The 119,975-nt window shown below is 35.9% G+C and overlaps 15 protein-coding genes across 17 annotated transcripts; 7 read left to right on the forward strand and 8 right to left on the reverse strand.

Moving 5' to 3' along the window:
• The first annotated feature begins 13,492 nt into the window (after positions 1-13,492).
• Positions 13,493-15,447, forward strand: LOC141898427 (uncharacterized). The gene is made up of 2 exons (XM_074784296.1): positions 13,493-13,600; positions 13,701-15,447. Exon 2 carries the CDS (start codon positions 13,716-13,718, stop codon positions 15,015-15,017), a length of 1,302 nt encoding a protein of 433 aa, XP_074640397.1. The 5' UTR covers positions 13,493-13,600; positions 13,701-13,715; the 3' UTR covers positions 15,018-15,447.
• Positions 15,448-15,453: 6 nt separating this feature from the next.
• On the forward strand, positions 15,454-18,332 carry LOC141898429 (nucleoredoxin-like). The gene is made up of 7 exons (XM_074784298.1): positions 15,454-15,985; positions 16,128-16,379; positions 16,463-16,667; positions 17,124-17,212; positions 17,323-17,416; positions 17,508-17,614; positions 17,716-18,332. The coding sequence occupies exons 1-7, from the start codon at positions 15,686-15,688 to the stop codon at positions 17,905-17,907; spliced, it is 1,239 nt and encodes a 412-aa protein (XP_074640399.1). The 5' UTR covers positions 15,454-15,685; the 3' UTR covers positions 17,908-18,332.
• On the reverse strand, positions 18,273-23,737 carry LOC141898417 (collagen alpha-4(VI) chain-like). The gene is made up of 17 exons (XM_074784280.1): positions 23,708-23,737; positions 23,528-23,613; positions 22,764-23,312; positions 22,626-22,673; positions 22,414-22,533; positions 21,737-22,294; positions 21,602-21,658; positions 21,404-21,511; positions 20,541-21,107; positions 20,401-20,457; positions 20,197-20,307; positions 19,527-20,084; positions 19,405-19,452; positions 19,214-19,321; positions 18,574-19,128; positions 18,460-18,507; positions 18,273-18,369 (listed from the first exon to the last, which is right to left on the reverse strand). Exons 2-17 carry the CDS (start codon positions 23,595-23,597, stop codon positions 18,287-18,289), a joined length of 3,645 nt encoding a protein of 1,214 aa, XP_074640381.1. The 5' UTR covers positions 23,598-23,613; positions 23,708-23,737; the 3' UTR covers positions 18,273-18,286.
• A 250-nt stretch (positions 23,738-23,987) lies between these two features.
• On the reverse strand, positions 23,988-25,269 carry LOC141899084 (F-box only protein 39-like). The gene is made up of 3 exons (XM_074785238.1): positions 24,534-25,269; positions 24,261-24,422; positions 23,988-24,151 (listed from the first exon to the last, which is right to left on the reverse strand). The coding sequence occupies exons 1-3, from the start codon at positions 25,267-25,269 to the stop codon at positions 23,988-23,990; spliced, it is 1,062 nt and encodes a 353-aa protein (XP_074641339.1).
• Positions 25,270-28,390: 3,121 nt separating this feature from the next.
• Positions 28,391-29,795, reverse strand: LOC141899085 (zinc metalloproteinase nas-15-like). Its single transcript, XM_074785239.1, has 8 exons — positions 29,736-29,795; positions 29,527-29,548; positions 29,420-29,449; positions 29,293-29,321; positions 29,142-29,217; positions 28,944-29,061; positions 28,681-28,862; positions 28,391-28,608 (listed from the first exon to the last, which is right to left on the reverse strand). The coding sequence occupies exons 1-8, from the start codon at positions 29,793-29,795 to the stop codon at positions 28,391-28,393; spliced, it is 735 nt and encodes a 244-aa protein (XP_074641340.1).
• A 252-nt stretch (positions 29,796-30,047) lies between these two features.
• Positions 30,048-31,002, reverse strand: LOC141899087 (cytoglobin-like). Its single transcript, XM_074785240.1, has 4 exons — positions 30,994-31,002; positions 30,784-30,875; positions 30,257-30,482; positions 30,048-30,173 (listed from the first exon to the last, which is right to left on the reverse strand). Exons 1-4 carry the CDS (start codon positions 31,000-31,002, stop codon positions 30,048-30,050), a joined length of 453 nt encoding a protein of 150 aa, XP_074641341.1.
• A 2,102-nt stretch (positions 31,003-33,104) lies between these two features.
• On the forward strand, positions 33,105-70,898 carry LOC141898412 (uncharacterized). The gene is made up of 54 exons (XM_074784271.1): positions 33,105-33,352; positions 34,776-34,961; positions 35,076-35,195; positions 35,266-35,412; positions 36,007-36,177; positions 36,943-37,026; positions 37,110-37,211; positions 37,287-37,412; positions 37,489-37,569; positions 37,816-37,848; positions 37,933-37,995; positions 38,525-38,629; positions 39,785-39,862; positions 40,081-40,134; positions 41,937-42,008; positions 42,098-42,253; positions 43,167-43,376; positions 43,626-43,793; positions 43,965-44,464; positions 44,572-44,592; positions 45,054-45,320; positions 48,377-48,557; positions 48,637-51,447; positions 52,512-52,609; positions 52,743-52,853; positions 52,945-53,124; positions 53,212-53,400; positions 53,484-53,634; positions 53,751-53,933; positions 54,347-55,033; positions 55,435-55,506; positions 57,195-57,266; positions 60,205-60,367; positions 60,459-60,793; positions 60,898-61,020; positions 61,451-61,636; positions 61,780-62,472; positions 62,645-62,740; positions 63,335-63,397; positions 63,615-63,710; positions 63,842-64,003; positions 64,193-64,378; positions 64,460-64,636; positions 64,742-64,864; positions 65,133-65,228; positions 65,303-65,449; positions 65,528-65,984; positions 66,097-66,300; positions 66,381-66,632; positions 66,720-66,850; positions 67,439-67,714; positions 67,804-67,926; positions 68,025-68,111; positions 68,653-70,898. The coding sequence occupies exons 1-54, from the start codon at positions 33,155-33,157 to the stop codon at positions 68,785-68,787; spliced, it is 11,988 nt and encodes a 3,995-aa protein (XP_074640372.1). The 5' UTR covers positions 33,105-33,154; the 3' UTR covers positions 68,788-70,898.
• A 97-nt stretch (positions 70,899-70,995) lies between these two features.
• Positions 70,996-73,960, reverse strand: LOC141899647 (THO complex subunit 3-like). Its single transcript, XM_074786072.1, has 6 exons — positions 73,698-73,960; positions 73,449-73,605; positions 73,131-73,335; positions 72,893-73,054; positions 72,711-72,811; positions 70,996-71,259 (listed from the first exon to the last, which is right to left on the reverse strand). The coding sequence occupies exons 1-6, from the start codon at positions 73,878-73,880 to the stop codon at positions 71,099-71,101; spliced, it is 969 nt and encodes a 322-aa protein (XP_074642173.1). The 5' UTR covers positions 73,881-73,960; the 3' UTR covers positions 70,996-71,098.
• Positions 73,961-74,102: 142 nt separating this feature from the next.
• Positions 74,103-76,692, forward strand: LOC141899969 (testis-expressed protein 36-like). Of its 2 annotated transcripts, XM_074786628.1 has the most exons (5): positions 74,103-74,254; positions 74,765-74,908; positions 75,072-75,125; positions 75,767-75,847; positions 75,945-76,692. In XM_074786628.1, exons 1-5 carry the CDS (start codon positions 74,204-74,206, stop codon positions 76,371-76,373), a joined length of 759 nt encoding a protein of 252 aa, XP_074642729.1. In that variant the 5' UTR covers positions 74,103-74,203; the 3' UTR covers positions 76,374-76,692. The 2 variants fall into 2 exon arrangements, with proteins under 2 accessions (XP_074642729.1, XP_074642730.1); XM_074786629.1 differs by lacking the exon at positions 75,072-75,125.
• Positions 76,693-77,216: 524 nt separating this feature from the next.
• LOC141899261 (E3 ubiquitin-protein transferase MAEA-like) lies at positions 77,217-81,131 on the reverse strand. Of its 2 annotated transcripts, XM_074785449.1 has the most exons (10): positions 80,972-81,131; positions 80,360-80,545; positions 80,079-80,282; positions 79,829-79,951; positions 79,518-79,622; positions 79,147-79,223; positions 78,961-79,069; positions 78,491-78,624; positions 78,087-78,282; positions 77,217-77,978 (listed from the first exon to the last, which is right to left on the reverse strand). In XM_074785449.1, exons 1-10 carry the CDS (start codon positions 81,041-81,043, stop codon positions 77,877-77,879), a joined length of 1,308 nt encoding a protein of 435 aa, XP_074641550.1. In that variant the 5' UTR covers positions 81,044-81,131; the 3' UTR covers positions 77,217-77,876. The 2 variants fall into 2 exon arrangements, with proteins under 2 accessions (XP_074641550.1, XP_074641551.1); XM_074785450.1 differs by lacking the exon at positions 79,518-79,622.
• A 246-nt stretch (positions 81,132-81,377) lies between these two features.
• Positions 81,378-89,965, forward strand: LOC141899224 (C-terminal-binding protein-like). Its single transcript, XM_074785401.1, has 11 exons — positions 81,378-81,517; positions 82,602-82,658; positions 85,337-85,443; positions 85,540-85,697; positions 85,796-85,940; positions 86,074-86,280; positions 86,360-86,458; positions 86,548-86,673; positions 86,765-86,896; positions 87,004-87,174; positions 87,255-89,965. Coding segments are annotated over exons 3-11 (1,227 nt in total). The 5' UTR covers positions 81,378-81,517; positions 82,602-82,658; positions 85,337-85,442; the 3' UTR covers positions 87,443-89,965.
• Positions 89,966-90,176: 211 nt separating this feature from the next.
• On the reverse strand, positions 90,177-91,447 carry LOC141900342 (BLOC-1-related complex subunit 7-like). Its single transcript, XM_074787189.1, has 5 exons — positions 91,296-91,447; positions 90,646-90,708; positions 90,525-90,568; positions 90,409-90,429; positions 90,177-90,324 (listed from the first exon to the last, which is right to left on the reverse strand). Exons 1-5 carry the CDS (start codon positions 91,422-91,424, stop codon positions 90,273-90,275), a joined length of 309 nt encoding a protein of 102 aa, XP_074643290.1. The 5' UTR covers positions 91,425-91,447; the 3' UTR covers positions 90,177-90,272.
• A 75-nt stretch (positions 91,448-91,522) lies between these two features.
• Positions 91,523-95,858, forward strand: LOC141900082 (uncharacterized). The gene is made up of 17 exons (XM_074786813.1): positions 91,523-92,622; positions 92,700-92,777; positions 92,889-92,983; positions 93,068-93,130; positions 93,223-93,304; positions 93,380-93,447; positions 93,525-93,600; positions 93,684-93,789; positions 93,864-93,957; positions 94,041-94,185; positions 94,274-94,345; positions 94,449-94,622; positions 94,693-94,761; positions 94,853-94,930; positions 95,006-95,056; positions 95,149-95,214; positions 95,295-95,858. The coding sequence occupies exons 1-17, from the start codon at positions 92,134-92,136 to the stop codon at positions 95,721-95,723; spliced, it is 2,235 nt and encodes a 744-aa protein (XP_074642914.1). The 5' UTR covers positions 91,523-92,133; the 3' UTR covers positions 95,724-95,858.
• Positions 95,859-96,374: 516 nt separating this feature from the next.
• LOC141900083 (phosphatidylinositol phosphatase PTPRQ-like) lies at positions 96,375-103,461 on the reverse strand. The gene is made up of 13 exons (XM_074786814.1): positions 103,210-103,461; positions 100,987-101,307; positions 100,261-100,554; positions 99,848-100,062; positions 99,558-99,627; positions 99,030-99,136; positions 98,673-98,868; positions 98,460-98,559; positions 97,796-98,039; positions 97,477-97,519; positions 97,069-97,180; positions 96,789-96,862; positions 96,375-96,609 (listed from the first exon to the last, which is right to left on the reverse strand). The coding sequence occupies exons 1-12, from the start codon at positions 103,268-103,270 to the stop codon at positions 96,814-96,816; spliced, it is 1,812 nt and encodes a 603-aa protein (XP_074642915.1). The 5' UTR covers positions 103,271-103,461; the 3' UTR covers positions 96,375-96,609; positions 96,789-96,813.
• A 1,977-nt stretch (positions 103,462-105,438) lies between these two features.
• Positions 105,439-116,290, forward strand: LOC141899088 (uncharacterized). Its single transcript, XM_074785241.1, has 27 exons — positions 105,439-106,115; positions 107,059-107,153; positions 107,255-107,377; positions 107,841-107,950; positions 108,074-108,135; positions 108,275-108,435; positions 108,592-108,831; positions 109,050-109,409; positions 109,535-109,681; positions 109,976-110,085; positions 110,234-110,419; positions 110,632-110,806; positions 111,170-111,247; positions 111,354-111,447; positions 111,646-111,748; positions 111,829-111,872; positions 111,956-112,085; positions 112,278-112,387; positions 112,599-112,701; positions 112,794-112,947; positions 113,086-113,222; positions 113,366-113,445; positions 113,528-113,657; positions 113,802-113,843; positions 114,073-114,117; positions 114,223-114,280; positions 114,408-116,290. Exons 1-27 carry the CDS (start codon positions 105,439-105,441, stop codon positions 114,827-114,829), a joined length of 4,176 nt encoding a protein of 1,391 aa, XP_074641342.1. The 3' UTR covers positions 114,830-116,290.
• Positions 116,291-119,975: the final 3,685 nt, after the last annotated feature.

Genomic DNA, 119,975 nt, shown 5'->3' on the forward strand with positions numbered 1-119,975 from the left:
TACTACAGCGACATTAACTCGTTCTCTGGAATGGCTTCTTTTCGTAATACAGCACATGTTCACGCTAAGCATCTTAAATGTTCAAAGTAGTTTGCTAACTGACTGGACGGTGGAACTTCTTTATTGCGTGGCATGAGATCGGCTTGTATACATTTGATTGGAAGAGACCTGCAGCGCATAAAATGTTTGTTGCGATTAAACGCAAGGGAAACCTTTTTAAACCATCTTTTGAAATAAAAAAGAGATTATTCATTGTTTAACGATGAAAAGTCAGAATGAATTCAAATGTTTGGGATTGTCCAGTCACAAAAAATAGTTTAGAATTTCGTTGTAGACATACTGCTAATACAACGGTGAACTACGAAGTGTGCGACAAGCCAACACCTATGTATATGTATGTAGATGGTTTCGCAATTCCATTCACAAATGCACAACTAATTTTGCCCTGCAGAGGTCCAGATGAGGTCATTTTTAACCACGCAAAATCGTCATTTACGTCGTAACGAAAGAAATGAGAAACGTTATTGTTAGCCATGGCACATAATACGTTACGGGTGTGATTCTTTTCTGAGAATAATATATCAGATTTAATTTTAACCGATCTCCCACCAACCGTTCCGACGCTGACTCGTTACTCGTCATCTGTCGTAATTTCCATATGCGGGGAATTATTTGGTGAGTCGTAGGATTTCAATTCACTACCCTCAACCTGTTTTGCATGCACCACTGTTTTTAATCAAAAACATCGAAGAGAATTAGATTCACGTTCTGTCAGCTTTCATGTTTTACGCAAAACGAGATAATGTCAGCGTCACAAAATGACAACCCTGGGGGTCGAAAAATCGACTGAGAGTTTCAGGTGGTTTTAAGATCACGCATATGACGATAACAATAATTACTGAGAACTAATTAATGTTCGAATAGAATGGAACCTCACTGCATCAACTTCGGCGTCAGCTCAAAAATGTATGCATCAATATAAAGAATGCGTAAAACATGTCTTGCTTATGTTGTAGAACAATTTTTAAATTTTTTGACGTCAACGGTGACCTGTCACATATGATGCAATCAAAGTGGACACGCTTTTCTCATAGAACCAAAATAGAGGAGACAGCGGGGGTATAGATACGGGTAACCCACGCAGTGTGGGAATTCTGTGGGAACAAAACGTGTGCATATATTGTGACAAATTGCTATTTCCGCGCCGTGCGTTGCTTATCTGAAAAATATCCTGACAAATGGCGTCCAAGAGGAAACAATAGTGTGGTCAATTAGGGTACAGTATGGTCATTGATCAAAGTTATTCCGGTCTGCAATGTGGGAAGTCCATCATTACGACTTAAGTCTTTATTTATGAAACCAAATCCATGGAGCGTTAAGTCATTCTCCATGTATCATTTCGTCCTCAAAGAAACGGGAAGGAAGTGCTAGTGATGAAATTTCGCATGGAACACTTCGTATTTTCCATGAATTATTTAGTTTAAAATCCAAAACCGAGTTCAATTTTCTTCGTAACGCAACTTTCCAGAATGATAGTAGGAAAATGAAGATAATCTGTAGGAATATGCTAACGTGAGCTAGAAATTTGTTCTGGACTTTTGCCCCATGAACTTCACCATTCCTTGTGTATTTATATCCATGTTTCATTCAAAATCTTATAGAAACGTTTAGATTTGCGCTATTTATCGCCACCAGAAGTACGTAATCATCGATTTGAATATTCGACAGGCAAATCTGTACCAAAACAGGTCGTTTTCGGTTCTTGTCTACGTATACTGCACTGATCTTTTCTTTATCTGTTTCTTGTTTTTCTTGCATTCATATGCCAACCTCACGAATTCATGGTGGTGCTTTGCAATACCAACAAAAATGCCAGTATCCAACTAGTAGTCGTTAATTGAGTTTTTACATTCACGCAATCCGATCATAGTAAAATCACGAGAGCTACGATCGTTACCGGCGTGTAGGTGGTTCAATGTTGCGAGCCAATTCCATGTGGCATCCGCAGTTTATCATTTTAGCCATAATAAACCTTATTAATCTAATAAACATGCTCCTAATCCGAACTTGGTGTGATAGAATTGGTTGTTGGTCAAACGGGAAATTGATGCCCCAGTCTTTCTGCACTCACAGATGCTATATATATTCATAAGATATGTAATCTTCGATACTCCAATATTGTTCATCAATTGATTGGTAAATTGATATACAAAACCTATATAACTCTAAGTTGGGGCGAAAATCACGCTTTTGATATTGATATATATGGTATTTTGATATTCACCGGTTTAAGATAAGACTGGTATGTGGCGTCATAAGGTTGTGGTCTAATTGTCTTATAATTTGAGTTCTCTTTTATTCACGTATACCAGGGGCAGGAAGCATATTTGATAAAAAAATTTCGTACTGTGTAAGAAGCGAATCTTCGCCTCGTAAGAATTAATAAAAGTGTGACCTGCTGTTTATATACCCGAAGCTAACACGTTCAAAAAGGATATTGGATCGGTAAGTGACATGTTGTGGGGGTATATGCAACTTAAATGCATATATGCTGGATTAAATTATTTCAAGAGAATTATAGCATAGTGATCTCAATATCTGCAAATTAATGTCGCCTTTCATTTCATTATCTTCTATATTAATATTATGCTCTTCATTACTTCTACCGTATAGATTTAAATATGACAGAGAGTGGGTAATTCTTCATTATACGTCCCTCCATACCAGGGAGGTGCTGAGCTGATTACGCCCAATGCGCAGAACTAATTTAATACGCGTAGCCTACATTGCATGTCTGTATGATCTAAAAGATGTCTTTATCCACCACGAGTTGTTATGGTTCTTCAAAGAAATGCTAAACCATCTCATACATCAAATAGTCTCATGAAATATATTTGTGTTCACGTTTCGATCAATTTCTGTTTTGAAAGTTTTACTTGACATCAGATTTTCAGTATTACTCCATAGCTGCCAGTGAACGTTAGATACGTATCTGAGAATCATTTGAAGTTGTGTGCAGGAAAATGAATTGACGGTCGTCGAAATTGCTGCACCTGGTGAACTGAATGCGGGTATCAATTACAGCTGGACAACTTGTACCGCTGCATTAATGAATATTATATCAGCGATATGTCTGTTTTACTGAACTCGGATTTTATATCATACACGATATATGTAGTTCTCATTTTTAGATCACGAATTCTTACCAAGTACCATTATGAAATTTGCAGATTCCTATATGAAACAGTTGCGCGATACCGATGCTTTCTGGGTGTGAAATCAATTAATGGTACAAACAGCAATCAAGTGTTTTAAGTGTACCCGGTAACATAACTTGTTCTGGTGCAGTGCCCTATATTTCTTAATAGCAGTAACATTTTACTCGCTTGAAATGGAATTACGAGTCAATATATCGATTATCAATTGATAACGAACTAGAAATTCCACCCAACGTAAACTACTAAATTCATTCAGAATTGGTCAATAATTTTACATAGCTTTATAGCATTTTCATTCACGTCAATCGTTTGAAACTTTAAAGAGCATTCACTCATCGTAATCATCAATAAAGAGTAGAATCGTCGACCGAACAATCTGATGTATCAAATTGTAAGAGACAAATGACACAAAAGAATTCAATGATATCCTAATATATAAGTTAAGTAATTAGCCTACTCGTCTTTTCTACAGTAAATCCTCGAGTAACATGAAGTCGGGTTTTCGTCTGATTTGGCGGCTGACAATACATCCATTTCCAAAGCAAAAAGCAATCCCATTACTTTAATGAGAATTAATCGCAAAGTCACACGATTTCCACTGACTAATATGTTTTAATGCGATTAAGCCATCTTTCTGTATTTGTAAGTTACAGTAATTTCCCGCGTAGTCCATTTTAACGGTCAATCCCTGACTCTTCAATAGCTTCATCGAAGAAAAATGAAAATGATAATCTAAATACCCGAATCACGGTAACATTTGGAATGCCCCCAGTGAACCTTTAGATGACGAACCAATTGTAGAAGATCGCATAAGCGATTCGAAAGTACTCTATGAGCTAGACGAAACTTAGTGGTTTATTATCTGTGTGGGTGATGAGTGCGATATGCCTACGTAAATCTGCCGATTAGTTTATTGACACCTCTTCATCATAAACACACGCCAGAAATTGGGGATTCGAAAATAAAATTTTAACTAACCACCATAAAGGAGATTTTTTTGTGTGGTAAGGTGTTAAACTGTATAACCGGCTTTTTATCGGGTAGCATTTTCCATTTTCAATGATTTTTTTTCAACAAAAGTACCTTCCGCATAAAGCAAGGTTTCGTTTTAAGTTCTTTCCTCGGGCTACGTTTGATTGACGACATATCTCTATAAGATGAAAGTCTAGGGCAGGAAACTTGTCAAGCTAGTTGCAGAGACGACGAGCATATGGGTGAAAAGTCGCGCTGTAACTGAGGTAATCGTCTTGTATACCTGAAGGCAACCTGCATAAGCAAACCAATGCATCCTCACGTTCAATTTGTATCATTATTAAACAAAAGTATACAAGATGTGGCGATCTTCGCTGCTAGAATAAGGATAATTGTTAGTTATCCGCGTTCACACCGAATTCTTTGAGTTACTACTTGTTTGCTTCAGGTTTTCTACAAATAGAGATTATTTGTATGATGTCTGGGAAATTTTTACATTCACTAAAGATGAGTATCACAGGGGAAAGAACCAGCATGGTTTCGAAAAAGATTCGGTTAGTTGCCCGGTTATTTGGTCAACGCGCGTAATGCTGTTATGACAAAACTTGATACAATAAGGTCGTGTAACAGAAGAGTGGCTGTTCCGCACCAAAGTGGCTTCATACGGGTATGAAATCTTATTACGAAACCTCTCAGACATTGCTTTTGCAACTGAATGAACTTTTTCACATTTGAAATTTTTCAGCTTTGGAAGTTTACCGATCGTATTTCTGATGACGTTTAAGGAATGAAAGTTTACTTATCAAAATCTGCAGCACGTACATAGATTTCCGAACAACGTCATAAATACATTTGTCACACATTTTCTAGAGGTGACGATAAGCAGGGCTCATTGAGTTTCGTCAGTTGGACGGACATTTTATTCTCTGCAGCTTTTATCCTCGTGAGCATCTCCTCACCGAACAAAGCCATCTTGCTACTAATGAAAGAGGGCAGAGCGGATACAGGAGCGAGGACATTTGTTCATATCTATCTCATTAATGTTCTCCCGAACGTGGCGTAAAATAATTCTACGGCTTTGATTCACAACGTCCACAGGGAAGTGTCGCACAGCTATATGAATGCTTAAATCATTGCCGTATGCGCGGCGTACGTGGGCTGCTTGGCCATATTTTAGTTTCAAATTACAAACGAAATTATAAGTTCGTGACTTTCGGGATTCTCAAGTCGGTATTTAATTTTCTCAAAGCTCATGACATCGCCACCTTATTTATAAAGGCATTTCAAAAGTTTTGTCTCATCTTTTTTGACATCGGCAACCGTGTATTTTTTGTGAACATGTTTAACTGATTACATGATTATTTGACATTACATGAAATTACATTTTCTGTTCAGCCTTTTGACTATACCGAACGTGTATATTTCCATTGACGTCGGTGCTCGTCGAAGTCGGAGCTATTTGCATCGATGGCATGAGTGTCTCATGAAAACGTCTGCCTTAATTACGGACAACACCAGTCACAGCCATTGACAAACCGCGCAATAAACTTTCCATCTTGGCGACAACCCGTCGAGTTTTTGTCAGTTTTTAAGACACTCGCACGAGTTGAAACCCATGAACTAGGACATAAAACGATGGCCGAGTTACCGTTACCAAACAACGAATGAAAGTATATCAGCGCAGATATTCGATTTTATGCCATCTTCCATGATTTATACAGGTGCCAATTTCTGACATAGAGAAAAGTAACCTATTCTAAATATTTCTCTATGGTTGCGAAAATGACAAACCTTATTCAGAAAGATGTTCATAGATACCCCTTTAGATTGATTTTGTGAGTCTGTGCGTAAGAAGAGGTTAAGCTCATTTTGGTGAATAACATATTACATACCATAAATCCTATGTGTAATAAACATGAAAATCATTATTCATCATTTGATATTTCAGGTCATATTACACTCGAAATATCAATCCGATTACACTTCAATTAACGTGTTAAAGAACTCGTTAGAATCATTTTAACGACTTAAATCGGGATATATTGGGCAAAGCCTCTCGATGGTCACTGCCGTCTTGATCACGATAGTGACGTCATCATCGGACGTCACTAGGGATTCCTTCTTGTCGCTCTTTCAGTTGGTACCGCTGGTGATTTTAATTTATCAGTTTCCTGGATAGATGAAGCCACATAATTCTTAAGAACGTGTGTCGTGGTGAATTGTACTCAAAAGAAGCTTATCGATAAAAATTATCTAATTACTTAAAATCTAATATTTATCTAACTACTTATTCATACGCCACACCATATCCGCTTGTGTCTTTTGACCGGAAAATACCTGCTGTTTTAGAGAAAGCGTTAGCACACGATTCTCTCTGTCGTTCTTACACACTATACCTCGAGTAATCGACAGTACAAGAAAAATGAGCTTGAATTATTGATAACACGCAACATAAACTTTTACCTCATATCGCCGGTTAGATTTGCCGAAGTGTCATCAATAAGATAGGAAGAGAGAATTAAGCGGGAAGAAATCTCAGTCTTTTAGTCAACAACCGAGTACCGAGAAGAAAGTTGACGAATCGACCGTACAATGAACACTCCTGCATGACACAATAGTTTACAGAGAAATAAGCGCCATCAAATTACCATTTATAGATTATAGGGTTTGAAAAAGCCATAATGGACCTGAAATGGATGAATCTTTTTCTCTCACGTGGATTTGTTTCTGCCATGAGATGCAGAAATAAAAGCCACTTTTCCGCATTATGAATCATGGACTATCATATTCGCTTCTTTCACGGTGAAAGATATAACTTTGACAAAACCAGCACCAAAATCATTGAAGCAAAAGAATTCGTCTAATCAGTTGGATTAAATAAATGCCGTCATCCCACATTTGTAACACATTACATGGCATAGGATAATATACTTATTCTGAGTGTATCCATAAAACTAAAGAACATGGTAAATATGGAATTCCTACGTCATACGACCCTTGAAGAATCTGTCGAAGCATGGAATTAACTCATTACAATTGCATCAGCACGTGTTATTTCTTACTCGAATTATTTATGTTGTAATATTCATATCTGCAATTTGTGTCGACTCCTTTTTATCACGAATTGTCTATCATGTTTTCGAGTTACGAAGCCGATGTCCTTACAAATTCAAGACAGGGCCATCAAATCACCAATGAAGAATATTTGAAATTGTGTGATGTGACAGACAGACGATCTAGTGGAAACCATTTAAAACATATTTCTATTTATACTTTCGTACAATATTTGAATTTTCGTTAAAAAGAATCGATGGTTATTCAATCAAGGTCATTGCGAAGCGCGTCAGCAAACCCAATCTTCGTCAACGTGCAGTTTAATTTGATATTTGTCGATTGTGGCATATTGGATCTGTTCACCGAGCGTATGAGATATTTCGTTAACTCTCTTTCGTAATTTGATAGACTTTAATAATTAAATGTCAGGTGAACCCGATGCAAAGAAATGGAGGAATTTTGCAGATGGCACATAAACGAAGTTGTCACCAATTCGTAGGCAGCCTTATTATCTATTCAAAGGCTGCTCAAGTACGTTACGAAAAGTAATTATTCGTGATGGGTTCGTCTTTTTTCCGCAGTGTAATTTGCGTTCAGTATTTTGAATTTTTCATGGCCACTTACTGCAAACAATATTGAATGAAAGTGTAGTAACGAAAACCTTACAAGCGATCGATTAAGATCATATGATAGATCTTGATATATCAATATACGTCGATTTTCTTCTATTGAACTGATTTGTATGTTATGCAGCAATATGAGCTTTATTTCTGCGATCATGTTTTGCGGCACCTGCGATTCAATCTAGTTTACCGATCATTTCAGTAAACAAACGCAACATTCCGCCAACATTATTTGGATTGGACGTTCCGGTTGGAGCAGATGAGCAATTATATTGATTAGATATAGGTGAATACCAACGGTTTTCCGTATAGAACTGTGGAGAATCTATCAAATCGGCCAAGCATCGTCCAGCTAATTAAGACTAGCGTATCAAAATAAGCGCCTCGTCATCTGAATCTGGCCTAAATCATCTGATCATGCAGATGTGCTTTAAAAGACAATTCACACGACTCCAAGGTGGCAATCATTGCCAAGATCATTGTTTATTGGAAAGGCGATAGAGCCGAATAATTCTTGGGTGTCTTATCGATAAGACAACGTGAACAATTGGCGTGTGCACTGAGCGGTATTCGGTTGACCTATAACACGCCTTGACAATTATAACAGAACCACCAGAAATCGAAGCGAGAATTGAAGTTGCACTCGCTGCACTTCGTTGGCAATTTCTAACACAATTTTTAAGTGAGAAAATACACAAGTATTTGTGAAGTCGGTGAATTCTAGAATGATTAGTAGTCGGGTTAGGTATGCCTACTTTAAATTGGGTTACTTAGAACATTTAATTTCTTATTTTACACCTTCAAGACATCACGCATCACATCACATTCAGTGATACGAAAAAATAAGAAATCCGATTCAATCTTTTCCTTGTCAAGAATTCATTACCAATTGAAATGATCTAAAATTTCGGGAAACATTTCTAGATAACGTAAAATTCGTTGACGCAGTTGACTGTTTATTTGGGGAGAAAGGAATGATGGGTTGCGTAAAAACAAGAAGCCTTGATCACCTTGTAAAGAACTCTTACAAACGTATGTTCCGTGATCACTCTTACTAAAAACTTAAGAAAAGCTGAATCAGATTATTATTTTCAAAAGTTTTTCGATATAGGTGCTGATATGAAACTTAAATGGAAACTTATAAACCAGATACTTCGTAAATCATCTTCTGCTATCTTACCTAGTGTTCTTAAACAAAATAACCAGGAATTCAAAGGTGACTATCGCATAGCGTGTGGGTTTAACGATTTCTTTTCTAAAATAGGCTCGCAAATTTCTGAGACTATACCTGATTTAATTTCCCTGGTCACAAACACACATATTACTTGAAAGATCGTACTAACGAAAATTTCTTTATGTTTCCTACTAATCCTTGTGAAATTGAATCTATAGTTAGAAATCTTCATCCGAAAAGTGCAGGGTTGGACGGTATTAGTACATTTTTACTTAAAGACACTATAGATCTAATAAATGCTCCTTTATCGCGCTTCTATAATGGTATTGTTCCGTTTGACATGCTAAAGTTAACAAGCTAAAGTTGACCCGTTATTCAAATCAGGAGATTCGGAAAATTTCAATAATTATCGTTCAATCTCTATTCTTCCGGTATTTTCAAAGATTTTAGAAAAGCTGGTTTTTAACAGATTATCCTCCTTTCTCAATAAACATAATGTTATTTCTTCAAATCAATTCGGTTTTCGAATCATTCCACAGCACTTGCTCTTGCCAAAGTAACGGACACTCTTATATCATACCTTGATAAAAATATTCAGCCATAGGCATTTTCTTAGACCTAAAGAATGCATTCGACACGGTTAACCACACAATTCTGCTCGGTAAATTAGATCACTATGGTATTCGGGGTTTACCTCTCAAATGGTTCGAAAGTTACTTGTCTGATCGTGGTCAAATTGTTTGTTGTAATAGTATCAATGTTCCCCGAGGTTCTATTCTCGGTCCTTTTTTATTTTCATTATACATAAATGATTGTGTCAATGCTTCAAAAATTCTTGACTTCGCCCTTTTTGCAGATGACACAACATGCTTTGCTTATTCAAAAGATCATAAAAAGATATTCCAACTGGTAAACAATGAACTCACCAAACTTCGCATATGGTTTTAAGTTAACAAATTGTCTCTTAACCTAAAAAAATGTCATTTTCTCATTTTTCGGAAATTTCAAAGGTATCCCTTGTGCTATGAAAATTGGAAACGTCCCAATAAAGCAAGTTCATTCCACAAAATTTCTTGGTTTATATATTGATAGTAAACTTACGTGGTCTGACCACATATCATTTGTCTGTAAAAAGATATCTCGTAGTATAAGTGTTTTAACTAGAGTTAAAAGAAGATTGCCAGTTTTAGTGATGAAAACCTTATACTATAGTTTTGTTTACCCGTATCTCAAATACTGCAATTTTATCTGGGGCAATAACTACGATTCGAGAATCAGGCCAATAATTCTACTCCAAAAGCGTGCGATCAGGGTTATATCAATGGCTGCCTTCTTAGATCATACAGCCCCCATCTTTAAAAACTTAGGTATCCTTACTTTCGAGCAATGACGAAATTTCAATTGTGCTTTTTCATATTAAAATTTAAGAATTCACTACTGCCTAACTCGTTTTCAGATTATTTTTCATTAAACTCCGACCTTCACCACCATCAAACTCGAAACCGTCATGCATATAAAGTAGAACAATTTAGCCCCCTTAACTTGGAATAACTTGCCTTACTCACTGAACATCATTGGATCAGTATCCCTTCCAGTTTTTAAAACGTGCTCTCAAACAGTATCTCCTCATTTAATGTTTCGATAACTTTGTCAGTCTCTGCCATCTGGCACTTAAATATTTTCTGTGTGAATGTGGTGTGAAAGAGTGTGATTGGGTGTACCAGGGTGACATGAACATCATATAAACCTTAACAGGTTTCTTCATGTTTCCCTCCATCTTGAATTTTTGTATTTGTATTACTTTGTACGATTATTATAATTCAAAATGGAAAATAAATTATATTATATTATATCAATACATTTATGAGCATTCGACTTAACGGTATTACGGTGTAAGAATGCTTCAATCATTTTTTCAAAAGCCATACTTCGGTTAGAATATACTTGCAATCGATAATGTTCAAATTTTAAGATGTATCGAAATGCGTTTCTAGTGACATCTAAGAGGTATGTCTTCAATATCACCAATTTCAGCCAATATAGTATAGTCATTTCATGTTCAGCTTTCCCGTATGAAAAAAAAATTGAAAATCAGGACGATTCTAGAATGTCGTTCTTTTGGCTAAGAATTACAAATGTCGCGATGAGATGAAAATAATTAAGATAATGAAAATTTGTTAATTGACGACTACTTTCATCAAATGCCTTTGAAACTGAAACATTATTGATCGACAATTTAATGTTAGCGCGTCGCACCCTCCCTAACATTCAACGTTTTACTAAATATTTCTTTTCAAATAATAAGAAATCATATTGATTCGACAGATTCGATGTATTACTTTTTTCCAGTTTCAGGTTCTAACGGCGTCAAAATGGTATTTGATCATAATTCCATTAGTCATTGAAAGACTTTTGGCGTATCAGAAAATCTTATGTTCTTGTTATACTAATGCGAGAGAGAAGAAATTCTAGAAAAAAAGAACTACCACCAAACTTACCGGTACTTTTCGCTATTCGTCTAACACCATTAAGAGGATCATCCCTGCAGTCATGTGAGTAGCATAGAACTAAAACACAAAGCCCTACGTACAGAAAAATAAAAAATCCCCTGTGTCTCACGGGTGCTTTCATAGTTTAGAGAATTTTTTAAAGAAGAAACACAAAAACCGGTCGAACTATCAGACGTGCGATGTTTTCATACAACGCGATGCGACAGCAACAATCGCCAACTTATAAGAGATCCCTTCGCTCCAAAATGTCGCTAATTTTACAACAGCATCCGCGTAATATGCATGTGAATGCCTTAGCCATGCATTAGCTAGAAGCTCTGACCAATGTTGTCACTACTAGCGTATAGGCGGTAATTTTGTGAGATGTAAAAGGAGGTGTGGCGACAAGAGTTATATAGCGCCAACTCTATCTGCTTTTACTTATCAACCCCCTCTTTTAGCGTTTCATACATTGACTGATCTCATTTCATTATCCTTGAACAAACACCTATTTCAACCAACACCCAACACCCGAACACCCATAAGGGAAAAGGTAAGATTTATATACCCGTGCTAGTGAGTAACGTGAAAAGTAGACGAATAGCACCAAAAGTACACGTTTTTCACGATAAGCTTCTATTTCTTTTACAATATGGAAACCTGTAAAATAACGATTTGATAATTAGTTCTGCTCAAGGCAGTGAAGGCTTGTCTTGTAGTCTAGTGAAATTGTCACTCACTAGTGCTCTAGTAAATTTTTCACTAAGAGAGTGTGTAGGAATATTCTATAAATTTACTTTTTAATACAAGGCCTTCATAATCAAATTGTCGCATAAAATATGAAATTATGATGGATGAAAAGGTTATAAAGCGCACGACCATTGATCCGACAATCAAGGCTATGCATAGTATACTGTAGCGGTCGTGTTCAGACAATATAATTGTTTCATTGATCTGAAACTGTATAAACTTTCAGCGCAAATCAGCTCATTAAATTCTAAGTTAAACACACATTTGACAAGCTGTATATCGATTGATCGTCTTCAGGTTCAAAATATCCTGAATATCTAAGAAATATGTTCTATCCTAGTGGATAACTCATGTCAAGTACTGCGGGAGACTTTTCAAGTACGATAGCTGATATTCGACAAACGATAGATTAATGAATCTAGCTGAGCCAATGAACGTGATATCTTCTAGATGTCGTGATATAAATTGATGCGATATGAACTAATATTAAGATAATACAGACTGTCTGAGTGAGAAATGTGCTTCATTTTCTGAAAACTATTTCTGAAAATGAGGTACAAGGTATGTCTTCAATTGTGGTACCAATTACTTTGATCTAAATTTAACCAAAACTACTCGACGAATCAACTCCAGAAAAACGGCCTTTAAATATCTTCCTTTCTCTTCCCATGTATGTGATTCCACGATAGGAATTGCATCGAGTAAAATCCTACAACGAACATTTTAATCAAAATTCAAAAGTTTAGACTAACTGCGACAAATATGGGCGTCGTTTTATTTCGCGGACGGGAGTCAGCGCCGTATACGGTTTTATGACGAAAGAAGACACTGACGAGGTTATTAATTATGCAATTTATTGGTCATGTTGAGAAAGGAAAATCATATGGGGAAAAATCTCCCTCGAGAACTCTTACTCGAAAAGATATTGTGATTTGATACTCTGTTGACACGTTTTGTGATCGCAATACGGCCGGTGCATTTTCTTAGAAGAAACAGAAAGTGAACATTTATAATCATTAGCATTTTGCCCGACATTTCGTTGCACAAAGGGTAGATTTTATCTCCCGGTTATTCACAAATGAAGCTACTCGAATCATTCTTTATCTACATGTAGGACTCGAACCGCAGAAAATTAAAACACTATATCATAAACTATAGATATACATGATATACATATATATATATATATATTATCCTAAATTGCCAGTGAGCAAACCTTGGATCCAGGTCAAAAGGACGGAACTGGTTAGAATTTATCATGATTCAATAATAGAAGGATATTCATATCGCAATATGCACGATTCTACGAGATACTAATAGGTAAGTGATATTAGTTGTCGTTTTCAACGATGTGCATGTAGTAGTATCGGGGGTATTGTTTTATTACGTAACCTCAATTCAAATCTATACGCCCTTGCAGGGTCGCTTGCTGAAAATGTCGATGGATAAAGCAGAAATGGTGGACAACGCCAATGACAGAAATGAGACGTCGTCTTTAACACCAGAGAGGAGAAATACTGAACTGGAAATGAGTTACGGCTCATTAGTAACATCCAGTTTACCAACAACATTTCAAGCCGAATCCTACGCTCCACGGAGGGATGAAGAACACAATTTCGGTGGAAGTAACTTCTTGGACTCTATAAACGCATCCTTCAAGCATAAACTGGATGGCCAAAGCGTAAACCTGGTGAAAAAATATGAAACGAAATACGGTCGAAGACGAACAGCGGCCATATTGGGTTTATCATCTCCGGTCCTACTTCCATTAGCTATATTAGCTATAATGACTTTGCCCTGCTGGATGACAAATAAAATGCGAGTGTTATCGATTTGGCTCTGGGTCTTAGCGATTGCCACGATACCCCCGTCAATTCTATTTTTCTGCGTGTACACTAGGGAATATAGTGTTTCTCTTCACACGGGGGATATGGTACCCGTGGAAGTAGTAAACAAGTTCAACGATATATCCTGTAAGGGGGTGAATCTGAATTCACCAGATATGGTCAAGCTTTACGTTTATCACAGGTTACCAAATATACTCGATAATTACACGGAGCCATTTAACGACGTCGGGAAGCGGGAGATCAGTTCGCCACCTTTTTCATATTTGAAAAAGTTTTATTTATTACAAGGTACGTCGTTCGAGTTGGTTCTCAATGCTACGAAATATAAACAAACTGGCAAATCGTATAATGTTTCGCACGTCGACATACATGTCATTAAAGGTCAGGAAAATTACGATAAATGGCAACGAAACCCAGCGGGCAACAACACTTTTGTGAACGTGAATACATTCCTTTTGGAAGGAAAGTCTGCTTATATTTTCAAAGCAAAAACCAAAGCCAGTGATAACTATTACGTTGTTGTTCAGAGTTTGGGAAATTCAAACGTGAGTCGTGTAGATTTTGGAACTGGATTTTACATGAATCGCACAATATACAATTTGCCAAAAGGCCGATTGCTGAAATATCCAGAATATATTCTTGGTGATATAGCTCTAGATTTTCCGTATACTGATCCGCGCGTTGTGGTTATCCTTGATGGTCGGTATATGGGCAAAAATGACGAAGAAACAACTGTAACATTCACGTGTATACCACGACTAACTGCGTATCTATCAGTATTTGTGCTGTTTCCTTGTTTGATGGCATTCCTCGCATCTCTTTGGATTTGTTGGGCCTGTAAAGACGAACCGATCCAAATAATGCGTGGAGATTCGTATGAGAAAGTGTGATTTTGATGTTTATACTTGTAGCGTACGTTTAATATATTAAACCAATGAATGACACGAATAATAAGATATTCTTATGATTCATTACTATCTGGGTTCAACCGGGTTCCAAATACGTTTCCGTTAACCGGTTCACTTTTAGAGGCTGTTATTTTGTTGGTATAAATTACTACTAGTATATAGACCTACGTTTCAGGTTTTGTTATTATAATAAGCCTTAATAAAAGACGCGTATGAAAATAGAAACGAACTACGTACATACAAACAACCTACATACAAACGACAAATACCATGAACCTGTGACCGAGTCAAAAGTGAGTTTTATTTTTGTAGAGAATAAAATGTTTTGTGAGATCACGCGGAGTCACGTGTTACTTATCAGTTGTCAGTTACTCCTTGCCTCCTTGCCCCCCCCCCCCCCCTGACAGCGTGGCTAGGCATTCCCTCGCGATCCTAGAGAGCGTAGAAGCACGAGTAGGATACTTCGTTATTTTCACTGACAAATATACTATAGTATGTAAATGATTCGCAGTACTGTTTGTTGATTATAATCGCGCTTGGTTGATAAAGCGATACTCGCTGGCACTGTCAACAACGCTGTTTCACCATAGTTGACGACACTGGTAAACATATTGTGTTCATTCGCCAGAGGACTGCTACTGAAACCAAAGATGTCGGTCTTAGAAGCACTGAAAGGGAATGTAATAGACGGATCAGGAAAAGCTGTTGATATTGCCGCATTTGTGGGAGAAGGGACGGTATTTGGACTGTATTTCTCAGCACATTGGTGCCCGCCTTGTAGGAAATTCACCCCAGCATTGGCTGCGTTCCACCAGATGTTTAAAAAAGACAAGCCGGATAAACAGTTCGAAATAATATTTGTCAGCTCAGATAGGAATGAGAATGATTTTAAAAGCTATTATTCAACCATGCCCTGGCTTGCGTTGCGATATGAATGCCGCCAAACAAAGGTACGTATATATGTATATGAACGTCAATTCCAAGCGTGGTATATACCGTAGTACGTCAAAATTGTCCGGAGTCCAGACGAAAATTATTCAAATAAAATGATACCTTTTTATCTTATATAAACTTACTTAAATCTTTTTATAGGACACACTGAGTCGCAAGTTCAAGGTGACCGGTATTCCTGCTTTGATATTATTTAACGGTGCAGATGGATCAGTGATAAATACAAGTGCACGGTCCATAGTTTTTGATGATCCTCAAGGAAAACTTTATCCATGGAAGCCCCCAACTTATAGTGGATTAATTAAAGGGAATCTCATAAAAAGCGATAAAACATCCGTCGAAAGTACTTCTATTAAAGGCAAAGTCAAGCTACTTTATTTTTCAGCGCATTGGGTATGGATCAACCAATTTGTTGAGTAGAGGTATAATACGTTCATAATTTATACTTATGCACACGGTCTCATGATTATTTTTAGTGTCCACCGTGTAAGGCATTTACCCCCAATCTGGTTACTTTCTACAACAAATTGAAGAAAACAAACGATAATTTCGAGGTCATATTCATAACTAGTGATCGCGACGACGATTCATTTAAAGAATATCTTTCGACCATGCCCTGGCTCGCTATTCCGTTCGGTGACGGGAGAATCGGTCAATTGGAATCATTGTTTGAAATCAGTGGTATGTAAGTTAATGTTTTAGTCTCATGTTTCTACAAGTTGTTGGAAAACGATAATTTTCTAAAACAAGAAAACCGAATCCTAAATGAATTATGAACATCTTGCTTAAATCGTGTTTATTGACCCGACAATGAAATAGTGTATACTGATAGAATAACACTGGGAATGATCTGCTGTACCATAGATTACTATATCTGAAAGTTGAAATTTTATTCTAGGTTCATATCTTCATTACTCCGATGCACCATGATAGTTGATTTGTCACTATCATTATATCATTATCTATAAGATGACATCATCAATCTATAGTTGTTCTGGACACGAAACATACAAATGGTCAGATTATCTTATCTAATCAGTACGCAGCTGTTTCGATGGACTCGACGAAATTTTATGAATTTTGGAAAATATATTCACATATGCAAAATAATCGTTTTCTTTCACTGAAACTTTCAAGGTATTCCATCTCTGATCGTCCTTGATGAAAATGATAAAGTTATAACAGAATCTGGTAGATCAATGGTCGACTATGATCCCGAGGCCAAGGCACGTAGAATGATATGAGTGATATAAGCACAATCGACTGATATTCTCTTCCAAGCCGTCGGATTTTGTTTCATATTTGATAAATTCTCCGTAACTTGTTTACTTTACAGTTATTCCCTTGGCGCCCGCAACCGATTGAACCACTGGATAGCTCAGCGGCTGCAAATACTGTAAACAATGAAACTTGCGTTGTATATTTCACTGGTAAAGACGTCGACGCTTTCTTATGCTCGGTTGATTCTATCATTTGTAAAAATCACTATTGATGAATGAAATCGATGATGATATTTTCCAGATGGGACTGATGATGGTATCGGTCAAGCCAAGGCCGCAATGAAGGACATTGCCCGTGAGCAACTTGCGAAGGGTGATGAACAAGAGCTGTATTTCCTATATGCAACCGTGAGTATATATTCCATAATTCCTACCCACATGAGCGCACTATGATGCAATATAACATTTGTACATGAGTTTCATTTGTTGTTCACTATTTTTGTTTTTAGGGCAAGGGCATAGCCCAAGATTTTAAGGAATTCATAGGGCATAAACAGGATCACCCATCACTCGTCATTGTAAGCGTTCCTGATAGGAGAATGTACGTTTGCGATAAAGAAAATCTTTCGAAAGATATTGTTGAATCGTTTATACGCGACTATCTGGCAGGGAATCTGACAGCTCTATATTTTGGTCAATAGATAGGGCCTTTTGAAAAAAGTCTGTCATCATTTTAGTTTACTATGTAATGTACATTAGGGGGAGTGGGGTAGAAAAAAATGTACGTACTTTCCTCATGGGGATGCACGTATTTTGTGGATGAGACGTATCTTAAAGCACGTCAAAAACTACCTGATGTAAAAACAAATTACAGTGCGCATATATCAAAACACAGCTTAACCTACAGTGAAAGCGTAGGTCGCGTCTTGATGTCGGATTTAATACTTTTCGGATCACCATCACCGTAATAAGCGTTTCTACATTATACTGGCTATTGCCGGGTTAACAAAAACATGATTGAAGAAAATCTGCTGAGCAATATATGAATGTTTAGATATAATTTTGTAGCTTATTCTTATTTTATTGGCAATTATATGAACCGGCTTTGTTCACACATTTGGTACCATCGTAACATTGCTCTGTGTTGAGGCATTCATCCACATCTGCAAGAAAAGGTATATACTGTATCCTTAGTGAACCGACCTAACGATTCGCTTACGGTTGATGATTTGAATCAATTTGAAAAAGCTTACCATTACATCGTCCCTTGAAATTAAAGTATCCGAAATGGCACTGGATATCTGTAAATACATTAAGGATAAATCTGATTCTAAAAAAACACGATTGAAAGACGGCAAAATGCATACCTGCTGTCAAATAAGCTGTAACCTCTGCTGCTATAACCTCAATTGATGTGTTACTGTTAAATATATGAGGTATATAGATCAAGTGTTGGTCAGGTATGACCTTTTCGACAACGTCATCTTCAACCTGATATACAAGCGCATAAAGTCGTATTTCATCCTTTGCCAAATCTGTTATTGCGTCTAGGGTTGGAACCCTTTCCGTTGCTACACCCGTTCCAATAAGTACCAATGACTTGGTCGCTACTGAAGGACGAGGATCTGTCCTAAACAGTTTATTCCTAGCATAGTTAATAGCCTCATGTACAACAGGCTTTCCATTTCGCCAGGACCAAGTTTTAGTTGCATCGAGAACGCACTGTGTATCATCGCAATCGGCAAATCCAACTGGACTTGTCACCTGGTCAGAATATATAGCTACTGCTATGTGGATGTAATGTGGATGTATAAAGAATCGTTTTACAACTTGTTGGAATAACCTCAACATTTGTGGAAAGTCTTTTTCGTTAACAGCGTTTGAACCATCTAGAAGTACCACCACATCGGCAACAGCCATTTCTAATATGAAATTAGATGTATTAGATCAAATGCCTTTGCGGTCAAAACATCTATTCTTTAAATGCTCATGATTTAGCGAACATACCATGACAAGTGATATCTTTACTCTTACAAGGGCAAGCAAAAGTGCCTCCAAGATTTTTACATTCGCCACCGTTCACACAAGGATTTTTTGCACCACACTCATCCACATCTTTAAAGAAAATGGTTATTAAATTTATATACGCGAAGACTTCTAATTGTGTTTTCGGGGCTGGGATGAAATACACTTCGTACCAACACATTTGCCCGCCACACTGTGATATCCAAATTGGCAATGGGAATCTGGAAATTCAAGAAAGATTGTTGATTTTCTTATACAAATCAATAAAATTGGGACAAATTTACTGGATTCCTACCATCGACTACTCGTCTTGAAAGTTGGAGAGCATAAGCATCGAAGTGCTTTGTTTTAAGTCCCGATGTACCAAGTTTGATACCCTGTCCAGGTGGTAGTATAGTGTTTATGAAATCGTGTACACCGCCCAAGGATACCGCATACACGCGTATTTTATCCAAAAACAGTCTCATATAATGCCCATGAGTCACCAGTCTGTCAGTAGTTTCACCGCTTGTCAGCGCGACAACTGCTTTGGGTACACCGAAACGCGTTGTCGGTCCAAGAAGAAGGATATCGGCATCCTCGAAAGCTTTGCAAAAACGTGCGCTGTTGTTTGTCCATTGCCAACCAGCATTATCGATAGCTTGTGCGATTTCGTGCGAGTTCGTGTATTTATCGAAGGTAACTATTTGAGTAACATTATCATTGACACCGGATACTGATATGCGCACGTAACGAGGATGTGCAGCTAATCGAAGAACTATTTGCTTCAGAAGAATGACGAGTTTCGAAAATTCTGTCTGACTTGTTCCATTTGACAAATCCATATATATCGCCACGTCAACTTGGGCTACTTCTGTAATTCCAAGGAAATTTTACTTCATTATGAAATTACCGGGAAGATAAGAATCGTTGAATTCGATTCGATATTCTACAAATCATAATTTTGAACCTTCGAGTAGACTCACCCACGCAATTAATTGAATTGAATGGACACGGACACAAGTGACCGCCATCAGTATTCACGCAAGTTCCTCCGTACAAACATGGATTCTTTATTTCCGAACATTCATCTATATCTATGAATGATCAAAACAAAATTATTGGTTACGATTGAATTTTTCGTCAATCATTGTTCGTGGATCATTGATGTTATTGTTGAAGACATTCACCTGTGCAAGCATTGTTGTGTTTAAAGGGAAGGAAGTATCCTTTTTTACAGAATGCGTCTAAAATAAAGAATGTAGATTTATCAATAGCAATCGTAATTCACCATTTATGGTTTTTACTGAAGCGAAACTTGCTTATTCACCTTCCACCACCTGCCAGACAATTGTCCTGATAGTATTATCAATTTCCTTGTCATTCGAAGGGGTTGGTGGCATGACCAGTTGGCTGGCATTGTTGACTACTTGAGAAATGAATTCGTTCGGAGGGTTGTATGTAATTGAATAAACTCTTATCTCATCGAACAAGATATGTTGCAGAGCTGTGATCGCTTTTTCATTATTGCTATGTTTCCCCTGACCTATGTAGATTATAACATCGTTACGGTCATTCCGTCCACCGGGTCCTTGCAGGACCCTTTTATGAACGAAATCCAGGACCTTCCATAACTTTGGTTGTTTTGTTGTCTTGGACCACTGCTGTGAATCCATGGCCGATATAATACAGTCAGTGTTTGAACAGGTATTCAAATAGCTGGCAACGTAGACTTCATCGTCGTAGGCGACGACGGCGACGCGTATAAATTTCGGGTGGATAAAAAATCGTTCAACAACGGCTTTTGTAACTTTGTAAGCCACTTTCCACTCGCCTTTCGTATTTGGCATTGATGCCGACCTGTCGAGAATGATCGCTACGTCAATATGCGCCATACCTGAAATTGTAAATCCAGCTTACAAAAGTCTGATAGTAAATCTACTATCTACGAAATACATGTACATCAAAATAATTGAATGCAAAGACACGACAGCTTAGACTATCATTAGAGATAATCGTCAGGAGGACATACACAAGAACTCCAATATACTTATGGTAGTATCCTGTATATTCTGTTGATATGGCTCATAAGAAAAAACACACTTTTCGTTTTAAAGAGACGTTACATTAAATGGAGATTGAGAGTCGTATTTCATTATATGGCCTGAAACGGCCACCATAGTTTCCAATTACCCACGCATCTTTGATCGGCTTTTTCACAGTGACAGTGGTGTCGCCCTCGTCTATTCGAGCAATGACCGTAGTTTAGACAAGGTTTAGCATTCAAACATTCATCAATATCTAAAACAGATGTAGAGTTTTCATTTAGTTTTCGGAGATGAAATCACATATCATTGTGTATGATCTATAATATGAAATCTGATTACATACCAACACACTTTGACTTATCTTCAACCCAGTGGAGTCCATAGTCACATTCTTTTACATCTGGAAATGAACAAAAATTCTACGGTGTTGTCAAACAAACATCCGGAACGATTACAATTACTAACTTCCAAGCTTTACCTTTGGCTATTTTTCGAATGAGAATTTCAGTAGTAGTGCTGATGTCTTGAACACTTATTATGTTGCTCATTAAATAGCGAGACGTTTCTGGTAGCGATGTGGACAAATGTCCACGTGACCCATCAGAACCCGGTGCGACTGCGTACACGCGTATTTTCCTTTCACTTAACTCGTACAGAGCTATCCCTGTTTCATATGGCTTAGTGCTTCTTCCGCTTCCGAAGTAAAGAACTACCTTTTTCGTATTGATTCGACCACCATACTCTGATTCTAGTTGTTTGGTTGCATAATTCAACGCTAGATGAGTGTTCGGCTGTCCACCAGTCCAAGATAAAGCATCGGACACTCTTTGGACGCATTTAGAATTGTAACACGTATTCAGCCACAGTCCATGATTGACCTTGTCGGCATATGTTATGAGTGAAACCATGACATAGTCGGGGTGGATAAAAAACTGCCGCAATGCGTATTCAACCATTTCGTGATACTTCTGCCATTCTGTCTTATAGATGTAATTTGAGGTATCCAAAACTATCGCAACGTCCAAGCGTGAAGCCACTGAAACAGATAAACACTTATTTTCGTTAACTGTTTCTTCATTTCAAAACCGAGAATTGATTTAGAAATATCTTATAAAAATGTTAGAAGAAAAGTCTGCTTCTTTTGTGTTGCCTTACGTCTGCACTCGCCATTATTTTCTAAAAATCCATTTGGACAAACACATTTAGCGAATCTGGGCATGTTGACACAATCACCTCCGTTGAAGCATGGATTGCTGTCTCGACACTCATTTGAATCTAGAATGTACATTAGCGACAAGATCATCCAAGTATAAAAAAGGTCGATGAAATACATTTATATATAGTTCAATAATTTAAGCTCTACACACCTATACATCCTGGACCAACCAAACGAAACCCATAAGCGCAAGTATTATCTAAAATCAAGCAATTATATATAGTAAATTCTGTTACGTTTCACCTACATTATCAAAATAGTTTTAGGCTTCATGTTGATTTACGATTACCTTTTTTGATAAGATCCACAACAGATTTTGCCACCGCTGTCGCCGACTGCTCGGTTATAACTAAAGGTAATTGTAAACGCTTCTCTGACGATATAAAGAAGCTAACAAAATTCCGCTCTTTTCCATATTCTAGTCGGTAGACGCGGGTTTCAGATGCTCGAAGGGCTGCTAGAGAATCAACTGTGTCTTTTGAAAATCTCGTTTCGCCATTTCCGATGAGAATCACTACTTTTGATGCGAATGGACGCCGTCCTTTGCTCTTCAACACTTCATCATTTGCCAACTGAGTTGCCAAGGCTGTATATGACTGTTGGCCGTCATAGTTTAATCCAGAAATTACTGCTTTCAGATCGGCCGCTTTCTGGTGGTCGTTCAGATAAGCAGCAACCCTAGCGATACTGGAATATGTGATGACGGCAATCTGAAAACTATTCGCAACGTTAATCGGTGCCTCGTCCACTATTTTCATTGTTATTAGTTTATGCGACTTGAATTCATCGGGAGAGACATCGTCGGATGCTTCAATAATGATTACAAGATCTATGTAAGCTGCAAAAATAGAAGACATCGGAACCACCTGTGAAGAATGAATCTTATTTCATGAATATCATCAAATTCAAATTAAACAAGTCTCTCAATCTAGCAACTCAGGATATGAGACTCGGGAGATGGAATTTTTCGATCCCTGGTGGACTTATTGGTTACAATATAAACTCATTGAACGTAGCCACGCTCAATCACAATGTCAAACTTGTTTTACTTACGGCGAGAGCAATAAGTTACTGATGTAAGCGATAGCAAGACAACGGCTAAATTCAAAATTAGGTATCCCATTTTCTGTAAAGCAGATCTGTGTATCGAAATTGATTAGTCTCTTTGAAAATGTAAAATACAACATGTTTCTTTTAAAAATGTATCTAGTTTCTGAAAACGGTATTTCTTACCTTCAAAGACGAGCATTCGAGATGGGACAGCGTATACAGAAAACAAAAAACAGATGTTTTAACTTCATAATACGATATTATGATTTAGATAGCTAGTGCGAGCAGATGGTATCGTTGTCCTAAGTATATAGACATTTTGTTATAAACCTGGTCAATCGACAAAATGAAATAATTCACAGTTTGCTATATCTATTTCTTTATTCATTTCATTAAAATTCACAATGCCATTACACTAAATTTTTCAAACAAACTACTAATGCATTGATAAAAATCTGAGATGTTATTCAATACTGTAGGAAATCGGATCGACGATCATATCGGTCGAAAATCGAAAGTCGACGCCCTGATTGTTCAACATAGGTTTGTAACGTGTTTCGACGTAAAGAAGTTCAGCCCAATCGATTTCAGTTGCGCTGCAGCAAGTTGCATAGAACTTCTTTAGATCTGTGTGTTAAAAACATATCAATCCAAATGAAATGAAATCTAAAATCAAAACTGAAAACGTTCATGAAATCTAGTGACCTGCAACATTAAAATGTTTAGAAGCGCTTACTTATTTTTCCGTCTTCTTGCAGCTGACATATTTCCTCGATGGTCGGAATACAGAAAGTGGCATCAACCACCAGATTTTTCAGTTTCCTGCATTTACTTACAAGGTCTAATAGTGCCATGTCAAAAAGTTGGTCTGAGTTGTCAATGTCTAATTTCAGGTTTTCTGAAAAATGAAGCGTTGCTTATTGTTCAGACCTCCCAGAAGGCAATGACTCTGAATATTGTACAAGAATTTTTGCAAACTAGATATTCAAATTACTGAGAAAAAATGTACCTAATGAGTCCGAAAATGAATCTGATATATGATGTATTGATTGTGGAATATGCCATTCATCTTCCGATTCAAATCCTGACCGTATTTGTAATTCTGTTAATGGAATCTCAGGCACCAGTATCCCTGTTAACATGTGGTATTTGCACGTGCTAGCAAAATCGAATTGGACCATAAACTCGGGGCAACATTTCGTCAGATTTTTCCAAGCTGCACCAGTCAAACGATGGTCGTGAGGATCATTCCTATGAACTTTTATCTCCATTGTCGATAGACATGAACAATTATTTGCGAGAGTTTCCAACACGGATTCGCTCAAACAATTGTAATTCATAGAAATATGTTGTAGATTTTTGAAGTGTTTCATCGTGTCGTTGAATTTAGAAATTCTAAAAATTGTCAAGCGCGAATGGAAAAAGTCGGTGATGTTCAGATGTGTTAAAGAATGTCCACTGTGGTAGCCAATAGATTCTAGAATCTTAATTCCATCTGAGATAATGAATGTCGATGATCTCATATCAAAATACCTCAAACTTTTCTGTCCCCGCAAAAATCGATTCAAGGAGACAATGAGCTTTGATCTAGTGAGATCGTATCGCCAGAACTTTTCCACTTGTAGTTCTTTTGCTTGGAATCTTTTCAATTTCACCTTCCCATAAAGAGTACCGAAGAATGTTGTCAGACATTGCTGCACACGCTTGCAGGTTAGGTATGTTGGTGTCCGGCACACTATTTCCATTTCGCGTAAATATGATCCGTATCTTACTGCAAACAAAAGTGCTTTGTCGCAAACTCCAGTCGCACCAAATACAAATTTTCTTTTCCTCCAAAGGCATGGGTTTTCCATACAAAATTTCCATCTTTTGCAAACACACGCGGTATTTACGCGATCGATGTCACTCAGAAAAGAGTAAATAATCGCCAATGGAATATTAGGTAAAAACTGCCAATTAACTATCAAATTTGATGTCTGTAACATTGGAATATCTTGTTTCTTGTGAAGCTTTTTGTTCTTCATGCTTTCTTGTCTTAATCGTAGTCATGTGGTCATCAATGTTTAAATCATAACATAACAATAATCATAACAATAATCACGGTTTTGTTGCCATCGATGAATTGTGGTCCAGTATTTCGATCATGAAGCTTTAAGATTTTAAAACCGGTTATTGCTACCATTCCATTTCTTATTTCTGATACATATATGTATATAATTTATGTAGTGGGATTATGTTGGACTAATTATCAGTAAATATGTTCGAACAAGAATTTTACAATAAGCCCTTTTACAGTTTCCAGGCGCCATTTTTTTGGGTACCCGCCTGGTCCGCATTGTTGAATTTTTTGTCCCTATTTTTCTCCGGTTTAATTTCTTTATTTCGTTCATATCTCTGGATTTGATTAAGATAGAAACAAAGTAAAAATATCGATGAACTCGGCTGATAATAAACTTTTTTATGATATCACTCATTTGTTAAGTTAATGCAACAATGCGCACTGGTGAAGTTATAAACATTGATATCGTCTTCCCGATAATTCAACTTGAATTATTGCTCATCTCATTCAAAAGTTCGTAATTCTTACAAAATTTAATCTACATCTTTGAAGTTTTAAGGATCAATAGCCATCTATATGTGGTTCTATATACCTTTTACCGTTTTCAATTATCCGTATTAGTTTTTAAGTAGTTGCGAGTCAAACTTCCAAAACACGTTTTCCCCGGTCCCCTGCGTGCATATATCAGGAAATTTCACAATTTCACCGGTCCCTACTTTGTTGAAAATCAATTTTTTAAGTAACCATGGAAATAAGGGCACCTAGGTTTTTGAAAAATGGTAATTAAAGATATATATTCTCTAGGATTTGTCAAAATAAACGAAATAACCCAGGTGTTGCTTTAACCAACTATCTAGGTTCACAACAGAAATTATCATTTTGTCCAACGTGTTTCATTCGATTCCAAAACTGCACGTACGGGTATACGATTGCAAATGTGAAAGTCAGACATTATGTGGCACATGTATGAGAACCACAGTCTCAATGCTGCGTCGTATTGCCGTCGCAATTTTACATGGCTACTTACGTGAAGTGGGCTAATACAGACCTTGAATACAGACCTTGAGAATGTGCCAAATCTCAAAACAACTATCAAACGCATGAGATCAATTTTGACAGAAAGTAAACGAATGTTATGTTCCTCAATATATACTAATATATTCCAAAGTTCCAATCTTTCCAACACAATCGACTAAGCCTAATATATTCAAATTCAATTTGAAACACCTTCCAGCTCGTGTCACGATCAGTAATAAAGATCGAACATCGAACATTCGCAAAAAAGCAAACCCGATCCAACGGTTTGCAAGCGTCAAGTTTGACACAGCCATGGCTGCCTCCATTTGCGTGGAGCTGCTGCTGAAAATTCAAAAATGTAAATCGGGTACCGGTATTTAACCGAGGACCGAGTGCTCGCCATTACACCATGGTATTTCTGATGGTTGACTTTTGAACAACTGGCTCGAGAATCACCAGCCAACCGCCGTATTTTATTGATGCAATATACTGTGAAACAATATAATATTGACGGGAGATCAATGAAACTTAAATGCCTGACACTAGAAGACTTATTTCGACCTTTTTGACTATCTTAGATGATTGGGAGAGGGGTCCAAAAATAAGGACATTTTCCGTATATTAAGGCTGCGAGTAGGGTGCTCCTCGATGTTGAAACAAATACATCCAAAACAATTTAATTTGCAAGAGGATGAGTGTTAGATTTGTAGGTTTTATGCGATCACTGTCTTGACAAAGATGGTAACCTTAATGGGAAGGAGCGGGGGTCCGGACTACCGACCCTCCAAACCCGTATTCTGTCCCTGTGTTACTAGAAATATATCTCTATTTACCATTTTTTCAAATAACTAGGTGCCCTTGTTTCCATAGTTACTGAAAATTTTGATTTTAACAAAGTAGGACCGGTTGAATTGTCAAATTTCTTGATATAAATATGCAAACATGATACTCTAGAAAACGTGTTTTGGAAGTTTGACTCGCAACTACTTAAAAAATAATACGGATAATTGAAAACGGTAAAAGGTATATAGGACCACATATAGATGGCTATTGATCCTGAAAACTTCAAAAATGTAGATTAAATTTTGTAAGAATTACGAACTTTTGAATGAGATGAGCAATAATTCAAGTTAAATTATCGGGAAGACGATATCAATGTTTATAACTTCACCAGTGCGCATTGTTGCATTAACTTAATAAATGAGTGATATAAAAAAAAGTTTATTATCAGCCGAGTTCATCGATATTTTTACTTTGTTTCTATCTTTATCCAATCCAGAGATATGAACGAAATAAAAAAATTAAACGGGGAAAAATAGGGACAAATAATTCAACAATGCGGACCCGGTGGGTACCCAAAAAAAAGGCGCCTGGAAACTGTAAAAAGGCTTATTGCAGTAAACCTCGCCATACTTAAACATGGCCAATTTGGATTTTGGCTAACAAAATCATTTATCAACGTATATTCCTATCCTTAACTCGGACTGCGTTTACCTCGGACCGACTTAGCCGGCCCCAGTGTATCCGAGTAAGGTGAGGTTTGCTGTTTATGATTGTTTTCGTAACGGCTTCGAATAACCATCGGACTGTGAATGGCCAAATAGCTTTAGAAGTAAACTTTCTCGAGATTATGAAATGTGGTCAATGTGACAACAGCTATCAGATAATCTTTTCATGGAATGAGAACCCTTATTGCGAACCGACAAACGGTTTCGTCCAAATAAATATGAACAATATGAACGGCATTCATTGAAGGATGATATTTCATTTAATTCTTCAAAATTGCTGTCTTACTGACATTTATAGAGTCTATTTATTTTAAGGATATCGTTCTGAGAGAATCCTCTTCTCTGTCCGATAGAAGCACTTTTGTCTTTTGGCTGCATGGTCGGTTTTCCGTTCTTAGAGAACGCATATTTGCTGTAATGCATGATACTTCCATAGTCATACCGGGTGTCCAGATGCTGAATCGTCGTGTTTGAATATTTTTTGAAGTTCCTTGATTTTCCTGTTAGAGATCAAATGAGACGTTAAACGGTTTTTAAACGAAAGGTTTCCATGAAAATCAATTACGTTTTACCATCTCGAATGTTTTCGAATAAAACGTCGACATTATCATCTCGGTCGTAGCGACTTTGTTCGTGGTAAAAACCGATAGCGTGCATCATTTCGTGTATAACTGTTCCCAAACGCCAGCAACCGGAGGACAATGACAACTTCTGCGAACTACTCTCTCTTAGACGGCCAACGTAAGAATAACACCTTCATTTTGAAATTTAAATAGATTGATTAGTTTTAAAAACCGTTCATTGTTTGTCGGAAGATAAACAAATAAAGATTTACCCATTTCCTTTGAAAATTCGCACGTAGGAAGCCTGATTTGTCCTTATTATCCATCGTATACAAGTAGATTTTTGATATTCCGCTACCGCTGTTGCAAATATTTTGGCTTGAGATGCAGCTGCAAATGATCAAACTAATTTTTGTCATTTTAAAATAGTTCCAGTGAGTGAACTAAAATGCCCTAAACCTAATACCTACAGATCGAACTATCTAAAACATATGGAACGATGCCATTGTTCCATAATCTTGACTCTTTCAGGATGGCGTTGCGGCTCTGTAAATAAATATTTGATGAGAATGCCAGCCAAGATTGATTTCACGAGAAAAACCGAATGTTTATATTTCTTACATTAAACACTATATCACCCTCAAAATATTCTGAAAAAACGATGGTCGAATGGAACATTGATATTGAGCTGCTTCGGTTTTATGAAATTGCTTTTGATTTATTATTTAATAAATGAATTGTGCTTTACCTCCAAGTTCCTCTGGATTTGCTAATCGATCTGAAAGAATCATTTAGTTATTTGTGATAGAAGTAAAAGCTAATAATTCAATATATTTCTAAACATAAGTGTCTTACCACTTATTGGATGTCCATTGACCTGAAATAAAACCATTTAAGTTTAATCTATATTCTTGGTCCACAGCACGAAGAACAATTCAACATAAACTTGCATATCTATGTGGTATGGATTTTATTTTCTCCTAAAACAATGTACCGGTATTCATGAATTGTATAATACGATGTAGATAACAAAAAATTGAATCATATCAACATTGGTCTTTTACCTGAACCCATAAACTTACTACCATCAAAGATATCAGATGTTTTGCTCTAAGATTCGCCATATTTGGTATATTGAAAAGCTTCATGTGAAATGCGATATTTATACAGAAAAAAAAACACGAAGCCATAAAAATTATAAAGCAATTTTACAACCGATAAGAGATCCATTAGCTTATCAATAACATCCCCTCAATTTTACCCAAATGTCAATCGGTGTGGCATATTCAGGTCATTGCTTCGTTGAAATTAAATTGAAACTATCAATTAAAATTCACTTTCGAAAGTCGCATTACAATAATCCATTTATCAATATGTCAGTATTTGCTTATCACAGTTTCGATTACAAGATCACATATTTTTGTATAGCCATTCATTGCATCTTCCGTAAATTCTTCACCTAGTCCGGATTCCAAAGTTTCTAAGAATGGTATCTTAAACGTCTGAAAATAGAAATCAGTCTACGAATTTTGATAGAATATAGAGAAGGAGCTCCAGTAAAATCCACTAATATAATGAAAATGACCTTAAAAAGTTCAGCGGGAATTCCTAATCCTTTATGAAGTTCAGCAACAACCGCTAGCTCATCGAGAACAGCATTTACATCGGAAAGTATCCCCATCAGACCGTTCACAGCTTTCATTACGTTGAGAGCCTGGCGGTTCATTGCCTCTGAGTTATGTAACTCTTCATTGTCCACATCGCGAACATAAGGAAAGAATTCTTTATTTTCTGGGTGCTGGTTGAAAAACCTTGAAAATATGAAGAACGTGACAAGAACAATAATGGCCTACGTATCCACTATGTACAAGTTCCATCCAGTCAATTCACCCTATTTCAAAACGCTAATAATTTAAAAAAACCAATGATTCACCAAAGAGTGACAAGTTATAAAATTCTTTAGCGTACCGCACGAGAGGCGCCTTCTTCGAAGCTAGATTAATTTGTCTTCCTGCTTTCTTGACTACGACTTTATCAAAATTTAAGAATTTGATGCCTAATATAAAATCGGAAGTTTCTGATGAGACGCAATGTACCTACATCTCTCCTTACCTAGTGAAAAAGGCAATTCCATGAGTTTGTAAATCAGTTGCAACCAAAGACCATGTCTTTTCTATGGCTTTGAATTCATCATCACTGAGCGCCTGGGAAAATATACTGAACTATTACTAATCGTATATTGATAAAACACAGGTCCGAATCTTGCAGCAAGACAAGGAAACGGATATCATCATGATACGTTTTTTTGTGTTTTAAACTTACCATGTTCATTTAGCACCGTTCCAGATTATATATTGCCTCCCAGACACTGCCACCGTGCCGACGTGCTTCTTAATGATGTACCCGGTATACATCGATTTAGAGCGATATACACATTATTGTTGTATTTCCACTAATTAGATTCACGACGTTAATTGGGCTTTCTACAATGGATAATGTAAGCTTATATGTATATATGCCTATTGTGAGATCTCCAATCCCACGTACATTATTTATAGGACAGCCCGCAAATTTGCAGACTGCCACCGTCTAGTGCTGCCATGGGCGAACATGTGCTCCGTTTGAATATAAAAATTTCTTCTGAAAATAGCATTTAATTTATATCTTGGTGTTAGACGATTATTGAAAGTTATTCTCGTAGATATTATATCATTTGTAATTAATCATTGTCGACAAGCATTTTATTTGTTTTATAGAATAGTAATATAAACATGTCCAGTTTTCTCGGCTAATGATTTGATATATCGAATTATTCGCAGTTACACGATTCTTGAAGATTATTCCCAGGCCTAAAGATGAAATCAAAACCAATATTTATAAACTTTTATTTTTTAAACATATTTTAATAATTACGTTAACGATGTAAAATCGCAAACCATGCATGATACGGATGTTGTATTCTAAAAATGTCCTCGTGGTGGGAGTGTTGAACACTGATTTTGATAGATTAAGTTTATTTGTATAGTTCACGATCTTGCACTTTCTTCACACAGGATTTGTCAGCGCGCGCGTGCAGAGATAGACTGATGAGTGCAGCGGCTGATGTACGCTGAAACACTCAGATGACTATCAGTTGCTGCTGAGGCTGCGAGAGGAGCTAGCGTGGTGCGTGAGCTCCTGGTGATTTTTCGCCCAGATGCTTTAGGTTTCGACACAAGGAGATATTAGGGTGAGTATTCTAGAAGTTTCTTAAATAGTGGAGGTACCGTACGTAGTTTGAATGGCCATAAAAGCGTAAATAAATCTCATTTTCAAATGATTAAGTCACTGGATTAAGTAAGTTTTTTTTTAACATTTCTCATCGAGCAAGTGACTGGAAATGGATAACATATTCATAGGCTACAAATCTTTGGTAATTACAAACTATTCAAATTGACTAATTAAACACTATTGAAATTAACTGTTAGGCTAATTAAACATTGATTATTACAGGTACTTGAACACGTAGCCTACATTCATAATAAAAAAAGTTTAGAGCTTTAGAAGTTTATTTCATAATGAAAAAAATTGATGTAGGCCTACCCGTAGTTAGTTAGGCCTACCTAATCGTTGGTGGTAAGCTCTTTATAATCGGATGGGCTTATACCAATGTGGTTTGTGAAAATATCCAATCGTGAAACTAAACCACAGTCAGGTTACTGACTAGCCTACCCGGTGCCGGCTTATAGTTGATTTGACTTAAAATTCTGGAATTCATATTTTTCTGTCAGAGCACTGCCAGAATGGGTTTATTGTTTAGCACTGTCATAGGAAACACACATCACAAACTCATGACATGCTCTATGATTGTGGTGAGTTTTCAAGTTCATGGTGGTTCATGTTGTGAAATTGTCAGATTGTCAAGCATTTCACCAAGTAGGCATGGTGTCCCTCAACCCATAGTTTTAAGCACAACAAAACATCAAATTCATTACATTGCACATTCACTTCTATTTTCAGACTACTCCTTGTGGATACATTTTGTTGTCCATGGGGTTCGACCCATATTTTAACTAAGACTTCAATTCAAGCATAATCAACAATGTCCAAAAGAAAAACAAACCTTGAGGCCATGGCTAATTCATGTAATGATGAAGATTTGAGATCTGCTCTTGAAGCGGAGAAAAGCAAAGTTCGAGTTTTACAGCGTCAAAAAGTCGCGGAGGTAAAACATGTAAAAGATGCCGAAAAACGAAAATACACAGTTGCCCTGGGCGATTTAAAAACCAAGTTGCATCAAGAAAAACTGAAAGAAGTTGAGCAAGTAAGAGAAATTGTCAGTAAGAAGTATGAAAATGAGATACAAGTAATTACTAAACAAAAAGATTCTGAGATCCTCAGACTGCAGGCTGATGTAAAGAAGATTCAGGGGGATTATGAGCTGGTGAGAAAAGATGGTGGAGAATCCCCGAAAAAGCGTGCTTATGAAGAGCAACGTTATCGGATGATTGAGGCAGAAAATGCGAAACTCTGTCATGATTTGTTAGATATGAAAAAATCGAAGAAAAAGTTAGACGATTCGTACCACGCTCTGTTGTGTGCCGATCGCGAAAAATTAATTGATCTACGCCGAACTGAAGAAGAACACAAACTAGAAGTGGCAAAATTGAAAAAAGAAGCTCACATCGAAACTCGTAAATTGGTAAGACAAATATTTTTGATGTTTTCAGATGACTTCAAAGTTAGCTAATACTATACCCTCATCACCCATTTTGAGTCATTCCTCCACGGCAACGTTAAATTTTTTGGAAGATTTTAGAACTTAGGTTGTGTAGAACTGTAAAAATGCATCTTTGGTATCAATTACACGGATAGACAGTTCAGGTAAATTTAAATTCATTGAGAGATGTATCGCTTGGTAGGAGAGTGGTGTACGCACTGCAGGCAACAGCTTCCAACCCCCAGAATGTTTATCTGAATGCGATAAATTTAGCCTGGAAAGAGATTAGCGCTTCTGTTATACATGTAATGTACAAGCATTGATCTAGTAGTGGTTGTGTGGTAGGTGTTCTGATTCAGTCTGTTTGAGTTGCATTAAAATTTGATCAACCAAACTGACTTATTTAGGCCTACCTATCCTGGAATATACTTTTAACTTTGGAAGAAGAGTGAAGGAAAACAGAAAAGTCTACGTTTGACTCTTTGACCTTTGAAAAATGACGAAGAATCAAGCAACAAATACCAGTACTCCCTAAAGATAAAGATGTAGCTGGCTGTGGGAATAAATCGAAACCTGTTCAATGTTCCATGATTAATTTTCTTCCTGATAAACTTTCTGCTAAGTTCTATGAAACTTTGGTCCAAAAATAGCTCTTGATATCAGTGATTCTTTGCCATGGAACAACAGATAAGTTTTTCCTGCGTGAAGCTTGCTCATTCGAAAAGCATTCGCTGAACTGAACACCATCAACCTGTTCTCACAAGTTACTCGAAGTAGCGTAATACGATTCACAAGCACCTCCTGTTTTCTGTTAAGATGATCAAAAATGATCAGTGATTAATTTTCATTGTATTGATAGCTATCAGAAGGGAAAAAAGTATTGAATACAATATCATAATGTTATTTATTTATATGAAATAAATCCACTTGACTGTGAAACTCCCCAGGGGTTAGCTTGAACCAGGATCCAGTTATATACAGAATGTTTCTGACAGCATAATCCAATAAAGTTCTAGGGTAAAAAGAAACATTGGCCATGCCACGTTGGCAAAACCACGCTCAACAAGAAAGCGTTGTTGTTATCTACCTGAGCTTGCTGTCTTGCTGTGTAGCTACCTTGAGTTCGCTTGCTGATTTAGTATGTTTTTAGAGAACATATGTACCGCAATCTAAGAAAAAGCATTGTGGATATAGGCAGTGGTAAATCCAACAGGGAATACTAATGTTCCTATCTCAATATCATATGGATTAATATTCTTATAATCTAGTGATGGATTTTAAAAGATATTTATATCCCACCCAATGGAACAAGGTGATTTGATTAGTCAGCAATGGTGCTTTCTTCTTTGTTTTGCTTATTCAGAACTTTAAGAAAAAATATAAGGTTCTGTCAATTTCTTTGCAGCTGGATGAGATTCAGGCTAGTAATAGGATCGTGATGAATCTGAAGAAAGAACTTGGTTACCAATCGGAAAATTACCATTCAGATGTCGTCAATAAGAACTATATATCGAGCATTGATTTACATGCCCAATCAACACCCAAAAGTGCAGTAGTAAATTCAGAAAGTGATTCAGATAGTGCCATTGGAGTAAGTTATTTTCACCTTTCTAATACAGGAATTTATATACTGAGTAAACAATAGATAAAATGATGATGTAGATTTTGTGTTATGCATGGTTGATTCAACTCATTTTTTTTAAAGATGTCTCCAAGGCAAGATGGTGAGATTACAATGTACCAAACCCGAATTTCTGATCTCTGCTCCAAAAATAGATGGCTAGAAGATCGCAATGCCATCTTACAACAGGACAAAAATGAACTGGTAATTTAATGCGCATAATCTCTTCAAATATAGTAATAGGCATTCTTTGAAAATATATTTCTCTTTTCAGATACAGAGAAATAAAGAACTGGAAAAGCGTTACAATCCTGTCCAAGACAAAAATAAGAAATTCCTGAAAAAAAATATTGAACTCACACAATTGAATCGCACTTTAGAGGATAAAGTCAAGAAAGTAGTTGAGGATAATAAGAAACTGGTAAATGTTTTCTTTTATTCTGTGTAGAATTCAGTGTTATGAAGGTGCTATATAGTCAAATAGAAATTCGTAACTGAACCAGGTGAATTGAAATCAGGTCTGATCCTCGAGCTGAAACCGTTGAAAGATAAACAGGTTATGTATACGTAGCTTGGCAAATCTAAAGCATCAACGCATTATAAACTCAATTAATAAGAAATCATCAGGTGTTTGTCGGTTTCTACATCGATGTTAAAAGGTTAATTGGACTGTATGTGTGGTATTTACATGAGCACGTCTAGGCTTAGATTAGTGAAATGTTGCTACATCATTAGCACTGATACAGTTCCCCTGGGCTCCAAGAAAATAACTTTAATATGTATAATCTATACATGAATTGCTAATGATAAATAAGAAAATTTTCAGCATAACTGATATAGTTTCACTAACTGACATTCGGGTTTTGGCTCATGAGTCACAACTGATAAAGTAGTTTAGAACTTAATGAGCTGCTCAACTGGCTGTTAGTGGGGTAGTGTAAATCCGGATCGTTTTTTGTAGGATTTGTTGAGTTAAACACAGATGATCCAAATGAGTCACTTTGTTGCATTTCAGAAAAACCAGATGGACGAGAATCTCGGTAGAACAGAATCTCTGAGTCAAGAGCTGAAAAAAGAGCAAGATAAAAACGTTGACTACGTCGAGTTGCGCGAAAAATACCGAACTGTGAAGAAAAATATGAAACAGCTCCGAGAAAATCAAGAATCTCTCGAACAAGAATGTAGCGTAAGTGCTTCCAGATTGAGATATCGCTAAGAAAATATCGCTTGGTGCTTTTAATCTTAGGCGGTATTCTCTCCATAACTCCTGGTGATTATCTCTCCTCACTCACTGCGTGCACTTATTCTACCAATTCTACCATCGCCCTACTGCAATAGATGTTGAAAGTACTGCACCCTTGTGATTTATATCTGAATTGAAGGTGTCTGCATCTGCTTCTAAACGTCTAGAATAAGGGAGTAGTGTAACAAAGGGTTTACTATAAACACTATAAAATTTAGATGTATATACGTGAGGATACTTTAAGGAAGTCAATCCTGCTCTTTGGAAACACGATTTATAATACATATATTTATTTTTGGGGGGCATAAATGCATGGATTCTTTGGAATAAAGATTAGTCAATGATATAAATCATGAATAGAAGATTATATTTGAAAGTGATTTTTGATGTACAAAAGTTTTTCTGTATCTGTATTCATACATATTGTAAGTAAGAATCGATTTGAGAAGGCAAAGAGCACTCTTTGTAACCATAGAAAAAATCCATGAGCTTGAATGAATATTTCCAATTTAGCAATATTCAATATGTATGTATGGATTTTTCATCAAATATTCATTGCAGGGGATAGAGAATTATGTGTTACTAATGATTTTATTAAATGGGAGCAATGTATGAAAGATTAAAGGCATTTTTGCTGATGAATACAATTCATCGTGAATATTTTGATTTGCCTTTTGATGACTAATGTATATTTGGTGTTCTCTACAGGAAAGGGAGAGACGAATTGATTTGCTACGTGACAGACTTCACAGATTATCTGCTCATAAACACTCGTCACAACTCCATTTGAAGGTTTGTATGAAATTGATCATAGGCAATATTCAGTTGAACTTTCAATGGGCGATGTACGTAATGTGTAACATTTTTGCTTCTAGCACCAACCGGACGAAAAGTCTCTAGATTCAGAAGTTGCTAATATTTTGGCTGCGGATATAGAACCACACTCGTTAACAGTAAATGATACAGGTTGGGATGATGTAAGTAGATGTAGTGAAGTATAATGATAATGTTAGACTTTTATGTTCTGCAAATCCTTGTGTACATGATTTCAGTTGTCTCAAGAGGAATTTGAAAGAAACTATAGACGACTCATGAAAGAACACCATTCTTTAGAAAAAGCAAATACTGTCCTCAGATTAAAGTATCAGAACTATATAGCAAATTCATGTAAAAACAAGGTATGTCTGATCACCATATATCAAATGTACATTCCAATGAATGAAATTAATTAACTTTGTTTTCGTTATTTTGAAGCAATATTTGGAATCTCAATTGAAAGCTGCTCATAACAAAATCGAAAATTTGGAGGACAAGTTTGCTCACAACAAAGAGGAGGTGAGCTTACTGTTTTCATTATCGTGTTATGATGGCAATATTTATTTTCTGCAATCTAAAACTGTTTTTCTTTTGCCATCTTCAATTTATGGACATGTTTACGTAGTGAGTACGATGTTGTAGTGCCTACATCTATTGATGTTGTGGCTGGTGTTGTTGATGTTCTGGTACTAGTTTTATTTATTGTGCATGTATCATGTCCATGGGTTTCTAAAAGATATTCTTTGTTTTTTCTTATATCTCAAGGTTCCACAGCCATCTAGGAAACGCCGACTTCCCGTAAGCGACAAGCATTTCAACTTATCTATCCAAACCAAAAATTTGTTTAAACAATTTAATCAAACTTTTCCATTTCTGTTCAAGGAGATAAATTGGATTGCTGAGAAACAGAAATTAAACGCTTCTAACAAATCACTACTTGAAAAGGTGAGGGTTGAATGTAATATAATTTTCATTTCTGAGGTATTTCAATTGTGCTGAAATTTTGATTTTGACGACTGTTGTGCAGCAAGGCTGTTACCTATTACGCCTATGATAACAGATTCGTAGTTCAATGGCTGTGGTCGGACACAGATGTTGTTGGTGGAATTCTAACACAGTCGTTTATGACTTAGATCAACTCGGATGAATTAAGATGAACATAGTGCATTAGCAATTCTGTCTACCTGCATGACCTGATCTGTTGGAACGTCCAAATGCTCAGCTAGCAATAGCATTGTTTTTTATCACTGGATTACAATATTTCACCCATGGATAAAGATAGTAATAAAGAGGTATCAGTTGTAATCTATATCATATATTTTAGTCAAGATGTGGCATACATATATGAATGTATTAATCCAAAATCCAAATAGCAGCAAATGGTCCACTCGGTTTAAAACCATTAAAGGAATTATTATTTTTCGAGTCTAGTGGTTCCAATTTAAATCTTATTACTCCACACATTTTGCTTCAGGTGCGTAAATTAGAAGAAACGTCTCACAGACTTCAAGATGAATTGAAAGATTCAGCTGAACAAAATGAAAACCTTGAGTTCCGCGTATTAGAATTGGAAGAGCAGGTAATCTAACATCTTGATATATTTCTAAAAGAGTTAATGAGAAAAAAAGTAAAAAACGTTTTATACGAAAGAATTGAAGAATTGCACATCTTTGTCATTGTTTTCTGACATCTGTGAGGTTCACTGTTTGATCATATTGTTCTTGGCTAAACAAGCAGAGAGCCTTTTATCAAACAGAAACCTAATATGTCGCTCTCAGTGTGTAAGGTTAACATCTGCTTAAGTAATTATTATGTTACATTTGAATTTGATAGACTTAGGCTATACTGCATAGACTGACCATTCCACCAGAAAACGTTACACAGTGATGATTGTAATATTGTCTTTTTGCCCTGGCTGTTGTGATTGAATTTTACTGTTTTCTGAAAGAACGAAGGGATTCATCATTTCTTGCGTGACGTCTTAGTACATCAAAATGATTTAATGTACATACATCTGTCATGGCAATTGTTTGCAGTGTGACTTTAGCTAAGATGGTTTATATAGCGATATGTTTGAATCTTATTGATGGATAGACTATCAGTTTATGCGAATGATAAGCGTAAGAGAAACAGCTGAACAGTCGCTTTTGTATTAATAAGATATTCATTTCGATATTTTTGGATTATCATAAGTTGGAGAATATGGGACAGGTAATATATTCACTGTTCTTCTTCCATATCCCTTACAGACAGATGAAGAATGACTAATTCTAAGATATAAATCCCAGGTATCATGCACTGAATGTATATCAAAGATACCGGCTTTAAAAAATCAATCTGAAATTGTCAATCACTACGCTGATATAAGCGTGCAGCACCATGTATTTAGAATAAGTTACAATTATCAGATGAATGAATCTTGGTTTTGAAATTCGAGAAATCTCAAATCTCATTATTGATTCTGTGTATTGTTATATTTATACAGATCTCACTGTGTCTTCATATCAAAGGATTGTCAAATAAAGTGTTGCATGTACCACTATTGCTCGTGCTTAAAGTTACCAATTATTTACTCAAAAACGTGAATGACCATAGTATTTGCACACGCACAAAGAAAAAAGAGTTCATCATGTGAAAAATATATGAAATACATCATATTCACCATCATTGTTAAGAAAAAATGTCTTGAAATTTGTATGGATATGATTTTCATTGAAATTCTTCCTTATTTCAGCGCCAAGCTAAGTCCAGTGGTGCAAATCCTAATGAGGAGGATGATACTGAAATAACTTTTGATGAAATCCACAGTACAGTATGTATACTTTCATCTATATAGGGGGTCATCCTGTGGTCAATTTATCTCATCATATTTCAGTAGATATAGAGAATGAATCATCATCAAACAAATTCATCTGCAATTCTGAGTACTGCGATAGATTTATTCGATCACGTTTTGCTGAATCAATTTACGTTCATGGAGTTCAAGAAGAGGTTTGAGTAAAAATCAATTTCTTATGACATTTATTTCAGGCCTTGAATATCGATGACTTGAAAAATAAGATTGAAGAATTAAAAACTAAATATGTAAGTATGCTAAACTTAAACTCCAATAAAACTGGAATCTTATCTGAAGCAATTAAGTTGAAGGACGGTGTCCACTATATAGTAATGTATTCTCATTAGATTACTTTTACTAGTGAATATGAGCCACCTGGTTAGCAAGACCAATGTGTAGATTGAAATTTAATCAATTCATTGAGTGCTGCAATTATTTCTGAAACAATGCACGACTGAACTGCATGTAATTCAATTGTAGGGTTATTTAGTCTCGCCGCAATAGGCATTGTACCCTAGTCCTGCGGTACACAGGGGGCACGCGTGTCTGTGCAGTTACACACACAATGACCTGACGAGAGCCTAACTATATCAAATCAGTCGAGCATCTAATAACAACATTTTTAGTAGTAAACCAGTTATGTACTAATGAGACTGGTGGCAGGCGCACATGTGTTTATCAGTGATTCTGCGGTTAACAATTGTCTATAAGGAGTAAATGCCTATCAGAGCAACATGTTGGATATAAATTTGTAATATCTGGGAATATATTATTGGTGTAATGGCTCAAAATTCACCCTCATTGCAGGTACATTTGTATTCCTTTTTTGAATGTATTGACTTTTATGTGTTTCATTCTGTTCCTTTGTGCAGTTGCCAGTGCTGCGTTCAAAAGCATAGTTCTATGTGCAGTTCATAACACATGTTTATGGTTTGAAACTGAATCTTTTTAAGAAACATTTCATGATAGATCTTTACAACCAATCACCAATTTGACTTTCAGAATTCGAAACTTATTTATCCTTGTAAAGATATTCATAAGAGACACATAGTGGAATCAGCCCTTATATGTAAACTTTCGAAATCCAATTTATCTACTAATTTAGATACTGGTTTTTCTCCCCATAACCAATTATTATCCAGACACATCAACTCTTTATTAGATTTGGGTTGATGTCACTATGTGTCACTCTGTTATCGCCACCCTCTTCAGTCCACTTCACTTAGTTACATAATTTGTTTTTACTCTGAACTGTTTAGAATTGCTGTGGTTTCCATGGTACCCCTTGATGTTATATTGCTTGGTCTGTTTATCTTAAGTTTTGACACACTGCTTTTATTTTAGATCCTGTGAGTTTATATGCTTTGTAACTTGTTTTTCTGGTCATTCCACCTGATGATGGCTGTTAGTCAACAGCCGAAACGTTGTGGTTTCGTAATAATAAATTTGATAGTATAATTTCAAATTCGAAGTGTGGGATTTCTTCATTCATTTACATTTCATGAAGTTGATTTGATCAGTATTGGGATTAAGCAATTTTTGCAAAACCAGAATTATTTAGGGCAACGCTGTATGTAAAATGAATTGAAAACACTAGTAAATTACTTTGACCTGAAGAATTTTTATGACAGTTTAAGATGATTGTTTGTTGACAGTGAGTGCATTGAGTCCTGGGGCCCATTTGATTTACTTGTGGGAATGTTCTATATTTTTAATCGGTGAGATCTGAAAAAGAAAATGGCATGTTCTGAGGTAGTTGGTGGCATTGAATCTTAAATTTGAGAACCTCTGATATATCTTATGTTGAATTTAGTTATATTATTTACATACCAAACCTTACATACATATAATGCAGTGGCCACTGTCGTCTCTTAACTGTCCACGACATGATAGTATGTTTTAGAATACTTCTATGTAGTGCCCTATGTGAGTAAACATTTAGATCCCTACCTAAATACTTGGTAGATTTACTGTTTGTGATTATTCCTATCATGTTAATCATTCATTAGTTGTCATATTTGTTAATTTACTATTTGTTTATATTTTTGAGGCTGCCCATCTTGGACGATCCGAGAAGACAGTCCTGCTGCAAGCTAAAGCTATGCTTGATATTGCTGACAAGGTATTGCCTAAAGAGCATCATCTTATTCTTGAAATGCCCTTAATCGATTTAGTGTAGTTAAAAAAGAATTTCATTTCTTCAACTTTCAGCGAAATAAATCTCAAGAAACAATAGAAAAAGCATTACGAGAAAGAATCAGCTTATTAGAGACAGAAAAGGCTGAATTATTGTCAGAACAGGGTATATCCAGCGATCTCGTACTAGAATTTGAGGAGGCAAGAAACAAACTAATTGACACAGAACTGGTATGGCATTATAGAGCATTATACAAATTGTTTGCTTTTTTTATGATTGGTCTATTCACTATCGATTACTATTAAATATTCTTGATATACAATTCGAGAACTATAGCCAGTGATTGATGTTCAATTGAGATTTCTATCATCAGTTTTCATGTTAGTGAAGTCTGAGTAAATCTACACCTGTTCACAAATATACATGTTCCACACTCGATTGGCAAACAAAATCGATAACGCAATTATTGATAAAATGCCTTCATCATGTATAGGTTGAATTTACGACTATACATTAGCTGCAGTTTTAACAATGGCGCCTGGTTTTAATCGCGCATAAAGAAATTAATCATGAAGTGAACTCTGCATAGATCATTAGTAAATCGATGCTGATTCTGGTTCCACAGTTACCCATACGTCCAGTCTCATTCATATTAGTGACAGATATGCTCCATATATACCATATGCCATATATGCTCCAGATATGACCCATGAATAGATAATGTAAAATGTATTGAGAATCCTATTAAAAAAGAAACCAGAAGAATATATCAATTATTATGCTATGCTTGTATAGTTACATTATCTTTCCTGTATTGCATGGGAAAAATTTATGCAAATTGATTCATTTCGATGATTGATATTGTTGGATCATTGTGTTCAGATAGATTATCAAATCTTGATCAGTAAAAGCATATGAAGAATTTTTTAAAGAATTTTCGGGTGAGTGGTGCTTGTGAATCTTCAATCATCGTAAAAATGCTGCCAGCTGTCACCTTGATCTCTTGAGCTTAAAAAGAGACCAACCTTACAGTGTCTGAATGTATCATAGCTGTCACTATAAGCGACACGTGAAGTGCTGGTACCCGAGACATCTTCTACTGTAGATTCTTATCTATGAAGACCTTTTACTATTTTTGTGTAGAAACTCGACGAGCTTGTGTCTGAAAATAAAGAACTACGAGAATCTGAAGCAGCTTTGAAATACAAGGAAAATATATACAACAAACGTGAAGACAAATTCAAGCAGGAGAATGCTGAATTGAAAAAACAATTGGCAGCATCAATGGAGGGTCGAGGCTCAGAAACGGCTTTCATCCAACAGCGGATGGATAAATTGCGGTTCCTACAGCAGGTAGGTGATATGTATTTTGCCCAGTCCAATTTGATGATACTAATTCTAACAAAGAGAACTATTGTATGTATATGATGTTTATCTCATCATAAACCTATCATAAACCTGTGTGGTTTGAAACACATGCTCGTTCATCCACTGGTTACGTAAATAAAGCATAGAGAAGGTTGTATACCGGTAGATTTTATTCTGATCCTAATATCTTAATATCTTTTTACGAATGATTCAAAAGTCATATCTTCGTTCTAGCAATTGTCGCTGCTGGAGAATAGCAACACAGACTTGACTAATCGGCTGATGTCACTACAAGAAGAAAATAGTAATCTTCTCGAACAGATATCCAACCAGGATACATCATCGCTGGACAAACTGGGAGAAAATGAACAGAAATTAGCTGGCACGATCAGTGTTTTGAAGGTAACTTGATTACGGGTAGAATAGTACACATGATTGGCATACATGTTGCCAGTATTATACACATGTTCTTTACATTCAAACTTCCATAGATCCTATATACGGTAGATAGATATATATCGTGCTTATGTTGAGTACTGTATTTTCAAAAAGGTTTCTTTCACGGTGTTTCAGGAACAACTTCAGAAAGCAAAAGAAAATGAGAAGAGTCTTTCTGCTCAGAATTCCCAGTCAATGAAAGAGATGGAGTTACTCCGGAATAAGAATGCTGAACTTGAGGATATAAATAAAGAAATATCGTCGAATTTCCATTTGCTCAAAGACAAGCTCGTTTCAACGAAGGATGATGTAGATGTGATGAAGAAGAAGTTGAAAGAGTCGGCATCAGGCTCTCCTGGAGGCGCAGACGAACTCCAGAGAAAAGTTCGGAAACTAGAACAGGATAATCTTGATCTGTTGAAAGAACTTATCGTTGTACGACAGGAACAGAATGAAACAGAAAGTGCAGCATCATCTCAACCTCAAGCATCATCTGATTTAGAGAAGGATAATATGCAATTACGCACTGATAATTTCAAATTGAAGGAAGAACTTTCTGCTAAAGAAAAAGAAATGAAAGAAACCCACGGTATCACTGAACAGAAGAACAAGGAAAATCTGGCTCTGAGGAAAAAGTAAGTTTTGTAGCTTGATTACTTCATTCGAATTTTTATATCTAATCAAATATTTGGGATTTTTATCAGAAATTCATTAAATCTGTTATAACCTGATGTTTTTGCAGTATGTGGGAGACAATGGAATGGTAAATTGAATTATTTTAGTTTGCAGTATTAGAATGCTTAACACAATGTGCATGCAATTTGATGAGAATTGAAGGGAAAGAAATTGAAATAATTTTCTCTTTAGTTGCTTGTGTGGTGTGATGTATATGATGTTTTCATTTATAGCTGGTGTAAGACTGAATAGATTGCAGTGATTCAATTACAGTTATATGTGTATCTATTTTGAGTTTGGAAAATATTGTAGTAGTCTTTTCCTGGTCATCATTTAGGCTATTCTTTACTACCGGGTATTGTCATTTGCTTAAGATTTTCATGCGTATACCATAGATCTTTTGAATTTGGATTGTTGTTGTTTGGTTTTCATTCTGAAATAATGAGTTCTGCCTGGAATTAGCCATTTTCATGCTGTGCAAGTGTTCATTAACATATTAAATCTTTTTATGATTATTATTGTCATTCATCTTTCCTTTCTGGTTAACAGGTTTGCAGAATATGAACAGCTGAAGAAAGATCTACCGATGATGAAGACCGAGCACAACGCGCGTTTGTATGAGATAAAGATGGTGAAAGAAGAGAATTTCCATTTGAAGAAGAAACTTGAAGAGTTAGAAAAGAAGTTGAAAGATGGAAGGAGCAAACCTGATGGCAAAACTGTAATGGCTGATGAAGATGTTAAAGCAGCCTTGTTGACACCGTTCAAAGCAGCTTTGGCTCCAATAAATGTTTCCATACCTGAAGTCGAGGAAGAGTAAGTATTGTATTGTATTGTGTGTAATGTAGATTCGTTACTTATTTAGTTGGGTGGAACCTAGTATTATATTAGTCATAGTAGAATCGGATAGGTGGCATCATAAGTATACAATTCTATGGTTAATGCACGGTAACATGTGGGCCGATTCAAATCATTAGGTTTATTCATTTTCCACTGTGGCACAGCATGAATAGCTTTATGATCTTTATTTTATGATTCTGTGCAATTAATGAGTTGAATATCAAATTGATTAAAACTTGTATTACGTATATTTTGAAATTCATTGCATTCAAATACGTAGTATGATTCTAAATCTAAAACCGCCTCTAACCACGCAAGCGATGATTGTGAAATTTCTGAAAACATTGCTGTATCAGTTTGAAATTAGTCATTGTACAGTTTGATACAATACCACTCTTAGATTCTGTTGAATTCTTTTATTCTATGTGTCATCAGTGTGCTTTTAATGTTAAAAATAGTATAAGAAATCGATGAGTTGGGGGAACCAACAGCTGTATAACATATCTCATTTATTTATATATTCTGCTGGGCGTAATACTCCGACTCACATACATCGCAGGACCTGCCATTGTGACCATTGCATTCAAAAGAGCATCTTTCATTCAATGGAAGCCTTTCACTTTTCCAAGTTATCCTTGATTATTGTAGCTAGATCCATAAATCATTAAAGTTGAATAAATGTTAAGAAGCTTTTTCTTGGAGAAATTTGGTATATTAGATCATATTACTAAATGTCTTTTATGAGTTATTATGTCTTTTATATACTTCGGTTTGAAACAGGCAGAATGATCGAAGGCTGACAATTTTTATCACCTCTGAACAGCAGCAGTATTAGTTATGAAATGATTTGCATTCGTTCCCTATGCGCACCTGTTCATTGAGGAGTCATTCCAATTGCGTTGAATTGAGCAGTTCATGTTGCTTAGAGATATCAGGGCACTGATGTTGTGGAATAATTGAACTAAAGTGTTGCATACTGTGACTGTCACAGTCTTTTAAAAGACTTAATGGGAAAAACTGCATTAGACTGGGATAATATGTCTTATACATTTTATATGTATTGCATTTCCCTTGATGTAGATTTGATTGGTAATTCTAAAACTAGATACTTTAATTTGTTGATATTATTTATGAACATCAGTTGTAAAAACTGAAGGTATTGACTATTGATCCCGAGAAAAGACATGGAATACTTGATGTGCAGTCATATATTGTTCGTAATGACACATGCATCAGTCCCAGCTGGAACCTCAGTAAAATGCAGATCTATATTATTGTGTCAGGATATACGCACCTATTACTACTGGAATTATATCACTAAACCATGGAATAAGTGTACAGTGCTTTGATAAAGAGAATTTCATCTGTAAATGATGACTTCTCATAAGGTCCAGTCGCCCAACTCTGGTGGGATCAAGGTTAAAATCAGGTAAATTGATTTGATGGAATGTCTATATTGATTTATTGAATCTGTTATCTATTGATTAGTGTTAGTACATTCCATACGTGTTACTATAAATTATTTTCGCACAGTCTTATCATTGACAGTAGGAGATATGTAGATGATTTTTGTCAGAATTTGTACTTTAAAGATAACTCTGATTAACTCTTTATCATTCTTTTTACTGTGAACAATACTTGTTTAACTCTTGTCAAATGTATAAGCCCATCGCGAGCAGGAGGGTTTCAGTTTAGGTTTTCCTGATACAGTAATTCATATGAATAGTTGTAACGTAAACTGTTATTGTTTGTCATGCAATCAAGCCATTCATCAGAATTAATAAGGAGACTGGTTTGATCATGAGTATTTAATAATTCACGACGCCCTGTTGCCTTTTGCAGCATGTATGTATTCAGACGTTTCTGTAAGAAATAATGTTCATATCGTGTTAGTTCTTCATTGAAATTAATAGAAAAGATATGCTAGTCACATTTAACCATAAGCATTCAGTCATATGTAATTAAGAAGGGTATAATTTAGTTTACATTAGTTGCATGGGCTTTGCATTACCCCCATATACCACCTATCCACCCAACTGTCACACGTAATTGGTATAATAGGGACATATATCAATTCAATTTAGTAACCCTTTTATCAGTAATCTCAATCATCAGAGAATTGATTTTGGTTTGATATTTCTTCCTACAAAAAAGGTTGCCGTATTTTTGCATAACATTATGTTCTCATGTGCTATTTTTTTATTTTGCATGTAAACATGTCATTATCGGGTACACCTTTTACATATGTACATTTTCCCCTTTCGAAAGACATGCAGTGGTGAAATGTATATCAGGTTTTTGAGTTGTTTGAATAGATACCGGTAGTTGTATTTTGTCGTGAAAATCAATACACATATAGCCAGCCAGGAGTGTTTCTCTTTATGCTTGTGTCCTTTTACGGGATGTTGAAAGTATTCTAGGAAATGAAAGTTTTCACTATGATATATGTCTTATTTTGTCTTTGATAGCCATGTTTATTTCGAGAATATTAGTATAACCCAGTAAGATTACAATATCGGGCACAAAGTTGTTTCATTTATCATTCAATAGCCAAGAATTTGCACCCTATTCATGTTCAGGTATTTCCTTGTTCAGCGACTTCAATTGAGGTTTAGATTTTTACACCGAAACACTTAGGATTTTTTTGTAGATCATTAATTATTTTTGTAAGGAAAAAATTTGAAGCATGCACGTGTGGCTGCTCAGTTTATATTACCGTAAATACTTGAATATTTGTCAAATGATTTATTATGAAGACAATATTGTTGGAATTCATACTGTGGAGACTTAATTGTTTGTGATCATATTACTATGCGTGTGCCTGTGTAGATATTAAACAGTGGACATGTAGTTTATGTTAGTAAAGGAAACATATACAATACAGTTCTTAATCTTTTACTATGGAATTCTATCGGGGAAGGTAAGATAATCACTAGCTTATCATTCTACAAGAATATATTTCAAGATAGGATTTATGTAGCCTTATATTTCTCTGATTAATTTAATGAATATCACATTTTCTTTAATTGAAGGATGACTCCAGATACGCTGGGAGAAGAGGAAAAAGCCGCCCTACAGTCAACAATTGATCAACTCAAAGAACGCATCCATGATCTTGAAACTTCAGAATCTATTCTCAAGCAAAATATCCAAGATCTTGTGAAACAAGCGGACATTGAAAAAGCTTCAATGGAACAATTACGGAACAAATTAGTAAGTTTTCTTTCAATTAGAAATTGTATTACAGAGAAAAGTTTAGAACAATGTTTAACAAACAAATATATTTTTTAAGGCTGATGTTGATAAGCTGAAAGAGAAAGTTGATCGCTCAAAAGAAAAGAAAAAGACTCTGAAAGAACAAGTCAAGGAATTAGCTATAAGTCGCCAGGATACAGTTCGTTTAAAAGATGAGGAAAATAGGACTCTGCATGAGGAAATCGAATCTCTAGAACTTAAAAATATGGAATTATTAGAAAAAAATTCAAAAAAGGATGAAGAAAAGAATAAAATTTGTGCAGAACTAAAGGATATAGAACAGAAATTCGCTATTGCTTCTGAAAGTGAAAATCATTTGAAAAAGTCTCTCGAAGAGCAAAAGGATTCACATGTGTCCAAAATGGAAAAACTTCATGACATGATTGATAAATTACAAAAGAATGACATTCGATTGACCGAATCTTTAACAGAAGCTGAACAGAAAGAAAAGGAATTAAGTGAGCGTTTAATGAAGTATGAAGGACCAGATTCAGAATATGGAACAATTGATGAATATAAAAGTCGTCTTGAAGAGCTACAGCGTTCAAAGGCGGATTTATCTACAGATTTGGATCAGATAGAAAGTATTAAGCTGGATTTAGAAATAAAGAATGAGGAGCTTTTAGCAAAAAATGAAAACCTGTTGGCTGATATTACAGAAGCTGAAGCGCGTTGTAAGGAATTAGATCTGAAAATGCAAGAAATTATTCCAAAGCTAGAAACCAGCGAACGTAGATGCGAGGAATATCAGAAAGAGTTAGATTTGATTCCAGGTCAGCTGAGTGAAAAAACAGAAAGTGAAAATAGATTAACAAACAAGATAAATGAATTAGAAAATGAAAACGCCAAACATCTGAAGAGAATATCAGTGTTAGATACTTTGGTGGATGAGCTGAATAATGGTAAAGAAAAACATAAGGAGCGCATCAGTGAATTGGAAACTGAGCTAGAAAAGATGATGACTCAAAATGATGATTTGACAAAACAGATTAAACAGTTGCAAAACGAATTGGAAAAAGAAAGAAATGAGAGCAAACAAAAGGATGATTTGTTGAATAATATAAAAAATGAGCTCGATGGTAAGAATTCTGAAATCAGTCAAATTCAGGAGACAATCAATGAATTAGAAGCTGAAAATGAAAGCAAACTAAACAAGTGTTCGGAATTGGAAAATGTCATTAAAGATCATGAAGCTGAACAATCCATCAAGGCATCACAGGTCGAGTCGCTTCAGAGTTCATTATCTGCACACAAAGAGGACCAAAGTAATCTTAGCGACACTATCACAGAATTACATAAACATATTGACGAACAGAAGTCTCTTATACAGGAACGGGATCATGAAATCCAGCTTCTCGCTGAAGAATATGAACGCGAAAAGAATGAACTTAATCTGTCTCAACAAAAAATAGAGGACTTGTTAGATGAAAATATCAAATATGAGGAACATATAAATGAGTTGGAGGAACAGATTGCAATTGCTAATCAAGACGCTAATGAGTATCAACAAAAGGCTGATGATTTTAAGCAGAAGTTGTCTGAGAAAGTTGATGAAATATCTAGACTGGAAGAAGAATTTGATGAATCAAGGGAAGATGATGCCAAAGAAGCTAAACAATTGAAGGAAAAGGCGAAAGTTCTATTAGAAGGTGAACAAAAGATGCTTGATCGTATTTTGCAATTGGAAACTTCAGAAAAGGAACTGCAAGAGGAGTTAGATAATTTTACTGACATAAGTCAAGAATCACCTAGGGATAATTTACAACAAGAAATCGCAGATTTGACTAAAGAAAATGATAATCTTAAAAACAGTATTAGTGATCTAGAGAACTCTAAATCTCAGGAATTGAAAAAGCGACAGGATAGTTTGGAAATCATGAGTCAAAAAGTCAACCAGCTTATGAATTTGCTAGAAAGTTCAGAGAAAATACAAAATGATCTAAAGGTTTCGGTTGCTGAATCAGAAAAGACTATAAATGAACTCAAGCAACAACTAAATGATTCTAGTGAGAAACAAGTAGCTATGCAGGAGAAAATTAACAATCTTGAAAAATCGGAACTAGAGCTTCAAGAGCAGATGGCAGTTTCCCAGTTAGATAATGTGAGTAAAGACTTCAGTATTCGAGAAGAGACAACACCTTATGAGATTCAACCTCAATATGCCCCTGCAGTTCAATCGGGTCTTTCTGTTGTACCCCAGCAATTAGATTCTGATGAAAAAGAGCGGATGAAGCGGTCTCTAAAAAGAAAGACCCCAGGAGAACTAGTGAATAAAGTAATCGAATTAACTGAAGTTGAGCATTTATTGCAAAATAAAATTGCAGAGCTTGAAGATCCTGTTAATATGGATCGAAGCCGGACAGAGTCAGTTGAACGAGAACTTGAAAGTAATCATGACCGAGAACAACGATATAAGGACACAATTGTGCGCTTGCAAAAAGAAATCGAACTTATAATGCTGAATAGTGCTGGTGCTGCTTCCTCTGTTGATGAACAGGGACATCGTAAATCCAGTAAAGAGTTGAATAAAGAATATCAAAAACGTTTGGATGATTTACAAGAGCACTTGGATAGTTTCGTGTTTGTAGATAAAAGTCCATCCAGTGATTCAAAGACTCCACCTCATTTTACCAGTAAATATAGCGACTTGCCTGAGGATGAAATGATCAACAAAATCCAACATTTAGAGATGAATGAGATAAAGAATAATCGAAAAATGGCTGAGCTTGAAGACTGTATCAAAGTTTACCGACAAGTCGTTGAAACAGTGGCCTTCTCGATGGCATCAGATCTAGAAAGCGTGGACCTACAGAAAGGCAATGTTCTGGCTTTATTGGCTAGACCAAAGGTGGGTGTTCAATGCATTTATTCAATATATCCACATCGTTTGATATTTTAGAGTCATATGATAGATATTGTTGCTACATTCATATCAGTGTTGATTACCAAACATATACTCATTAATTGATTTCTGGCCAATTTGCACGTCATTAATTATGCACACAGTTGTAGTTGAAGGTATATTAGTTTACAGTCAGCCTTATAATTAGATATTTATCATGAATGCATCTTTTTCCAAGTATCAGATATTGGAAATCTTTATGTTTAAGCCAAAAACTTGGTTTGAGTTTAGGATTAGCAGAATTCTCACGGGTTGAGAAAATCCCTTGTCTAGTTGTTCGAGTACATGTGAATATTTGATTGAGTTTACTTCTGCCACTAATGATATTAGTGCAGATGACTCACCAGAATCAGTATTTATCCTGCGACTGTAGCCTTAAGTAGATAAGGTAAACAAATGGTAGTTTGCTAATTGCAAGTATAAGTAAATCAATATGGTATTGTAGGTTTTGTAAAAAAAAACATTTCACTCTTGCATTCATGTTTGATTTATTTTACACTTCTATCGTGGACAATCTATATTCAGACTACATCTCGTGTCTTGTGAATATGATGAATATTTTATTAGTTTACGTACATACCTACACAGGTCTGCCCTTATTCTTGTTATGATTCACAATAGTGAATCAGGATGGCAGTGGTTATTCTGAGAGCAGACTCTCGTAAGAATAGTGGCGAATAGCGTTTTCAATATGAAAAATTGATGATAAGTGGAAATATACGCGGCTACACATGAAATACTGTAGGGAGACATTTTTAGATCAATCAGCAATTGTAAGCTGTGTGTAACTGATAGGAGAGAATTATGCGGTCACTGGATATTGATAATACAAATAACGAATGGATTATATTTCGCATCAATTCATGAAATAAGCTTTTTAGTTAGATAGATTTCCGTTGCATGAAGAGATATTTAGAGAAATTATGGATGAGTTGGATTTCGATAATGATGATATAATGGGTTGTGAAGGAAAGAAATTTGAATTGCCACGTTTTTGGTTTCCTACGCAGGACACGGCTTATGAGGAGAAGTTGCAACAGCTTGTAAACGGAGAAACAGCCCTTAAAAAACAGCTTGTTGAGTATGAAAAGAAAGAAGGGATGTTGAAGTAAGTTTTATTGAAAGTAACTCAGCTGTAACACATCAATCATCATTGTACTGAAATGGTTTGATTGATTGTTTTTTATGATGATTTGAAAAACAAACCACTAAAATATATTTTTTCGCTTGTGTGTTTTTAGGGCTGATGTCGCAAAAGCCGTTACAGATCTTCAGAATTCCAATGAAAAATATGAACAGAAAACTAAACAATATGAAGACCGCATCGAAGAACTGGAAGAAAGTGAGGCTAAGTACGTTTCCATGCGACTCGAAATCATGCCATGTCCTGTGATTAGATAATGTATATATCCTGTATATAAACAATTTTCATTCATCATTCAGACTGAAACAAAAAATCAACTCGGCACTCGGAAAGGAAAGGACATCAGAAACACTTTCAAAAATCCATGACTTGAAAGATCGTATTTTTGATCTGGAAGCATCAGAAAAACGGTTGTTGAGGCGTGTGAAAGAGTTAGAAGAAATCGAGACTGATCTTAGACAAAAATTGGCTGATACAAGGTATATAATAGTTTTTCAGGTTTCAACTGGGCATTAGAAAATCCACTCCTTCATGATTACTTTTTATATATGAATTGTTTTTGACAGTTGTCCTCCATACAAGAACGAAGTGAAGTCAGCTCGATTAAGAGATTTGGAACATCAACAGGAACTAGATGAGCTTAAACATGAAATAACGACCTTAGAATCATCAGAAAAAGCCCTTCAAGACCAAGTAAAAATTCTGAAATCTCATGACAATTCTGGATTGCTTGAAAAAATTGAGCACTTTCAAAGGTATCTAGAATGATTATCTCTTGAAATGGACCGAAATGTCTTGTTTAGTTTATAATGAGGTATATTCGATTTAACTTTTGTAGAACTGAACGAAATATGCAAAAGAAGTTAGATCTGTATGAGGAACAGCTCATGTCACGGGAAGATTTGAGTACCTCACTAAATCAGCCTGAAGATATTCTGAAGCAGCGTATAATCGATCTGCAAAAAATGGAAGATCATCTCCGTGCCCAGGTAAAAAAAGGGTACATTCATAAAGCCTCCTGAGGTGTTATGAATTAATCATTAAATGTAGTTGATTAATATGGTAGTTGCATGTTGAATGATTTGCTGAATTCGTGAATGTATAGAATTCTGAACTGGAAAGTGACAGAGAAGATTTGCATGAGCTTGTTCGAAAAAATAGAAATACGATCCATGATTTAGAGATAAAACTTCGAGAACGACAACTCTCTGAAAAGAATCTGAAAGACCACCTTAATAAACTAGAACTGTCTGAAAATAATCTGGCAGTGACAGTTGACACTATGCAGGTAAGTACGGTCAAATATACTTGCTGTGAATTTAGACAATCTTTAGTTTGGCAATCCAAATCTTGAGATTGTTCTGAATTACATGGGTTTTATTTCTTTGATTAGCTTTTGAGGGTTGGTTCTTCACGCATGTTTTTCCTTATTAGAATTTCATAAAACGCCTATTTCATATATGTCTGTCTGTGTGCAATGTGATGGTTAGTCGATATTGCCATACTTAATTTTAGTGGTACTTGTGCGTTGTCGATGCGTGTGGAATAATATATGACGTGATAGCATTGTTCAGCTGTCAATATTATTGGTGATGGCTTGTTTAGAATTTACTACTCAGTGCTGCCATCCTCTGAATCATGGGTTTACTATAATTCTATGCATGCTTTAGCAAATCCCTATTTTTTCCTGCCTTCGTTTAGGATGAAATCGATGACTTACAGGATCAGTTGCATCGAGTCAGAACGGCCGGACGAAACTGGAAAGGCCAAGCAAAAGACCTGCAATATTCAGAAGAATCTGCTGAAAAGAGGCTTTCATCATTACGTTTAACAGTTGATGAGCTACAAGCTTCAGAGACTGCGCTGAAAAAGAATATTTATTCCCTTGAACAGAAGAACAATTCCTTACGTGATAAAATAGCAGCATTAGAAGATGTTATCTATGATCACCAGAAGGCTGAAACAGTATTCAAAAATAAGATCAAAGATTTAGAGTTAAATGAAAAATTAGTCCGGTCCGATTTGTCATCGTTTGAATGTTCAAAAACTGTATCTGAAAAACGTGCTATTGAATATGAGGTGTTGAACGATAGTTTACAGAATAAGATTTATCGACTAGAAGAGGAAATATCGGGACTAAAGTACGATGTATCCGATTTACAAGTGACGAATAGAGATTTAGAAAAACAAGTAGCTTTGGTAGAAAACAATGATTTATCCCTCCAACAACAAGTACAGTTCTATCAGACAAAGGAAAAACGTTATCAGAAACTGATAGAAAATCTAGATTCTGAGAAATCAGAACTCGAGCGACGCATTGTTGACGCAGAAACAAACGAGAAAATTGCTAAAGAACGTGTACAAACAATTCAAACCATTCCTCTGAAGGTAAGGCTGAGCCTGCCCTTAACTGTAGTGGAATGAGCATGTATTTTGATAATTGATGAACACCTATGGGTGTTTGAGATTGAATCGTCGTCAAGTGTGTTTTAATTATTAATGAAGATTACATGATATGAATCTATGGAATTTCAAAATCTGTTTAAGGCAGCTTCCTTTTATTTCTTATGATATATATATATATATATATATATATATATATATATATATATATATATATATATATATATATATATATATATATATATATATATATATATATATATATATATATATATATATATTTATACTATTCTTTTTCTGACTCTTACCTTTTTTGTATTATCTGTCCCTAGAGTCTGGGTGCCTTTTCTTTGGTTAGTATTAGATGGTTATGGTTCTTTTTATAGACTTGCTGTGATCATGAAGTAGAAATAGGTGAATTGAAATCACAACTAAATTACTACAATAATCTCCTTAAGGTGAGTGAAATTTTATTAACTTCAGGAGTATGGAATGGAAGCCTGAAAAGTAGTGTTTTGCTGTAATGGTTGAGTTTATGAGGTTTCTATTTTTCTAATAGGAGAAGGAAAATTTATTAAACATGTTGCCCGATTTAGCAACGGTGAGAAGTTAACATGTTGTCTGTGTCACTTGGTTACTGCACTTCAGCTGCGATCACACAAGCGTTTTTGGCCAGGGCCAAATTTGGCGGGAACAACTGTTCACATGGGTGCCGAATTTGGTTTAGCCAAAAGTATTGGACCCAGCCCGAGCCAAATTCTAGCACGGGACAAATGATTGCTTTTGAATTGCAACTGGTTCCGGAAATGACTCACTTCGCTTGTTTGAGCATTGTTTAGTATCAAGTGCGTGGTATGCGAGTGAGCGTATCTTCTAATAAGCACAGGCTTAATTTGGCTCGAGTCTGATCCGCGCCAATTTGGCCCAGGCTGAATCGTCTCCGTGTGATGGCGCCTTATATTACAATTTATATCTTCCTAGATAGATGTTAATCCCTGAAAAACAACACTGAACAATTAGCACTCAATATCTGACTGTCACTATCAATTTGTGCTTGCTGTTATCCACATTTTTTGGAGATTATTTGATGATATATTGTATGTTCCATAGCATTATGTGTTCTATTGTTTGAGACAATTTCCTAGAATTTGTGAAGATCTATTTATACAACGAATGTGGGTTGAAGATGGAAAGAACATATGGACATCTGTTCATTAAAGCATAATTATTAGATTCTAACTCTGTTGATATAGACAGTACTTCACCAGAGTCTACTATATGAATAATGTGCTCTATAGAATATTGATCAGGAAAGCTGAAGCTTCATAATGAAATATGAAATTGAATTTTCGAAGTGTTGGCTGCCACTGCAGGGCTGTGCAACAGTTCAGGTCTTTCCAGAGATTTGTTCAACGTCCAGAGTGCCAGCTGCGTTCGAATTTATAGGCAAACATAGGAGTCGATTTGCATAACAGTATTACATTGAAAGGAACCTTAATACTGTCCAGCAAACGTTAGGATTACTGTCAAAAATTCTAGCTGATTTTAAGATCATTTCCTGCTACGTTTAGACAAAACTTTGCTTGGGGTCGTTTTATCTCATATTGATTAATGACGCCTTTTTAGATCATTGATTCATATCAGAATGAAGGTAAGACTTCTAATGCTCGTAGTCAAGCCATTTTGACTTTACCGGGTAACTCTCAGAGCTGCCAACTGTTCCTGATTTTCAGTATTTCTTACTATTTGATAACGAGAAATACTGATTTGATTGGTTTAATGCATACAGAAATTTGAAAGATGTTGCTGAAGATTTTACTGATTAACATTTTCTTTCATATTCCAATGAAATTTTACTGAAAAAATTCAATTTGTTACTGATAGCACTTTTAAGAGGTTGGCAGTCCTGAACTCTTGTCTGAACTGATGTGTTTGCTAGTGTACTGGTGATTCTTTCTGCATGTATTTCTGCAGAAAGGTTTTTTAAGTCGATGATTGATTATTGAAGCTTTGTGATAATCGTTATATAATTTACTCATATCAGGACATTATTTTATTCATTCTGTGTTCAAAAGAACAACATGCATAACGCATTGTGCATGAGTATTACATTATATTCAATCATATGGTTTATTTGATTTTATAGGAGAAGGCAGAATTGGACGGAAAATACCAAACTGTGCAAGCTGAATTGCGACTTTTGAAAGACAACCTTAAAGTAAGTATTTCATATGAACATTGTTGAAGTAAATGTTCATTCTTTTATTCGACATAATCGATACATCATGTATATGAACAGTTGCATTGTAAATCTATCCCAGTTCTCATTTTACGAGAATTCAAATTGGTTTCGTCATTAGATGGGTGGTTTTCATTTCATATTAGTTAAACAGTAGCAGTGGTTTGAATTGAGTGTAAACTGATGGACGCTTTTTTGAATTGTCTCGGATTATGAATGGATCAAGTTGTAGAATTAGTGCGCTCCAATAAGCTCAAATTGTTGGCTTTACGGAACCGATTAAGAAGCTCAAAGTCGGAGAGCGTTAGTAGTTTTCTGATGGAATTATTTGATATATTTTATGTTTCTTCTCTCAGTTATTTCTAATATAATCACGTATAGTTATGTATAGTGTTGTGCAGATTTGAGAACACTTGAAAATTATTGATAGGTCTAGAGTTATTTTGAGTATAATATTACTCATGGCTGTGGAACCTTGGTTAAGGATTTTTATGGATTAATGAATATATCATCTATGTATAATTTGGTATATGATTTTGAAAACCCATTTTTTATCAAATTGCTTTGAAATGTATGTCAGAAATACAAATTTTCCAGATATTAATGATGCACCTGTTGCAGATATCGATTGGATAAATATGTATACTGTTGTATATTTACAGCGAAATACTGGGCGGTGCCTTCGTTAGGAGCTACCGAGCAGCTGTCATTAAATTGTTTATAGAACCATACGAAAATGCATATGTTTCATAATATTTAATATCAAGCCTTTGGTTGGAAATGTTGCAAATTTGTAACCTTCAATAATCAAAATAATTGTAACAAAAGATTTTTGCAAGATGTGACAAAAATGTGTCATTTAATGTCAATGCGTAATATAAATATTAATTCATCAGTTCTTGATCCACCTTTTCCCTGTCTGGCTTTTAAAGTGTGTGGAGTGTGTATGCTAGGTTTGATAGAATTTGTAAAGATAGTAGGTAATCAAAACAGTTTTTGCTGTTTCTAATTTACTATCAGACATATAAGAGTTATGCAAATCATATATATATATATAAAAACAGATGAATGAAGAAAGCAGGGAGATATAAAATATGAGTGGGATTGAGTTTCGTGTGGATATTTATCAGGTAGTTATTTATGGTTAAATTATCATGCCTTCCAATGTATAATATTTATTTGAATTATTCACTATTATGCTAATCAAGTAACAGTTTGTAGAATAATAGAACAAGAGAGAAGCTAGGTAATGATACACTATGTTAATCATTTTCGGTTTTCTACAAGTGTACTGGACAGTTCGATTTGGTGTTTGTACACTGTGCGATTTGTTTAAAGATGTCCCTGCTTTTCGAGGTCTGGTCAATCAGTACAGCAGGAATCCGCAAATAATGATGAATTGACATTGGATAATCGAGTAGTCGAGTTTACTGACACGAGTAACAAAATGTTGAATTTGGAGAATGTCAGAGATGGTGTATTCACTTTGAAAGCTTTATGCGAAGCTGTTTTACTGCGTGAAGGAATTCGATATCCTGAATATGGAGATATTTTTGACTTGCAGTTGAACACCGGCGGTTGCAGTCCTGGAATTGCAATTAATGATACAGATAGCACCTCTCAGGACGTTTTGTTGAAAGCTGTTGATTCAGAAGTTTGCCATTCAGGCATTGATAATGTAGCATTTGTTGATGATGAGAATTCTTACCATTATGAAGAGGTGTATGGTGAAGTCAATCAAATAGATACTGATTCTACAATTTGTGAGCCAGTTGATGAAATAAAGATGTCGTCAATTAGTTTAAATGAGAATATGTTACAATATTTCACACAACAAACAAGTGGCATTAATGAAATTTATGATAATTACTCAATGCGCCATTGTTACTCAGATCCAGGGGATTATTGCAGTTTTGGAAATGCTGTGGTGACTGAAACCGAACTTGATGTTGATATGGAAGAAAGATCTAACTGTAATGAGAACTTGTCCAGTAATTCCTTAGAGAGATTTTCTTCGACATCCATACTTCATGAACATGAGAAGTTTGGTGATATTATCGAAGCCATGAACAGTCATTTGGTATCGTACGGTTCTGAAACAGTTGATTCAGTGGTACTGGATGATGTAGACTCTGTTTACTCTGAACCAAGCTCTCTTCTACTTGAGAGCCCATTGTTTTCATTGCCTTTGAAGAAGATAGTGAGGAATGAATCAGAAACTGCTGCGGATTTAAGCCACCCTGAAGCTCAAATTGCCGAAGCAAATAGTATTTCTGACAATAGTGATAACCAAACAGATGTAGATTTGAAAGAACGTGGGTTTCAGGTGAAGTCTTTGGATAATAATGCCAGTTTGTTTCGAGAGAAAGATGGAAGTATCAAAGTTGAATGTGGTCACATAAATGGAGAGATTCGAGAATCTTATGTAGCTCAATGGAACAGTCCCAAGAAGAATTTTTTTGTTATTGATATTCATGTCCCATCTATACGTGTACCGTGCATTTATTACCTAACTCTTCATCATCTGGTTAGTAGTGGAATGTTATTTTGGTGAATAGGGATATGAAAAAACCATAATAAAAACATTTTATCCATTCATCAAGATACCGGGGGGGGGGGGGGGGGGTTAGACGTCTGCTGCTATTTTACGGTTGTGTGAAAATATATAAGCCTTGCATACATTACTGCTCACACATGGGTTATATATCGATAATATGAAAAAGTGTAGCAGGTGTGAAAATTATTGATGAGATTATAGGTCAGCTGTTTCCACGATGACTAAATATGGGTGGATTTCTGTAAGCGTGCGTTTTAAGCACATTCTAGTATCTACGGGTTTTTATATGGATTTCGTGCGTGTATTTGTAACTTAGTATTATTGAGAATAGAAACGATATTTCAATCTGTTTGTTAATAGGATGGTGATGTGATCATAGCCCAGGTGTCACAAAAGAAGGCTTTGGCTGAAAAGGGAAGTCAAACCACAAAGTCACTAGATTCAGTAGATGAGCCAAAAACCGAAGATTCCATTCCTCTCAGAGATCAACTCCAACCCGTTCAAGTTCAACCTCAAAATGCAGGTAATTATTGAAAGAGCTTGTCTAGTGAAATGTCATTTGAACATACTGTATGATTTCAAATTGATGAATATTCGAATATTTTCTCTTTAAGTTTCTAAGCCAGTTCCAAATTCACCAGAACATGTCAAAGCGCTTGATGATTTAGCCAATGCACTATCATTTGGTGATCTAGAAAACGAACATAGACCATCTCCCACGCATGATTCACCAGAAGTCATCGAGCCAGAAATATCTTCACAGAATAAACCTAAGGTTGAGTCAGCTCCTAATCTAGATAATTTAGCAGAACATTTACCACCACAGAAATCAAATACCAAAACCAAACCCGATGCTGGAAGAAAAATGCGTTCTGGTAGGTCACCAAGGCCAAGGCAGTATGGTGGAGAAGATTCCGATAGTTCTGTAGATGAAGTACCTGTCGCTGGGGTGAGATTCTCTACATGTTTTAAACGATTTTTATGAATTCTCTGTATTGTTGTCTGATGCCAGGTGGTGCCTGTAATTTATGATGAATGATATGTATTTCATAGGGAACTGTTCGACGCTCGTCTGCTATGTTTGATGTGGACCCTCGTCAACAAGACATACCGGTACTCAATAAACAACCAGATTCTGAAATGATACAGCCAACTCATCGTCAACCAGCGCAAATGGTATGATACATTTACTTACTCATTTTGTAATTGAATATACATGGCAGTCTTGCATATGCACTTACATTGTATATTAATTAATGATAACCATGATTTCCAACTAATATATGGAAATACACAGCCCTGCTAGTATGAAAAATCTATTGCACATACTGATAAATCTATGAATTAGGAAGACATCTTGGTGACAAGTTTTGATAAATTCTGGGTCTGAAAATATTCAGATCTTTTTACTCATACTGAAGGTGCTGTGTTTCAAGGTACATGGTTAGGTGCGTGGGAAATTTGTGTGACTTTTCTGGGAGTTGGACATCGAAAAATTATCTATAACTTCTTCCAGAAACCACTTTCTCAGCGGCCAATAGATAACGCTAGTCCCAACGAGCGCATAAGATTAATTGACAATCTTGTTAATGCTTTACCGAATCAGGATTCAAGACATGGCCGGAGTAGCTCACCGAAATCACATCGTACCTATCCGACATCACAAGCAGAACCTTACCATCGTCATCAACCTGCAGAACGAGAAAATGAAGAGGACCACTGGCGTACAATCGAAAACCAGCCCTCACCTAGTCATCAAAAACCACGTCCAGAAGATCGTTTTTGGAAGCAGGTAACATTTTTGAACTCAATTTCTCATTCATTTTTGAATCAGGTAATTACTAACAGTACTAACTGTCTTAGATGGTTAATTATTAGTTTTGCTTATTCTAACACATGCCAAGCTGATCTCTTACAAACTAACTGAAATTCTAGGTTGAATCTAAACCCAATCAGTCAAAATCTGGGAAACCATTGTTCGAGGATTTAACAGTTTCAATGACCATTAGTGACGATGAGACAAGCGATGTGGAGGGTCATCATGGGACAGTACCTCCTCCAAGGATATTCAGTGATAAGCATCCGAATGTTCATAATTCCTATTATCCGCAGAGAGATAATGATGAAATACCGAGCCTCATCGATTTCAGTCACAGCCGATCACCAGCTCCACAAAGACGAATACCTCGAACTCGTTCTAATGAAAGTGTAGCTGATAGCGGAGTCAGCACTATGCCAATAGGCGATCCGGAGTATAGTTACATCAACTTTCCAAATTCACGTCTTGAATCAAAACCAACATCGCGTCAATCAAATCAGCCTCATGAAGCAGTATTGAGACCAGCCAGTGCTAACCGTGCCTACGGTCAACCGACACAATTCACTCCTAGAAATGCTGCTGAGGTACAGGAACAACCACAGTTATCAGAATGGCTAACTCATCAGCTGGTCGACAATAAGAGTATGGCGTCGAATACTGAGAGGTTCCAACATCGAGGGCAACAGCCCGCATGGCCCGTCGGACCAATGAGGAATGTATCGACTGATACTGAAGATTTGAATAAACAGCTACGCGATGAAATTCAAAAATTGCAGCAGAAAATAGCTGATTTAGAATGTGAAAATAGAGTGAGTGCTTATAGGCATTGCCCAAGTGGATTTTTGTTCAATGATTACACTTATTTCACTCTTCCATGATTAAGATAACATTCTAACAACTAATACACCTTAACTTATTCTGCTACTTAGTTATTGAAAATCCTTTGTTTGATTTGAAGAAAATCTTAACATTTGATTTCAGATAAAACAACGTGAACTAGAGACATATCAATTTGTTAATAAAGGAATGGAAGATAAAATGAAGGATGCTGAAGACACATTTACTTGGAAAGCTAAGGTAATTGTTAGATCTAGAAATAACAATTACGAAATAGGGAAACTAACATTTCATGACGTTTGTAAGCTTTTAACCGCATGACCTTAGTACATAAGTGACAACTACTAATATTTAGTTAATCTACAGAAAATACATCAGTAGAAAAAATTAGTGAATAGATGAATATCTTATTTACTCTCCCACTACTTAGGATAGTTCCAAGAAAATGTCTGATAATTGGACTTGGACAAAGACGTCCAACCCTCAAGTTCCTGAAGAAAAATTTTCATCCCTCGCCATTCTATACTAGTCTGTATATACTTTATTTGTAAATAGAAGGTGAGAGGTGTACATATTGATATATTGTATTGTGTTGTTTTCACGTGTGACCTCTGACCCCCTCTCACCTCAGTATATAATGTAATCACTCTGAACAAGTCGAATTGAGGGTTTGCAGATTTTTTGGCTGAGTTCCTTAAATTAGTTGCATGAAAAATTTGCGTTATGTGTGGCAGCTTTTTCATTTCTATGTTTTGCAATCAATTTGATAAACTTGTAAATAGCCTGGTTGTTGATAAAATTATTATTCTGAAGGTTTTTACATTCTGTTTTTAGTTAAAGGATAAAGAACGTGATCTACAAGCATTAGAGAGAGTTAATCGGGATTTAACTGAGGAGGTAACTGCAATTTCTATCAATTCTATCAATCTTATTTATCCTACCTATCTAACTAAAAAAATGAAACTCACAACAGCTAACAGTGAACTAAAATCAATTTCAGAATTTTTTGTTTTGACATAATTCTGGTCATTGCATTCAGTTAACATTGTCGATGTGTATAACTTTGTTAGTGTTGTAGTCTTCTAACCAATTGCACTGCTATTAATTTGCATAGAACACTAAATTAGAAGAAGAGCTTTATAACAAACAAAGACAGGTTTCTGAACTTCAAGGAGAAGTCAACAATTTAGATAAAGTTATTAATTCTAAGGTATGCCTCTGATGATATCAAATGTAGTATATCATAAGTTATTGTTGATTTAGATAAATTATGCTATCGCAAATGAATTGATTTTCTCATTTTGAAATCAGATTATGCAAATTCTCCGATTAAATCTGTAGGAGGCAGCTGGTAGTGAAGCTATAATCGATGAGCTTAAGAAAGACCTTTTACATACTCAAAATGTCCTCGAGCAAGCAACTAATCATAACTTAGATTTAGAGAAACAACTACGTCAACTTAAAATTAGTAATGATCGTAAAGATAAAGATGTCAACTTCAAGGTATTCATCATCAATGCCCTAAATTATTGCCTCTGATGAATTATTGTTTAGCCAAATAACATCTGAATGTCTTACTAATTAATTAATCAATCACTAATCAATGCACCAAAAACCCGTGTACTTGTATTTTATCACGTATCTTTTGTATTTGTTTGTTTTCTCACTTGGTTATACATTGATTTTTCTTAGAATAATAAACTGGAGGAAGCGGAAAGAGAAATAAGTAGATGCAAGGATGCAGCACGTGAGTCCGAAAAACAACGCATGGAAATGCAAGGGCAACTACGATCTGCAGAACAGGATCTTCTGAAACTGAATGAAGCTGACAAAAAGTTACAAGCACTTAGGGAAGAATATGAAAAACTTCTGATGAAGGTAGATTGATCTCTTAAGAATATAAGATTCCAGATTTACCTCATGCCTGTTACTCACATGCACAATTAACAAATCTTTCAGAATGCTGATCTTCAGGAACAAATACGTCAACTTGAAATCATAAAACGTGAAAAGATCGATTTGGAACAGACTGTCGATGGCCTCAAGGGACAGTTGAAAAACTACAATCAGCTCAAAGCGGATAAAGCTGGAGTTGATGTTAAACTTGATATGGTGCAGGAAGCACTAGAAAACAAGGTGAATTTCTTAAGCACAGCGCTCAACTATTTTTGTTAATTGTTTCAAAAGATTTATAGACATGAAAATTATGATTTGTATTTTAAACTGCTGCAAACCTGTTAGACAGTAGAGGCTGAACAAATAAATGCAGAAAAACAGAGCCTAACCAGTTATATCAAACGGTTAGAAGGCGAAGGAGCCTCGGATAAGGAAAATCTTAAAGATTATGATCAAATCAAGGCTAGGGCAAGTTGCTAAATATGTATATCCTGGTGTAGGTTTTCTCGTCATGGAAATTAAGATCCGTTGCAAGGCTTGGTGTTCTGAAAGATCCATCGGCAATTTCTGAAGGAAATTTCTTTTACTGTAGAGGTTTTATCCTGCTGGTCTTATTGTAAACGCTGGTGTGGGGTGCCATAAACTGTAAATTCATGCTGTTTGTTTGTTTATCTATTCAAAATAGGACATTCATATACTTAAAAAGTAACAGAACTTTAATTCTTATCTATTTCAGTATAATGAAATGGAGAAAATAAAAGACCGAGCGGAGAGGGCTGTTGCCCCTCTCAGAGCGAAAGTCACAAGACTCGCTCATAAATGCAAACAAAAGGTAAAATAAGTTATTCCATGTGAATGAGAGCCTATGAAATGCCTAAGATTAATATGATTATCTTCATGTCACAGGATGATATGATAAAAAGGCTGGCAGATGAGATGCAGAAGAATGGTTCTCTGTCACAACCATTAAAAGCAGATGTGGACCAAATACGGGATGATATGGCATTGGAAGAATATAACAGGCCACTATCACCAATAGGAGGCAGTGTCCAAGTAAGAATCAATCGTCCATGGTCTCCAGCATGTTCGAATTCATCAAATTGAATGTAACTTATCTCCTTTGTTTTACAGGATGATATGATTCCAGCATCTTCAGTGGCTCAACAGGAAAGCTCACCGAGAACTTATTCAAATCCACCTATGTCATATGATAACTACAGCCAAAAAAGACCAAACGAAAATGAAATGCCTCACAAAAATGCGTTCAATAACCCACAAAATGGAGATATTGTTCCAACCAGGTTGGGACGACAGGAACATGCTCCACCGTCTCATTCAAACCTTGACTTGGATGAGACAATGAGCAGTTCATCGAGAATGCCACAGTTGAATAACCAACGCTTTGACATGCAACAGCATAGTCCACACCCGGAGAACTATTTGTCGAAACATTCCCCAAGATCTCAACAACCAGACAAGCCCAGTATTTATCAAGCAATCACAGACTACGACCCAAAACATTTTTCTCGTAGTGGTCATCCAAATTTGGATCTACCGCTTAGAGAGGGAGATGTTGTTAAAGTTTTCGGTGAGTATTCTTCCTCCATGAATTAGATTATGTCAGATGTGGATATCGATATTTGAAGCCAAGAAGGTCACATTAGTCGGTATATACATGTAGTAAAATGTTTCGCTTATAGGACCCATGGACGATACAGGTTATTATGAGGGAGAAGTAAATGGTCGAACTGGTTTAGTACCAGCTGACTATTTACAACCCCTCCATCAGGATGCAAATCCTAGAAGACAGAAGAAACCTAACCAACCGTCATATACTGATAGTCCTGAACAAGTCATGGACATGTATGATAATTTACAACGTTCTCATACACCAAACCACCAAGGTAAGAGATTAGTGGGTTAAAGCATTGTATAGAATATCAATACGTTGTAATTGTAAATGATTATTTTCTTACACGTACAGTGCCAGATCTCCAATCACAAGCTAGAAGCCCATTTCCACCGAACTTTGTGCCTCAACGGGGTAATGTACCAATCCCATCAACAGGCTGTACAGAGATCTTACCGACCACTGTGATACGTGATCAATCTCAACAGCCCAGTCCAAACCTAGAGCATACACGCAAACAACGACCAAAATCTTCACCCGATATACGTCCAGTTAGAGATACGCCTAATATGAACCGTCCTACATCTCGTCAGTCAAACAGAGAAGGTTGGTTGAACTCACTTTTTGTTTCTTAACTGGCTCGTATATTATTGTTTAGAAGATTCTGCTCAACTCTTGATTGTGTACTAACAGGACCACCTGAACCACCAAGTGATTTCCGCATCTCGCGTATATTGAGCAATGAAACTGTAATGGTCGAATGGTTACCACCTCGTTTAGATGATTTGGATAGGAGTAATGGTATCCAAATCACTGGATATAAGGTATGTTAATCTACATTTTTCTTTCTTTATTCCGAATCTTTTATGGGACAGTTTGCTATGGATTTATTTCTATGCAGTATCTACTAAATAGTGATTATAGATTTTAGAGGATATGTGTAACTAATAATGAATATAGCTCTCAATAGGATGTTCAGGACCAGTTGGTCTTTCCCATTGCAATGATATTATCAACCAAAACTAACACTTCTAAGCATTAACCCTAGTTAGGAGTAGACTACTGGTATATAGTCTCATAACATTTATTTTGTAATTTTATCCATCATTACTACCTTTAGATAACTGAGATTTTGCCTGATTCTAAGTGTTAAGGTATGGGTTTTTATGTAACCAATATAAATGTTGTATCACCATTTTACATTTCATTATTATGCACATTTGATATCTTATGATACTGCACCAACCAGTTTGTCCCTTTACGCCCTCATTCCAAGGGTTCAAATCATTGTTGTTTCATTATTCACTATCAGTATTCAATTAGATTTTCAATTTCAATGTAGTAAAATATTTTGCATGTATATGTCACTGATATGACGGGTATGACTTCAAATATAATCTACTTATTTCCAGATATATGTCGATGGAGATCTGAAACATGAAGTAAGCAGCCCTCATATTAGCAAGTCACTGGTTGGCAAACTGGATCTTAGTAAGCCGCATAAAATAAGTATTCAAAGTTATTCAACGTTGGGAGATAAATCTCGCGTTATTCATACACGCTTCGATGATATTCTGCCGGAATTCCCCGGAGAAGGAATGTCGGATTTAGGCTCGCATCTCGGTGATGAAATGGAACGTGGATCGATGATGTCGAGTAGTTACTACGAAAATGGAGAGAAACGAATAGTGAGTTAATGAATTCATTCCCCTGAGATATTCAATTGCAGCTTTCATTAAACGGTGTATAATTTGTTTTGGATATGATTTTGTTCCAGTTCGCCGCTCTCTATGATTATAAACCCAGTGGTCAGTCTCCTAACCGTATATTATCAATGAAAGCTGGAGATCCGGTTGCAGTTTATGGACCGCTAAGATCTGATGGATTTTACCATGCCAAGGTGTGTAATATTTGCCTTATGTAATATTGTACTGATCATATCAAGTCCAAATTAATGTAGACACATGTGAGAAAATGTTGTTATCTTATTTCCTTCAGGTTCATGGACGTAAAGGACTTGTGCCTGCAAGTTTCCTGGAAGAGTTACCCTTAAAACATCGTAAACACAAGAAAAGCAGTAAGAGGGTGAGTAACTTACTGTTTATTTGAATAGATATGTTATAATATGTGAAAAATTATTGGTTATTTTGATGGAGAGACTCTTTGCATCGAAGAACCGTGTACGATGAATAAATCAGAAATTTCAAATGAAATCTTATTCTTTATTTCTCGATTCATAGATAAGTTGCATGCATCTATTTAACAAAGACTAACTTTTTACTTTTTTAAGGCAGCATAGGCTAACAATAATAGTAAAGGTAAACGTATTTTGGGTTTCAGGTTCCTGTGTGGCACAGGGGTCCTTAATGCCCTTGATTAGTAATAACCACTTCTTAGAGTAAAAGATTCTTGTTAGAGGTTTGAAGGGTCAAGACTACCGTGATTTATATCTTTCTGGGTGAAATAGCCTCCTGACCTTAGCCAGATTACTCCTATAGTTTACTCTGAGTGAGAAACAAAGAATGATGGAGGCTCGTCTATAGAAATATAATCACTTATCTTGAGGGTTAACTGGTTCTGTTAATGATGATAAAAACTTTATGGAATTTCTTTATTCTGTTTTCAGACTGGATCCTTACATTCACAGAGTAGCACTAGTTCTCAAGAACCATCCTCAAAAAGTACAGATTTACCATCATCAGCACAACCTAGCCACAATACAATATCACCGGCAACTTCAAAAGTAATTCATGATGTGTAGCTAAAAACTTATGCAGTTGCTTCCATACATTGCCAGTATACATGGACATGTGCATTTAATGTATGTTATGTTGGCAATTGAATCCAGTTCTTCCATTATTTAATGGACAGTTGATTTAAATGGTGCTGTTTTTATTTACCTGTACATACACAAAACTATGAAATCTTGCATTTTACTTAGACTATACATCAGTGCTGTGGTATTATTACAGTTGAAGGATATTTATGTTGCAGTTAATGTATAACTGTAATTTAGTTGCAGAAATGTCAGTAGTAACTAATAAAATGTAAATGAGGTGCTTAACCAATCCTTCAATTATGCAATTGTAAGAAATATATCCATTACTAGATCGTTGCAAATGGTATCGTTATTCATATATGTTAATTAATACCCTTATTGTTATGTTTTCTTCTGATATTATTAGATTTAAACTATTTCTTTAATGGCAAATATACTTAAATTATTGTGTACATTGTGGTTCTTATCGAATCAATATGAATGTTTAATCAAAACCTCATTGGCAGTTTGTATAAATCAGCTAGTCAGATAATGTGTATTGTCTGAAAAACAGGTGACTGATTGAATGCATGTACACGTATTGGAACAGTAGAATCCACTTAATTCGGATCATTTGGGACCAACAAAATTCATCCAGTTTCTAAAAATCCGGATTATAAGTCATTTTCTTGTATATTTATGAACAGACTGCAAATATTGTCTGGATTAAGCTGATGTGGATTAAGTGGGTTTGACTGTAGTTGATAACAGTCTCAAACTGAGGCATCAATTTGAAATCTTTTATTCATTGTTTATCGTAAGCAAATCTAGAATTTATATTCAAAAGTCTCTAATTGTCATTTCTAAACAATGAAGGGTTTGGTAAAGTAATATTTTGTATCAATTCTCATTTTTAAGTCTTAGACTTCCATCTGGTATTTCCATCTAATGCATATCCTGGCCTTCATACCGTTTGGAATGAGAGCCAGTTTAGTAGGTGAAATGTACAAGATTGAAGGATTTGTCACCTATTAAACATCTATGTCTCTCCTGCCTCAGCAATTTAAAATCATGTATTCAGTTATTGTACAAATCGCCATTACAATCAATGGAAGTTTCCTTTGTGGAAAAGTAAGGCATCCAATCACGATAACGTATTGTAAATCCTGTTGAAAAATTTCTTAGAACCTCAGATCCACTGATTCTAGAAAACAGAATCATGTCTTCAAAGGCCTGTAGCTAATCCAGTTTCGTGCATTACTTGGCTTCTTAAAAATCTTAAGGAAACTGACCGATTCTGAAATCAAATGCGACAATTGTTGGGGGTAGATGAAGAGACTGAATACATTTCTAATTGATGTTAAAAATGTTCAAGATAACTGATGAACAGTTGACAGATCACAATGTGCATGTCCTTCAATTAGTCACTTTCTCATTCACTTCACGAAATGTACTTCAATCTGACCTCATGTCCTTCTATATTGATAATGAAGTTCATTTATGCTAGTAAATACAATCTCTTTCCATCAAGTAGGTATATAATGATACATAGGTTATTTAGCTCTAGTTGTTGAAATTCTTTGTTTATTGCCTTGAGGCTATGTTATTGTTCTTTAAATTGTATCTCTTTTTCCTATTAATTACAACTGTAGATCTTTAGTTTGCCAAAACTTGCTAGTCTTCATTTTTGTGTATAGTGATAGTTTTCGTGGTGCAAAAGACTTCAGTTGATATCCATACTGTACTACTGCATAAATTACAATGTTCTGCTGTCAAGATTGTAAATGTAAAAAGCCATTGTTCGGAAATTTAAGGGTTTATCCTATATAAATAGGTTGGAGGGTTCTGGTCTTAGTTATTTCGCAAAAATCTAACTGCTTAAGTTCAGTATTAAAAGTTAGAATGGTGATAAATCACAAGTTTACACCATAAAAATTCACTTTGATGTATGCAAAATAATGATAGTTAACGAAACCCTTCTGGGGAATGAAAACCTTGAGGTTTATATTTTTATACTTACAAAAAAAATGTTTCTATAAGTGTAAGAACTTCGCTGATATTTGAATTATAGTATTTTATTGAATGCAATAAATTAAGTTATTATTACGAGATAATTTCTAATTTCATCTTTGTTAGTAAATTTGGATCCATTGACCATAGTCAGCTCTAAGTAATCAGGACGTGAAGAAGTAGACCACAAAACTGCCGACATTTTCACGATAGTTATAATTTATTTACAAATTTTTATAGCAAATTGTTCATTGAAATGCATTTCTAACAGTCAGACTGGTCCACCTCACTAACAAGTCTTAGATCATGAATCATTCGGTAATCCAAATACTTTAACAGTCCCTGCATCTCGTTCTCGCTCATATTTTAACTTATCATCGCAAGCAAAAGCCAGTAGATATCTTTTGGGATGCCAAGCAACTGTAAATGTAGGAGATTCACAAGGAACTTCTGTAACTTTTTCACCTGAAAAACAAAACACAAAATATAATAATAACACAAAAACTAGGGGTCCAGGGACACCATGCCCACTTGGGAAGTGGTTCCAAATGCTCAACAATCTAACAATTTCAATATTCAACGCCCCCTGGTGACCATATACAGAATCCAATGACCTTGAAACTCACCACAATTATAGAACATGTCAGCAGCTACGATTTTGTAATTGATTGTGATAACAAAATATGCCTCGTTACCACTTTAATATGGAAATACTTAAGTATTCTACTATTCAACGCCCCCTGGTGACCATATTCAAAACCCAATGACCTTGAAACTCACCACAATCATATAACATGTCACGAACTATAACTTTGTAATTGATCATGGTAACAAAATATGCCTAGGTACCAATATAATAAGGAAATACTAAGTTATTCTACTATTCAACGCCCCCTGGTGACCATATAGAATAACTAATGGCCTTAAAACTTGCCACAATCATAGATGATGTCATGAGCTACAACTTTGCAATTGATTGTGGTTACAAAATATGCATTGATACGAATATAATATAGAAATACTAAGATATTGCATTATTCAACGCCCCCTGGTGGCCATATACAAAAACCAATGGCCTTGAAACTCACCACAATCATAGAACACGTTATGAGCTACAACTTTCTAAATGATTGTGGTAACAAAATACGCTTAGGTATCAATATAATGTGGAAAAACTTTTTCCCACTTACGAATGAGTACTGCTGACACCAAGATGGCCGCCAATTGCGTCATAATTGGCTGATGAAAAATACCTGTCTCAGGTATAAAACATCCCTTTCGAAGAATACCCATCACAAATTGCAATGAGAAATGATAAACCAGTAGGAAGCTACAGGACTCAGAATTTGGGCCAAAATTACATTTTTGGGCACTAAAAAGGTCATAGGACGGCCATCTTAGAGTCCGATCGACCCAATTTTTGTTATGCTGATGGGCCCTGGGGGAATTCATATATATCCGAAAGATCAAGGTAATTGATCAAAGCGTCTTCAAAATTTCCCTCAAAAAGTTCAAAAATGTGTAAAAAGTGCTGATTTTGGCGAACAACAATGGCTGCCAGTCGGCCATCTTGAATCTGACAGGGCCAGTTTTTGGGCTGAAGATGTGTCTAGCGTAGATACATGTGTAACCCAAATATCAAGACATTACCTTGAAGCGTCTTCAAAACTTCCCAAAATAACTGGATTCCGTCTATGGACGAACGGGCGAAAAGTGAACGCAATAGCCCGCTGGGACTAAAGTCCCAAGTGGGCTAATAACAAGATCAACTCAAGCTATTGGCAATGTGATACAGTAAACTGCTCTACTCAGTACTGTTGGGATATTTAATATTTCGAGTTCAGAATGGGATATAGAAGGTTTTTGCAAAATTCACTGAGTAAAGCGGTCTCTACTCTACTTGAATAGAAACAAACCTGTTTCAGTTTCTGCAATGTCAATACAGAGATCTTCAGAGGCCGATGCTAATAATTTTCCATCGTGACTAAAACTAAGAGTTCTTACAGGCCAGTCCAATCTGTAAGAGATGATAAAACAATCGATCACTGAATTGATAGCCTAGTCAATTCAGTAAGCTGATATTAGCAACAACTGTTACCTGGATAATGTACGGACACAAACAAGTTCATTCATATCCCACAACGAGACCAAGGCATCCGCACTTCCAGTGGCAAAGTATTTGCCCTTAGGATCGAACTCGATGCAAATACAGTTGGCAGGATGAGCATTTAGAACGTACTGTAGCTTTAAATCTGGATAGCTGAAATGAAAATTCAAATTGCCATTGAATATCAACTTTGAACGACAGGACCTCAAGTTATTTTTGAAGAACTTACTTTAGAATATGAATGCTGCCATTACCACTTGTCAAAAAGAATAAATCACCCTCATTATTCCATGATATTTCATTAACTTCAAACTTGAATTGTTCCTCGACTTTAACTTTATGAGACCTGACATCAATAAATGTAACCAGATCCTCTTTATTACCAACTGCAATTGTGTGACCATTTGGTGACCAGCATATATTGATATTTTCACCTATAAAAGATATACTTTTGACATTCTCTACTCAGGTTAGATATTTGTTAATATAATAAATACCTAGACTAAATAAGATCTATGGCAAGTGGATACAAACCAGTCAAACAAACCTTTTGTGTTAACAGTTGCTACAGATTTGCTAGAGCGGCAATCCCACATTCTAACGCTCTTGTCTCCACTTGCAGTTGCTAGATGATCAGGATTGCTTGGATGCCAGCATAGCTGATCAACGCTATCGCTGTGACCACGAAATGTGTTCTCTTTTCCCTAACATAAATCATTTGAATATAAATAAGGACATTTGGACAATATCTGTAAACCGAACCTACGAATAAAACACAATTAAATTGCATACATACGAGTCTGGTGTCTCTTTCCAATGAAAAAATGCAAACAGTTTTGTCAAAAGAACCGGATGCTAATTTCCTTCCATCGCAGTTCCAAGCTACTGAATGTACTTTAGATGAATGAGCGGGCAGCTCTTTGATTCTGTTATTCTTTTCAAAATGTTTCTGTATGTCGTGAATATGTTTATTCGACATGACGTAGATTCTGAAATTCAGGAATAGGCCTCCTAACTCAGATTTTTTCTTTCGTTCCTTTTTTCGACTTTTTGTCAATCCGGAAGTTAAACGGAAGTAGAAGTTGACGTTAGATATTGGTACCCAGAGTATGGAATAAAGAGAAAACACGGAACGGACAAAACTTGGTGGCAGCACCGTACGATACCCTAGCGGAATTTCTGTGAGTTAATGTAACGGTGGTGTACGGTGAGAAATCCTCAGTGTTGCTATAGCGACGTTTACAATATGGAGGATATGAAACTTTGAGATAGGTGAATAAGATCCGATTAGTGAATGAAATAATGCCGAAAGGACGGAGTTTTGCCCCTGACACACACGGTGATGGAGTCTGGGTAAGAAAGAAGTACCAGCAAACAAATAAAAAGCTTAAAAGAAAAAGGCGATAGGCCTATGCGATGCCTGCTATGCTGCAGCTATGGCCCTGGCTGCCATGTACTTGTTGTTGTTTGTGTACCTTTCTCTTTTTATAGGCCTATCCGAAAATTAGCAACCAGATAGGCCCTCTAGGCCTAAAAGATTTAACTTTCTAATCATCTCCTCTCGTCCCGACCCATTGGTCCATACCATGGAACTACAAATAGTTTCATTCTATTCAATTTTTATGAGATAAGTCGAATAAGAAATATTGTCAAAATACTTGGAACTATTCAACAGCGCATTGTTGCATCTGAGGATTGATTTTTCTGTCTCGATATGGCTGATTCGAATTAAGGTGATTCAGTACGAAGTAATGAAAATAATTTCGACTTTTGGAGCCTCGTAGAAAAATCTCCCATGAAATTCAACTAAAGCGGTCTTGATTGTAATTTCACTGTTTCATCTTCCATGACTTACGATTACAGTTCCATCATCGAGGTCTCACTGATCCTGGGCCTCTTCGAAGAGAAAAAGACACAACACAAGGTTTAATGTTTACTACACCATACATGACAGAATATAAACGAGTACCATTTCCCCCACCAGCTCCTTATCTTCAAAAAGAAAGCGTGAGTATCTTACTCTTTGTCACATCAGTTTAACTCATTTTGATCAATGCCACATCCTAACAAAGTTGTTGTCTTTCTTTCCTCAATTTATACAACTGATTTAAGGGAATCTGCCCCCCCCCCCCCCGAAGTCAGGCATTAATTTTTACAATCATGTTTTCAGGGACCAGATCCTCCACTCACAAGTATTCCTATTTCAAACGTTACTGATGACTTGGTATAATCTATATTCATAATGCTTGCATGAATAGCTTTCTTCAAATATGAAAAGCTTTTGGCTATATCATATGCCTACTAAGCTCCAATTGACCTGGCTCTTTGCTCTCGGGATGTAATTGAGTTTAGGAATAAATCTAAGTTCGAGAGATATTTGAGGAGTCTAGATAAACATGTTTAAGATATTTCATTCTGTGATGCAAAGATTCAAGTGAGATGCGCCCAATGTAGTAGGCAAGGGTTACCTATATAGCCTGCAGTGCACAGATCTTGCTTATACAAGCTACTCACTAAGGGATCATTCATTTATTACGTACGCATTAGGGGAGGGGTCAGTGCAATTGCGTACTGTAATGCTTAATGTATAAGAAAAAATGGCCAATTTTGCGTACAGAGGGGGAGGGGGGGTTGAAAAAGTCAAATTTCATGCGTACGCAATAAATGAATGATCCGTAACCAGAAAATGCTATAACAGCTATTCTAGTATTGTATATATATATATGTATATTATGTGATTTTCTATTTTCACAAACCTTATGCCATTTAAACAGTATTTTCTATTATAATGATAAACATACTTTTTCATCAGACAGAATTTAGCCTTGAAAGTCAATAAATACTACAGGTATTTTTATTTTTCAGAGAAATTATAAGCGAGACAACCCATTCTCGATGCATAACAACCGCCATTCATTGCAAGATCATGGAGTTTATTTTGGAAATGTAGGTTCCTTATATAAGAACAATGACTTCTTTGATACATGTATACGGTAATTTCTAGAATTTATTTCTCTAATTTATGGATGTTTTTTGTTTACAGGGAAAAGATACAAGATTTTATGGAAAAACGGTTATGGCACCAGAACGACAGCATAAGTCAGACAAAGAATTTCTTCTGCACAGTGGCCGACATATTTATGCCTATGATTATAGATCATCATATCGTTCGAATTTTCTCGGTGACAAATGCGAAGAACCACCCGTTTACCGAAGATTTCCTCAACACCACAAGGAAGGTGAATCTGGAATAGCAAGTCTGGCGACACAAACTACTTCTGCTTTTGATGCAGATGATACACACAGAACTCCGTTACAAGTTCTTGCATCCAGTCAAGAGCCATTCCTCAAGACAAATAAATGGAAATATTCGTACCACGGGCTCCCACGAATTTACCCAAGTTATGATTTGAAAAATCATCCGAATCATTTAAAGTCTAAAGCAACACAACAGAAAACCTGTCTCTTTTGATTTAGTATTGTAAATAGAAAGAGCGCACAGTGATTATTATTATGAGATTAAAAGATATAAATTTACTGTAAGACTAATTGTTTTTATTACAGCGGAATGAAATCTATTTCCACTCATAAAAGATTACAGTAAAAGTCTGCATGTGCCTATGGGATCTTTCTGTGAGAGTAACTTATTTTACATATGGTAGATGTTCTATGTTCTTTGATCCCTTTTTGATGGGATTTATTGTTCTTTAACATGTAAATGCGCCTTGAATGCTGTGGTATGTTGATTTTTTATCACAATCTGCCTCTTTTTAACCTATATTTTACATGTAATGGTGATAAAAGAGTAAATATATAAATTTTCTGTTGTTTTTAAACTGGATTTTACTGTTACCAGGTATTTATCTTGTGTGGTGTTTATACAACATCTTGGATAATCTCCTTAACCTCTCTGCAAAGACTTCTCCCTACAGACCTGGCCTCAATCGGACTCTACATAAAGACTTCTCATTTGACTCCAACAGACTTCTCTATTGGATAACACAGAGCAGGTGGGAGATGTATATCTCCCTGATCGGAGCGTCTCTACAGATCGATCATCAGACTCTACCACTCTCCTTTAGCAGATCAGTCTCTTTATAGGACAAACCTCGCAAGTTTATTTCATGGAAAGTGAATCAGGTTCATTACTGCTGTAATGCAAGCACCCGATGGGAGGGAATAAGTGAAAGGAAGAGAGAAGAGTGGTTGAACATTCGTTAATGTATGCGTAGTGTATCCACGCCTTACCATAAATAAACTGCCAATTGAAAAATAACTCCTTACATAAAGATTATCATAGATTTATTTCACAGCTATTTACAAAAAATAAGAGTACCAGTATCATATACGAAATCATTTTTGACTTAAGATAGCACTACAATTCACCATGGACTGTACTTCACAACAATGATAACACTGTATTACAATACATCAAGATTAGCCTTATTTATAATTTTTATTTCGGTAAAAAATAAAACACTTACATCACAGCATGTTTTATTTTTCAGTTTATCATATCACACCATGAAGGCTTTTATGCGTGTACTTCGTGGTTTTTTTTCATGAACACTTTCATTTTACTCAGTGTTGACCATTTGGTTTGGATAGACCTGTATCTTTTCAATAAGATTCTTCAGCTCACTGGAAGCAGCAATAAGCAACTCACATTTAATGACATAACCAGCAAGTAAAAACATTCTTTGAAATTTTCATCAATTATTGATTGAAAGAAAAATACTACCCATCGTAACTTGGGCTTTCTTGTCTTTAATATTCATAACTGACGTTATTGAATTATAGTGCTTCATACTCTTATTACATTTTACATGTATTCATATTACAAGCAGTGAATACGTGAGAGTTTATCGATCATCAACAGACATCAACAACACTTGCTCCAGTATCAAAATTGTCAAACATGATACCCAATTATTGTCTCTTCTCAAAAAGTTCAGTGCAATAAACTAATCTTTGGTTACATCACAAACACTTTCTCGGCGTCTTCCAAATTGTATATTTCTTTTGTGCGTACGCAAACAATCTTGCCTTCATTTGCTTCAGCCATTGCTGTCAGAGACTGAAATCAGGAAAGCATGAATTATTCAATGGCCAGTAGATATAACATGTAGAAAACAGGTCTGCAGTAACTAAATATCAAAGATGAACTATTAATTGATGAATTTACCTCAAGTCCATAAACTTGGCCATTTGGAAGCATCATCGGTGGATTGTTCTCATTCATTGGTTTATTTCCAATGCCACAAATTAGTCTTGATTGTGAGCAATGAGAATAAGGGAGATTACGAGCTAACTCATTTAGGTACTTGCTACAGACAGAACAATCCGCATTCCTTCCATCACCATCTCGCTTATAGCAATGACTGAGATTCAACATCAAGATTAAATAAATACATTTAGATCACAATCATATACAATCGAAACCCCGAATAGTGTCCCTATAGCATAGCATGAATATGAACTAGAGGTCCATATGGACACCATGCCAACTTGGAGAAATGCTCGCTGCTGAGTAACAAGGGACGAAAAAGGAAGCCTAAAATATAAATTTCACATATTTGAGAAGGATACGGTGTTTTTAGTGCTGAAAGTCCCGCTTGAAGACAAACACCAAATATGGAATGAGAATTCAGTTGATGTAGTTTGAAGTTTTCTTGTCGGAATTGTTGAACTAGAGAATCCCATCTTGAAGGATCAAGCAGCTCCTTAAGTAAAGAAAATATATCACTAAAACAGACATGCCATATCTATCATCTAAAATATAATATGTAATCACTAATATATGTACTGGGTATACGATGAGTGATTTTATACTTGGTGTGACACTGGAGTAGTGTTAGCGTTAGTCCAACATCGAGTTGAAATTAACACCAGTGTTAGGTGTTGAGTAGGAGTATTATACATACACTCAATTACACTTAATACGAAATGAAACAACACCAAGCATATCATTTTCAGTATTTCAGGGTCTAAGACTAACACTTTACACGAGATCCAAACACTGAATATGAAATCACTCAATGTTGAATTCATGTTAGTACCTTATAAGGTGCTACTTGAGTATCACTCGGAAATGCAAGTAAGCCCATGACGCGCTGTACATCATTCAATTGATTATCTTCAAGGTTTGTAAAATACTTTCTGGCATGTCTGTAAATAATAGCATACAGACAGATTTACAACAAAAAATCACCCGAATTATCTGAGTATTTTAAAGAATAACTTACTTAACAGCATCCAACCTTTTGTTGGATCTGATGAGTTCGATAAATTCCTGAGTTCTCAGGTTAAATTCTAGTGAGCTCTGTAAAGACATAGTGTTATGCAAGTTAGTGATGAATGCGAATACTATTTTTTCTAGGTGTAAAACGTCATCTGATAAATGAAGATAACTGAAAGTTTCTGCCACCAACAACTCTGAAAAGTGATAAGAATTTCATGCACAAAATGTGATATAATCATACACATCAAACATGATGCACTGTCCAAGCAATTAAATGAGCATTGATGATATGATCCTTTCTTCTTGTAGAGAAGTGTTGTGTTGACTGTCCAAGCAATTGAAATGAGCATTGATGATATGATCCATTCTTCTTACCGTATCTGACTGAACTAACGCAATACTGCTTTCAATCGCACTTTTACTAACATTAATCGGCCTAATAAATGCACCCAGAGGATCAACAGCTGTTCGTCTATTAACCTGAAGAGATACAAACACACACGGTGCACACAGTAAGAGACTGGTCGAGATGATTTAGGCCGGTGAATCAATCAGAAATATGGTTCAGTCAGGTACGGTCATACATCCTCGCATACTAGTACAGATGATGATAGCAACAGATCAGAACATTCCTGTTATATTATATGCACCAAACGCTGTGGTGTTGACACAAGCGGGAAATTTACCTTCATTTTTCGAAGTTTTGATTTGTTATCATGACACCAGGCTAAACATTTTGCTGTTTCTTTCCTCATCAAAGACTCTTCAACTTCTTTGCTGATTAAAAATAGTTCAATGTTTGTTAAGTCCTAAAATGAAATCCCAGCAATATCTTATATTTCAATCAGAATACAAATCCTGTTCATTGAGTAAAATAGTTGAAAACTTCATCCCTAAAATCATTGATACAATTTTGATTATGATTTAAGAACCTACCTCTATGCCAGAATCTTTTGCCAGCTTCAATGCAGTTGAATAAAAACCTGATCTCAAGAAATAATCAACTAACATTCGATCTAATCGCTTCTTCTTCCACTGAGCTTGCGCCGACAATGAAAGTTTTTCGAACTCTTTTAGGTGATCAACTCGGCGTTTGCAGGCTTTTGCGGCTTCTGTCTCATCTACAATACTTTCTGCTGCCTGAAAATGATTGGATCCAGAAATGTAAATCAACATTTAAGATCTCACACAGAAATATCAACGGTGCGAAGACTTACTTTACGTTTTAATAAGGTTAGTTTTTCAACCACTCCAGACAACACTTTAGTTACATCCCCTGCTTTCACATCTTTGCCTTGTAGACATTTTTCCAAGTCATTTGTCGCGTTATGAACATGAGACACTTCCCGATCTATATTCTTTTGAGCCGTTCGAAATTTCTTGTTCAAAATTTCATAAGGCACCTACAATGAAATAGAGAAAAGTTAAGTAAAATGAGCCGTTAAGTATAACTTTTAGTGAAAGATTCAATAATAATTTAGTAATCATGGTTTCCACATGGCGTTACCCTTTAACAATGACTACTAAGCTGGGCCTGGGGCGGGGGTCAACCCACTGGACTGGCTAGGTATTCAAGAAAAACAGGTCTCATCCATTAATAAATAGACATTAGAAGTAATTATTGTCTAATACTAATACGTCTTAGACTTAGAGGGTACATTTAGGGACTTAAGCCAAGTAACATAGCAGTAGAGCGCTATTCTTCTTTGCCTTGGTAGCTATTAGCGAACCACGTAAATTATATTCTGTGATAGATTTGGAATAAAGTCAATACAATTCAATATTCGATGATGATAATCGTTAATAATTAGGAAGATGCAGTTAAAAACCTTTAAAGTCGGGTGTTCGAGCGATTTTATATCAGCCATGTTCATCAGCACATTCTGGTCTACCAAGCTCATATCTGTGCCGCTGTTTAAGATACTTTAAAGTGTTGATATCAAGAATTGAAACGTCTAGACATGAGTATGAATAGGGACTATGACAGTGTGTACGTCAAACATTATTGATTTGTTTGGATATGTTGGCTCGATATATAGGTCAACTAAAATGCATTATGGGAAAAGAATAATGTACCAAATTTTGGCTATTTTGCCTATTTTATCCATAATTCACAATATAATCCTAAAGGAAATTAAAATAATTCAATATAATCGCTCCGAGATGCCTTCAATTCAATGAATTAGCAATTCTTAAAATTAAAATTAGAATTCCCTGAATTCTGCATTCCTTCGAGATTCGGCGTGGTTTTCCGGGTTCACGGTGTTCGGTCGAGTGATTTTCGGTCTCCTAAGGGCCACATTTTTGACGATTTAGACGTATTTACAGCATTCCTGCCGATTTCGACAACTGGTTATAACGAACAAACGTTTACTGTAGGTGTTTATCGTGTGTATTTTGTTATTAATTGTCTTATGATCGTTTGTTTTCGGTCAATTAATTGACCGACATTTTTGGTCGCCAGTCGCCGCCGAGCTTCTTCTTTTTCCTTTGTTCAGTCCACGTCGATATACTTATCACTTATCTCGTTTGCTACAGTTTAGCACTCGAAATGTTCAACGTCCATTAACACTTTTTATAATTTAAGTGAGGCTTTCACTTTGTACTTGGGCTTGTACTTGTATAAGATATTCCCTACTTCTACATCTCTTCTGTATACTCGCTCTTCCTCCTTGACTCCAGTCCATGCCATCGTTAGTGCGATGCTACTTTTTGAGATGATAGAGTCTTTCTATATTCCTGTGTTTGGTTAGATTTTGGATCTTTCTTTGAAAGATCCAACTTTTTTATGGTTAGCTACAGTTTTTTTTAATACATTATTTTTTATTTTTTTTAAACTTATCAATATCACTGATATTCGATTAGAAACATAAAGACACAATTCATGATTGCTGATTTAGTGCTTGGCACTGGAGATCCAGTTTCACCATTATTCTTTAACAGAACCTAAGACTAGAAAATAGCTGGTATAGATTGAATTTTAATTTAATCAATTTGAGTAGAATTTAAGCATATGGGTTTAAGATAAAGGCTTTTTGATAAGATAAATATTGGTTTGAATCTTATCAACAATTCTTCTTTTTGTCACACTTTTTGTAAGCTATTAAAACAATGAAAGTTGCTTTCATCTTTCCAGTCCATGGCCTGGTTGTTACCTGGTTATAGGTAAAGGCTTAGCAAGCCTGTCCAATTAACATTATGATTGAATGTCACTGTCGAAATTTCCCTCTTAATCCAGAAATAATTGACTCTGGTCATGTTACTGATGTAGGCTAATCACTGAATGCAGTGAGAAATGAATCAGGCCATTTCAAATATTGATATCAAATCAATATAAACCAAGAACACCAACAATATTTAATGTCTTATCCTGCACTATATCTAGATCTATGATAATATGTATAAATGATCATTTTTGTATATATTTTCTGTTTGATATCGATTCCCTTGTATTTGCAGGATATTGAACATGTCCGATCCCTTGGATTAGACTGTATATTCGGAAGCCACCAAAACGTAAGTATCTTTCTTGACAAGTTTTGAATTTTTCATTCGAAATTATGGATGATGCAGCTATATAATTGTTCAGGTTTATTTCATTATCTTCAATATTGCCTGTATATTAATGCCTATTATTAGTGAGAACAGTTATTACCATCATAATTCAATTGAATAACGTATATTATAACGTAATTATATTGTCTTTAAATCAATGTTAGATGATTATAGGTAGGCCTATATTTGGGCACCTTTTGACTGAATAGAGAATCATGAGGTTCAGCGCTTACACAAAATCCAATCATTCATGTCTTGGACTCAGACCTTATTTCTTCTGAATTGCAGATATTCTAAATTCAGCCGGTCAAAAATAGTGCGCGAAGAACTGAAGCGTATTATTCAAATTGAGTCAAATATGAGTCTCTTAACGGTTGTCTGATAAATAGTAATCCAGGTTCCATTAAATAGTCAAACAGATCGGTAGAAACATCAACCGATATAACGTTTCCTTTGAGATTCGTGCTGTGACTGTTACGATTTGATTTTTAATATTTCATAAATGGATTTGCGAGATTAACGTTCTCACGAAGTTGAATGATTGCTCCATGTCTCCATGACAACTGAATGACTTGCGAGAATGTCGGGAAGTTGTTTAATTCATTTTGCGTCTACTGTATTGATTTTGAAAAATAAACGCATTAAATTCCTCAATATTCTGCGCAGATGTTTTCAGTCACAATGACAGCCCGACAAAATTTTCATTTTTTTTTCATTGAATTTTTCAAATGAAGTTCTCTCGCCTCTGTTAATGATACGGTACTTAATTATTGATTTCAAAAGTGAATATTCTGTCATAAATATCCTACAATTGTTATGCGCCGGTTTTGCGAGGAAATATGAACTACAAGCCTGCTTGTGAAACTCGTATTGCCATCAAGATGATAATGAAGCTGAGACAGAGAATATTGATGACCTATAAGTGTAACTAGAGATCTGTGTAGTAGGTTGTGCGTGTGGGCATCTAGGTCGTGTGTCTAGACTCACAGAGAAACAATACATCGTTACTGGTACATTATACACCTCTGGTCCAGAAAGACAGGTTTTTGTGACAGGCCACAAGTAATTATCCAGATATGAGCAATGCGGCACTAAGGAAGCAATTATGTCAAATATGTGGAATCGTTATTGATCACGTATATCTATGGTGATAGCGGTGTCACTGCAAATAATTCTTTAATTTCGTCTTCTCAATGTTCAGATGAACTGTTTGTTCGGAAAGCCTCTTTTTCTTAGAGATTGAAAAAAAAGAAATGATTTTTCAATCGATTAGTTTATTCGACAATTTGGGTTTTCGATGACGCGTCGAAATGTAAAGTTAAAAAAAAATAAAAAGCAAATTTTGTCGCCATCATCTAATACCATTCGGAGCCTGCAGCGTAATAAACCCCAATAGATCCTCAGTCAAGTTATTATATAGTAGATCCATTTCGTTGTCGTAGATCAATACGCCAGAAAAATACATTATTTCTCATCCAACGCGTTTCTCACAGACAATGTGTATTGACAGAAAATGAAAGGCTGCTTGAGTGGGATTATCAGTATTCTGATACAGTCGATGTGCCTAGGTGTGGCTGCTTATTCAGTTCATACGGCGGCTTGATTATTTATCTGTCTCTCCATAAAATCCAGCGTTGTGCTTCCTTGTAGTGATTATTATCGAATATTTACGAGGTGTCCTAATAAGCCTTCATCACTAATGGAATGCTCTTTACTCGTACAGTGTTATATCTGAGCTGTCATGTCAACGCGTTCAGCGCGCTGGTTTTTTCTCCGGCTGCACGCTATAATTTTAAGCGTTGCGTCTTCAAGGTGAGCATATCGATCCGGATATATTTGTGATCTCTCTCGCGCTGCTATTGTTATTTGTTGTATTCAACACATAAGAGGTATATAGTTAGCGTGTATAAAGCGTCGTATTATATAGACGTGATTTGGTTTGTTGATTATCGTAATGAACCATAATTTCTAACTACGTTGAGCATTATAAAGTATTCAGATTATGTATGTTTAATCGATACTTGTATTTGAAGATCATCTTACTCTTTCGTCGAATGCCTGAGGAATAAAAGCGTCGCATTATTTTTTTCCATGCATTTCAAAGAATCATTTGTGCCATGTGTGTCGTTGAATGCGGCGTATCGCAGGCATCATTTTCATCATTGATGCAGATATGCTTTCTCATTGGATGCGATAATCAACCGCGGGCGAAGAAAATCAATTCTTCAGGTCTCTTCGTAATCGGTCAGCAGAAAATCGCTCTCGACAGAGGAGAGCGCTTCATCAACGAACAATATATTTTGTTATCGATCAGTTGACAGTCAGGACACGTGTTAAAATATGCTATCTCCCACTGATAATTGGAATATCTGCATGTTCTTTCTCTGTTCCTTATACACAGTTTAATGCTGATAACTCGGCTGAATGTTAGTATTTGTGAAATTAACATATAAGATCTTATCTATTAAAAAATTAGAAAGGGATTCAAGCTTTTTCTTCTAACAAAATATCATGTCATTTTGTATGGATTCACATTCACTACGGTCAATTAAGGTCTCGTTATTGACTCACTAGTTAGCATAGAAGATATATGTTGCTATACGAAAGTTGAATGAATATTTGTCTGTTATCTCTTACAGGTTGTGAGGAATATCAGATTCCTTTTTGTATCATTTTTTGCTCAGCTGTGACACAAGCGTAACCACAAAACTGAACGGGCACGGTCCTTCCTTCGGCTTGAAAAAGAGTAAGTTTTTCACTAAGTTATATCTCATTGGTCAATTTCGTTATGTAGTTTTTTGGTAGTCATTTATAACTTATTTCATAATCTTGATTTTTGCAGTGGCTGGTCGAGGTCCGATTCCTAATGGTCCAATGCATCCACGTCCTTTGGTTGCCCTTCTTGATGGGCGTGACTGCTCTGTAGAGATGCCAATACTCAAAGACGTTGCCACAGTTGCATTTTGTGATGCACAGTCTACTCAAGAGATACATGAAAAGGTATGTTCTGAACATGTCTAAGTTTTGAAATCTTGGTCCTATCTAGATCTTTCAGATAGTTCTTCAAGCTTTTATGAATAATATTTCTGATTTTTCAGGTATTAAACGAAGCTACTGCAGCTCTGATGTGGCATACTATAACACTGAGCAAAGAAGATTTGGACAAATTCAAGAGTCTTCGAGTGATTGTTCGGATTGGCACTGGTTACGATAACATAGATGTAAAAGCGGCGGGTGAATTAGGTATGAAAAAATATTGATTTTGAAAGCAAGTTCATCATTCAAACTGTTGATGATAAAATATGTTTCCCATATTTTTTCAGTTAAAATCAAGGCTGATGTATTAATCAATGTGTGTTTTGTTTTATTCGCGCAGGCATAGCTGTTTGTAATGTACCAGGATACGGCGTTGAAGAAGTGGCCGATACAACTTTAACCCATATTTTGAATCTCTACCGACGGACATACTGGCTATCGAACATGTTGAGAGAAGGCAAAAAGATCACTGGTCCAGAGCATTTACGAGAAGCAGCAGCGGGATGCGCCCGTATCCGTGGCGATACACTCGGTATTGTTGGATTGGGTAAGTATTTTCTTGTGACCAGTTTGTCTTTTATTTTCGTTCATTGACCCGTCATTCACGTGTTGTTTTCTCTGTTCAGGACGTGTGGGTACTGCGGTGGCGCTAAGGGCCAAGGTTTTCGGATTTAACGTGATATTTTATGACCCGTATCTTCCAGACGGCATTGAAAAGGCTTTAGGTTAGTAATAATCATCGTTTCAGTTGTTGAAATAATTATTATAAACCACGAAAGCCAGCCTAGAATAATGATTACATACTTCGTTTCAGGTATCACGCGGGTTTATACATTACAAGACTTGTTATTCCAGAGTGACTGTGTCACTTTACACTGTAGCTTGAATGAACATAACCACCATCTTATCAATGATTACACAATCAAACAGATGAGACCAGGTATTATTACTATGATAATGAAAGATTTACTCGATGAATTTGTATGAAAATATGAATAAGAAACTAGTAAGGAAACCAAACACTTTTACAGGTGCTTTTCTGATAAATACAGCACGAGGAGGACTTGTAGATGAACATGCATTAGCAGCAGCTGTGAAAGATGGTCGCATTCGTGCGGCAGCCCTTGACGTCCATGAAAATGAGCCTTTTTCTTTCAGTAACAGTAAGTTTGTATATATGATATCTGTGCTCAATGATGTTGACATAATCTACTGCCTTTTCATAATTCCATATTCAATGTCTGTAGATGGAGAATTGTTTTTGTTTCAGGCCCGTTAAAAGATTGTCCAAATTTGATTTGTACACCACATTCTGCATGGTTCAGCGATCAAAGTATGACGGAGTTGCGCGAAATGGCTGCCGGTGAAATACGACGCGCGATTGTCGGTCGGATACCTGACAGTCTGCGAAACTGCGTGAACAAGGAATATTTCAATACTAGTAAGCTACTGTTTATTTGAATGTTTCACGTATCAAGCGCATCGTAAAATCTTATACATATTGTATTCGTATGTTTCTAGGACCAGCGGCTCCACCATTTCCTGACAACATGAATGGTGCCGGTTATGGATTCAATCCTGTCAGCGGTGTCCATTCAACTACAGATCATCCACCACCGGCGTCACACTCCGTACCGCACAGCACCGCTGCGCACAGCGGCATGATCGATGGTTCGAACCACTTGCCGAAAGCAGAAAGCTCATCATGAAAATCGTAGTCGACGAAAAACGGGCGTATTGAACAAGATAGACAAAAAATGGACTGCGTAACTAATTGAAAACAGTGCTCAGTGACAACGCGGAAGAATTATCCAAACTTAGCACAGGAATTCTACTAGTTGTACAAATTGTAAAGAAATAGATATATGAACATGTATGAGCAGTATTCTCATATACAAATACATGTATAACAGTGACAGTTCGTTCAGTCATCAGATGATTGACGCAGATTTAATCATGATTTTAGGTGCTAAGTGGAGCTGGTTCAGTGTCGTAGTGAAAGGTCACAGAACAGGTTACCCAGTCACATTTTGGCCCATGTTTATTACGGAGGTATAGCACTGCGATCTGTATTGATTATTTTTATTATCAAATCGAGAAAAGTTAATGAGAATTTTTTCTGCGGTGCTAAAAATGTTGTGGGCTGGATAGCCATTATGACTTAAATGAACTATTTTTTTTTTCATTTCACTCTTGGTACCAATTTAGACTGAAATATTATTTTGTAGTTTTAGAAATTTAGTTTTGTGTATATTGTGCGTTGATTCATTTGGTTCTGTCATACCGCGAGCATGAGGATGACATCTTGATGACGCTGGCTGTTTTTTGGATGGCTTGCAAGCGAGTTCATGTAAAAAGACTACTTGACGACAATGCATTTATGATGAACCTTTGTATGTTTCATTGAATATGCGAAGGAAAAGTGCGAACCTGCGCGGAAATCATTAAAAATGAAACGGAACGCTAATGCTGGTGTGTACCACAGTTTCATAGGTCATCAGTGTGGATTAGTTTTGTTACGGCTTATGACGACTAATGACTTCAGGCAGCGCTCTGACTGCTTTTAAGTGGTGTTTTTGATTGAAGATATACTGGGGTTGCCTATTTCATACAGGTAGACCCATTTCATATCACATTATTTGCATGTATGTAAATATATCTATAAATATATAAATACATGTATCACACTATATCAAATTGTAGCTGTGAGATTCGTCTGAGACATAAAAACACTGACTCTTGAATTTGTAAATTCACACGAGATAATTCAAGGCATCCATATCCGGGTTTCAAAATGAGAGATGTTTCATTTCTTAAGTTTTCAGGGGCCGTTACATGCTTCATGTGAATGCAACTGTTTTGTATTGTAATAGTAAAATAACATTTGATATCTCTAGTTAGAGAATGGCATTGGCGACAAAAATTCAACATCTTTGATGATATCATAACAAACTTCTACATTTATGATGAATTACCAAAATGTATTACATAAAACAAGAATGTATATATAAGTTTCCCTTGAGAATTTAAGTGTGTGCACATTTTTATCTGTAAATAAATGTTAGACCTCGTTGCATTTGACAACGTCAACAAAATTGACTAATTTCTTTTTTGAATTCTCGTAAATCTCACGGATTAGTTTTTTGATGAAATAATCATGAGACCAAATATTACTTCATTTCTGTACATAATATCATAAAAAGCACTGTGCATTTAGTTGATCTTATCTGGAGACCCATTATTTTGACACTTCCTTGGCTAATCCAAATACCTTTATAGAGTATGAATTTTTATTTCGAGATCGCAGATCTATATTCTATATGAAAAAAAGGTACGTACTTGTAAATCACTTTGGCAATACACCCAGTGGCCCATGAATTGTTATGTTTGAGGGCAAATAGATAATTATGCAATGTGTGAATCTTGTAAATAGATTTCAAACTCATCATCATTATGCTTGCACATTATATTGATGCTTATGTATACATTTGTCAAAATGACTTAATTTTGTTTTGTTTCCCGCATAAAGATTACCGCAAGGTTCCGAATTGTTTCTTTGTTAATGTCAAGAAAGGAATTTCTGAACAACTCAAGACTACAAACCTTCAAGATGCCTTCTGGCATTTTTGTAAAGATTTGACCAGGTCTTTGAATTATTTGTCCTCATTCTTAACTGCGCAGTTGTTGAAATTTTCCTTTTATACTCGAACTGTTAACAAACATGTAGTAATGTCGCAACTTCAAAAATTCTGTAACTCAGAAGGGAAGTTAAAAGTTTTTAATGTCATTCACTGACAAAATAAATTATGGGATCTATTATTTTGGACAGTAAGAATATCTTTTTGTGTCATTTGTCTTTTCCTGGCCTAAATGGTTCATGGTTTTAATTGTTTTTATATCAAATCGTAAGACTAACAGTTTTTTCATTTGCCAATGGTACATACAGGCAATTTCTTACCCACAATGTCACTAAGTAACCAGCATCCGAGGAAACAAATTTTTTCAAGAATATTTTCATATGTAAGTTGAACTCGTCAAGAAGGAATTTTCAGTTAATGGGAAAACTTATAAGTTTTAGCCTGAATCAGTTTCTAGGACTCTTATGTATTATTTTATATGCATTTGTTAAATCTGTGCTTAGTATATCTGGCATCAGATACTGCTATAATCAGGTCCTTGCTGACATTATTCCTTTTCTATGATGGACATTTTGACAATAAAAGTAGGTATGTCATACACTAAATTGCATTTCCATGTGTTCAATCTTTTTAGGGACGATTCCACTCATTTTAGTTAAAGAAAAGTTAAGTCCAGGATTCAGACTAGGCCAGTCTTCAGCAGAATGAAAGGAACTGTCTACTTGAACACAATAACAAAAGAATAAAGAAAAAGATGATGTTTTTTCAAAAAACTTATATGTATTGCTATTCAGTTTCATGCACATTATAAGAATAATTGCCTGAATGCATATACCGGTACTTCATCAGTCTGGTATTATTATCACAATGATCATAGTTCCAAAAACTAATCTACCACAGTTCATCTTTGAATTGTTTTCAGTTGGTCCTGTACATTATCCATCATCTCCATGCTGAAAATATATGGAACAAAGGTGATAATTGAACATGGCAGGCTGATTGCACAAGATCTGTATTCTTTTTGGATCGAGACTTACCTCCTTTCTATAGCTTCAGCTCTGAAATGAAAATAGTTGACTTAAGTGATGGCAAACAAATTGGAGACTTTATGATGGATTGTTGTTATCAAATGTTATGTGTGAATCCAACTTACTGAAATTGCAACTGAGTAGTTATCAATGCCATTCGTTTGATAGTCTGAAAGAAATAAGACAACATGAAATTGTTTGAAGCCTAGGCTACTACAAAACAATATCCTATCCACTATAACTGACCTCATGTGAATTATTGATTGCAGTCTCTTGAAATGCAAAATTCTTGGCAGCTTGAGCCAGTAACTAAAAATATCAATCATTGACACAAACGGTGTTCATCATTTTTATCCAATGATTTGACCATAGCATTAAAAAACGGAGGCCAGTTGCTCAAAATGTGGTTAGATTTAACCGGTGGATAGTTCACAGAGATAATTGAAAGTTCATTGTTAGTATGGTATTTATGCCAGCTATCTTTAAACCAACTTTTAAGCAACTGACCCCTAATCGATAGTGATCACCAAATTTCACAGGGCTTTGTGCTTTAGACATTTGACAATGTCACAGAGACTTGACACAAATTTTGACGACCCTAGTATCCTAGGTAATAGTACCTACTAGTCCTAGGATACTGGGGTCGTCAAAATCCTTTTGTCGAGTCCATGTGGACAATGTATAGGTCCACTCTCAATGACAACGAGGTCTATCCGTATAATCTAACGAGTATAGGGATAGTGCTAATTGAGTTAACCAATAAAATGTGAGCCCAGCAGTGTCTGTCAGTGTCAGTGTCAAGTCAGTGTCAGTGAAGAATGATAACGTTGATGCTGTTTATAGTATACTGACGTGATCATTTAAACTAATATCATTTGTATAGAAATAAATTTTACCTCATTTGTCTTTGAGCCACGAATCATCTGTCTCGTTAAAGACGATATATCGTTCACATTCTGTTGGATTTTTTCAGATAGACGAGATTTTGTTTCTTGATTCCAACCACTAGCATTATTGACAGACATTTTACTTCCGGGTTGTCAGTCCGGTCTTTATTCCGTAGTCCGGTCCATGAGTCCGAAGTTCAACATTTCGCGCGATGTATTTCAAGGCCGTTGAGCGAATTATTGTTGCTTATGAAAAACGCCGACCTGAAACTTGCATAAATCTCAATAAACAATACTCTGAGAGTGATCACGAAGCGTCTCATTGACTAAGGTGGCTTGGACATTTGGTCTACTACATAATCAAAAAGCACCAGTGACACACCACCGGTGTTTGCCCTTATATCTTTTCCCCCAAAAAATCTTTATAAAAAGTGTTGTTGTCTTTGAATGAACTGTACTGTTAGTTTCCAGTTTGTGTTAGTGTTACTGTTGTTCAACAACATCATAGACAACACCGACCATCAGTTAAAGCCTTTCGAGTGAGGCTCCATTCTCTGTACAGCAACCCTCACCTGCCAACAACACGCCAGAATTTGTTACTGCTGTCGGCTTATCGCTTCCAGATCCAGAACTTGCCCTTAAAGTGTGTGGTGAAGTAGTGTGTCTTTTGAGTGTGAAACAACGATTACTCACTGACTGCTCTGTGAGCCTCTCGACCTAACCAAAGATGGTGACAGTGGAGATCTCTTGTATCACATCTTAACATACAAGGAACTAGGCCTTGGTGGATTTTATAGAACACTCTATAGTATTTTTCTCTACTAGTAGTGGTTACATATTGAACGAAATGCCAGTTGTTTTTGTGATCCTAGTACCTGCCTCAACTGATGTTGTTGATGGCTTTCGGAGCGAATCTCTACCTCTGCCACTAGAAGATATCACTGAAGAAGAAACTCACATTGCCAATTCCACTACTGAAAATTCTGATTTGAATACCAAGGATTCAAATGTGCCATCATCAACCTCAACAGCCACAAATCCAACGATATCAATCCCTTTACCGACCCAGAACACGAGTTCATCTTGTAATAGTACCAATAATGAAAACATAGAACTTTTTGAAAGAATAAGTCCGGCACCGGAGATAAAAGTCAATGTGTCAAAATTAGATGATGGCACAGGTCAGAATACTCCGACTTATGATCTGCCTGAAGAAGACTCTGTGCATAGGAACAATGAGAAAGGAGATAAACTAAATTCAGATGATGCCAATAAAGATGATGAGAATGATGAATCAGAAATGATGAGTTTGATCGGACACTTATCCTTGGAACTAGTTAGTGCATATGAGGTTGAAATTTTTTTGCAATTCGTTAAACAAATTTTATAAATCACTAGTATTTCAAATTTCAGGTAACAAAGCATGTTTTAGACAAAATGCAAATTACTGATTATTCTTGGACACCATGTGAAGATAGCAAGATGATACAGGTAGGTTACCGGGTAGTGTGAGAAATGTCTCGTCAGTATTAGCTTCAGCAGGTTGATATTTATTTCTTTGTAGAGAACTGTTATTCATTTTGGTTTTATTGAATACTGTAGGTGCAGTTTGTCGAAGGCGATGATGAAAGAGCTGAGCTCATCTTGATCAAATTCATCAAGATTGGAATCGGAAAAATTGAAGGATCTGCAATAACGTATATTCTGTGTTTTAAAATTTGCTATATTAAGTAGGCCTATTTAAAGAGAAAATGCATTCATGATTTTTTCTTTTTTTGTAGTATGATACCCGCTTCAATTCATATGCAAGATCATAAAGATTTGAAAAGTGTTTCAGAAGAAAAGTAGGACTATGATTTATACATGCACATGTAAAATTGTTTTAATGAGGTGATGGTTCTTTTTACTCTGATCTTCTATTACATTGTTATTGTAGAATGAATAATGAATTTGGTTCGAAAGAGAAGAAACTAAGCGAATTCAAGAAGTCCATCAAAGCTCGTTTAACTGTTGCTCAGGTACTTAATTCTTTTTATGGTTTCACTTAATCGAAAACACAGCAAGGAATCAGAAAAAAATTCTTTTTTTTATAGGTTGTAGAAGGGGTTCGGGCGAATGCTAAATTGACTTTTGATTTCCTTATGCTGATCATTCTTGCCAGGTAATGTTATCATGCCTCCATCCATCTATTAAAAAAGTACAGTAAACTGCTGGTTTTACTCGATGTGACTCTTTCAGTCTGATTGCTGCTATGGGCCTTGTTGAAAATAATTCTGTTGTGTTAGTAGCCAGCATGTTGATATCACCCCTCATGGTATGTATCTCCAAAATTTACATTTGATTTATCATATCTGATCGAAAGTACCATATACTGTATTTCATTGATCATAATTTCAGGGTCCAATTTTAGCTGGGACATTTGGAACTGTTGTACACAATGCATCACTTCGGAACTTGGGATTGAAAAATGAAGTTATCGGTTTAAGCATTTGCCTAGGTGTTGGTAAGTCATACTGGAAAAATATTCTGAAAGTGAAGCAAATATTGTTACTAATTACTTTCTCTGCTCTCTATTAGGGTTTATATTTGGGATTATCTCTGGATCTTTTAGCACAAATGGTGCATTGTGGGGAGCGACATGTGATTATCCAACCAGAGAAATGAAAAATAGGTAACTAGCATCCACAAACTTCTAAACCCTGCCACAATTTCACCACTTCTTGAAAAAATGTGTTGTGTGTTATTGATTTTTAGAGGTGTTTTGCGATCATTATGGACTGGTTTACTGATAGCTATACCTTCAGGAGCTGGTGTAGCTCTTTCTGTACTTGGAGGTAATGCTGGTTCACTAGTGGGTGTTGCTATATCTGCATCTTTATTACCTCCTGCTGTTAATGCGGTACGATATTTTGAAAGTTACCAGTATGTTTTATCTCAACACAGTCTATTCAAAGTATTCTTGCGCATGGATCTTGTTACATTTTTAGGGAATGCTTTGGGCTTATTCGTTAATCACTGCTTTTGTTCCCCCTGCCAATGATATGGACAGATTTACTGAGGTAAGTATACCGGATAACTGTGTTGTTGAATTATCTAAATGGGGTCTGTGTCTGATATACAGTATGTATAAAAGAGTTTGAATTATCTTCAAATATATTCCAGGTAATGAATTCATCCTCAAGTGTTTCCCAGTGTCCACCACTTCTTAATAATACCTATACTTACGTGTATTCGTGTAATATGGCTAAAGAAGCTCTCATTCTCGGTCTGGTCAGCTTATTTCTTACTCTTCTCAACATTGTTTGTATTGTAATTATGGCAATCGTTGTTTTAAAGGTGAGTTTCCAAATTTGCATTGCTTGTGACTTGTTTGCATCTATGATATATTTGGAATTTATGTCTTTAGATTAAAGAGGTCGCACCGAATGTGACCAGCATAGAACTAACTAAAGATTTCTGGAAACGGGATATTAAGGTAACTATACAATATAATTGATATCTGCTCTGTGAGTTTGTAATTTCCAGTTTAAGTCAAGTAGTTGTAATGTTACCAGTATGTAATCTAGATTGCAAGAGATTCCTATAAAACTCTTCATGGTGTTGAGTCAGAGGAACTGGCCAAACGATTTCGTGATGAATGGAGGGTAAGATATTTCAGTTTTGGTTCACTTTTTCACTATTCCGCGTATCTGTCTCATTCCTCTATTCCTTTTTTCCAGGCTTTGAACAAAGATGAATCTAAAGACGGATCATTGAATGACATTTTAGCGGTTAGTACTGAATTTTTACTAAATTGATTCCTGCAGACGGCTATAATGTGCAATGGGACATGGATGATTGTATGAAACGTTATGTCTTTTAGGATATCAAGCATGATGATACATATCGTGGAATTATCTGTAGTATGCCTTCAAGTCCATATCCAGGGGTAAATCAATCGTTTAGTTACAAATTCTACTCTCATCCTTCCTTGTGAGATGATTTAAGTTTCTGATTTTTCCATTTCAGCTGTATGAGAGACAGTTTTCAGATAATGCTGGCATTCACTTTAATCCTGGTCATGACCCATCACGATATCATACAATACACGGTTTACCAAATAGTTATCATCAGCCGAGCGATACATTCCATCCAAGGCACAGAAAAAACAATTTTTTGACTCAAAATTTACCGTCGGGCTCAGGCTGTGCAGCTATTACCGGTGAAACTAGTCATAAGAATGAGTCTGTCGCTAATCAAGAGACTTCACTAAAACGGACGTCGCTGTTGGACTTCTTTCGAAAACCTAGATTCACCGTTAGGAAAGTCGATGAACCGGAGAAAGAACACAAGACATCTCGATTTTCATTGTTTCACAAACGGCATGAAGGAACGAAAAAGTTTATCGTGACACAGGTCGACGAAGGTGAAATCGAAAAACAGCAAATGATTGCATGATTTCACTCTACATATGAAACCTTAGTGAGAAAATGTATTATGATAAATAGCTAGTTGAATGATAATTTATTTCTTAGAATCACTTTCCGCAAATAATGTCCTTGCAAACATGAACAAAATAGCACAGATCTTGATGAAAAATTATTTTATTACCTTTTATGGTACTTATATTTCTATATATTGCTGGTATTTACAAAGGAAGAGGTGTTAAGTAATTCATGTTTCCTTTTTTCATAGAATTATTACTGTTCATAGTAAGGTTAGTAGTTATACTAGCTGATACAGCCTGTACCTCTGTACCATTTTTCATACAAAATGAAACTTCAGGAAGTAGGAAGTACGTAGTTGAGGAAGGTATTAATCACCAAAATTGTCAGGTGTTGTATTTTTCATCCGTTATACTAAAGTATATAAAACGTCATGCTGGAAACTCTGTGTTAAATAGATTTATTTATAAATTAATAATACCAAGAAACAAACAATGAGCATTTGAATTGTAATGAATAGGATTTTTGCGCTATAATACTCATTATCAAAGATTGGATCTACACGTTATCTTGAATATCAACCGACCTTATTGTATACATAGGTTGCATAGAAATCAGTGTTAATATAATATATTTCTATATACAGAATGTACCACAGACCTGACATAACATAGACCTGAATATTAAATATTTTTTAATAAATATTCCACAACTATTCAAAATTACAAACTGGTTTTGCTCATTAGTCTTAATGTATATAGGCTTATAGTATCCTTCCTTGATTGGATAATTAAATTATAAATATATCTCCAGTGTAAAGAAATCTCCAGGACTGAATCATCGGATCTCTTCGCAGATTCGTTCACTTGTATTTTGACCTTATCCGACATACCTGTATTCTAGAAAAAGAAGGATATAAGATGAATCAATTGAGGATGTATATTTTCATGAAAGCACGTCAGTAATGATTGATTAGTGTTTGATCCATGCTTATGTTACGAACTAACTGGTCAACTTCTATGGTTTAATTCTAGCATGCATTTTGAGTACGTAAACCCTTCTATACTCTGATTCTTACTTTGTCATAGACACCTAGCATTCTTTCACCCATCGTCTTTAGCTATTTTTGCAATCTTAGTCTGGTTTTTCATCCTATAAATCATATTTTCCGTGTAATCAGTTATATGGAGCTCAGTGGATACTTTGTGTGGAAATTCTAAATTTTTCCCTTAGCGTTAGTAAAGGGGTGATTAGTTTTAGGAAGCGGGAATGTCTCGATTGCATTTTGTGGTTTCTTAAGTATCAACATTATCAAGGGAGAATTCCTTGAAAAAAAGATATTTGAGGACATATTATACCTTATTATCAATAAAACTATGAAGACTATGACCAGCACCAAGCCCAACGCCGACATTACACCATAGAAGAGAATCTCCCATTTGTCATCAAGTATAGAGTAAACTTTCGTTCCTGAAAAATATGCATACAATATGTACATAGACAAGAGCAATATGAGAATTCTCTACACGAAAGGATTGATTTAAAAAAGAACATTTCAGCTGTCGCACATGTCGCTTGAATAGGAACATCAAATCTAGTAATGCCGCTTTTTATTTTGCCTTAGCCTTTTAAACAGGTGGATAAAGCTGTAATACATGTATAATAATGATTTGGCTTTATCGTGGAGTCTAGAATGAGATGACAAAATGAAATGCGATATGAAATGAAGTTGTTATTGATGTCGATACCCGATAAATTTCACTTACCGCTTGTTTTTATCGTAAGAAAAGTGAAAACTGAATCACCATTCTGTCAAACAAAAAAAGACATCAGATACTGATGAATACTGAGCAACAATATTATCGATAGGGAACTAGTTCAGGTCATCAACCTAGCAATGAATTTATTCTTAAAAATGTGACGTAAAGTATCGACATTAGTTTGATGTCTGCAGTGCTGCAGTGACAAGTGAATAGCTTATGTTGGAAATGCAAAACAAAACTAGTTGAATGAACGCGGAGCATTTGAAAAGTTCAATCTCGCAACATGGCTAATTTTACGTAGGATATTTTGAAAAATACTTACTTTGCTCACTACTCCAAAACCGAGATAATATTTTATTCCAGGTCGCAGTGGCTTGTTTAGAAACCTGCCGTATGTCTGAGCATCACCGACAGTAAACATACGAGTAGTATTTCCGAACCACTCTGGTGATAGTTCGGCAATAATTTGCGCATTTTGGTAAGAGTTTCGCTTCAGTTCATTCCAGGTAATATTTGATCTGCCGCCAGAGTCTTCTTCTAGTTCCTCAAGTGTAATCGTGAAATGACTAAATCACAAGATAAGTTATTTCATTGATGAGCTACGATTCAATTGATACAATTCTATAGCGAATTCGGTTTTGTTATATCACGACACAACATGAATCAAGGAAGCGCAGGTCCAGGGCCATCGATTGGTGGTCACAACATAATCATAATAATTAAGGAAGATGCCTGCATTGCAGAATATCAATGCAAGTTACCGGTATCTTCGTAATGATACTTCTGTGGGCCTACAACCGTACTCATTGAAATACAATACACATTTCTAAAAAAAATCTCGTCTCTATTTCGGGCTGACACAAAATTGCATCGGGTTACTACTTCATGGGCAAATACAACAAAAAGAACACGACGTCTTCAGTATTACAAGAATGATGGATTTAAGTGTTCTCTAATATTTGTTCGCAAAAAACTTGCGTTCTTACCTCACAGGCGTTCCGTACGATTGTTCGATTATTGATAGGTTTACATGGACAAATGTTGAGTTTGCCTGCAGCAGAACCGGTTGGGGAGGGGTTTCAAGTTCTGAAATATTACCAAATTAAGACCATGAGGCACGGTTAACGGGTTGAGCCTTTTGCAGATTTTCAATTTGGGACTGCAGTACATACGCTACAGGATTCCAAGATGTAACTCACCAGCAAATCGGGTCCAGTTTTCCTTCTCAACCGCAGTACTCATTCCTTTTTTATCGACGGATCTCACAGTTATTCTGTATAATGTTCCTGGGTGAAGCTTTGTGAAAGTATGCGTCAAATTATGCTCAAGGATCTCGATCTTTCCATTTGAGATCTCGTAATGACTGTCATAACTGCGCAATGCTTTTAGGAATAGCTGTAATGTACTTCACAGAATACAGACGTTGCCATGTATTACATATTAGCTGGATGTATTACATTGATATGTATGATTTTTTTTGGTGAAGAAACGAAGAATTTTGTCTGAATAAAAATGAAAATTGCGATTTGCAACAAAGTTAAGGGCTGTCCTCATACCCGATATCCGATAATTGGTTCGTCAGTGACAGCAGGTGTTGTCCATTTCAATGTCATCGAGGTATTTGTTATTTTCGTCACCAGTAATGATTCAGGAGCATCGGGAACTATATCGAGAAATAGATTTTTGGAAGCTCAGGGTCCGCTTTCTCGAAAAAGTGAAGCTCAGATTTTTGGTTCAATATTGCTATGGGCCTATTGGTTACATGTTTTCAATGAGGACACTATTTCAAAACAACCGTTTTAAGCTTAAACATTTTCATGAAGCTGGATCCAGGCCCTTGTATATTTTATTGTTATACATAAATGACAAAGTCTGTATTTCTGTAAAAGTGTCCATCAGAAAAACACGTTTCCTATGTATTGGAACACCTAAACCTGTAACAGTTTTACAACTCTCATCGGAACTGTCTCAGATACATTCTTCGACGAAAAAAGACAAATACCCTCGTCTACCTGGACTTCTAATTTTACTATCATCTCATTACGATTTTCAAATAAAAGGTTTGAATATATATGAAATCTTACTCGCTTTTCTCGTTCTGTTGCAGGCATACTTGCTCCAATAACCGAATCCCTTACTCGTACTCGCGCGCACCTGCATAAAGACATCTGATTTTTCATAATCCACATTCAATTACAGGTGCAAGTTTAACGATTAACCCTGGAGTCGAATCATTCAATATAAAGCTATTTCAACTTCAGAATGAAATAAGATGAACAGACGAAGAACTGTAGAACTAGGTTCGAACAGAGAATATTCGAAGAAAGCATTATTATCAATCAAAGAAATATGATTTTCTTAAAGATAGGTTTACCTCAATACAGTAATACGTATCCGGTTTGAGATCGGTGATAATTGTTGTACTGTTTTGGGATAGAGTGGAATGTCTTTGTGGTTGGCCACCTTTCGCCCACATGCGTATATTGTATTTGCCAAGTACACCAGACTCCGGATACGGAGGACTCCATGAACATTTTAACGAAGTTTCATTTAGCGCTTCGGCGATAACGTTCGTTGGTGGCGGTGGAACTGAATAATAGAGAATAGAAAAGTTCTTTTTTTTCACTCGAATGACAAGAAAAATTCGTGTTGTCATTCGGTTAAACTAATTTTAAAAAGCTGGCTTCAGTAGTCTTTTTTATCAATGTTTTAACCGCTACAAAGACTCTTTTGATTTGATAAGCTTTCAGTGATTTTTTCATAATCGTTCGTAGGATTACCACTTACTACTTTCCAGTGTACGAAAAGAAATGATTTTGCTGTAGTTTCCTTTGAAGTGTTGATTGAGCACGCTTACTCTGAACATGTATTGTCTGTATGGTACGAGATTTGCTATATCGACGTAATTGTTGAAAATATTTCCTTGCTTTACGACGCCATTTCTGTCCTTATCAAAGAGTATATAATGGTAACCAGAAAAATAACCATTATGAGTTTCGCAGGGTGGTGGCAGCCACTGTATCCGGGCGTTGGTCGCCTCGAGTCGGCTAAGTTTTACATTTGTAGGTATCCCGCGTGGAACTATAGAATAAAAAAACAGCAATTGAACCAGATACAATCAAGATTTCAATTTTCCATTCCATACGATGCAAGGTCAAAGGGGTCATTTCCGAAATAGATAATATGATATTGAAATTAACAAGCGATCGAAGTTATTCGTACTCGCTGTACTTCTCTCTATTTCTTGTAAGCGCAGAGGATTTTGAAGAACGAATTCTTTTGAGTATTTAATTGTTTCAATGCCTCGGTGAGCAGAAATAGAAGCCGTGCGCAGACGGACGATTTTTCTCAATGTTTTAACTTCTTATGTTTAACTATAAGAGCTCATTACGAGATAAATATATATTTTGACGGATGTTTTATGTCTACTTTTCCATAATTAATCATAAATTCTACAACTTCCACACAGCAATTGCAAAAATCTTTTCTAAATTTTCATCTTTAATCACTCACCAGTTGGATCTGTCTGAAACACCAAACTCTGGTTTCGTTGATATCCAGATATCGTAACAGCTGTCACAGTTACATTGTAGCGGGAGTACGGATGCAAACTCTTGAGTCTTTTGTTCGTCGGATGTCGATCAACTGTCACAAATAGATTAGCTATCCTCTCTGTGACGAGTACGTTCGGTTTATCGCATCCTAGATATTTTGTATGTGAGTATCTGACGATATACTGGACGGCGTCGCCATAGTAATATTCCCAGGAAACTTTAGCCGCCATTTCAACCGATGATTTTTCAATTCGTAATTTGAAATAGATATCTTGCTGCCCTGAACGTCATATGAAAAAAAAAAAACAATGATTGGTAATGATTTTCAAAAGAGAATATTAAACAAATCATTTCTGAAACTGTTGATGGAATAATAATTCCATGGAAAATGCATCGGCGTTTATTATGCTTTTGAACTTCATGAAATCGTATTGTGAATAGAAAATTCTCGCTTAGGTTTTTTAATGCAACTTTGGTCGGTCGGATTAAGTGGGAAATGAATCGTTATTCCTCGATTGTAGACCTGATCCCGAACTGCTGTTTATGTCGTGCGTGTGTGTTTGCTTTTTGCAATTTGTATCGCTGCAGGATTTAAAGCAAACATACGGAACAGATTTACTTCTCGTTTATACATTCTGTAAAACACTTGGAACAAAGCAGGGGCCCGTGTATTACAGGTGTACTCTTCCCACCTGAAATAATGGATGGGTTATAGCAGAAATTAGGTTCATGACTAATTGTCCCTTGAAAATGGAAATATACGGTAAAGTCGGCCGTATACCTCGCCTCCCTCACTATATATTGGGTATGACGACATATTTATGCCACGACCGTTAAATCATCACAACTCATGATCAATAATTTCTTCATCAACTTTTAACTACGTAGATTTCTACATGTTGATTCAAATGAATGTTACTAATCATCAATTTGATATTCGAGGTCACGTATCGTTTATCAAAAGCATAATACAGATACAAGTTATTTATATTTCGCATCCAGGCGGTCACCAGTTCACGAATAGTTTATTAATATATACATATACGCATGCGTAAAATGATAACTGCATTGTAAGTGGAGATGTACGCACGTTTCTTACTCATTAAAATGATGAATATTGCGTCAATTATACACCTGAGGCATTGTCCGGCTTGGTTAACACGATAATCTATCGTGTTTATATTTCCCTACGTGCACTGTTTGTAAACGCTTAACCACACCTGGTTTCAGAGTATTTAAGTGGCCGCTTGGTCTCGTGCGCCGGTTGAGTTTATAAGTTAACCAACTTTTGATGCTTTGTGAGTTATCCTAACGCCGATCTGGCCACTTCGCCTCAAATTGAATTATCAACATCTCCTAACAGTTTATTGCTCACTGAATGAATCGTTTCAGACCTTGACGCAATCTAACATATACAAATTCTGAAAATTGGGTAAACCATGAACTCGTTTAAGAGACTGGGTGAATCTTTATGTATCATAGAATATATTTATGTGTTCGATTCACTTGGAGAATTATATTGAAAATGTTTCTTTTTTAACTTTTTTAATTCTATTTATGAATTACACTGAAATTTTTTTCTTTTTCTCAATTGGTAGATTTGATTTCATCCGTCTTGATTTGGTCTCCCTTACAAACCCACCACACCTGCCGGGAGCAAAAAATTGGTTTGATTTTGGGCTCAGAAATCCAAGTCCAGATACAGGGTGATCGGTCAAATCTATGGAGATTTTTGGATTGCAAAGGTGTTACTCCCATCGGCGCTTAAACTCTTGGAAATTGCCATAGTTTTACAGGATACTGTCGTCCGTTTTATCCAACGCACTCATTGTATTGCGGAATGCTGACAATGCTAGTAAAGATCAACCCTAACCGTGGACAAGCGAACTGAATTTTCTACTGATTGCCAACAGATTGCCAACAACACGTAAAGAATACGGGACAGTTATTCAGATCACGTTAAACCAACTCGACAATTGAACTAAAATGTAAATTATATTTACCGAGCTTGTTGTAAAACTGTATAGTTCAACGACATATTACCGATTTAAACTTTCCCACCGTTAAGTTGGTAAGATACTCATAATAGCGCATGACATTCAAAGAAAAAACCTATTTGCCATTGAATCGATGGCATCGACCTTAAACTAATAATAATTCTAACTAATAACGTTTGACGTACCTCTGATGTCGAGAAAACCATGCGATGCGTATAGAAGCAATGCTAAAAAAATTTTTTCCATTTTTTGATGATAGGTTTTGATTTGGTAGCCACTGTGTGATTGAAATGATTTTCAGAACGAAGTCTATAAAGCCGTTCCTATCTTAAGCAACTAGTCACGTGTTCTACAGCTTCCGACCACGTTCTTATCTCGTATATACAGATCCGTTCATTGGTGATGCTGAACTGAAGGCAACATCAAAACGTTGCGGTATTTCGCTGGACCGTTTAAAAGTTGATTTGACCACAAATTCAATCATTCATTATAAACTGTTTATAATCATTATTCATATTTTCCGGGTAAAACAATAAAATGTTGTTTCGAATACGTACAAGGAAGTTAAATTGCTCAGCGGTCACCTCGGTTTGGTATCATTCTAAATTCAACCCAGTTTCAGAATAGCAGTAATTATTTTTTCAGCTTAGAAATGTTGTAACCAATACCGGAAGAATATCATCCTGATTGAAGTGCATACATTTCGTATAGTTTGTTAAGCGTAGTAAACGATAGAGGGAAGCTCGCTGATTTCCTCATAGGTTTAGGCAAATCATCAATCCTAAGATGTTGCAACTAGTTTAATAAGGACCAATATTTTAGTCGCTGCATTGGTGTACAGAACAAGCACAAAGAGACATGATTTTCAAAACGATTTTCGCACCTTGGTACGAATTTTCGCAAAAAAACATAAAGAAAATTCATTCGCAGAAAAAAACATGAGAAGGACTCTGTTTGAGTTGTTTTTTTAATAGATCGCTTCCGTATTCGGTTTGGATATGTTTGAATATAATTGACCTACTAAAATTAAATGAAAAACTTCACACGCAAGTCAACACAATATTGTTGGAATATCATTATGTCAATAAACCTTACAGAAAACCTATTATCACCTGGTAAACTCCATATTTATGCTTGAATAAATACAGCTGCTGTCATATCATAAATTCAATTACTACACGGCATAATTGAATTATGAAAGGCAGTCCTAATTTTAGAATTTTCATTCATATCGGAGAGGACTTTATGACATAATAGTACATGTCGCAAAACCTCCTGGGGCAATCTTTGTGAAACTCTGCTTCGGATGTTGAAAAGGAGACCATGGACTCTAAAACTTATATAGTCCATACTATGAAAATATTCAACGTCCTTCTGATAAATTGCATTTGATATCTGCTGCGTTACTTAGTATCTTAATATGTGCTAAGCTTTGTTGTAATTGTGAATTGGTATGGCAAGTTGAATTCAACATAGAAGCTAATATAATTATAGATTACGTTGTGTCACAGCGAATTATTCTAGGTCCAGGTCCATACCAGGTCCATACTAAGCGCGTTATTCCTGTTATTGATGAGGTGCACTCCCTGCTGATGAGGTATAACTGTGCGTAGACTAATTGCATGTATATCTATATAAACCGATAATTCATGTCATGTTGGGTCATGGGTGGTACTAGTAAATAATTCTTAGGATGTTCCTAAAAAGTTTCATTTGAGAATGATTCTTAAATTACTAGTCAGTTCCCGAATGGAGTTTTGATTTGTTGATAATTGATGTAGTCCTGACCTTTGGTCTTTAGTTGTATATTTATTGTCGTGAAGATTTAATTTGACCGAAGGTCAGTATTCCGATGACATTTCATCGACCTCGTGAGGTATTGAGTTCATTGACGTAATACTGCTGCTGTTTACTGTACGCGGCTTATAGTACACGTTACATAAAGCGAACTGCAAGGAATCTCAAGTAGTTATATATATATAACATTTTATATAACAAAATGTTAAAATACGAGACATCAGGAAGCCACGATTGAAACACAACCGAAGAGAACCTGTTCGACAGCGGTCCACCCAGGCCCACAAAGAGACCGATGCGTTGTTGCGGCAATACAACATCGTGATAAAGGTGTGAATGGCAGCGATGTGCTTCTCTCGGGTCGGCGGACAGCTTCCTTATCAAGTGATGAATGGCTGGACTGTAGACTATTTGACCGTCATAGATTATGAATAAAGATTTAATATGATTCGATATACGTATAAATCGTTATCTCGCACGTTTCTACGCGTGTATCGGGTCCGTACGTAATTTATGTGCGACAACTTGCGATTGAATAACGCTTCATATGATGTCGCACCACACACCACCTGGACTATCTGAGTGAAATCAACTATGTTAGATCTAGTGGATCTAACATGCTTCGAACGGTGTTCGGAAAAATATTCATCATCTGGCACTTTATCGGGTTTTCAGATATATTTAACTCTCGCGTGACGGCAAAATTTCAATGTGGCGATACTATTAGTTTCGCATCTAATGGCTTTATACAAAGTCCGAACTTTCCGGCGGCTTTTCCAGTGCCGATCCGGTGCCGATGGCTGCTACAAGCGCCTCCAGGAAAACGAGTGGTACTATATTTTACCCAGTTCTATCTCAGATTTGGATTTAGAGTGAGCGAATACGATTCATACGAAGTAGAAAACGGCAAGACGTTCCATAGAGGTAAACGCGACCTCGGAACGATTAACTTCGAGAACAAGATAACCTCGTTAATGGCGCTTAAACCTTTCGTGTTGATACAGTTCGAATTAGAAGAAATCACTGGAAATACACATCTACGAGTTGAGGAATATATGAACGATGTTTACGGTTTTAATATCACGTATGAAACGTCAAACGAAAACGATAAGATGCGTTCAGATGCTTGTAGCGTATATAAATGTTCGTATTTAGGCAATTGTCACGCGGCTAAGGGGTTTAAAAACTATTACTGCGATTGTTTCCCCGGGTTTTACGGTGACAGTTGTCAATACGGCCCTGCTTGTAGTCCCCACACCGGACTGAACAGGTGTGAAAACGGTGGCTCTTGTCGGTAAGTAGTACTATATGTATATATGCGTATTCTAATAAGAAGCAAAATTGTGCAAAAAATTGTGTAATCTAGCAAAATTTGTTCTTATTTTTTCCATAATACTTTATTGTTTACTTATTTATGAATATTTGAACTTAGGCATATCACATATATGAGATATACACGTTTGCCTCAAATGGTGAATATGATTCGTATCATTACGATTGAATTTCGCCTTTGCTTTACATGATTTCCATTAAATTGAATTTCTTAGTTCAAGAGTTCTTAATCTGTCCTTACTTTCACCTTTCGGCGAATATCGTCTGACCAACCAACAACAACAGTTACTGGTCAATAATGTCGGTAAATTCGATAAGCGCAAATACACGTATATATGCTATGATTGAATTCTAGCTCTGATACACGTATGGGAGCTTTTCGGATTGCCCGGGGAATTTGTAAAGGGGACATATTGGCATTGTGAATCCCTTTCATTAGAAATGGATCTCGGATGTAGCACCGAGACGGGAGATGGTGGAAAATTGACGGTTATTTCGGCTAGTGTTACCGAAAAATTAGTTCAGCCACTTTGGCTTTCTCGTATAGACTTTCGATGAGAAAAATTCGAGGCAAAGATCAACAAAATGTATAGTCGCACAGTAGGCTTATCTCGTAAAAATGAATTTTCTGACGAATGATTAGAAACAGTTGTCAGGATGAAAAGAAATCAATTCATTAAACCTGCATACATTTCTGTTGTATTGTATCCATCAGCTTTCTCATTACGATACGAGGTTCGGATAAATCGATTTTATGTAAGTGGTATATTATGTTTGCTAAGCAAGTTTCACTGAATTATGAGCAATCCTTGTGTCCCCATAAAGAATTCACTGCGTATTTTAAGTTTCAAGCGATAGGTCATCTGAAGATATGCTATTATTGTTTCCTACTTTTCACTTGGCAGGTATTTTTTGGGTTCACTTTATAATAAGTGCGACTGTCCCCCGGGTTTTAATGGACCCCAGTGTGAAATAAAAGACGAGGAACACCTTCCAAAAGGTATACTCCAGTAATTCATTAGTCATCAAATGTAATCATGTATACTTGTTTGGTTTTGTTTTTGATAATGATATTTCTAAAATGCGCATTATTTTTCTAAGCTTGTAAAAAGCTGCGCTGTTCACAGAGCTGTAAGAGGGACGACGGCACCAGCAAAAATTACAGTTGCTCGTGTTTTGAGAATTTCCAGTTAGATTCAGATAATAAGACTTGTATAGAGCGAGGTAAGTCTTATCCGTTTGGATTACGAATTTTGACAAGTCTTCTATGACATAACCAGGCAAGAATGGAATTGTCTATTAAAACGTGTAATACGATAGTAATTAGTGTGACAGCGTTCTGGGAACATCACTCAGATACTCAGTTTTAACCAATATTTGTGGATTCTGAAAGCGATCGTTAGTGACGGGGAATCTTTTCAAATGGACCAGAATCTATTGTATTTCTAGTTTGAATAAATGTCTGCAACGCTTGACATTCGTTCAAAAGTCATAAAATGTACAGAAAATATAATCTTATATGCCCCACGTAGGAATATTTGTTTGTCCAGGGAGCTGCTCTGTGTAGGGTTACTGGCTCCTATTCAGTGCAGTGCATGTCGTTGTCCTTTTGGTGGATAATGCTGTTTTCGTGACGAAAATGACAGAAAAGAACGTTCCAACTTTTTTCTTTTGGCATTATATTTAGGTCGACTGCGTTACATGGTTTGGTTCACAACATCCAGTGCTCGAATCAGACGACTTGCTATTCGAAATGACACGACGTTGCGTATGTTTGTGAGATCCCTTGAGCGTCAGGTATATACATAATTAATGTAACTTGGATGCGAAACATTTAGATGTTTTCTGCGCTTTCTGTCAACATTATCCTCACGTATATAATATATACATATCTAGTGATAAACGAATATCTTTTTATAGATGCAGATTGCTCTTGCAACGGAATTAAATAACATCGAAGACCCCGCCGTAATTAACACGAAGTATGTAATCATTGTCGATTATTTGAACATTTTCTATCCTAGTATGGGCTTGCGGGGTTTGTCTGCCGTTAATCATCTTCAGCAATCATGGCAATCGCACTATTCACACAGTAGATCGATATTTTCGTTTTAATCGTAGGATCGTCAAGGAAGGCACTAGATTTGAATTCCATTTTATCGGCGAGAAAATAGACGTTAAAAAGTTCGAGGCATTTGTAAAACGTATGGTCGATGTTGGAAAAGTCCCCGGAGGAAGGAGGATACCAGTAACAAGAAATTATACCATCAAATACGACCAAGGTGATTGATTCCCCTGACTTTGTAGCAGCATTTAACGCTTTTAAGAATGAAGCGCACAAAACGGTTCAATTTTTTCTACGAAATAGAAATATCAAGATAAGATAGATGAATAAGCCAGTAGATTAATGGTCAATGAATATTAATTTTTTTTCATAGCTCTAAATCTATTGAGCCTGGAGAACTATGATAAAACGTCAATATCGGAAGGAAATTTACTGACGTTAGTATGTGTTAGCCGAGGCAGCAGTAAGATCAAATTTCATTGGTATAAGGATGGTGCGCCTGTTAACGTGGTCATGTCGACTAGAAATATTTGGGAAACGAGACTACCAAAAACTATGGACGACAAATATATTGCTATTCTGAACATCGATAAAGTGACTCCGTTAGATCGTGGTAAATATCATATTCATTGTGACATTGGTTCAATTTGAATAATGAATAGCCGCGAAAAGTGGTTCATCTTCCATACAAAATTTCATTGAGCGTCGAAAAATGTTAATAAATTTCCAAATGATGAATATGATTCTCGCCGATATTCTAGTGATTAGAAAAAATATTTTCCTTTTCTAATCAAGCAATCCTAAACAAATACAAGAATTCGTGAATTTCAGGAAGATATAGCTGTATAGCAACAGATTACAAACAGAAAGAATCAAAACAAATCCACGTTGATGTGATACCTATTCCACATATAGAAGTGGCTCCGATTACTGTAACTGCTATGGCTGGCCAGTCCGTGGCTATATCGTGTATATCACATGACGATACTTCCGGAAATTTTGAATTTATCTGGGAACGCGAAGGGAAACATATCATGATTAACCCAGTGAACGATGAAGTTGTCGAGAAACTGTTGCCGACAGGAAGCCGACTAAAAATCAGACGAGCCACGGTGTCAACGTATTACAACTGCAGGATAAAAAATGGCGCTGGAGAATCATCGGCAGTTGCGTACATTGATGTGGTTAATGGTGAGTAGCCGAGAAAGTAGTCATCGTAAAAGCTTTGAGCAGATAATATATAGTCTTTGAACCTATATCATAAGAAATAAGAAGCAAAATTGAATTGAAACATTTATGATGTATTCTTTCGAAAGAGAATACATCTTTTTCGCATTTCTCTTTCAAAATTAAAGAATATGAAGAAAAATTGTGCTGTCCATCGGATACAGTTGGCGGCAGAGGTTGGGCAAAAACTGCCCCAGGCAAATTGGCTATCATAGAATGCCCCAAAGGAGCAACAGGTAACGGTATAGGGAAGATGATATATTTATTTTGATTTACATGACAATTCTCTAGCGGGTACATGATTGATCTGGCTTCAGAAATTATGTCATTGTGAAGAGTGCTTGCTTGCTTTCATATTCTGCAATTCATGTATAATTCATGTACACTATTTTGCTTTACTTACTATTTCTATACCGAAGTAGCATTCTAAAAAAGTTATCGTCTTAAGATATATATTTAGCTAGTTATGATGAATAAATGATCTTGGTGACCGATGGCTGATATATACGTGTAACTTAATTCTATTGCAGGTCGTGTCACACGAAAATGTTTATGTGTTAACAATTCAACTTCGTGTTCGTGGGATAAACCAGATATGTCAAATTGCGTGTCCAATAGTTTGTCGACCGTAGAAAGAGAGGTACCGTTAATAAGTTGAGGTTTTCGCCGATTTTGAAACTATTCATTGAGGAAATAGCAAAATACAAAAACTTTTTCCATTATCAATCCATGACAAGAAATAGTATTCCGTTTAATAACAAATGGAATTTTATACTTGATTCATATAGTTTCGCGCTGTAACACACGGCTATATTCTTTCTGCGATGGATAATATTGTAGCCCAACTGAATGATTTTACCTCACTTGACGTCGTTTATACGGGAGATCTGAAATTGGTTACGAGACTTCTACTAGATATTGATCTGTACACTAGCCAGTATTTGTCTCATCGGCAAAGTAGTAAAATGCGAAAGGTATCAATGGAGATGACCTTAATTTATGATCTATGGTCAATTTAGAATATTACTGTTCACCATTTGAATAATTTACTCCATTTGCAACCTTGAAAATATAATATTTTGGAGGATATTTCAGACATATTAATCATGTTAGCTGCGAACCACTCCTTTTTATGGATCATACGCTGTTTGCGCGCTACATTTTCACAATGACAAATTTATTTCAGGCTTCCGTAAAAGTAGTGAGTCAAGTGTTGTCCTTTGTGGGAACTGTCACTGAGACAGAACGTAAGAAATCCGAGATAGGTGATAACATCTTGAAGTTGATTTCTCGCATTGGTAAACGTATGATCGACGATTCTACTCTCCAAGTTCCATATGAAATTAAATCTCTGAATGTAGGTAAGCACGGTTTGCTTTTGAGAGTGTTAAATTGGCATGCACTCACGAAGAAATTTGCAAAATATTTCAGAAACTTGCAAAAAAGCGTCCATGAATATGCGTAATATATTTCTTCGAATATTCAATATCAACGCGGACAACGAATGTATATCAATATCACGCATATGGATATTGAATCCTCACGCTTCAATAATGGCTCTTGTGCAAAATGTGCTTTACGTGCACTCATGTATACATAAATAGATATACATATACATATACATATACATGTATTATGAAATACAATTCAGCTCTAATTACAAAGGAAAATATTCGTATCAAACTCCTGTCGGTTTCCACCAGTTTATCCTTTTCTGTATTCAGATATGCTTCTTAGTAGCAACTCAAGGGTGGATGACTGGAATTCGAAAATACAGAGCAATGTTCGCGGCGCCCGAAGTGGTAGGTTTCTTTAAAGCGTAGAATATCACGAAATCACACTCGGCTTCATTAACCTTAACGAAATTCAATAACTTTGAATGTTGAAAATATATTCAATTTTCTGTAGTAAATTCGGATGTTAAGTCGAGCTCAGCTGGCGAAAGAATAGTTAACGTGCGTTATAAGAATCTCCAGTATTTGTTACCAGATAGTTCAGTAAAGTAAGTGTTGTAATTGGCACAGCTCTCAGCAGACGGTTCACCTAATACAAATTAAATATTACATATGCAATTATCACTCAATACAGAAATATTCATCATGTAAGCCTACTCATAGACTCTACAACGATTTTGTTTTCGAGTCCATGGCCTAATCAAGCTGATCTGATTATAATGTACTATGTGTCTGTTATTTTCCAGACTTAATTATAGCAAAGTCAATTCGGATATCTATTCGGTCGTTGGAAACAATCCTCATAACAAAAATCAACAGTTTCGAATACGGTTGCAACACAACCAACCCGTAAGTCCTTCTACAAAAGGAACCAACTGTTACAAAAGACCAAACAATATGTAATTCTCTTTTATTCTAATTTCTAATAGACGTATAGAAATGATGCTCTTACCTGCGCTCGGAGGCATTTAGGGCAAGTTGAACTTGGATATAATGAGTTATGTTATTGATGTTCGAATCGCTGTTATTAATCGCCTTTTTATATTGAATTATCAGGATGACCTTGATCGGAAATTGGGTCGTCGGTGATTGTAAACTCGTAGAAGACAATACTTTTAATTACTCCACGTGTGAATGTTCTCGACCAGGACATTATGTTCTTCTCTTTTCTGAACCGAAACCCATGGTAAGTTTCCTTATGTATACAAAGCTGATCGATTAATCGATAAATGAGCAAACTAAGTGAAATGAGCAAACAAAGTATTCGAAATATTTTCCATTTCTGGTATATTTAGTGTATTATGTGGTAATATGGGTTAATCACATCATATTTCAGTTTAGAATTACTTTTAGTGCTGTTGAAACTCTTATTTTGTAGGTATTGATTCCTGAAATAGAATTCGAGGCATCACATTCCTATCTAGCATGCTGCCTGATATCCACGTCTCTGCTTATTGCGCTACTGTTTGCTCATGTTTTATTTGCAAGGTATTGAACAATTATTTTTTGTCTCGACATCGACAGGTGAACACCACTCTTTGGACTGCAGAAAATGTATAGCACATGGAACCAATTACCACATTCAATTTAAATGAATGCCAATGTGATCATGCTACTTGAGTTTCAAAATTGAGCACATCACGATTACGAGCTCTTGTCTGAAATGCCCCTGAATATTTCAGTATTTCTATTTTAACAGGAATCACAATGCATACAGCCATATATTTCCAATATCAATATTAATTCTTCTCATCCTGGTCGATCTATCGTTGCTATGCGTGTCATTTTTATATCGAAACGCGGTAAGTTGAATCTTCACGGAGAAAGAATTGAAGCAAACATCATTGTGAATATTCGGAAACCATTAATGCTGAAATTTAAATTCTATTTACAGTTGGTGCGGGTTTCCTTATTAATATTGGTGTACTATTGTTATCTCTTGTGTTATTCTATTGCACTTTTCGAGATGATTCGACTTTATCTTACGGTAGCGAAACACGTACGTACAAACGCGTTTGTCTGGAAGATCTTCTACACGCTGGCGCTGGGTAAGATTTTTGCTATTTGAAGATATAGCTAACAAAACTAATTATGATATGTCAACGTGTGTCTCGTTGCACAAAAGCAACAAAGCAGCCAAATTTTCATGAAATTACTGAGACAATAAACTTCATGATTTTATTCAGGGGTGCCGTGTTTTTGGTTGCTTATTCAAGTAGTTGCTTCGCATTTCTCTCACGACCCTGGTAAATTAAGATCTGTTATAATGATAACTGCCGCATCTGGAATAATTTATATATTTCTATTCGCCTTGTTGACAATCGTAAGTATTTTAGTTTATATTGCATTTCTATGTCAATGACAATATCTAGATAACCTAGTTGTCGGTAATTGATATTTATGACTGAATTTTAATCTGTCTCGTTGCGAGTAATTGATCCTACAGTGTTCTGATGGTTATTTCAGGTAGAATTCGTGTTTTTGGTGTTATTCGTGAAAAGTTTAGTGATTTCGGATAAATCTGTCTCCAAACATAAAATACATATGTAAGAGAATCGTGCGACAATAACAACAATTACAATTACATTACCCTTTTTAAATTTTGTTTACATTTTGTTTAAATTTCAGAGCTGCCGGTTGTAGAGCTATCATCGTGAATTTACATATAGTATTCATGACCACGTATACCTACCAGACGTTCACGTATCTGCTTGTTAGTTTTTATCAGCATTTGCTGTCAGCTTCTCTTTTGGTGTCAGTAAGTATACTTGACACAATTCTTTGCGTCGCGTTGGTTCTGTTTACTCTCAGATATAAAAATTCATAACGCTGCACACGCGGCACCAATTGATTAAAAATTGCATACACTTTACACGGTCACTATTCAAATATTTGAATTTAGGTAATATTTGGTTTCGTGTCCTATGGAGCGCAAGAAGAAAAGGTTAGTTTAATTTGAATGTTATGCAAGGTAAAACACATCTGTCTCTATTTCATCGATACTTTGTATCACGTCACTAAAAAATCGTGAGTATGTGAAAATACATTGTTTATGTGTTCCAACTTCCCATCGAAAAAAAGAAACGGATCATTCACTGTCATTGTCCACACACCACCGTCTAGTGTTAGTGATCGAGCTATGCTATCGAGCTATGCAAATGTATTTTTTTTAGATATTGGAAGGAATTTATGAAGTATGGAAGCGATGTAGAACAAAGGTGCATTGACTTTTTATCTTAAACGAATTTTGTAATCTGCAATGAAATTAAGTGTATGAATGTATATACAAATATTACATTTAGATAACGTCTGCATTCTTTTAGGTATCTGAAGAGAGTTCACAAGCTTTCTTGGGGGAGAAGCAAGACAGTTCATTCAAATGTAAGCATATCAACAGTAACTTCTCGGTTACCTACTTCTTCATTTACTTGCCCCAAGAATTTTAATTTTAGAGTATATACCTAAAGATATTCTGTTCTAACGTATGTTTACTGATTTAACATAATAGTTACAGCATTTGTAAGACCCCAGTTAACAGTAACGGAAATCGAAAGTAACACAGGCACGTCGTCGTCATGGGATCCCGATATTGAATATTGTATAGCTCGTCATCAGTGTAGATTATCAAGACAAAAACGAGAAAGACTGAAGAAACTTGTCGGCGGTAACTATTCCAACAGCAGCAAAGACAGCGAAGAGTATATCCAATACCCTGATAAACTGTTCTACATCAGTGGTGGCATGTTTTTGTTTGACAAAGTCAAATGTTACATCGTCGATGACAGGGACGATAGCATTTCGGCGACGACATCGTTAATGTCTTATACATCGGGGAAGGTGTCGTCGACATCGGCCGATATTATGGCGGATGAGACCTCACGAGAAACGACTGTCCAGGATCCGTTCCCGGAAATCCAGAACGGCAGATAATCTATTATCTCTCGCCAGAAATAGTCTAAAATAGTCATTGATACATAACTAAACAGGTGGTGGATGCGAATGAATTGATATACATATATATATTATTTCTAGTCAATTTGCTGTATTTATTTATCGGTGTTTTATATTGAAAATGTGATATAACCATGAAAGTTTTAGTAATGATGGATAATATGAAACGGTGTTGAATTATATGCTGAATCCAGTGATTGCCAAATCTATTTTTGATTACAATTATACATATATTATATTCCGTCTTGTTCTTCGCTTTAAATCCATCATTTAAGGGATACAAGAAATCAAGCGACAATCAATTAATTTTAACCACAGAACTATGTTTTAATGCGTATGAAATGTGTTCATTGTTCGTCTGAGGGGATGTTTGGTGATTGAACCTTTATAGATATATTTAAACTTTGTACGAAGTTATATGATGATGTATTGAGATATTTTCTTGTATATATCAAACGATGCCTGTAATTATGTCACACAAATATGAAAACGACTGTATCACTTACTCGTGAACGTTCCTGCTCTAATATTGTTACACGCGGAGTGCTTTCATGCGAACCGGTGACTTTTTTCAAGTTATTCCGCATATTGATATATACATATACACGTATAAACTCGGGTTGAGTATATTTTGCATAAGCGCTATCTTTTCCTCATGATATACATATGGTTATCTGAATAGTGTAATGGCTGATTTGGGCGATATTTATTTGAAAAAACCCCGACGCTTTATCTCCGCCTATCTTTTTATGTAACCCGAAAAAACCACGCTTGAACCGACTTGCAACTCGTTAAAAACATCTTTTTGGGTTTAACATGGTGTTAAAATGTAACGTTGGTTTGACGTGATACAAGTAAGTAAAATAGCGGAGATTGGGTGTCATGTTTTTTTCCCAATGTGGCCTGAATTAACTTCTATAAATGGTCATAATCATGATTCTCGATTCACCGTAATATGTATTGGATTTTTTTACTTTGTTTATCAAGCAAAACATCCTTTGAAAATTTGCATTTTTTTCTACTTACCAAGAATTATTTTTATAAATCATACTTTGATCTCAGAAATTATTTGCTGAATTATGAATAGAATTTCAAGACGGTTAAGAAAACCGGTTTGCAAGCCAATTTATAAATGATAAGATAAGGCTGTCATCAAAAAATAAATCGTAATGCGATGAATATATACTTATACAATATTTATATTTCACTGAATGATAAATCATTACCTTGTTATAACTGCCTAATGTTCAATTTCTTATTGGGAAACTTAATATGAATAACAAATAAGAGAATGGTGTTATTAAAAACGTATTTACTCGAACCTCGTTGATAGGAATCGGTTTAATACGAAACCTGATGATTTCACTGTTGTCTACAAGATTAACGAGGTTCCACTGTACGTATTTCATTGCAATGAACTAATATTTCGTATCTGTTGTGTTTGTACCAATTGAATTAAAGTTAAATCTTCGAATTGGTTCTTCGTTTTCTTTTCTTAATTCCATCGTCGCAAAAGGAAAGATCGCTAGCTAGAATCAACGCATTTGTTCGACAATAAATTGATTTTAATGTGTGACAGTGATTTAACTTAACAGGGTTGTAAACAAATAATATATTAATATACCGTCCGTCGAGTCTGATTAGGCAGTCGTCTTTACCGATTTCTATGTAATCTACGAGTTGAAAGGATTCCCCGGAGAAACCTCAATTATGAGGGCATCGTGATGTACAACAATTCTGATTTGTCACGCCATCGGTCGACATGAACTAATAAGTTTTAATTCCAAACATCGATAACTTTGAGACGATCAATCTCCATCGGCTACAATTGGCTGTTATCGATGGCTATTTTTGACAAGAATTATTGACCACTTAATCGATGGAAACTATGACCGTGTATCAAATCTTCTCAAGTTTACATGAATTACACAAAAGAAAACTTACGCAATTGGCCCAGTGCTGAAAAAATGCTGGAAGACCCTTATTAGAAAAAAGTATCTCACTGGACATCGTCTGGGAAATGAAAACGGTCTGTAAATAAATGCCGACATTATTAGCAAGCGCAGGCGACGTCCTGGGGGAATGTTTTCGATGTGGAATCACTGTTACTTCAGTAAGAAAACAAATGATTTCCTAATGAAAATCAATGACAATTGCCATACAGCAGTCCAGCGAGGATAATTCTGTGAATAGTACACACGAATTATTACCCTTGACGGAATTCAATGTTTTCTACGTATTCTCAAAAGCATTGGAAGTCCGCTAAATTCAGTTGATTTAAATATTTATCCCACTTGCTGATTATGATACAATAGGTTTTTTTTTGGAATTTTCGGCTCGATATCGATGATAAGCGTCTATGGATTACAACCGTCCTGTTAAATGGCATGGATCTACTTTCGCTTAAAAATCGTCACAGGACCAATCAATCGATAGATCTTCACGTCTATCGTGGATGATTTGCTTATTTAGCGAAAGAAAATATCCGAGGCGCAGTTATATTATTCCGAGTCGTAAGTGCCCGAAGGGAGATATAGATTTCGACAAACCCATTTACGGGTACGAAAGCGGTGTTTTCTCAGATCGTGTCGTCCACCCGGTGCGTGCGCGATGAGTTGGAAGCGATATTTTAAACCGACCAGCGCAATTTCCGAGAACGACCCCATAAGAGAACCTCCTCATAAAAAAAGAATTATCTTTTCATCGTCTATATAGTTTCTCTCTCGCTTTACTCCAGTCTATACGTGTATACAAATTAACGCTTTTTCATAGCCATGTAACCTGAGATTGGATAAATGTTAATTGATAAGTTGAAGAATCAAACTATTTATTAATCAGATTGATCGAGTTTATTTGTACGTTGAAGTGTTTATATAAGTGTGATTCGTGTCTTTTCGTCGTTAATACATAGTGCTTCATACGACGTTACGAAATTTAATCTAGAAAAATCCAGATTTTACCCGAAAAAAAAATCTATGGAAATCATTACGGTTTCAATTTACTCGTGTTAGCTACACTTCGCATACACGTAGCCAGTAGATATTCTGTTTTCGTGAAATTTGTTTGATCAATTCGTTAACGGTACATGAGCCATAACCGATATAGTGCAAATCGCTTCCACCTTATTAGAGTTTGCCGGGAATTTTCTTTAAGGCGACAGCGGACTAAACAGATAGGTTGGCAAAGATTTTTATTTACCTTATACCACTCGCCCCAGTAGCTCATCGTTTGATTCGATTCCCAGCGCAGACTTTTCTTTCTTTCTAAAGTTTTGACGGTGTTGTTTCTTTTTAACAGCGTGGTCGGGGGTAAACGGTCGTGAACCGCTATTCACAAAACTCGCGAAAAGACTCAATAAACGGCTCTATTAGTAATTCTGACGTTTGTATGCCCGTTAGATTTAATATTGACAATTCGGTACAAGTTAAAACCTTTTCGTCGTATAAAACAATTTTACAAGACAATGGGGGGTCTCCTCATTAGTCCAGTAAAACGTGGACCGAATATAACGTTTTACCGTTAACGCGTGCACATTAACTAGTCATGTTGAATCTAGTAAAAGCGCGAAATTATTATTTGCGAATGTTTAACGTTTAAGTCTGAACTCGTGAAAATTGACCAACATTGACATTTGTTCCGGAAAACAATAAATAACAAAACGATCTATCATTTCAATTTCAGAATTTCAATCACACAGGCCACTTGTCGGTAAATCCATTTGATACCAGAGTAGCGATAATTGACAAATTTAGCCATCGTTTCGGTACAGATCGGTAAGCCTCACTGTTGATTTTCCACCAGATACAATCTCTGTGTTTTCTTCGGAGATGAATTAAATGAGACTGCTGCAAATAATCAATACATAGTGGCAGATCAGTCAAACAAATAACCGGTCCCACGGGCATTCTCGCGAGGCAAGACGATATATTTTTTGTTGATCCACTAATAACACTGAACATGGGCATGAGCTCTAAACTATGGAACAGGCTCTTCATCAGTGTCTCAGAAACAGACAAATTGAAACGTTTGAACTGCATTTGGTCAGGTTAGCAATGTAGATGCATTTTGTGTAACAAATAAATAATGATTTATTCTTACATCTAGTTTTGCAAGCCGGATAGACCAGAGATTCTGCCCACTTAATGCACACGATTAAAGCGGATTTGACAGATCAAGAAATAAAGAAGGCACTCCTTATCGGACCTACCTCTAGAGACGATTGTCATGTTTGAGGAAATCGTTCATTTCTCAACACCTGACGATGGTCTGATGTGGCTATATATTTGTCCATCTTGACTACATCTTTCATAAATATCATTTGAAAATGGTCAGTCGGAGACCCCATGTATGTATCCGTATCTTATATAGATGTTTTTTAAAGCGGGCTTATTAATATTCTATATTTAGAATGATGTCATTGTACTGTAAACTATAAATATACATTATTCTAACAAGATTTATCTTGGCTATTTCCTTATTCTTAGAGAATAACTATTTTTTTTTGTTTTCTGAGAATAGACAAAGTTTTCTACCGATGGTTAGATTGCGTTGAAAATAACCAGGCAAATCACCCAAGCCGAGAAGAATCGCCAGTCGTAGAATAAAAGGATCTCGGGGCGCAAACACTAGAATTAACCATCTAAGTCCCTTTGGTTCCTTCTCACAATTCAATTTTCTTCCTTCGAGTAGATAAGAATTTATCGTTACTGTCGCACTGGTGTAAGCAGTGTGGCGCTCAGCTAATTTACTTGGCTCTAACGTCATTTCCGTCGTTAATAAATTGTGGCTAAGTGGCCGTAACTGGAGAAATAACATCGCAGATTCGCGCCTATTTGTTAGCCATTGTCAGAAGCCCCATCTATGAAATTAACGTAAGGCATAAATGAGAGGATTCAAATAAACATCCCGTCCTTTCTGTAGAATTTATGATGGTAACATTCCTAGAAATAGTATGCCGGTTCATTAAGGTATATTGTTTTCGACAAGATTTGGACTGAGGGGTTACCCGACATTTTTCAGAAACTTTGGATGCTTTTTATTATCCCCAACCACACAAGGGTGATCTAGCTAAGAAAGTTAAGAAGCAAAAATGTTTAAAAAGTTTGAATGAATTTCAAGAAGAACA

Source organism: Tubulanus polymorphus, chromosome 2 (assembly GCF_964204645.1).
Source record: "Tubulanus polymorphus chromosome 2, tnTubPoly1.2, whole genome shotgun sequence".
In the NCBI taxonomy this organism is placed as follows: Eukaryota; Metazoa; Nemertea; class Palaeonemertea; order Tubulaniformes; family Tubulanidae; genus Tubulanus; species Tubulanus polymorphus.

Bases quoted from the DNA above. Each gene is read 5' to 3' on its own strand.
- LOC141899088 (XM_074785241.1), top strand. From the start codon at position 105,439: ATGCTTCGAACGGTGTTCGGAAAAATATTCATCATCTGGCACTTTATC. The intron at 111,248-111,353 runs GTAGGTTTCTTT...AATTTTCTGTAG, and splicing joins TGTTCGCGGCGCCCGAAGTG to TAAATTCGGATGTTAAGTCG. The intron at 113,658-113,801 runs GTAAGTATACTT...ATTTGAATTTAG, and splicing joins CAGCTTCTCTTTTGGTGTCA to GTAATATTTGGTTTCGTGTC.
- LOC141899647 (XM_074786072.1), bottom strand. From the start codon at position 73,880: ATGTCGAATAAACATATTCACGACATACAGAAACATTTTGAAAAGAAT. The intron at 73,055-73,130 runs GTAAGTTCTTCA...TTTTCATTTCAG, and splicing joins GGCAGCATTCATATTCTAAA to CTATCCAGATTTAAAGCTAC. The intron at 71,260-72,710 runs GTTTGTTTCTAT...TTTGTTTTTCAG, and splicing joins CATTGCAGAAACTGAAACAG to GTGAAAAAGTTACAGAAGTT.
- LOC141898417 (XM_074784280.1), bottom strand. From the start codon at position 23,597: ATGGGATACCTAATTTTGAATTTAGCCGTTGTCTTGCTATCGCTTACA. The intron at 23,313-23,527 runs GTAAGTAAAACA...CTATTTTTGCAG, and splicing joins AGTAACTTATTGCTCTCGCC to CTTACATAGATCTTGTAATC. The intron at 20,085-20,196 runs GTGAGTCTACTC...TTGGAATTACAG, and splicing joins CAATTCAATTAATTGCGTGG to AAGTAGCCCAAGTTGACGTG.
- LOC141898427 (XM_074784296.1), top strand. From the start codon at position 13,716: ATGTCGATGGATAAAGCAGAAATGGTGGACAACGCCAATGACAGAAAT.
- LOC141899085 (XM_074785239.1), bottom strand. From the start codon at position 29,795: ATGGCGAATCTTAGAGCAAAACATCTGATATCTTTGATGGTAGTAAGT. The intron at 29,549-29,735 runs GTAAAAGACCAA...GTTTTATTTCAG, and splicing joins TAGTAAGTTTATGGGTTCAG to GTCAATGGACATCCAATAAG. The intron at 29,322-29,419 runs GTAAAGCACAAT...TCGTTTTTTCAG, and splicing joins AAATCCAGAGGAACTTGGAG to AATATTTTGAGGGTGATATA.
- LOC141899261 (XM_074785449.1), bottom strand. From the start codon at position 81,043: ATGAGCTTGGTAGACCAGAATGTGCTGATGAACATGGCTGATATAAAA. The intron at 80,546-80,971 runs GTTTTTAACTGC...ATTTCATTGTAG, and splicing joins TCGAACACCCGACTTTAAAG to GTGCCTTATGAAATTTTGAA. The intron at 79,623-79,828 runs GTAAATTTCCCG...GTATCTCTTCAG, and splicing joins CAAAACTTCGAAAAATGAAG to GTTAATAGACGAACAGCTGT.
- LOC141900082 (XM_074786813.1), top strand. From the start codon at position 92,134: ATGCCAGTTGTTTTTGTGATCCTAGTACCTGCCTCAACTGATGTTGTT. The intron at 92,778-92,888 runs GTAGGTTACCGG...TGAATACTGTAG, and splicing joins AAGATAGCAAGATGATACAG to GTGCAGTTTGTCGAAGGCGA. The intron at 95,057-95,148 runs GTTAGTACTGAA...TATGTCTTTTAG, and splicing joins CATTGAATGACATTTTAGCG to GATATCAAGCATGATGATAC.
- LOC141899084 (XM_074785238.1), bottom strand. From the start codon at position 25,269: ATGGAAATAGTGTGCCGGACACCAACATACCTAACCTGCAAGCGTGTG. The intron at 24,423-24,533 runs GTACATTTTTTC...TTCATTTTTCAG, and splicing joins TTCATTTTCGGACTCATTAG to AAAACCTGAAATTAGACATT. The intron at 24,152-24,260 runs GTAAGCGCTTCT...TTTAACACACAG, and splicing joins GCAAGAAGACGGAAAAATAA to ATCTAAAGAAGTTCTATGCA.
- LOC141899969 (XM_074786628.1), top strand. From the start codon at position 74,204: ATGCCGAAAGGACGGAGTTTTGCCCCTGACACACACGGTGATGGAGTC. The intron at 75,126-75,766 runs GTATAATCTATA...TTTATTTTTCAG, and splicing joins CAAACGTTACTGATGACTTG to AGAAATTATAAGCGAGACAA. The intron at 75,848-75,944 runs GTAGGTTCCTTA...TTTTGTTTACAG, and splicing joins ATGGAGTTTATTTTGGAAAT to GGAAAAGATACAAGATTTTA.
- LOC141899224 (XM_074785401.1), top strand. The intron at 85,698-85,795 runs GTATGTTCTGAA...CTGATTTTTCAG, and splicing joins CTCAAGAGATACATGAAAAG to GTATTAAACGAAGCTACTGC. The intron at 85,941-86,073 runs GTATGAAAAAAT...TTATTCGCGCAG, and splicing joins AAAAGCGGCGGGTGAATTAG to GCATAGCTGTTTGTAATGTA.
- LOC141900342 (XM_074787189.1), bottom strand. From the start codon at position 91,424: ATGTCTGTCAATAATGCTAGTGGTTGGAATCAAGAAACAAAATCTCGT. The intron at 90,569-90,645 runs GTCAGTTATAGT...TATTTCTTTCAG, and splicing joins CAATCAATAATTCACATGAG to ACTATCAAACGAATGGCATT. The intron at 90,325-90,408 runs GTAAGTCTCGAT...ATATATTTTCAG, and splicing joins GCTGAAGCTATAGAAAGGAG to CATGGAGATGATGGATAATG.
- LOC141898412 (XM_074784271.1), top strand. From the start codon at position 33,155: ATGATTGAGGCAGAAAATGCGAAACTCTGTCATGATTTGTTAGATATG. The intron at 44,465-44,571 runs GTAAGTTTTGTA...ATGTTTTTGCAG, and splicing joins AATCTGGCTCTGAGGAAAAA to TATGTGGGAGACAATGGAAT. The intron at 44,593-45,053 runs GTAAATTGAATT...TCTGGTTAACAG, and splicing joins ATGTGGGAGACAATGGAATG to GTTTGCAGAATATGAACAGC.
- LOC141900083 (XM_074786814.1), bottom strand. From the start codon at position 103,270: ATGGAAAAAATTTTTTTAGCATTGCTTCTATACGCATCGCATGGTTTT. The intron at 100,555-100,986 runs GTGAGTGATTAA...TTTATTCTATAG, and splicing joins GTTTCAGACAGATCCAACTG to TTCCACGCGGGATACCTACA. The intron at 98,869-99,029 runs GTATGAGGACAG...AGTACATTACAG, and splicing joins AACCAATTATCGGATATCGG to CTATTCCTAAAAGCATTGCG.
- LOC141898429 (XM_074784298.1), top strand. From the start codon at position 15,686: ATGTCGGTCTTAGAAGCACTGAAAGGGAATGTAATAGACGGATCAGGA. The intron at 16,668-17,123 runs GTATGTAAGTTA...GAAACTTTCAAG, and splicing joins ATCATTGTTTGAAATCAGTG to GTATTCCATCTCTGATCGTC. The intron at 17,615-17,715 runs GTGAGTATATAT...TTTTGTTTTTAG, and splicing joins TGTATTTCCTATATGCAACC to GGCAAGGGCATAGCCCAAGA.
- LOC141899087 (XM_074785240.1), bottom strand. The intron at 30,483-30,783 runs GTAAGGAGAGAT...CATATTTTCAAG, and splicing joins GGAATTGCCTTTTTCACTAG to GTTTTTCAACCAGCACCCAG. The intron at 30,174-30,256 runs GTCATTTTCATT...TTCTATTTTCAG, and splicing joins TTCCCGCTGAACTTTTTAAG to ACGTTTAAGATACCATTCTT.